The 144179-nt window shown below is 46.3% G+C and overlaps 1 protein-coding gene across 7 annotated transcripts; it reads right to left on the bottom strand.

Moving 5' to 3' along the window:
* Nucleotides 1-30198: 30198 nt before the first annotated feature.
* FRMD6 (FERM domain containing 6) lies at nt 30199-114882 on the bottom strand. 7 transcript variants are annotated; one of them, XM_043515903.1, is made up of 16 exons: nt 114742-114880; nt 114209-114345; nt 81703-81810; nt 80030-80279; nt 78081-78171; nt 72172-72251; nt 69885-69961; nt 66985-67171; nt 51948-52103; nt 46908-46973; nt 45775-45843; nt 42626-42800; nt 39314-39649; nt 38139-38270; nt 35016-35107; nt 30199-33886 (listed from the first exon to the last, which is right to left on the bottom strand). In XM_043515903.1, the coding sequence occupies exons 4-16, from the start codon at nt 80126-80128 to the stop codon at nt 33614-33616; spliced, it is 1833 nt and encodes a 610-aa protein (XP_043371838.1). In that variant the 5' UTR covers nt 80129-80279; nt 81703-81810; nt 114209-114345; nt 114742-114880; the 3' UTR covers nt 30199-33613. The 7 variants fall into 7 exon arrangements, with proteins under 7 accessions (XP_043371838.1, XP_043371837.1, XP_043371836.1 ...); XM_043515902.1 differs by lacking the exon at nt 81703-81810 and having other exon boundaries at nt 114281-114345; XM_043515901.1 differs by lacking the exon at nt 81703-81810.
* Nucleotides 114883-144179: the final 29297 nt, after the last annotated feature.

The raw sequence follows: 144179 nt of genomic DNA on the forward strand, positions 1-144179 counted from the left end.
AGACAGCAGTGGGTCATCAGAACTCGACTGTCTATTCAAGGTCCCTGAGACAATGTCTTTGCTCAAGCTGGGAGCAGAGGCTTTCTCCTCTTGTCTGAAGAAGGGCGAGAAATGGAGAGAGTGGAAATTCTCTCAGAAGGACAGAGGTGACCAAGCAGGAGGTTATACAAGGATTCATGGGGAATGGGTCAACAAGGAGCCACACAGGAAGTTTGGGCAGGCCAGGGGAAGGGAACAGACTGGCCAAGGTCAGAGTAGGTGAGCTGAGGGAAGAAGGCTCCAAGCTATGCACTGTAAAATGAAGGACCCTGGACAGCTCCACGTGACCCTGACCCCAGCCTAAAGAGTGCCCTGGAGTGGTGAGGAAACTGAGGCAAGGAAGTGTGTGTAGAGTTTATTATTATACTTGGATAGATTTGTGTATTTGTCGTGCTATTAAAGAAAGAGCAATAACGGATTAGCATCCAGCGCAAAGTCTGCATGCGTTACGTGCTCCATCTTATCCTGTGCCCCTGAGAGCCTTAAACTGCAGCCAGTATGGTGCACACCTGGAGTTCAGAGAGAGCGTGGGCGTAAGATACAGGGGAAGTTTGGGTCCAGCAGCTAGGCAGTAGGCTGCATGGTCTAAGCTCATAAGAAGGGTGCCAGATAGAAAATCTGCACCCTGTGAGTGTTTGCAGGCCCTAAGGCAGCATCAGGGCCTGGGCTCTATGGGCTTGAAACACCCGGGGACTCAACGGCAGGATCCCCTCACAGCCATCTAGTGAATGGCCAAGAGGGGGCGCTCGACTGTGACAAACAGGTTCTCCTTTGCTCTGCACACTGGGCAGGTGTTAATAGCAGTGCAAGCGAGAAGAAAGATGGCCCAATGGTTAGAACTCTAGCTGAGGTCTTGGGAGACTTGGGGTCAAGTCCTTGCTGTGCCACAGACTCCCTGTGTGACCTAAGACCAGCCACTTTGCCTCTGAGTAAAAGGGGAATAATAATTCTTACTTCCCTCCCTCACAGAGGTGGTGGGAGGGTCAATACAGCAAAGGCTGAGGCATGCAGATACGACGGGGATGGGGCCATGGACGTTCCATCTCTGGTATACACTATTATCCTGATATCCTAGCACTTCACACTGCTTTGTACAGGTGCACAGGACTGCACAGAGGGGCACGGACACAGCAATAAAAGCCTTTGGGGAGGAAAAGATCCCTTGAGAGGAGAGCACGCCCTGGAAAGAGGTTAGACCCTCCATGGCAATGTGGCCAGGTCCAAACGTGAACACCACGGCACTGGCTTTACAATGCTATTTAAACAATGAGAATAAATTGAGGGTTCTTTCAATTGGCTTCTTTTGTGAGCCTTCGGGCTCAGGGTTTCAAGCTTTACACCAGAATGAGGCGTTCTAGAAACTCAGATTTTTAAATGAAAGCCAAGCTTCTCACCTACGACTCCGGGAGCTGAGGCATCCAGAAAAGCCACAAAATATCCCGAGACTCCCGGGACACTCTCAAGAGGGCTGGTGTCAAGGGCCGTGACGTAGATGGCTGAGGCTCCATTGCCAGCCTTCTGCTCAGGCAGGAAGTGGGACAACTTTTGGAAATCTGTCGGCTCGTTAGAGTCCACGGAGCACAGCGAGGTGGGGACCGTCTAGGCGCCGTCCTGGGGCCTTCTGTCTCTGCAGAAGACAAGTGCAATATGCACTTCTTCCATGCGTCACATGCTTTGCTGATGCCAGCTGGGGAACGCCAGCACTTCTCACCATCCTCGCTATCTCTGCATCGTCTGTTCCCTCATCGTTTCACAATCCTGTCAATACTAAATCCCAGCAGGTAGCAGCTGAGCAGGACGGGAGACGGCGGCTGGGAAGGCGAATGAAGTCTACAGGAGATGAGTGCCCAAATCCCACTGGATTCAATAGGAGTAGGGTGCCTAACTCCCTTGGGCTCCTGGGACAATCCCAGCCTTTAGTCCTATGCTCCTCTACAAAAGGGGTGCCATGTGACAAAAGCAACGCAGGCTGCCCCCCCCACCCCTACCTCCCCAGTGTACTTTGATCTTGTTCCGGAGAGACCGTCTCTAGGGGTGCATGAGTAGCTCAGACTTCATGGCCTACTGAGTCCATGGACCTACTGGAACTGCCAACAAGGATGCCAATGGAACTGGCTTAAAAGCACCAGTTCCCCTTTTATGGATCATGACAGCCATAAGATATCAGTGACATTATATTCTATACTCTCTAGGGCTCAATACTGCACTTAACATCCTGGCGGCCTTTGTGTCTGCCTCCTTCTTTCTGTAGTCACAAGGACCCTTTCCCCACACCACACCAGTTCATTGGCGGTATCTAGTCATAAGCATGAGTACGCAGCAGTCCTGATCTCCTTAGTATTGTCAATGGACACAGGAGGAGTTGTATTGTAACATGGACTTTTCCTAGAAGAAACACCATTGTTCAAAATGCTTATCTGTATCCCCACAAGCAAGGGAGCAGGGGCCATATTTTCATTGTGTCTGTGCAGCACCTGGCACTATGGAGCCCTGGGCTCGTGGGTGCTATTGCAATACACATAATGAATTGTAACTTGCTTCGACCTTCTCTGGGATACACAACTTAGTCCAGTGGTGAGTTCTGGGTTAGGAAATAATCATATGCCCATGCATTGAGAAGTAGCCCATTCATTCTCATGATAGCACTGTATGTCCTGAAACTGGGATCAAGACATATGGTCAGAGGGTTCCCCCTGTTTCATTGGTAGTGTAGCCTTGTCCAAAACTGCTGTTCCACACCACTGGTCAATATTAGCATTGTGAGAAGCAGTTCTCTCAGGGAGGTGCCCATATGTACCCATCCTGTGATGTTCCCAATGGTGACACAAAAGCATGAGTACCAATCTTGGGGCAGGCTGTTAAAAAACAGGGCACAAGCCCCACAGTGGTTGTGAGTTCTAAACTTCGATTTCACCAACCCACTGTACCAAGGGCAAACTCTTCAGGCCCTTTAATGGCCTTAATACAGAGACTCAGACACTCCCCTGGGATACATGGGTCAGTCTTACTCCCCAGGTGAGCATAGCTCTGAGATAGCTGGGCTCTTACACCGAGAATCACAGCAATATTCAGACGAGTCCTGATCGCAAAAGACAGGTCACTTACCCCAGGTCAATTGCACTTTAGGTCTCACACCAAAGACAACACTTGAAGCCAATCCTATAGTACCTAGGAAAAGGAAAAGGAAATTGGAGCATTATTTACAGGGTTAAAGCAAGCAAATATAGACACATGAATGAGTTACAGTCTTAGAGCAAATCTACACTTCAAACATTGCACTGATATATCTGCGCCACTTTAACGCTTTAATGAAGATGCCCTAAGCCGACAGGAGAGAGCTCTCCCATTGGCCTAGTTAACCCACCTCTGTGAGAGGTGGTAGCTAAGGCAACAGGAGAAGCTTTCCCGCTGACATAGCAGTGTCTACACGGGGGGTTAGGTCAGTATAATGATGTTGTTTGGGAGTGTGGATTTTTCACACCCCTGAGCGACGTAGTTCTATCGATTAAGGTCTGTAGTGTAGACCGGGTCTTAGATTTCAAAAGGTAATGTAGGTGTCTATAATCAGCAAGCTCTATTTTTCCTTTAGGGCTACCCCAGGCTAAGCAGCTGGGGATCTCTTGCTTATGCCTAGAAACACCCTGCCCACCCAGAGTCCAAGCAGCACTAAGATCCTTAGCGCCATTGGTCTGGAGTTTTTATCTCCCTCCTGATGTGAGCTGAGCTGCACACTCAGCTGACGGCAGCAGTCCACTCACATGACTCCTCTACATGGGGAAGAGAGCAGAGCAACAATAAGGGTCTTTAGTCCTATTGTTGATGGTTTCTCAGTCCAGATGTAGCGTGTTTCCAGTTGTAAGATCCAGCGGTAGCCCGTCTGGTATCAAGGGGTCTCGTCTTTCAGGAAAGGTTTGATGCTTTCTGTAGATGAGCAACTCCTCCCACTAATTAATGTCCCTCTCTTTTGTGGTGATTTGTACAGTCACATGACACCCACTCCAATATTACATTACAATATGGAGCACAGATATTAACAAGTAAGATTTAACACAGGCAGCAACGCGCAAGTATCTGACAGAGTCCAAACACTGAACGCTTCTGTGATGTTATTGACTTGAACTGGGACTGTATAGAACATTGTTGCAACCAAGGTCCTGTAGTGGCACCAAATCTTGTATAAAGGGGGTCAAATAACGTGTCTCAGACAAGGTTATGATGGCTGGTTATGATTATGCTGTCTATATGAGTGTATCATTTTTGTAAAAAAGAAAAGGAGTACTTGTGGCACCTTAGAGACGAACAAATTTATTTGAGCATAAGCTTTCTTGAGCTACAGCTCACTTCATTGCATCCGATGAAGTGAGCTGTAGCTCACGAAAGCTTATGCTCAAATAAATTTGTTCGTCTCTAAGGTGGCACAAGTACTCCTTTTCTTTTTTGCGAATACAGACTAACACAGCTGCTACTCTGAAACCTATCATTTTTGTATTTGAGGATATAAGTATTGGCTCTATACAGTCTGTATTTCAAATTTATAAAAAGAAAAGGAGTACTTGTGGCACCTTAGAGACTAACAAATTTATTAGAGCATAAGCTTTCGTGAGCTACAGCTCACTTACTCTGAAACCTGTGATTATTTCAAATTTATGCTATGCTTCTGGGTGACACCCCAGACAAGTTGGTGTCAGCTCTGCCTAGCATGCTTGACGGCTCATTAAGGACCATCAGCTATACAATTGACCCATTGAGAGAAGGCAGACACACCTTTTGACTCAGCAAGGGATGCAGGGACCTGCCTATGGACTGAACTCTGAGGTTTTTCCAGGGCATGCGATGGACAGCTTGTCTTTGGGACAAAAAGCAGAGATCACCTGGTAAGAGAATATAAAAAGCTGCTGCAGCTCCTCCATCTTGTCTTCAATCCTGCTTCATACCTCTGGAGGGACTTTGCTACACTGAAGCTTTGAACCAAGGACTGAAAGACCCATCCCAGCTGTGGCTGTTCTCCGGAGACGTGATTTGAACCTGCAGTTATTCTATCACTGCTGCAAGCCTGAACCAAGAACTTTTGCCATTACTGTATGTAATTGATTCCATTTAACCAATTCTAGCTCTCATCTGTATCTTTTTCCTTTCATGAATAAACCTTTACATTTTAGATTCTAAAGGATTGGCAACAGCGTGATTTGTAGGTAAGATCTGATTTGTATATTGACCTAGGTCTGGGGCTTGGTCCTTTGGGATCGAGAGAACCTTTTTTCTTTTACTGGGGTATTGGTTTTCATAACCATCTGTTCCCATAATGAGTGGCACTGGTGGTGATCCTGGGAAACTGGAACGTCTAGGGGAATTGCTTGTGTGACTTGTGGTTAGCCAATAAAACCGAAGTCTTCTCTGTCTGGCTGGTTTGGTTTGCCTTGGTGTGCATAGAAACCGCAGCCTTGGGCTGTAACTGCTCCGCTTGAAGCAATTTGTCCTGAATTGGCACTCTCAGTTGGGTCCCACCAGAACCAGCATCGTTACAGTTTCCTTATCATTCTAACACCTATTGTATCACTATTAACCCACAGACAGATTGCAGCTGTGTATCTGTTAGTGTCCAGCTGGGACCTTGGCATGAGCTACCCCCAGGCCTGCCAGCATCACAGTCACTGTACATGCATAATGGTTGGATTTCCTCACTGGTTAGTAATTGCATTCCCCAGCTGCATTGAAACTCCTGGCGAGACAATGGAAACGAGGACAGCTTAAATACATGACTGTAGAGAGCGAAGCCGAGTGCTGAACGGGCATGCGGGGGGATCGTCCCCTCCTCCAAGTGTTTTGTTGTCATGCAAGCGGAAGGCTGACATGCTTCTGGTATCAGGGATCACTGACAGTGGGTTGCAGCCTGGCTTCTGGGCCAAGGAATGATGATGGTTCTGGGACGGGGTGTATAAACCCCCACCAGCATGGAAGGGGGTCAGAAGTTGCTTTGGGCTGGAGTCGCCTCACCCTGCTGCACCTGCAAGTCATGCCAGGACTGGAAGAGGAGTTTAAAGGAGGAAGCACCACTCAGTAGTGCCATGAGCAGCCCTGGGGAGGGAGCAGGTGTCTGAGCTTCCCTGTTCTTCTCTGAGGAAGAGGGAACACAGATCCTCTGTCCCCAAAAACGGGGAGGAGACTGTCTCGTAGAGCTTGTCCTGGTGTTGAGGTAAAATCTTTTTTTGGTATGTTTCTCCTCTAGCCTCCATCTTGTTCTGTAAAATCAACAAGTAGGACTCCATTTTGGACGCCCTCCTTCATGGAGAGCTTCCCGCCCTCCCCCCCCCTTTGCCTTTTCGAATTAGAGAGGAAAAGGCAGGGAGCGGTTAGGATCATGTGACTGCGTAGCCTGCCCAGCCACCGCAGACTATTTAGGTGGGAGCCGCACTGCAGCTCGGGGCTGTCCAGCCTCGTGGCAGCCAGCGTCTCCCACGTTACCAGCCGGTGGACGGAGTCCAGCTAGGCCAGGAGCATAGCATAAGGGGTCAGGTTCCAGCGGTGTCGTAAATTGCACGCACCTGTTTCCATTTCCACCGGCGAGTCCGCCCACTACCGCTCGGGACGAGGCACAGGGCACAGAAGACAAGCCACGTACCTGGTGATCGTCGCATCCTGCTCCAGCGTTCCCGTGGTCCAGCGTTTCCAGTTTTCATTGGTTCTGTCCAGGATTCCAGAACTTTCCTCATTGTGGTGTTGAGGTTCGTTCCGTGGGAGAGTCAGGGTTCATCCCTTGGACGATTGGGGTTCAAGCCCGGGACAAGGAGAGAGCTGGTACTGTAGTTTCCTTTTATTGTCTTTTGGTTATCCCAGTTTTCAGAGTAGCAGCCGTGTTAGTCTGTATTCGCAAAAAGAAAAAGAAAAGGAGGACTTGTGGCACCTTAGCGACTAACAAATTTATTTGAGCATAAGCTTTCGTGAGCGAAGTGAGCTGTAGCTCATGAAAACTTATGCTCAAATAAATTTGTTAGTCTCTAAGGTGCCACAAGTCCTCCTTTTCTTTTTGGTTATCCCAGCGTATCAGGTTTGTGGGCTCCAGACTTCAAGTCCATTTGCATCTGCTGTTAACGACCGAACCATTTGTTATTACTTGTGCTTTTGCTATTACCTGTGATTATATCATTTAGCTTTGTAACAAGGCTTCTGCTTTTAAGACCACGTTGGTCTAATAAATCTTGCTGTATTTGCACCTTACCCGGTTGGTTTTATTCTTAACTACCCCAGGTATGGGAGCAGGAAGGGCCTGCAGATTAGCCCATCTTCTGAGCGGCCTCAGAAAGTACACACCTTAAAATCTGTTTTGGGCTAACACTGGAGCCCCAGAAAGCTTTGGGGAGGCCATGACCCTCCTGAAGAACAAGAGGCCAAATATCCCGGCTAGACTTGCCTGCGGGCTTGTTTTGTCTTCTTCGCCTTTTTGTTTAATCCCTTTCGCTGCCCCAGGATTGCTCGTTTGCTTCACTTAGGATTCTGAAAGGCGAGAAATAGTCAGAAGCCCTTGGTGGGAGGGCGGAGAGCCTGTCATTGCTAGGTTGACAGCTGTAACGATAAGGCCTTTTCCATATTGTAAGGCCTAAGGCCTTTGTCTGCAGCCATGTTAGGAGAGCAGCAGCCCTTAGCTGAGAAGCAGGAAGTTGCATCCTCATGTTCCAGCTAAATGACATTAAAACACTATAAGATCCGGCTGTTCAGAAGGAGCTCCTGTCCTAATAGCTTTCACCAGATCTATCACCAGATAAAGAAACAGATCTTAAGGTGGTTAAAGAAAACTTAGGTTTCAGAGTAGCAGCCGTATTAGTCTGTATTCGCAAAAAGAAAAGGAGTACTTGTGGCACCTTAGAGACTAACAAATTTATTAGAGCATAAGCTTTCGTGAGCGTGAGCTGTAGCTCACGAAAGCTTATGCTCTAATAAATTTGTTAGTCTCTAAGGTGCCACAAGTACTCCTTTTCTTTTTAAAGAAAACTTAGTTTGATAGCATTCTGTCTGGCAAGAAACCACTTAACAACAGTTGTGGGTGTGAAATCTTCATTTCTTTATTGTTTTGTCATTATGGTCCCCACTTCCCTATTGTTTGTCTGTGTGGTCTCTGTCTGGTTCTTTCATTGTTTCTGTCTGTTATGTAATTAGTTTTGCTAGGTGTAAATCAATTAAGGTGGTGGGGTAGGAGTGGTTAGCGAATTTTGTTACAATATGTTAGGATTGGTTAGTAAAATGTTTGGTTAAGGTAGAGCTAAGCAGGACTCAAGTTTCACTAGATAAACTGGGGTCCGAAAGGAAGTTCTTTGGGAAGCAGCTCCAGGACAAGACCCAAGATCAGAGCTGCCAGACCTCAACGCTCTGCCACTGACACCGTGCAGAAACTGGAGACCCCACAGATGACCTGATCCTGACTGGACATTAAGAAAAGTTTATCTGTCTTACTGGGGGTGGTGAGCACTGTATGTATAGAGTGTGCATTCTGTTTTGGTGATTGTTACTAAATAGAGGTTAAGTAGGATATTAGTGTGCAAGGCTCTTTCACTGGTAAAAGACCCCGTAAACCCGCAAAAGATTAAGCCCTGAGTCCAGAGGGAATAGATGCTTACCTGGAGCTCAGAGGAGTAGAGCCCGGAGCCCACGGAGGGGTAAAGTTAAATGCCTAAATTAAGAGGGTTACGCCTGAGCCCTAGGAAGAGGGTGAGGGGTAAGTGTCCTAGAATGTAAAGTTATGCCTGAGCTCTTAGGAACAGGGTATGGGTGGGTGTCCCTAGAGCAGGTGAGTAACAGAGAATTTTGTGCATGTAAAACGATGGTTGTGTGCTCTGGAAGGACTAGACTTGTGTGAACGCACTTTCCATGTAGCATCTGATGGGGAGAGATCCCTGACAGGCTCTCGTGATGCTAAATTCACACTCTTCCCTCCCCTCCCCCCAACTTCCGGAGTTTAATCTACTCTCTCTCTGGCCTTTTTAAACCTGTCGTGAACCCCAGGCCAGATCCAACCTGCTCATGTTCCAATGCAGAGATCCCAATGCGAACCTTCCCGCATGGCTCCAGCCCAATTTCCCAGTGGCTTTCTGGGGCTATTTTTGGCAGGTTTCCTTGCCATCGCAAGCTACCAGGTTGTGGGTTAATCAGTCTGAAACTCTGGCTAATAGCTCACTGCTGCAGCGTCCATTACTCCCCCGCTTGCATAATGGTTGTCATGCATCTAATCAGGCCTGTCAGAGGCTGTCAACTCAGGCAACGCTTCGTGCATGCCAGCTGCATTGGATTTGAGCAGACATAGCACAGAACCCCAGCAAGGAGCACAGGGAGTTGCTCTCCCTCTCAGAGGGAGCTTTGCATCCTGCGGTTAGGGAATAAAACCAGCACAGTGACATTTCTAGTCACATGTTTCAAGTCGCCAGTTCTGTGGGTTTAAATCACCCTCCCCTTTTAACCGGAGGACAGTGCAATGGCTGGAACCCTGCCTGGGCATTTCACGGATGTGCACAAGACTCTTCAGGTCTGTCTACACAGCAAAAAAAAAAAAACCCCAACCACCGGCAGTGAGTCTCAGAGCCCGGGTCAACTGACTTGGGCTCAGGCTACGGGGCTAAAAGGAGTGCAGACATTCAGCTTGAGCTGGAGCCTGGGCTCTGAGCCCTTCCCCCACTGTGCCGGGTTTCAGAGCACGGGCTCCAGCTCCAGCGTCTACACAGCTCTTACAGTTTTCAGAGTAGCAGCCGTGTTAGTCTGTATTCGCAAAAAGAAAAGGAGTACTTGTGGCACCTTAGAGACTAACAAATTTATTTGAGCATAAGCTTTCGTGAGCTACAGCTCACTTCATCGGATCCGATGAAGTGAGCTGTAGCTCACGAAAGCTTATGCTCAAATAAATTTGTTAGTCTCTAAGGTGCCACAAGCTCTTACAGTGTGAGTCACATGAGCTCGCGAATCAGGTGAACTGGACTCTGAGACTGGCTGCTGTGGGTCTGGTTTTGCAGCCTGCACCCGTTGTTTTCTAATTCCACTGTGCGTGTTTCCAGCCAGGCATGCGAAAATGGAAGCATCAGCCACGTGTCCCAGGCCTCAGAGAGCTAGCCATGCAACCCCCATGGCCTAGCTTGTCTGGCCCCTGTGGTTTACCACAAAGAGCATCCTTTCTCCCCTCAAATAGGAGAAGGTGCCGGCCATCAGCAGGATACTTCAGTTTAGTGCAAACGGAGAAAACCTCAGGTTGAATGTCTGAATATACACCTCCCCCCCCGCCCCTGCCCGCTGAAAAGAATTATTATATTTTATTTTGACTTAGAAAAAATAAAAAGGATGCCAGTCAAAGGCTCTACCAAGCAGCGGACCATAATCCCACATTGACATGCCCATGTATCCCAAACTCGCCTACGGTGGGGTTTCTTGCAACTTCATCTGGGGCATCTGATACCAGCCATCATTGGAGACAGGACACTGGACTAGATGGACTATGGGGCAATCCAATACAGCAATTCCTATGGCCTATAAAGCTAGATGAAACTGACAATCCATCTCTCTGTTAGATGCCTGGGCACACCGAGAGAGGATGGAGGCAATAACATTCAGGAAAAAGAACAACCAAAATACCCAGGCTTGCCCAACCACAGTCAAAGTGGAATGCTGGTTGGGGCTGCATTGCTGGGGCCGGGAAACACATATAGAGGCATTACTCTTGGAAGCTTAAATAACCTGCATACTCCAGATAAGATTCCCTTTCCTCTGCACATACTCAGGGCTTGTCTACACCACCCGCCAGATTGGCAGGCAGCGATCAATCCAGTGGGGGTCAATTTATCGAGTCTAGTATAGACACGATAAATCTATCTCTGAGCATTCTCCTGTCGACTCTGGTACGCCACCAGAACGTGAAGCGCAAGCAGAGTTGATGGGATCGTGTCAGCTGTTGACTTACCGCAGCAAAGACACCACGGTAGGTAGATCTAAGTATGTCGACTTCAGCTACGCTATTCATATAGCTGAAGTTGCGTATCTTAGATCGACCCCGTGCGGTAGTGTAGACAAACCCTCAGATTGAATATTACACAGACTCATAGAAATGTAGGGTTGGAAAGGACCTTCAGAGGTTAGTCCAGTCCCCTCACCTCTATTGAGGCCACCCGACAGGTCTTAGGGTAACCTGTTCTTAAAACCCTCCAATGATGGGGAATTCACAACCTCCCTTGGAAGCCTATCCCAGTATTTAACTATTATTATACTTAGAAAGTTTTTCCTAATATCTAACCCCAAATCTCCCTTGTTGCAGATTAAGCCCATTACTTCTTGTCCTACCTTCAGTGTACATGGAGAACAATTGATCACTGTCCTCTTTATAACAGCCCTGAACATATTGGAAGACTGTTATCTGGTTCCCCAATTTCTTTTCTCAAGACTAAAGAGGCCCAGGTTTTTTTAGCCTTTCCTCAGAGGTCACGTTTTCTAAACCTTTTATCATTATTGTTTCTCTCCTCTGGACTCTCTCCAATTTGTCCACGTCTTTCTTAAAGTGTGCTGCCCAGAAATGGACCCCCAGACTTCAGCTGAGGCCTCACAAGTATCAAACAGAGCAGGACAATTACCTCCTGTGTCTGACAGACAGCATTCCTGTTAATATACCCCAGAATGATACTAGGTTTTTTGTGGGTTTTTTTTTTTGCAACTGCATCACATTGTTAACTCACATTCAACTGGTGATCCACTATATGCCCCAGCTTCTTTTCAGCAGTTCTACCACCTGGCCAGTTATTCCCCATTTTGTAATTGTGCATTTAATTTTTCTTTCCTATGTGAAGTACTTTGCACTTGTCTTTATAGACTTTCATCTCATTGATTTCAGACCAATTCTCCAATTTGTCAAGGTCATTTTGAATTCTTATCCTACCCTTCAAAGTGCTTGTGTAACTCACGCACCTCCTGGGTGTGGTGTTCTGTCCCATCTAGTGGCAGCAAGACCACTTAGAGAGAGAGATTATGAGTCTGCTCTACAGCCTTAGCTAACAGACAGTTTCCTTTTAGTTCTTGCTGTAGAGGCTCATGCACTAAGCTCCAGAACTCTCCGGTTCGATCCTGCCCACCGCCAACTGGGGTCTGTCGGTGTTACACTTGCAACCCTGCCCAGTTTGGTGTTAATCACAAATTTTATAAGCGTGCTCTCCACCCCATTATCCAAGTCATTAATGAAAATATTGAATAGTACCAGACCCAAGACAGACGCTTGTGGGGTCCCACTAGATATGTCCCCCTGTCTGATAGCAGATCACTCATAACTACTCCTTGAGTACAGTCTTCCTACCCGATAGTAATTTCATCTAAACCACATTTCCTTACTTTGCTTATGAGAATGTCATGTGGGACTGTGTCAAAAGCCTTACTAAAATCAAAATCTATCACAGGTACTGCCTCCCCTTATCCACCAGGCCAGTAACTCCATCAGAGAAGGCAATTGGATTGGGCTGGCATGATTTGTTTTTGACAAATCCATGCTGGCTATTCCTTATATCCCTATTATCATCCAAGTGCTTACATACTGATAGCTTAAGAATTCATTCCCATGTCTTTCCAGGTATCAAAGTTAGGCTAACTGGTCTATAGTTCCTGGGGTCTTCTTTGTTCCCCTTTTTAAAGATAGATACTATGTTTGCCCTTCTTCAGTCCTCTGTGACTTCAGCCAGCCTCCATGAGATTTCAAATATAATCACTAACCTAGCTCGAGCTAGTTCCTTCAGGATTCTAGGATAAATTTCATCAGGCCCTACTGACCTGAATACAGCTAACATTTCTAAATGTTCTTTAACCTGTTCTTTCCCTGTGGTAGTTGGTGCCCTTCCTCCTGTTGTTAATATTCATTTTGTTAATTTTCTGGTCACAATTTATCTTTTTACAGGGAAGATTGAAGCAAAATAGGCATTGAACACCTCAGCTTTCTTGAGACCATCGGTTCTTAGCTCGCCTTCCTTGCCACGCAGAGGTCCTACACTTTCCTTCATCTTTCTCTTGCTCCTAATGTATTTACAACATCTTTTCTTACTGCTTTTTTGCCCCTTGCTAGGTGTAACTCATTCTGTTCCTTAGCCTTTCTGATTTTGTCCCTGCATTCGTGTGCTAATCTTTTGTACCCCTTCTTAGCAATGCATCCATGTTTCCCTTTTTTGTAGGATTCCTTTTTAATTTCCAGGTTGTTAAAGAGATCCTGATGGAGCCATTTTGCCCTCTTACTATTCTTCCCATCTGTCCTTCACATTGGGATAATTTGCTGTGGTGCCTTTAATATTGTCTCTGAGATTCTGCCAGCCCTCCTGAACTCCTTTTCCCCTTCGATTTTCTTCTTTCCATGGACTTGACCTACCTGCAATCTGAGTTTGTTAAAATCTGGTGGGTTTTTTTTTAAGTCCATTGTCCTTATTCTGCTTCTTTCACTCTGGCCTTTCCTTAGACGTCTACCATTTCATGACCACTTTCAACTGAATTGCCTTCCACCTTCAGATTCGCACCCAATTCCCCCCTATTGGTCATAATCGAGTCTAAAATGGCTGTCCCCCTGGTTACTTCCGCCACTTTCTGAAACAAAACTTTGGCCCAAATACGTTCCAAGAACTCACTGGCCATTCTGTGTTTTGCTGGTTTGTGTTTTACATGCATCACAAATGCAGGTTTCAAGTGAAGACACCAGGTCTCCTCCCATATTAGGGAACAGTGAAAAGGGCTCAGCACAGACTGGTGACTTCACATGCTACTCATGGAAAAACAGACTTCCCTCCACACATAAGCTTGGGAGGATTTCATAGAGCAGTACGGAGAACTGTCATCAACCCATGATAATGCTCCTGGCTGCTGCATTTGAGGCCCCCTAATGCTGCTGTCACAATCTCTTGACCTCGTTGGAGAGGATAATCAATGCCAATCTCCTCAAGACATATTTTTGCTCAAAGAAAATGTTTTAAACATTAGCAATTGCTCCAAAGGCTTTACCACCACTACGGAGCAAGATTGTCCTTCATCCCCACTTTGTAGGGATGGGCAACAGGGAACTTGGATCAAAATCATAGCCCGCTGGCTGGTGTCCTCGGGTGATGTGCACTGGTCCAATTAGTCTTTGCAAGCAGAAGCCCAGATTCTTTTCTGTGCAGTCTCCAGGGGGCTAAGTGGAAGGTGGAGCTCTCCTAGCTGGTTACAGCTCCTTGATTCTCTGTTTGGTTTTTGTGCCAGTGGCAGCAGCCCATGGCAATATAAATATTAAAACAGAATGAGAATGAAGACAGGATTTGGCCCATTACATGTCATGGCAGGTCTACAGGAGGTTAGAAGTCGAGGGCCCACACCTCCTCTCCTTCCCCAGGCAGATCACCTATTGCAAAGAATGGTACAATGCATCAAACAGCACGTACACAGCGCAGATTGCTAGTTGCCATCTCTGGTAGCATTTAGCAGCTGCCCTGACGTAGGCTCCTGATGCCTTCCGAGAATGCTGGTCACTTCTACCCAGAGGAGGAGGAGGATGACATCTTATCTCACTTTAATAAGTCTGTTTGGACCTTCTGATCAATGAGAATTAGGCCTGAATTTCTACCCATGCTGGAGTAGGAGGAGCACCCAGCAGTGGCCTGAGCAATGCTGTCACAAAGAATTACCATTCCCAGCATCTTTGCAAAGGGCGGGCATTTAAGTCAAGAGGCAGTCCCTGACTAGTCCAGAAATACCTGTCATGCAGCAGCCAGGGGCAGGGGGAGAGATTGGGAAGGGTGCTGAGCGCGCACAATTGCGGTCGCGGTCAATCGGAGCCATGGCGGTTCAGCACCTCTGCAAATCAAGTCCCTGGCCTCTAGCTGCTCAATCAGATGCAGCCCCCCCCCAAATCCACTCTCCCCCCAGCTCAGCTGGAAGAGTGAGCAGTGCTGCTGATGGAACCTTATATTTGCCTCCCCAGTATTCTGCCCCTAAGACGCTTTTCCTAGCTAGATGATGGCGCCAGGCTCTCCATGTAGCCACTACCCTAGCGCCCGAGGGGATGGACCAGCAGCAAATGCCACAGGATTTGGTGCTTAAGACATCCCCGCAAAATTCAGGGACCAGAATGGGGGGGATGTTCCCAGATTTGGGGCGAGGAGCACAAACAAACCATATCACTTCCTTTGCAAGGGCCAGATTGCTTTTAGACACACCTCTCCCGCTCCTGCCTCACTTGACTGTGACATTTACATATTTCCCATATTAACTCACACTTCATTTTCATTTCAGACTTACCTTGCAGTCTAAGCAGTAGTGAAATGCCAGGCTCTAGGGTGACCAGATAGCAAGTGTGAAAAATCAGGACAGGGTGTGTGTGTGGGGGGTAATAGGAGCCTATATAAGAAAAAGCCCCAAATATCCAGACTGTCCCTATAAAATCGGGACATCTGGTCATCCTACCAGGCTCTCTGCTCGCTGCCTCCTTTCAGCCAAGATCAAGGCCGTACTGGGCGAGAGACACAGACACAGAGAGAATCTTGGCCCTGAGCAAACTACAGTCTAAAGGTACAAACAGCAGGAGGAGAGAGAGAGGGGAATTGATTTGGCAAAAGTCACACAGCAGAGCTGCGAACAGAACTCAGGTTTTCGGAGTCCCAGCGTCCTACCCGTCTCGCTGACTTTCGTTATTTCTTGCTATAGTTTGTACGGCAGATGCCCAGAACAGAGCAGCACTGGACTGGACTGTTGTGATCATCTAGTACCACAAGATGGCACTGGAGCCCTCCTTCTCTCTCTCCCCGTAGGGTCAGCTGGCAATGGAAAGGATCCAATGTTAGCAGGAACTCTGAGTAGGTGCCAGAGTCCCAGGTGGCCTTTGTGGCATGATCAGCATCAGCAGGATGTGTTCAGCGGTGTCACTTCCCCACTCGGCTGTGAGGGGTTTGTCTGGCGCTGTGCGAGGCTGGATCCACTAGGGACGGCTTCTGTAGTTTGACAGGTTTCAGAGTAGCAGCCGTGTTAGTCTGTATTCGCAAAAAGAAAAGGAGTACTTGTGGCACCTTAGAGACTAACAAATTTATTTGAGCATAAGCTTTCGTGAAAGCTTATGCTCAAATAAATTTGTTAGTCTCTAAGGTGCCACAAGTACTCCTTTTCCTTCTGTAGTTTATAAGTCTTAGTGGCATGGTTAAAAGAGCGTATGTGATATGCCTAGAGTACGAAAGATCATCTTGTCTTGTGCCCCTGCTCCCTCCGTGTTATGGTTATTTACACTGCAGCATTTTTGCTGCCTAGTTCTTGTCCCACCTCCGTGTCTTTCCCATGGGCAACAGAGAATGAGGACATGTGGGAAACAGTTGGGTGGCTTTCACAATTTGGCAGAAAAGAGAGCTGGGTAATTGCCTTGATTTAATTCTGAAAGGCCAGGTTGAAGAAAGCAGCATCTGGGGTCAGTCAGAAAAGGAGATGGCCAGAGAAAAACAGGGCCCAGGTTTGAGTGTGGGTATTAAAATTGGATAAGTTCATAGGGGATAGGTCCATCAATGGCTATTAGCCAAGATGGTCAGGGACGCAACACCGTGCGCTGGTGTTCCTAAACCTTGGACAGCCAGAAGTTGGAACTGGACGACGGGATGGATCACTCGATAATTGCCCTGTCCTGTTCATTCCCTCAGAAGCACCTAGCATTGGCTGTTGTCAGGAGACAGGGTAGTGGGCTAGATGGACTGACCCAGGGTGGCTGTTCTTGTGTCATTGAAACATTGGGACAGCCCAGCTTCTTGTGCTGGGGCTAAACCTTGGAGGCTTGCAAGCTGAAGGCCCCGCCGGGGAAACCTGAGGTGTGACGGTGGGGTTTTCTATTTGAAAAGCCTTGTGCGTGTCCTTTCCCAGCCCGGAGAGGAGGCTGAATAAAACTTTAGCTCTTGAAAGAGAAGTGCCTGCACCACAGTGTAATGAAAACCAGATCCACTGCTCAAGCTGCCCTTGGGTCAGCGTAGAAGAGCGGGGGAATCCTTGGTTTCTCTAGGGACATCCCTGGTCCTCACAGGCATGTCGGCCGAGGGCCACCCACTCCACAGTGGATTTTATCCTGATGGCACCCATGGGAGCTGGCTGTGCTGTTAGCTGGAGACCTGCGGCACTGAGCACCCCAGCGATTGGCCAGGGTGACACAGGGAGCCTGGACAGAGCAGGGACCTGAACCCAGGTCTCTTGAATCCCCAGCCAGTGCCCCCTCCCTTTTACCTGTCTCAGCCCAGCGTCGTCCCCCGGAGCCCTTGACCCTCTAAGCCTGGATCAGCGGGGGAGGAAAAGCTCCAGCTCCCACTTCAGCAGCCTCTGAGCCTAACCTGCCCCAGCTGGCGTTAAGGGGGTGGGGTTTCTGTATAGCCCAGTGCATCCTGGGGCATTGTGACATCACAGAGGCAGATAAAAGGGCCAGTGCAGCCACACCTGTGGAAGGAGAAGGAGTCTCTCTGATTGTGGGGGCACAGCTGGTTCTTAGAGGACCACTGGCTCCTTGAGGAATCAGAACGGGGAGGGAGGCAGCTGGCTGCACCTTAAAGATGGCCTGGTGTGCAGGTTCAAGACTGGGAGTAACACTAATCCTTGTACCGCTCCGTGATCTTCCTCGCCTCATTAGTTCTACACAGATCCACTCCCGGGGAAGAGCTCAGCAACTGAAATGCTGCTGCAGACCAGAGGGAGGCCTGGAGAGTTGGAGAGGCGCTTCTCCTGCCCGATATCGGTGCCCATCCCCATGGCCTCTGAGCAGCTTCTCCACTGCGGGGTAGTTCTGCTGCTCCCTGGGTACGGTCAGCTGCACTGCTCCCACTCCCAGACCCCAGCAGGATTGGGATAAAGAGGCCAAATCAGCTGCTGCTTAAAAAAGGGTGGAAGTTCATGAAAGTCAATGGAGCTGCCCCGTGTGGCCCAGCAAGGAACGCTGGATGACAGATCAGGCGACAGGAGAGCTGGGTAAAGGAAAACCAGGCCACAGCTGTAAAGGGAGAGGGGGCAAAACAGGCAAGAGAAAGGACTTCTCAGCCCCTAGTGCTAACACAGGCCTGCATGCTCACTCCTCTGACAACCTCTGGGGGCTGGGTTCCTTGGCAAGCCCTGTGCGAGACCCCCGGTTAACCCTTCCAGCTCCAGAGCCAGGAATACTCCGCGCTCGTGCTGTTTGCTAAGGTTTGGCAAAGTCATAAGCAACTGAAACCAGAGTCTTCTGACGGAAAGCGTGAGCCACCACGACAGCCTAGATCTCTCGGCCTATGGCAGGGGTTTGGTGTGTTGGAAGGTTTGAAAGCCTGGAAATTCATAACTGCATTTGTGGAAACAACCTTAACTCTACCCCAATATTTCAAAACACTCTCCACGTATCCTCTTTCTAATGGTAAGTCTTAGTCAATTGTTACCAATACCTGGGGCCAAGTTCTCAGCTACAGCAGGACAGCAAGTCAGCCGGGGCTGCAACCGTCACCTATGTACTCCTCTTTGCACTCCCCGGAGCCCCCTGCCACACATTTCTAGGGCTGATCCCTCGGCATAGAGTTACAGCAGCCTGAGAATTTCTCTCACTGGTTCTCAACCCGGGGTACGCAGAGGTCTTCCAGGGGTACAGCACCTCATCAAGCTATTTGCCTAGTTTTACAACAGGTGATATAAAAAGCACTAGCGAAGTCAGTACAAACTAAAATGTCATACAATGACTTATTTATACTGCTCTACATACTCTCCACTGAAATGTAAGTGCAGTATTTCTATTCCAATTGATTCGTTTAAGAATTTTATGGTAGCCATGAGAAAGTCAGCCATTTTTCAGCACGAGGGTGCTGTGACACTTCTGTTTTTATCGATGATTGTGTAAGCAAGTCATTTTTAAGGATGGTGAAACTTGGGGGCCCACAAGACAAATCAGACTCCTGAAGGGGGGATGGTAGCCTGGAAAAGTTGAGAGCAGCTGCTGTGATTTACACTGGCTGCTAAAGGCCACAAGGGGCCAAAATTACAGCCATGGATTGGTGTAGTGGAAGGGTCTATTGGCCACCTCCTCTTTCTACACCGGCAGGGGTGGAGAGGGGCGGGCAATGGTGTAAGAGTCTCTGTCCCACTGCGAGCTGATCTTCCCTGCCCCCAGATAAATAAGCTTTAGGGCCATTGCTTATCAGACAGATCAGTTGTATCTCCCTGTTACCTTGTCCCTCCCCCACAGTCTGTTTGTATCCGCCTGTTGGCTCATCTTGTACTTAGATTGTAAACTCCAGGGGGCAGAGCCTATCCCTTTGTACTATGTTTGTACAGCACCTAGCGCAATGGGGCAGGGGCAATGCAAATAATGAAGAACATGCTAAAGACCATTGCTACCCTTGTATCCCTGTGGCCGGGGTGGGATCAGCTGTATCACAGCAATAAGTGGTACAGGGAGGGCAGCTCATCTCTATGGGTCTGATTGGGAGTGAAATCAGGAGTCGCAGCGCTTTCAAATGCCTGAAAGTGAGATCAGAATCTGGCCTAATTGATTTCACCCCAGGGCAGCCCTTTAGAGCAACGAACCTGCACAGCCCCTCATTTGTGTGACGGCAGCGTAAAGGGCCGACAAAGCACATGTATCAGGCACTCAGTGTGAAGCGCGCTGTGCTGAGTCTGGGTCCACCTTGAGCAGTGCAAAGCGGCCTGAGGGTGCCTCTCCCCTGGCTGGGTTCCAGAGCCCAGGCTCCAGCCCGAGCAGGAACATCTACACTGCTATTGTTAGCCCTTTAAGCCCAAGTCAATTGACCCCGGCTCAGAGTCGGTGCCCCAGGTTTTTCTTCGCAGTGTAGACACACCCTGGTCGGAGGCCCGGCAAGCCAAGCCCTGCAGAAGGGGCCACCCCCAATCGGTCTCAATCAAATGCTTTTAAATCTATAACCAAACCAAAGGGCCAGGTGCTGGGTCGCCCCTCTGCACTCCTCTACCCCACCGGCACTAATGAGAGGGATGTATTCAATCACCTCAGGACTTACAAAGGAAGGTAGGAAAAGGGCCTTGGTCTCTTTGTAAATGAAGAATAGGAAAATAAATAGACAATGTTTGGCCCAGATTCTGCCCTCAGTTACACATCAGCTGATTTGCAAGCAGGTAAGTAGGAGCACGCACTTATAGATTCCCTTTGCTTTACTCCCCTCTGCAACCTTTTGCCAAATGCTGATTTCTCGGCCATAAGATGCACATAATCAGCAGGGCCCCAGGAGAGAACCCAGCCCCAAAGCCGTGTCTAGCCCCCAACACATTCCAAATGGCAATGAGCAGGTGGGGGTGGGAGAAGAGACTAGCAAAAGGAGAAGGAGGGAAGGGGAGAAGAGTGTGTGGCTGGTGGAAGGGGAGGACAGAAAAGGACAGGCAGATGGGCTCTCTCAAGTATGCCCAGGTGAAAGAGACCATGGCAAGGTTTGCCATAGGCTGGAGAACGAAGGGGCGTCAAGAGGGTGGACATGACAGAATCCCCCTGTCCTAGCGAGGTTCCTGCTTCCAGCATAGACAACTTGCAGGCCCTGGTGCAGCGGTCAGGCCAGGATTGGAAGAGGACATACTGGGGATGAGACACTGTGGCTGAAGCACCACTCCAGCTGTTCTGTGCTGGCATAACAGCCCACAGCTGGCTTCTGCAAGATACCTCAATACAGAGCAGCCCGGGAACTGCTCGAAGCTGGGAGGTGTGTTGTGGCTGCACAGGCCATGACGTTGGGAGGCACAAAGTTGTGCCCTTTCTACTCCCTGCTCTTTTCCTGCCCCTGGCGCAGGAAGGGCGCAATGGTGAAGTGGCTCCCTGCAGCCAGCTCCCTGCCTCCTTGTGAGTGGGACGATGATTTAGTGCTATGGATTGTCTTATCAAAGGCAGGTTCACACGCCTTCCTCCCCGGTTTGGCTTTTGCATCTTCCACCTTTATTAGATCCTTGTGGTCAAGGCCACAAGGTGAGACCCAGCCAGAGTCCCTCACACCCAACCACATTGTGCGCTGACGTGCGGGAATGACAAAAATGACCTCAGGGGAACGCTGCCCAGCAGCAGAGGTAACAAACAACAGCCGGAGTGCCTGGAATTTCAGCCCGGCTCTGAAATCCAACACTCCCCCTTGCGGAGCGGGGAACTGCGCTAGCAGCACACAGGGTTGGGGTTTCCTAACACCGCTTGCGCAGGAGACAAGGGGTTAATGCTCACAAGCGGAGCACAGGAACCAGCCTGGAGAGCTGCTCTGACAGCACAGCCCCGGCAGGCTCACCAGGAAAGCAGGGCCAAGGGAATCTCCAGGGTGCAGAGGATACAGTGATGCGGTGAACCACAGTGATGCCGTTAAAGGGCCAGATGCTGTCCTCCCACCTGTGGCCCCTGCTGGATCAAGTTACAGGGACTCCATCTGCTGGTTTGTGCTGCATGGAGGGAAAGGGCTCCCAGAGGCGCTTTTGTTAACGGCCACACATCAGCACAACTCCCACCCCAGGGCTAGGGCTTCTGGCCAAGTCTCACCTGCTGCTGGCCACCCGCCAGTAGGAGAAGCTGAAAGATCCAGACAGTAACTTTGGGGCCCAGATCCTCAGTGTTTACCAATCAGCAGATCTCTCCTGACTTCAGCGGAGCGTTGCTGCTCGACACCCCGGGGGGGATCTGGCCCAAGAGGTACAAAATTGCCTTCAGGCCGAGTAACTGGAGAGCTGAATCCCCATGGAGCACTAACTGCCTCAGGTGCGGGCAGCCTTCTTGCCAGATGGGCTGCTCTCCCCGTTCAGGGGAAAAACAGAGCCTGTAGAATAATAACCCCCCCGCCCCGCCCCGACCACCTGCTGTTTAATCTAGGCTCCTGTACAAGTTCTCTCTCCACACCCCCACAGGACAGCATCTTCCCGTCCTCTCCTAACATGTCCCCAGATTCATCTTTGTTTTTACTGCTCCTTCTGTTTTTCTACATTCTCTCCTTTCTTAACTCAGCTTACGCAGTGGTTGTCCCAGCTGGCGTGCAACACAGCTAGACTTTGCTACAGGACTTTGGCCTATCGATCATGTATAGATCATTCACTCTAAAACCACAGCATAACTACATGTTGAAGAGGGACAGCGGGACACTCAGACCTGGCTGTTGTTTAAACAGGAACTTAACCTTATTGACACAGCTGTCAAGATGAAAGTCAAAGTCAACACAGCCCACAAAGGCAGGGGTCTGAGCTGGTCAGGGAGCTGGAGTGTTAGACTAAGTCCAGAGGAGAGGGATTAATGGGCAGAGCGCAGGTGAAGCTGTCAAAGGGAGCCCTGGGTTCAATTCCCTTCTCTGCCATAGACTTCTGGTGTGACCTTGGGCAAGTCACTTAGTCTGTCTGTGATTCAGTTCCCCATCTGTACAATGCAGGTAAGAGCCCTGCCTGACCGGGCAGTTGTGAGGATAAGTACATTCACGATTGTGAAATGCTTTGGGATCTCCTGATGAAAAGAGCTAGTGGTATTTATTATTATTGCTTTGTCTACCATCTGGTGCTAAAAATGTATCACCTCCACATATGCACCATTTCTGTCCACACATACCCCTTCTTTAGAGCTGGCCTGTCACGTGCATCAGCCAGGAAATTCAATGGTACGATTCCTTCCCTTGTTTCCATTTCACACAGATGCCCTGTTAAGGCCTGGCCATTCACAGCACAGAGTTATTGATATCACACAGAGTCAAGGGTTCATTAAGCAAGCAAATGCTTTGTTTAGGAGCCAGGAGTACTGTTAACCCAGCCGCAATACACTGATACTATTGCATGCATGGCAGCTTTACATGGGGCTGAAGGGCTTGGAGACCAATCGACTAACCCAACAGCATATAGTATGCTTCACATTTCGGCTTTCCCCCATTTCTCCAGTGCTATGTCCATTGACTTGTGTGATGGAAGGGCTCACGTGACCAACGCTGAAGATGATCTACATGTTTTTTAAAAATGAGGGTTGCCAAGTGTCAAGGTTCCTTCCCCACTCTGAACTCTAGGGTACAGATGTGGGGACCTGCATGAAAGACCCCCTAAGCTTTTTCTTACCAGCTTAGGTTAAAAACTTCCCCAAGGTACAAACTTTGCCTTATCCTTGAACCGTATGCTACCACCACCAAGCATCTTATACAAAGAACAGGGAAACAGCCCACTTGGGGGGATATTTTGGGGGAAGACTTCTCCAAGCCCTACACCCCCTTTCCTGGGAAGGCTTGATAAGAATCCTCACCAATTTGTACAGGTGAACACAGACCCAAATCCTTGGATCTTAAGAACAATGAAAAAGCAATCAGGTTCTTAAAAGAAGAATTTTAATGAAAGAAAAGGTAAAAGAATCACCTCTGTAAAATCAGGATGGTAACTACCTTACAGGGTAATCCGATTCAAAACATAGAGAATCCCTCTGGGCAAAACCTTAAGTTACAAAAAGACACAAAAGCAGGAATATACATTCCCTCCAGCACAGCTTATTTTACCAGCCATTAAACAAAAGAAAATCTAACCCATTTCTAGCTAGATTACTTACTAACTTAACAGGAGTTGTAAATGCTGCATTCCTGATCTGTTCCTGGCAAAAGAGAGACAGACCCTTTGTTCCTCCCCCTCCAGATTTGAAAGTATCTTGTCCCCTCATTGGTCATTTGGGTCAGGTGCCAGCAAGGTTATCTTAGCTTCTTAACCCTTTACAGGTGTAAGGGTTTTGCCTCTGGCCAGGAGGGATTTTATAGCCCTGTATAAAGGTGGTTACCCTTCCCTTTATATATATGGCACCAAGTTTTTGACCATTTAGAGGCCTGAGCTTCTGAAAACACTGAGCACCCGAAGTCTGAACATTCAGCTCAGTGGAGGCCCCACAAAAATGACTAGTCACTTTTGCCACTCGTGGCCAGTGCACTGCTTCGAAGTCGCAGCGGAACTCCTCTGCAGTGCCTGGACTTGGGAACTGGTGCCTCACCTGTGCTGTAGTGGGAGGCGGACACTGTTACGCCACCGCCAAGATGATCCAAGCGTCAGGTGGAGGAACTGAGCTGAACAGTATGAGCAGCTGGTTGTCATTTCCAAGGAGATGTTACCAACAGCATGAAAAGTAGTGGTCCCTGTTGCATACGCTTGCCTCTGCATCCCCAAGGCTCTTCTATTGACTGTGTGTCGGTGCCGACCTTTGTAGCAATAACCACACTGGATTTTACCCGTGTGATTATTCAGGCATTAGAAGATTTGCTCCTTCCAGCCATAGCTCCTACGCTCAGAAGAGGGAATACAGTGGAACTGCTGATATCCAGGAGCTGGAATGACTTTTTAAAAGTATGCCCCCCTAAATCAGTGACACTACACGTAGCTTTCTTTGCTTTAGCTCCGTGGTCTTCATTCATACCAAACACCCATTGAAGTCAGGGCTCAGCCTGGGCCCCATAATCACTCGTTGCTTTTGCCAGTTTTAGCCAGCGTGTGTAGGTTCTAAGTGGCAGTGGCAACTCCCCTCCAAGTCAGGGGAGTTTGGGATGAGTAAGAACGCCAGGATTTTTGGAAGCCGGGGAGAGGAAGAGGAGAGGCTTGTGTTTGGGTGTAGAGCTTGGTGATATTTTTCACACAAAACATTTTCGGTGAAAAAAATGCAGCTTTGGATCGTCAAACATTTCCTGAAGTCGTGTCAATTGCAGCAACTTGATTCAGTAAAAAAGGCAAACAAAAAACCAAAACCAATGTCCCCCCCCGCAACCAACCACTCAAAACAAGTTTTTGAAAAAGTGAACCCATTTCACAATGTCTTCTACATGCAACATTTCGATGCTGATTTGAAACACCCGCTCCTTTCTAAAAGACCAGTTTCATTTAAAATAAAATTAAAAAGGAAAAAAGCACAGTGTTTTGTACGACTCTGAACAATGTTTGCTGATGTTTTTGCAAAAAGAAAAGGAGTACTTGTGGCACCTTAGAGACTAACAAATTTATTAGAGCATAAGCTTTCGTGAGCTACAGCTCACTTCATCGGATGCATTTGGTGGAAAAAACAGAGGAGAGATTTATATACACACACACAGAGAACATGAAACAATGGGTTTATCATACACACTGTAAGGAGAGTGATCACTTAAGATAAGCCATCACCAGCAGCGGGGGGGGGGGGGGGGGGGAGGAGGAAAACCTTTCATGGTGACAAGCAAGGTAGGCTATTTCCAGCAGTTAACAAGAATATCAGAGGAACAGTGGGGGGTGGGGTGGGAGGGAGAAATACCATGGGGAAATAGTTTTACTTTGTGTAATGACTCATCCATTCCCAGTCTCTATTCAAGCCTAAATTAATTGTATCCAGTTTGCAAATTAATTCCAATTCAGCAGTCTCTCGTTGGAGTCTGTTTTTGAAGCTTTTTTGTTGAAGTATAGCCACTCTTAGGTCTGTGATCGAGTGACCAGAGAGATTGAAGTGTTCTCCAACTGGTTTTTGAATGTTATAATTCTTGACGTCTGATTTGTGTCCATTCATTCTTTTACGTAGAGACTGTCCAGTTTGGCCAATGTACATGGCAGAGGGGCATTGCTGGCACATGATGGCATATATCACATTGGTAGATGCGCAGGTGAACGAGCCCCTGATAGTGTGGCTGATGTGATTAGGCCCTATGATGGTATCCCCTGAATAGATATGTGGACAGAGTTGGCACTCTCCTTACAGTGTGTATGATAAACCCATTGTTTCATGTTCTCTGTGTGTGTGTGTGTGTGTATATATAAATCTCTCCTCTGTTTTTTCCACCAAATGCATCCGATGAAGTGAGCTGTAGCTCACGAAAGCTTATGCTCTAATAAATTTGTTAGTCTCTAAGGTGCCACAAGTACTCCTTTTCTTTTTGCGAATACAGACTAACACGGCTGCTACTCTGAAACCTGCTGATATTTTGATTCACCAAAAATAGTTTAAAAAAATTGTTCTTGAGTCAACCCAAAACTAATTCCCCCCACTCTAGAATAGCCATTGGGCACTGCAGTAATACAAATCATAGAATCTCAGGGTTGGAAGGGACCTCAGGAGGTCATCTAGTCCAGCCCCCTGCTCAAAGCAGGACCAATCCAACTAAATCATCCCAGCCAGGACTTTGTCAAGACGGGCCTTAAAAACCTCTAAGGAAGGAGATTCCACCACCTCCCTAGGTAACACATTCCAGTGCTTCACCACCCTCCTAGTGAAAAAGTTCTTCCTAATATCCAACTTAAACCTCCCCCACAGCAACTTGAGACCATTACTCCTTGTTCTGTCATCTGCTACCACTGAGAACAGTCTAGATCCATCCTCTTTGGAACCCCCTTTCAGGTAGTTGAAAGCAGCTATCAAATCCCCCTTATTCTTCTCTTCTGCAGACTAAATAAGCCCAGTTCCCTCAGCCTCTCCTCATAAATCATATGCTCCAGCCCCCTAATCATTTTTGTTGCCTTCCTGGACATTTTCCAATTTTTCCACATCCTTCTTGTAGCATGGGGCCCAAAACTGGACACAGTACTCCAGACGAGGCCTCACCAATGCTGAATAGAGGGGAATGATCACGCCTTTTTCTACGAGGCGAACATTAAATGCCCAAATTTTGACAGAACACAACTCATTATTAATAATTACTCACACAGCTCTATTTGGTTATAAAATCCTAAATCTTGTCAGGTCCGTACATGCACACAGAGTTAATTATTTAGGATCTTTGGTTTATTTTTAAACACAAATGGTTATTGCACATGAAAACCCCCTGCTTCAGGAAGGCGCTAGGGGCCAGAATTGGATTGTTGCCTCAGCGAGCCTGGCTTGTGGACCTTGCAATTTGTAAGTGGGTTAATCATAGAACTGTAGGGTGGAAGGGACCTTGAGAAATCATCAAGTCCAGCCCAGCCCCCTGGGCAGTGGCAGGATCAAAGGGCCAGCCCATGCCCTTGATTTATGGATTATGCCTTCTCCACTCTGCCCCTCTTTTTAGAAGAGATTAGCACCTGCTTCTATAGTGCGACTCTTTGGACAGCTCTGTGGGGTCAGGATCCTCATGGGGGATGGGCTAGGGAGTCCACAGAGAAGATGGCCAGTGGCCTTTTCTTAGGGTTGCCAACTTTCTAATTGCTGAAAACTGAACACCCTTGCCCTGCCCCGCCTCTTCCCCTGAGGCTCTGCCCCTGCTCACTCCTCTCCCCCTCCCCCAGGACTCACCTGCTTCTGCAGACACAGGCTGGGAGGAGCCGACGTGGAGCCTGCACAATCGGGCTGTGGCTCAGAGAAGGAGCCTAGTGAGCAAACTCTGCAGCCTTTCGACACTCCCCTTTCCCACTCTCTTGCTTTCAATGTACAACTGTGTTGAGCTTTTCCTGATTTCACTTTATCTCCCCCTTGACTTGAAATTAGAGCCTGGTAACATAGTACAGCAGAAAACGATGGTGAGATTTTATTGTTTGATTGGATCTGATCTGTGCAATGCTAGTTGCATAAACGCAAGGTAGATGTTTAACTAAACTTTTTCCAGGGATAACCAAAAACATTACAACAGAATCAATAAAGATCTATTGAAACCTAATAATTTATCAAGAAGGATCTAGGTAAAACCTTTCAAACCTCCCTGCCTAAAATCAGGCATCTCAGTTGGGCACCTTAATAAAGCGAAGTAGGTTTTCAGGGGTGCCAAGCACCCACAAAAACCTCTGAAAATCAGGTTGCTTTTTTGTGCGCGCATTTGAATATACAGGTAGATGCCAAGTTTTAAGTTATTGGACGTCACCAGATGCTGCATAATCATTTCTTACAAATTCTATCTTCTCTACATGTCAGAAGTTAAACAAAATAAAACAAAAAAACAGAGCAAGAAATTCCCTACAACTGGATCATATTCATTTTTCTGTCCTACATAGACTCTTAATACAAGATCTCCATTGTTCAAATCTTCGCTGAGCGTTGTGTCGGAGAAGTCAGGCCGGGGTCAATCAGGGCGCGGTGGGGCGGAGGGAGGGGTCGGTCCCTGACTCCGTAGCGAGGAGGAGCCAGTGCCAGGTCAATTGGGCATGGTGGGGCAGAAAGGGAAGCGGACAAGATCGCCCCCATCTGGGTGGTAGCTCCTACCTCTTGGAGCCCAGTCTGGAAGCCAGCCACTGGCTCTCTGTCAGGCATCAGCAGCTGCTCTTCCCGCCCCCAAGTGGCAGAGGCTGGTTACTGCGGCCAACTGGACTTTCAGTGTGTGGTCAGCTGGGCTGACTGGACGCTGCCAGGTTCCCTTTTCAAGTGGACATTCAGGTCAAAAAATCAGGCAACTGGCAACCCTACCTTTTCCTAAGGAAAAGTAATGCAGCTCTAAGGCCTCCCTGTGTGGAGGGTGCAGGATCCAGACACAGCCAGGGAAGCAATCAGATCCACTGAGGCTGCGTCAAGAGGTGGAGCGGAAGATGTGACGATCCTGGGTAAGGCATGGAGGCTGGGGGGCCTGGTTCATACAGGCCTGCCTGCCTGCCAAGTCTGTGAGGATCAGCAGTTTGGGGACAGAGCTGTGGCTCATTGCAGGAAGGGAGGAATGCTGGCCCCCTGAAGAGGGGGAACTGAAAGGGCGGGGGCTGCCCTCAGCCCTCCTCCTGCAGGTTTCACCGGAGGAGGATATGCCCGCTGGTGGAATCCCTAGGGAGTGTTCACACACGTGTTGGACAGGGCGCTGCTCTCCAATCCAGCGTGGTGTCCCGGCTGCTGCGGGGCACCCCTACCCTCACCCAGCACGGGTGCCGGAGGCTGTTCAAGGGGCATGGAGCATTGTTCTCAGTCTGTGGAAGAAAGGAGCGCACACACTAAAACAGAGGGATACAGACAGAGTGGGCGGGCCGTAGTTTAACCACTAGCCTGGGCCTCAGGAAGGCTCAAACCCCTGTTCTGTTGCCGGCATCTTGCATGACCTCGGGCAAGTCATTTGATTTAGGCCCAGCTTCTCATAGGTCTCTCAGCACCTAACTCCCATCCTGTCGACTTCGGCATCAATGTATCTTTGAGCATCTGGGCCTTAGCTGGTCTGTGCCTGTTTCCCTAGACAACGGGGATAATAGCTCTGCTCTCCTCGCGTGGAGAGGGGGAGTTGTGAGGATGACAGATGGTGAGGTGCTGAGACACTGTGGTAACGTGGCCAAGAACCACAGATAGCAATGACTGGGCCTATGGCTATCTGCCCCTTCTGAAGTGCTGACCTGACACATACATCTGGCGCTGTGGTGACCTCTACTTAAATTACCTTTGCTCTGGAGATATTTCTCTGTTCCTCAATCAAATGAGGGTACATCACATGACAACACACCTGCTACCCATAAGCCATCCCCCCACCCAGACATTATCTGATGCGATATGAGAACTTCAATAAATCATGCACCAGGAGTTCTCAGAACTGGCATAAGATGTTTGATTGGTTGAAATGTCATTTATGTTTAATCTAAAGGAACCTACCCACTCCCGCAGGTGTCAGAGCAGACAATCAGAATTAATGAAGAAGGAATCTGTAAGCCAAAGGAAATATCTACTCTAAGAAGCTCAACGTTACACAGATGTAACCAACCACCAAAGAATTTTGTAGAATTCACAGATTTTAAGGTTAGAAAGAGACCTCCTCTCATTTGATCTCCCGTGTATGACAGACTTGAGAATTTCACCATTACCCTCTATTGAGCCCAATAACTTGTGTTTGGTTAAAGCATCTCTTCCAGGAAGACATCCAATTTTGAAGACACCAAAGGACGGAGAATCTATCACTTCCCTTGTTCCAGTGGTTAATCACCCTCACCATTAAAAACGCTGGACCTTATTTCTAATTTGAATTTGTCTGGCTTTACCATTCAGGTGTTGGTTCTTGCTTTGCCTCTCTCTGCTAGATTACAGAACCCTTTAGAGCCCAATATCTTCATGGATTCCAAGGTCAGAAGGGACCATTGGGATCATCTAGTCTGATGTCCTGTATGACACCAGTTACAGAACTTTATTGATACCTTGTAATCAGGTCTCCTCTCTCTCTCTCTCACTCACTGACTGTAAGGCATTTTTTTGAGAACTCAATTTTTGTGGATCTTCTCGGCACCCTCTTCCATTTTTCAACATCCTTTTAAAAATATGGGCACCAAAACTGAATGCAGGATTCCAGTATTGGCCTCATCCGTTCTTGCATGAAGGATAATTTCTCTGCAATACTCATTGAAGAACTCACAAAACTTAACCAATTAGTTAAAACATTTTTTATATTGTCAAGACTCTCAGTAATGCAAACAACTGTAACTTTATTGTAATCTCTAACTGTACCATGAAAGGCACAAACTTCAATGTAACAAAATAATTCTGCTATGTTTTCACATGCACACTCCCTTTTTTGTATGGTCCTGACAGGAAGATCCTTTCACAGAAAGGATTATTTAGTTTGTGCATGCATATAGCTCATTATTGCAAATGTATCAGTGTAAATGTCAGAAGGCAACAGACACCAAATCCAGACGTTGACCATTTTGGGATTTCTAACCAATGCAGAATAAATAACTTTATATCATACAGCTTTCTAGTACCAAGCATAGAATACAAGATATTGCCTTTTCAACTGCCAGCACTCCGTATTACAAAGATCGATTTGCAACAAATTATGAGTATTATGACAAAAGCAATGACGTGTCTTGTTTTGGGTCAATGCTGTCTATTCATGTAAGTTAACTACTTGTGAATCCAAGTAGAACACAACTTGAGCAAAACCACCATGTCTGCAAAACCACATGAATGACTTCAGACTTTTTGGTTGGAGTATAAAGCAAAAGGCCCCGATCCTACAATTGGGTCCAGCTCAGCAGACCCTCATGGAGACCCATGAACAACTTTAGGGCTCTGCATGATTGCAAAAGGTCTTTCTTGTACTGACTGGATTGCAGGATCTGGACTGAAAGTAGCCTGCTTTCTCGACGGCATAAAGCACTATTTGCATAATTAATCCTTTAATTATATTCTTCCCCCTATATTTTAACAAAATAAATAACAAGAACAAATAGAGCTCATATCATGTTGGGGTCTCTTCAATGATATGGGTGCTTTACAATTTTCAGTTTGGCCAGGGTCATACCAACGCGCAGCACATACCATTTCAAGAAAAATGGGTTTGCCAACAATGAACGCGTGAAGATGAGTAGGAGGGAAACCTTACATATTGCACACCACAACTGGGGAATAAACGGACAGAGGAGCAGGTATTTTGTACAATCCTTTTGACCACAGAAACTTTGGCTTATCCAATCAGTTGGCAAGAAAAAAAAATCTGACATTGTGAATTCAGAATAATTTTTCTTTTCCATTTTTGACAGCTGAACTCCGATAACTGCAATGTGATATAGCTGTGTATATTATATATGTTGTATATACACTGTGTGCACGTATATATATATATATATATATGACTCAGCAGAGAGGGAAGAAACTCCAGCGCCAGCGAGGTGGACTTTTAAGGCTTGGAGACTTTGCACATGGCTGAGTTAGATCTAGTTTTGGCTTGTGCTGATGTGGAAGGGAAAACGGCTTTCAACTGATGCAGAACCTCTCCATTGCTAGCAAGAGAGATGCTCGGCACCAGGGATGGGCTAGAGGATAGCGGTGTGAGTCTAGCTCCGCAGCTAATCGGTGCATCTCCTATCATCTGCAGGAAGCAGGTGGCGGGTGATCCTATTGCACAGCACACTGCAGTGAGGTGCTGGGTGCCACTGAATACTGCCCCCTATTGATGCACCTGCATGCTTCACTGCTCACTCTCCCTGCACTGGCTAGACAGTCCATGGCAGCAATTGGCTATATATCTTACACACAATGCAAACACTAATGTTATTATATATAATGGGCAACATTCACTGGTATGTTCTGAATGCTCTCCCCCACTCTGACAACATAAAGCTGTCACAAACTTGGCAGCAGAGTGATGAAAAGTAGCCAGTGTTTATGGAAAACCTGGCCCATTTTCTAGCAAAAAAAAAAAAAAAATGTATCAGGCAGCAATGCTGCAATGTTCGTTATTTGCTCTATAATACTGTCTCCCATATAGCAATAACACTGATTACGTTGCCCTGTACCAAAAATCTAAAGTCCGGTTTGTTACCAGAAACACACCCGCATTTCTTATAAAAATATCACACTCCTTATTTATAAAATAACCATTTTGTTAAGAAAAGTTTCCAGTTAAAAATATGATATAATCAAAATATGGTAAACTATGGCTGTAAAATACTAAATCCTAATTAAAAATATTTATTTAAAAAGAGGCATTGTGCTGTAAATATTAGTTGCTGTAATGCTTTGCCCCATATTTACCGATTGTAAAATATCATGACACCTGTTCATGTTAATTTCATTAGGACACTCCATCTTGAAAGCTGCACCTGTTGCATTTCTGATAGAACATCTTCCTGCTTTCATCAGAACTATTTAAATGGTAAAGTATTTAATGATGCATGGAAAGCCTTATTTAAAAGAACAACAAAACTATGTTAACTGAAAACAATCATGCTAACAATGCAGTTGCATACATATTATTTGCAACAGGAAAGTATTTTTTCACCTTCCAGACAGTTAGTGTTTAGGGAAAAAAAAAATGATTGTCTATACGTATTATTAAAGGAAGGAAGCATATTCTTGGTATAAAAAGTATTTTAGAACAAAAATAAAAAGGGTCTATAAAGATCCAAACATATATAAACATATATATAATTTTATATATGTATATTATATATATTTAAGGTACTTTGGTCAGCAAACATTATTGCTACAGCATTATATGAGATCTGCTATTTTTCACTTTTCTTTAAAATAAAGAAGTGTAGAAGCTTTCTAAGTTCCCATGTAACATCAATCTGATTTTTGTAAACTTTACAAAATGCTGAACAAAAGCTCTGTGTGGAACTATATTCCAAAGTATATTTTTGGAAGAACTGGGATCACACAATAAGTCAACTGCAACTGAACTCACCGTTTTCCAAGGTATTATGAACATGCATAGAGTTTCTTGTCTAGTTATTGCTTAAATCTCATCTTCTTGATACTGGCATTTAGGATATTTACATTTCTTTGGCTTGACAGAACACAACGAAGAGACTGACATTTTCTTTTTAGCATCTACAGAAGCTAAAGCGATGGCTATACAACAAGAGGCAATGGCATCTTTTGGGGGGGGGGGGGGGAACCCTAAACAAAAAAAACCCAAAACCAAAAAAAGACAAACCCAGCCAGACTCGAGAGCTTTCCTGAGGCAGGAATAAGAACGTAGGATTATCTTTGATTGGGTTAAATAAAGAAATGATGTTGTGCTTCTCCAAACTGAAATAAGATCATCAGTATTTTGCACAAACTACTTCCAAACAAGAAAGAGAATTCCTCTCTCCCTCTGACTGATTAACCTAGACAGGGCTCGGTCATGCCACACAATCTCTATCCCTACTGCCTGGGTACTACTCAAAGTGCAACGGTAGCTAAGGCCTTGATTTGTAGTAGCAAAGGGCAAGGTGTGTAGGCGGAAGAAAAAACCATATGGCACCAGACACATTTCAAGGAAATATCAATAGATTTCAAGTCTTTCCAATAGTGCAGGTAGCCAGTCCAGCCACAATACAGCTATGGAGCTTAAACAACGAACTCTGGAACTTCATCATGGGTCAGATCCAAAGAGAAGTATTTGCTCGTTCTTTTGACTGGGAAACTGTCTTGGATATTGATACACTGCTGAGCCAAGCAGCTGTTACAATAGAGACCGTCTTCATCCAGTTCGTGGCCACAGCCAAACGTGTAGCTCTGGGCAGTGTCCGCTAGCTGCAAGAAGTCTTTTTGGTAAATCCGGATGTCATCCAGGCTTAAGCTGTGCCGGTCGGAGGAAGTCTTTGGTTTTCTGCAGGCGGTCTGTACAGAAAAGAAGATTACAGGAAGAGCATTAGCAGGCATCAGTTGTCAATCTAAAAATTACATCACTGATGCACCTGTATGGCAGTCAGACAGCGCCATTATGCACTTGATGGTCTTTGCTCACCCTAAACATAACTCTCCTGTTACATATACGGAGAGATGGTGAATGTGACCAGGGACTGAGGGAGAGATTTTTAAAGGCAAAAACCAGCAGTTAGGTGCCAAGTCAGCAAAATTAAGGAGTCAAATTCTGATCCTACTAAAAAGTCACTGGCAAAACCCCCATTGACTTCAGTAGGGTCAAGATCTCACTTTAGGTGTTTGGACCCATTATAAAGATAGGGGCCAGCTGTCCAATTCAAATCCAGATGTGGGGTTGGATTTCAAATAACCCCTAGATCTGCGATCTTGGTTTGAACCCATCTCTAGACAGTGATAACTTAGTCTGGTACAATCATTCAGGAGAGCAAACAAGTCAGATCCAGCATTGTGAGTTAGGGTATGTCTATTATGGAGCGGAAGGTGTAATTTCCAGTTCAAGCAGACATTCCTGTGGTAGCTACATCGCTGTGGTCCTTGGAATCGTCTCTGCAGACAAAGTGAAAGCAGGATATGGGTGATGCTGGGGTGTTAAGTGACATTGTTGGAGTCCATACTGCTGTATGTCTCTGGACAAAGGAAACTTTTCTGGGCATTGTAACACACCACCATTCGGGATCAAGATTAGTGATGAGTCACCTCAGAAGGGCTGTGGGTTTGGTTTGGATAAAGCACTGGGATACAGGGCTGATGTATTCCAATCTATGAAAGTCTTTGGGATCTGGAGATTTGATCTGATGTTCTTGTAAGATTTCTAGCATTCCCTGTTTCTGACATGGTGAGAAATGCAGTGGGAAAAGGCCCTCCCTGCTGTTTGCTTTCAAAAGGCCCAGGTTTGCAAAAAGGAAATAATGTTTTTTCACCCCCAAAAGCTAAAATTTACCCAAACTCTCAGAAATCCCATACGAGTTTGGAGCAAGGTACTGGACAGCTTCCCCCCCGTCCAGATTAGACATGGAAAAACCAATCAAGACACATCATTTGCTTTAGATCTAGCCATATGTCTGAAGTCTCAATGCATGCATACCTGAGGCAACGAGTCGCTGCTTTGACCACGAAGTCTGACCACTGTTTCTGAAGAGCTGGATGTGGATGAGCTCACTTCCTTTACGATTAACCCTGAATTAGGAAACAAGGAAAGAAACAGATCTAAAGTCTGGAGTGATTTAGAGTCACCTTCTGGGTTGCTAGGATATGTTGCTCCCTGGTTAAGTTACCTTACGGAAGCCACATTTAAAATTGCACAGATGAAATACTCGGTATCAACATTTTGTCACATCAAAAGAGATCCTCTTTAGTTACTCGGGGCCAGATTCATAAATTAATCTAGAGGGAGTCCGCATTGGTGTCTCTTCAACATGTATGTTACGCCAATTTAGCCTCCCTCAGGCACACAAGACCAAATTCAGAGATGCTGAGTATATTAGATTCCTTTACATTAATCTTGCACTCCTCTGCTTACACACATGACGTCACTGTGTATGTAGGTCCAAGCAATTGTAAGTTACACATTAAAAGGCCACAAGAAAGATGCAAGAAGCTGAGGTTTTCCCCACCCCATTTTAACTTGCGTCTTTCTCCAGCTCCTCAGCAGATATGACTCCCATCAGCGGAGCAGAGAGGATTTCAGAAGCACGTGGAGAAACTAAGTATAAAGAGTTCACGATATTCCCTGCCTCCGAATTTGGCTCCTTGAGTTGCTTCTCTACACACAGTCGAAAGCTGAGATAATTGAAACTGAGTCTGTTTCTTTTAATAAACTCCTATGCAAAACATAAAGCCAATTTCTGATTATTCCTGAAGTAAGAAAATAAAGGAATGAACCTCTGTATCTCTGGCACTATACTGATGCTCCAACGGAGCCCCAAGGCGAAGGGTTCCACTGAGGAGTTTTGTCATGGACTTCAGCGAGGCCAGGATTCCTCCTATGGTTTACAGGTGGCCTGCGACTGAGGGAGAAAACTGGGATGACAATGCCAGGAGACTCCATCAGAGCTTCACTGATTTACACCTGCTCAGGATCTGGCCCTATACGTTTGTATGCTGATGGGCTAACGGTGTTCACGTTACAGGGCTGGAACTACAAACTTCAGTCCACAGTTTTCTCACCTTAAGAATGCATCAGGTGTTATTGTAACCATTACAGCTATCTAATCTTTAGCAGTTATAACCCTCCCATAAATCTCCTGCACCCAGTGAGAAGCTGAAATGTCGTTAGTACTTAGGAATAGGAATTTCTCCTTTTCTAGGCGTGCCGCAAAAATCTGAAGTACAAATCCCAACACGCCTGGGTTAGGGCCCCAGTGCATAGTGGCAGTTCACTGACAGTCTCTCTAGAGGGCAGGGTGGTCTTCATCTGACAAAGTGCTGATGAAAGAATGGTGAAGTTGACAGAGGAGAAGTGCTGAAGTGTTCCTGTCCTTTGAGTGAAGATGGGAAAGGAAGCGAGATCAAGAAAAGAAACTATGAAAATGGAGACAAAATGTCTTAAGTATCTTCATTTGGAGTGAAGGCCAAAATGGCAAAGCCACCATGCAGATCAGTTTAACAGCACCGTTTACGAGAGGTTTTACTTTCCAACCAGATGAAAGAAGAAAGGGCACTGTGTAAAGATAGTTAGAACTGGTGCTAGTAATTCTGAAAGTAACTGAATTCGTTTTTAATCTCTCACAAATTAATAGACTAAACGGATATTTAGAAACAGATCACAATTTTGTCTGACAAGGTTTCACCCGTGATTGTTACAAGCAACACCTACAGTTGCTATAGCTACAAGAGACTAGAGAAAGAGATGATTGCTCTCTGTTTTTTCCAGTTTGTGCCTTTAGTGGCCTTGTGCAGAGTCAGTTTCACCATTTCCCCTGGATAGTCAGTAAATCTCCGTTCAATTGTGGGCCTGTCACCTAGCAACAAAGGAGTGAAAACCCCATTTAATAAAAGGAAAATGGGATTGCAGAATGACAGCGATTGCCAGAGGCCTTCCAGGGCAGGTGCAGAGCCTGCATCTTCTTCCAACTTATTTCTGAAAAGGTCTGGATTTCAAGTCGATGGTGTCCTTCAAAATGGGAATGGATCACAGAAAAGTAAAATCCTCCAAACAAATAGCCTTTGGCTCAACTGATTACATCACCTAAGAACCCGTTTTACATAAGTAAATGGGTCAGATTTTCCATAACTCCGGACATGTGCATCTGCACAACTATTTGCGACTGCACCATGGTAAAGTGCATGCTCATATAGACAGGATCTGCATGTGATTACTGAAATTACACATGCAATCGGGAAACTGTGCATGAAACAGAGCTGGGCAAGCGCACATTTCAGGTTCTGAGGATATGACATGTTTTGTTCCTCAACTCTGGGACTCAAGAAAAACAATTGGGACCCTCTGTTGGGCCAAATTCTGCATCGTGTAAGTGGGCTAAACTTCCAATAGCTCCAAAGGAGAGAGAGATGCTTATACTAGGACTGAATTTGGCTCAGTATGTCTATTTTTACTCTATATAAAATTCACCTGTGTGCATAAAGCTTTATTTGGAGGGATTAGGTGGGACTGAAGTGATATGGTATGTAGACTTTCTGCCGGCCCCCTGCAAAGAGGTGAATTTCATCCTAGATGTACTGATAAAAAGGTATGTATATTACAAGCTACCGAAGTAAAATGTGCTTTTAAGATCCTCCCACTCCTCGCAATCCCTTATCTTAAAGCATCACCATGGTTTCCAGTACACATTCATCTGATCTTTAGTTTGACCCATTGCTACTGTGCAAACTCTTCGTTGCTGGTCCCTTGAGTGGTTGCCTTAGGCAAGTTTCACTTGACTCAAAATTAAAACTGGCATTTGCACCATTGAACCCAATGCTGCCCCAGAAACAAAAGAAGATGAAGGGAGCTGGAAATCCTGCTATTGACCCCCTTCCCCAAAAGCAATCTAGTAGACTGTCCCACTTTGTGCTTTTATCTCACACCTGAAAAAATTCATGGGGATCTGACCTCCTGAAAAATCTGACTCCAGGTCTGTTGTGGCATTTGTCAAGATGACCCTTTTTTGTCTTGCTTCTCATCCCCAGCACTTCCACCTATATGCTCTTAGTGATTTCACCCACCATCATAGAAAGCAAGGTCAGGCATTTCCCTGTGGCATTTTACCTGAGTGTCCGTTAGACTTCCGTGATGTCAGCATATCCTCAGTGATGTAGATACACATGTCTGGGCTAACCTCGAGGGGCGACTTATTTGTCTGCTCCAGCTCTCGGGGGTCATCCACCAGCATTTCTATTTCTGAAGCAGAAGAGGAAGAAAAGATGAATTATTTTCTAACATGGAAAGAGTGCCAGAAAAAAAATCCAGAGGCTCTCTGCGCTATACAATGGTTTGTCCCTACTGGCCAGCAGCTGCCGCATAAAGACAATTCTTGAGTCCTAAAAAGCAGCACTGAATGCCAATCACGACTGCAGAAATGCTTGAGAAAATGATAATCTATTATGTGTGTTACGGTAGCACCTATAGATCTAAGCCACACGGTTGCTAGGTGCTGCACTAATGAGCTGAGGGTACATCCACAGAGCAACTGGGAGGTGTTGTTCCTAGCCCGGGTAGACAGACCCACACTAGCTCAGCTCAAGCTAGCGTGCTAAAAAAAGCAGCGTGACCGCTGTGGTACGGGCGGTCACAAGTCCAAGCTTGCCCAATGGCCTGGATTTAAGCTCTGGTGGCTAGCCCGGGCTACTGCCTGTGCCACAATGTCCACACTGCTGTTTTTAGTGCACTAGTTTGCTCCCCTCTAGTGTGCGTCTACCCCCCTCTAAGCTCCAGTACCGACAGACTCCCAGGGGCCCAATCACCCACATCGTGATGCTGGAAAGGGGATGTCTGGGGTGATACGCAGGGGGAAATCATTTGCCTCCTGGCTGTCTTTGGCCAGCACTCCATCCTACCAGCAATATTCAGCACCATGACTGCTTCTGACTGGATGCTGCGATGCAACAGTGAGGCTCAGGATTCTCACAGCACAGCCCTGATTCTTTCCCCAGGTGTCTCTAGCATCCTCCCGAGCGATTTCAGGCTAGGGTACTAGACTGATGAGGACAAGCCTCTTGGAGCAGGTACAACACTGAAAGCATTTTCACTGCCAGCAGCACTGATATATCGGTCTAACCTAGAAATCTATTCTTTCCTACGCACAGCCAATTTCAGAGGCTCAGCTGTGCACAGGTGGAACGCAATAACCCTGATGGTTTGGTGTCAGATCTATTACAACTCAGCAGCCAGCGAGACAGACTGCAGAGAGTGCTCGTGGAACGGAAGCCATCCGCTCGGCTTACCATCATCCTGAGAGTCCTCCTCCAGCCGGTCCTTCCCACCGCTCTCCACCCCGGAGGTGTGGGAGCTGCCGTGGCTGGTCATGGAGCTGCAGGTTTTCAGTTTGCGGTGCACAGCGGTGCCCAAGAAGACGTCCTCCGGCCCCAGCTCCCTGGGCTTGGTGTCCGCCTCGATGCCGGAGGTGTGGGAGCTGCTATGGCTGGTCGTGGAGTGCCGCGAGAGGCGCTTGTGCTTGGCGCTGCCCGCGCTGCTCCCGCTGGCTCGGGAGCGTTTCTCCAGCTGGTCCATGTCCAGGTCCACGGTGTCGCTGATGTAAGACTCCCGGTACTGCTTCTTCTCTGCAAGGCAAGCCAGCAGCATGGTCACTCCCCCATGGGAGCCTGGTGGGCTGCGAGGGGTGCCAACGTACCTGGGATGCGTACTGACTCTGGGCCAGATTGGGCCTGGGGACAAGAAGCTGCTTGTCCCCTCTCCTCCCCACCCCGTGTTTCCTGCCTTTGGGCAGCTGCTAGGCAACCCTGCAGTCCCTGTGCTGTCAGCGGTGCGGGGACAGGCCCTCCCCAGCATCCCAGAAGACAGGGCCATGGCCCTCAGAGCAACTGGCTGAGCTCACAAGGGGGGACCAGCTGCCCCGCGGGCACGATGGCAGGGGCACTCCCTCCCCAGGTTGGATTCGGACACCCCTTTCTCTCCCTCCCCCCACAAGGGGGTGCACAGCCCCAACCCCGGCAGGGCCTGAACCCTCCCTGGTAGTTATAGATGCCTTGGGTCAGGCAGTGCAAGGGAGCACTGACACTGCTCTCTCCCAGCACCCCTGGGGCTGACTATCCCCACAGAGGGGGCCAGGAGAGGGAGATGGAGCCAGAACCAGCCCCACCCCCAGCCTGTGAAATACCAGCTACACAGGACCATGCAGGGTGCACCCTCCCCTGTAATCCCAGGACCCTGATGCACAATCCCACCCTGCAGCGCATTAAGGACCAGTCAGGCCTTATTGATGCAGTGCCGCTATCTAATTATGGTTGTGTTTATCACAGCACAGGGCCTCCTCCTGACTGCTCCGATGGCCAGGGGCCTTATCAGTAGGCCAGCATCTGCCTCCGGCGTGGTTATCGTCCAGCCTGTTCTGCTGATGCTCAGCCCACACAAACAACGGCGTGCAGATTTCCCGCAGGGAACACATTCCTGATCTAAGTGAGCTGCAGGCCGCGTCCGGCCAGGTTCTGATTGGGAACACGCTGCACAACACGGGTCCCCAGACAGCCCCTCGGGTGGAGGTGGAAGGGATTTCTAGTGGCATCACAGTGTGCCAGGGTAAATTCAAACCATTCACGCAGACATGACTTCAGATTGGGGAAACTGAAGGCAGGCTAAGTTTCAGGGCGAAGCCTGGCTCCTTGCCTGGCTGCCTTTCACTGGAAAAAGCGGCACGGCAGGCCAGAGGCCGAGTGCACTGGGGAATTTGGGCCGAGACACAAGGAGATCAGTTGCCCTTCTCATGCTGGAACTGATAACATGACTGTGCCCTGCCAACGCTATCTGCTGAACAGCAAAGGCTCATGCACTTCTACACACAGCTCTCTGCAATTTGGTCCCAGTGCTGGCAAACAGCATGGAGTCCAGGGAAACAGCTCTGGGCACTCAACGGTGCTGGGGGGGGGGGCCTGAATCTCCAGCCCCAATCTGTCTGTCTGCTGTGCTAGCCGGCCAGCGTCACCCCCACGGGGTATAGTGGGGCAGTAGCTCTGATCCCCCACCATAACCCACGGCTTGGGGACTCGCATGACCCACACTGCAAATCCCCACTGGCTATGCCACCTGCACTCTCCCAGCCTACTCTCAGGCTCTGCCTCCACGCTCTCCTAGACTGTGCCCATCACCATGGTGTCTGATCTCCGTTGTGGGGCTTGACTCCTTGGTGTGATGTGGCTCTGGATTCCCTCTGCACTTCCTAGCCCTGCAGCACCATGGGGAGATGGCATTTCTGCCTGCTTTTGGCCCTCACACAGCCACAGGGAGGGGTTTGCCCCTTTGATAGTAACAGTCGGGGCTGAAACTTCCCCTGACTTCAAGAGCACCAGGAGGTGGGGAGCTGCCCGTCCCAGCAGCCCACAGTCCAAATCCCTCCTCCCAGCATGGGTGGGAACTTGTTCAGAAAGCTGCACACACAAACCGTATGGCGTGTGAGCCAGAGTGGGAAACCACAGGAGCAAGGCAAGCAGGACCTGCTCATGTCTAGAGCGTGCTAAGAAGCATGGGTGCTGGAGGAGCAGACACTGCGGCCCGGCACAGATGGCAGTGCCACCACGCCAATTCAGGGGTGTGTGTGTGGCTTTCTTGTCAGTTTTACGCAATTGCCTCCAAGGCTTGCCGTGAGGAATTGGTTTATTTCAAGGGTTTTTTTTTTTTTTTTAAAAACATTCCTGTCTGTAAAACGCATTGGCTCTTTGGGGGGAGGACTCAGTCCTGTCAGCCCAGGGCAGAAATCACCGCGCTACAGGGGCTGTAGAGATGAGAGGGGCCTGAGAAGCTGGAAACAAGCTGCACCACAGCCAGCAGCAACAGGCCACAGCGTGTCTGGGTGCTAACAGCGGGACAGATCTAACACGCCCGGGAGGAGGGTGCACAGAGAGACTCCCTCCAGTCCCCTGCAGCAGCGTCCTCAGCTGGAAACAGCTCGGCTCCAAGGCTCTGACACGAATCCTTGCTAGAGGCCCCAGGGGACGAAACTGCAGCCACGGGCAGCAGGAGAGCTGGTCAGAAAGGGTCCGAGGAAACACTGTTCTCATTGCCATTTGCCAGTTCAGGGAAATGAGAATGTGTCTCATATGTGGTCCGATTTCTCCCAAGAACCCACTGAAACCCTGCCAGCTGGAATGCCGCAGGGCTGGGGACCCCAGGGCTTCCAGGGTCTGCGGCTCTGGGTCACCTTTGGGCCTGCACACCAGGCAGACTGCCTCGGGGCTGGTGGGGGGGTCTCCGGGCTCTGGGCCTGTCCACCATGCAGACTGCCCCGGGGCTTGGGGGGTCTCTGGGCTCTGGGCCTGCCCACCAGGTGAACTGTCCTGAGGCTGGGGGGAGGGGGATGGCTCTGGGCCTACCACGGGGGGCTCCATCCACTTTCATGGAGAATTTTGAAATTCTTGGTTTCCCTCCATGACCTGGAATAGCCTTTCTCCTCCCAGCTCTAGACAGCAGCTCAAGCCAGATGAGAGGTTGCAGCTCCACTGTTCAGTCAGACTGTTGTAGGCTGTGGGGGAGGAAGGGGGGAGCAGTAAAACACAGTATAGCCTGATTAAAAAACAGCCGAGTACCTTCATTCTCCTCAAGTTTCCTGACATGCCGCAGGATCGGCTGCAGATTCATGTAGAGGCGATGGCTATTGCTGAGAAGCTGCAGGAGGTGCCTGGAGCGCATGGGACAGCCCGTATAGTAGATGAGTTTCCTGGCCGATGGCAAACCATCTGGCAAAATCTCAAATTTCTTACCCTGTGTGGAGCAAGGAGGAAATATCAGGATCTGCACTGCAAAGGTTTGTAAAGGGAGACGTCCAGCCCAGAAGACAGAGACCAATTACTCTGTGCCTTGTGAAAGGAAAGGGAGCTTTGCGGAAATGGTGGAAGTTTGTTCTATTTAAGAAGACTCCTTGAAGTTACTAGCAGAATAATCAGTTACCCCAGGTCACATTGTCTTTGAAATGCAGTGAGACAAACATAGGAAACAAACACTGTTTGCTCTGCATTACACAATACTGCCAAAATCCATGCCCAGTGTCAGGGCTGGCAGGTTCCCACAACAAGACCGGGCAAGAGTTAATTATTCAATTTCACAGGGGGGAAAGTAGTAAGTGCATGAGACACTTCAGCAGGAGAACAAACAGATGTATTTACACAATTTAATACACAAACGATGCTTAACGCACCTGTGTCAGGCAGGAGGTTAGACAAGAGGATTATAATGGTCTTTTCTGGGTTTAACATCTATGTATCTTTCTAGCACCAACTCTTTGGTGCTCTCTTTGGTGTGACTGAGAGCTTTGCCAGTGATTCCAATAAGAGTGGGCCCTGGTTTAACAAGTTCCCAACCTGTACATTCTATTTGATGCTTTAGCTGTAATGATTTAAAGGAAATAAACAACAACAGATGAGTTACTCTGGATGAATTATTTCCCCCTTTGCTAAGACCATAAGAACAGCCATACTGGGTCAGGCCAATGGTCCATCTAGCCCACGATCCTGTCTTCCGACAGGGGTCAATGCCAGGTGCTTCACAGAGAATAACAGAACAGGCAGTCAAGTGATCCATCCCGTCGCCCACTCCCAACTTCTGGCAAACAGGGGCTAGGGACACTCAGGGCATGGGGTTGTATCCCTGCCCATCTTGGCTAATAGCCATTGATGGACCTATCCTCCAGGAATGTATCTAGTTTTTTAGAACCCTGTTACAGTTTTGGCCTTCATAACATCTCCTGGCAATGAGTTCCACAGGTTGACTGTACATTGTATTGACTTTATGATGCTCACATTTAAATACCCAGCAACCAGGCAACTCGATGGATTGGAAGAGATTCTAGCAAATTTTCAGGAAATCAGAGTTTCTAAAACTGCTTTCGTACCTGTACCATTATGGGGAAAAAATCAAACCAGGACTGTTCATATTGATTTTCCTCACAGCAACATTTTGTTATTGCTTTCCAATTCAAAATGAGTTCACTTGAGATTTAGCTTCTTGCTGTTGCTAGGTCTAGAGTGCAGAGTGCGGGGGTGTGCTTAAAAAAAAAAAAAAAAAAAACCAAGAGGCTAAAGGAAACAGACTTTTCCCAATCAGATGCAGAGTGTATCTATGATCTTAGAGCTTAATAAAAGGTATGAAGGTCTTTGCAGGCTATTGTGTTTCCATGAAGCAGTATTCCTCAAAAATGTATCTGGGCAAAACTGTCAAAAGTAGCTAGTGATTTGGAGTTTCTCAGGGTTTAGGTGCCAAACTGTGACTGTAAAGAGCCTGTTTTTCAGCAATGCTGAGCACCCGGCCTCTGAACATTTTGGACATTGTGAACACAAAACCCTAAGTCTAAAATATTCAGGACTCCCACCCAGCTCAGCCAGCTCCTTCATGGCTTGGAAACTATTGTTGCAACCCCATCAGTTAACAACCCAGCTTGTAGTCTCATATCCCTGTCCTAAGAGCACTGTAACATTTGCCTTTTTCTGTACCAGGTTCTGATACACTGGTATATACAGGGAGTAATTCCACTGTTTTCAGGTTTTTGAAAGGGGTTGTCTTCAATGTTGTTACATGTATGTAACAGAGATCAGAATCTGGCTATATGACAGTCACAGATTTGTAAGATATACAGTTAAGTACAAAGCTGACTGCGAGGAGTTACAAAGGGATCTCATAAAACTGGTTGACTGGGCAACACAATGGCAGATGAAATTCAATGTTGATAAATGCAAAGCAAAGCACATTGGAAAACATAATCCCAGCTATACATATAAAATGATGGCATCTAAAGGAGCTGTTGCCACTCACAAAAGATCTTGGAGTCATTGCAGACAGTTCAGTGAAAACATCTGCTCAATCTGCAGTGGCAGTCAAAAAAGTTAACAGAATGCTAGGAACCATTAGGAAAGGGATGGATAATAAGACAAACTGTCATAATGACACTATATAAGTCCACAGTACGCCCACACTTTGAATGCAGCGTGCAATTCTGGTTGCCCCATTTAAAAAAAAAAAAAAAAAAAGATACATTTGAATTGGAAACGGTACAGAAAAGGGAAGCAAAAATGATTAGGGGGCACAGAACAGCTTCCAGATGAGGAGAGATTAGAAAGACCAGGACTGGTCATCTTGGAAAAGAGATGACAAAAGGTGGATATGCAGAGGTCTATACAATCATGACTGGCGTGGAGAAAATGACTAGGGGAGTGTTATATACCCCTTCACATACCGCAAGGACCAGGGGTCAGCCAATGAAATTTATAGACAGCAGATTTAAAACAAACAAAAGGAAGTATTTTTTCACATAACGCACAGCCAACCTGTGGAACTCATTGCCAGGGGATGTTGTAAAGGCCAAAAGTATAACCGGGCTCAAAAAAGAATTAGGTAAGTTCATGGGGGACAGGTCCATCAATGGCTATCAGCCAAGATGATCAGGGACACAACCCCATGCTCAGTGTCCTAAACCTTTGACTGCCAGAAGCAGGGAGTGGATGACAGAAGATGGATCACTTGATAAATACCCCTGCTCCGTGCATTCCCTCTGAAGCATCAGGCATTGGCTGCTGTCGGAAGACAGGATACTGGGCCAGATGGACTATTGATCTGACCCACTATGGCCATTCTAATGTTCTTACAGGCAGTTTGCAGGTCAATGGAAAGCTGATGAAAGATAGAAAGAAACATCACTGTTAAAGAAAGATCATATGTTACGAACCCCTGATTGTTCTGTACTCACCACAAATACAAGTTTTCCCACATTTGTCCAGGGGAAGTCATAAAGCAACTGTCTGTCTTCATCTAAATTCTGAGAAACAAATTGCACACAGAGAATGGGGTTTAGGAATCCTGAGACAGATTCATTACTTTTACTGACTTATGAACAAGCTGAAACACAGCTGACGTCGTCTTTCACCCAGCACGTTCAAATTTTGAAGCACTGTCCTATAAGGACTCTAGTGTAGACATGGCTTAAGTTTCATGAAGCCATCCAAAGGATAAAATTCTCCGTGATGCACATAGGTTATTCTGCATTCATTCATTGCCTGCCAATCCCAATGACATTAATGAAAACTCAGCCTCTGGAATGCATGCAGAATATCCAACACAGATCCAAAGTGCAGCTCAGAGAAGAGGATTCTGCTGAATGACTTTTCTGTAGGTGACATCTCGCAGAGTCAAAGCAATTAATAATATTTGCACTCTTTAGCAATTTGCTCAAGAAGACGTTTGTCTGTGCAAATCCAAGTGCTGCAATACACTGTAAATTGTTTATGATACTACTGGCGTGCGCGTATCTTGCAGGTCTCCCTCCGTGTTACAGATCTCAGCTAGGGAGCTGAGACTCTTTAGTTATCATAGAATATCAGGGTTGGAAGGGACCTCAGGAGATCATCTAGTCCAACCCCCTGCTCAAAGCAGGACCAATCCCCAATTTTTGCCCCGATCCCTAAATGGCCCCCTCAAGAATTGAACTCACAACCCTGGGTTTTATGCTGTTGACTCTGGAAATTCCCCAGTTCAATCCTTGGTGCACTGGCTAGCAGTTTAGCACATTTCTAGCACAGTTAGTGTCTTACGGTTAATTTTTACTAGATGATAGACCCAAACAGTGATTGTTGAATTTCAAAAGTATTTGAGAAACTTCTGATTTTAAAAGAAATGATTAAAAAATAAGCAGGAGTCAAAATGGCCAACTTCCACTGGTGAAGCAAAAGCCATTAATTCTTGACCATGAAACCTGAGGTCATCAGGTGAGGAAAATGTATCACTATTTTCATTTCAGACAACCTGATTTCAGTGAGAATTGCTCAAGATACGAGAGCATAAATGAGAGCAAAAGTTGGCTGATGGATACATTTAGCTACGTACCTGAAAGATCTGTATGCCCCGTGTTGTCAACCCAAGGGTTAATGAGGCTTCGATTTCCCTTTTGTCCTAAAAAATCCACAGTGCTTTTAGTAAATAATTTTCAATATAAAGTAAACATCATACAGTAGAACCCTGAAGAGAAGAAGGACAATAGCTGAGGCTGTCATTTTGTGGGAAATAACTGGAGCATTATGCTGTTTAATAATAGCATGTGGATGGCTCATGCTTCTTGGATACAGTACGTAAAAAGGATACGAGTCTGCGTTACTGGGCACCCACCGCTCCTCCCGACTGCAACTGGAGTTGCAGGTGCTCGGCATGTCTGAACAATCAGGCCCATACAGATATAAATAAAAGCATAGCACTATCAAACAAATGTGAGAAAGAGAGAGAGATTTTACATATCATAGAATCTCAGGGTTGGAAGGGACCTCAGGAGGTCATCTAGTCCAACCCCCTGCTCAAAGCAGAACCAATCCCCAACTAAATCATCCCAGCCAGGGCTTTGTCAAGCCTGACTTTAAAAACTTCTGAGGAAGGAGATTCCACCACCTCCCTAGGTAACCCATTCCAGTGCTTCACCACCCTCCTAGTGAAAAAGTTCTTCCTAATATCCAACCTAAACCTCCCCCACTGCAACTTGAGACCATTACTCCTTGTTCTGTCATCTGCTACCACTGAGAACAGTCTAGATCCATCCTCTTTGGAATCCCCTTTCAGGTAGTTGAAAGCAGCTATCAAATCCCCCTTCATTCTTCTCTTCCACAAACTAAACAATCCCAGTTTCCACAGCCTCCCCTCATAAGTCATGCGTTCCAGTCCCCTAATCATTTTTGTTGCCCTCCGCTGGACTCTTTCCAATATTTCCACATCCTTCTTGTAGTGTGAGGCCCAAAACTGGACACAGTACTCCAGATGAGGCCTCATCAACGTCCAATAGAGGGGAAAGATCACGTCCCTCTATCTGCTGACAATGACCCTACTTATACAGCCCAAAATGCCATTGGCCTTCTTGGCAACAAGGGCACAGTGTTGACTCATATCCAGCTTCTTGTCCACTGTAACCCTTAGGTCCTTTTCTGCCGATCTGCTGCCGAGCCATTCGATCCCTAGTCTGTAGCGGTGCATGGGATTCTTCTGTCCTAAGTGCAAGGCTCTGCACTTGTCCTTGTTGAACCCCATCCGATTTCTTTTGGCCAAATCCTCTAATTTGTCTAGGGCCCTCTGTATCCTATCCCTACCCTCCAGCGTATCTACCTCTCCTCCCAGTTTAGTGTCATCTGCAAACTTGCTGAGGGTGCAATCCACACCATCCTCCAGATCATTTATGAAGATATTGAACAAAACCGGCCCCAGGACCGACCCTTGGGGCACTCCACTTGGTACCGGCTGCCAACTAGACATGGAGCCATTGATCACTACCCGTTGAGCCCGACAATCTAGCCAACTTTCTATCCACCTTATAGTCCATTCATCTAGCCCATACTTCTTTAACTTGCTGGCAAGAAAACTGTGGGAGACCGTGTCAAAAGCTTTGCTAAAGTCAAGGAATAACACGTCCACTGCTTTCCTCTCATCCACAGAGCCAGTTATCTCGTCATAGAAGGCAATTAGATTAGTGAGGCATGACTTGCCCTTGGTGAATCCATGCTGACTGTTCCTGATCACTTTCCTCTCCTCTAAGTGCTTCAGAATTGATTCCTTGAGGACCTGCTCCATGATTTTTCCAGGGACTGAGGTGAGGCTGACTGGCCTGTTGTTCTCAGGATCCTCCTCCTTCCCTTTTTTAAAGATAGGCACAACATTAGCCTTTTTCCAGTTGTCCGGGACTTCCCCCATCGCCATGAGTTTTCAAAGATAATGGCTAATGGCTCTGCAATCACATCTGCCAACTCCTTTAGCACTCTCGGATGCAGCGCATCCGGCCCAATGGACTTGTGCTCGTCTAGATTTTCTAAATAGTCCCGAACCACTTCTTTCTCCACAGAGGGCTGGTCACCTCCTCTCCATGCTGTGCTGCCCAGTGCAGCAGTCTGGGAGCTGATCTTGATCATGAAGACAGAGGCAAAAAAAGCATTGAGTACATTAGCTTTTTCCACATCCTCTGTCACTAGGTTGCCTCCCTCATTCAGTAAGGGGCCCACACTTTCCTTGACTTTCTTCTTGTTGCTAACATACCTGAAGAAACCCTTCTCATTACTCTTGTTAAACAACATGGTCTAGAATTGGTCTCACACACACACACACACACACACACACACACACACACTTACTTTTAACATTGCTGTAATTCTCAGATACAGGCATGAGAACCCCCATCAAGTATTCCATTACACTTCCTGTCAAAGCCACCTAAACATTTTCTAGTTTCAATTTCTATAGCAATATATTAAGCCCAACTCCTCTGCATTTCCGAACCAACACTTTTGCATTCTCATTTACTACCAGGAAAGATTTTGAAACCTGGAGACAAAGATCGCACAACTTCCCGTATCATTTAAGCCTACTGCATCTGTTCCAAATACTGGATGTGTTTGAAAGATCTACAGTAAATAAATCTCCTCCTACTGCATAGGTATCTTCTCTAATCGCTTCCATCTGCTGTGCCGTAACAACACAATCTCAAATGTTCTATACTAGATGTTATCTCATTAAAAATGCACATCAATTGCTGGGTTTATTTGAAGCACTTTATGGAAATAAATCTAAGCAAACTTCTTAACTCAGACCCCCAAAAACAGGACTCACAGAAAAGTGACAGGTTTCAGAGTAGCAGCCGTGTTAGTCTGTATTCGCAAAAAGAAAAGGAGTACTTGTGGCACCTTAGAGACTAAGGTGCCACAAGTACTCCTTTTCTTTTTGAGAAAAGTGACAGAAATTAAAGACAGTCCTGGAAGAGGGGCCGTAAAAACCTTTAGGTTTCTGCAGAAGATGTTTTAAGAGAGGAGCTCAATTGTCTTTATTTTTAAAGATGATCCATTTTCTGATGTTTAGACAAAAACGTAAGAGGGAAGGAGAGCATGCAGAGGCAGGGCTGGAAACGCCTCGGATGCACGTTAACCCTGGACATTCAAGACACATTAGGCATTATCCATCCAGGCAAACACCCGTGTTGGAAGGTGAGTGATGTCATTACTGGGCATCATCCGTAAGGGTGTCACAAAGACCGTGGCTTGAGAATAGATACTGTTACAGGCATCCAGGGCTGGAGCATGACTTTACAATGTGCCCTGTGTAAGGGCTGGCGTATCACTGTAGTGCCCCAGGAGTAGACCGAGATATTGGGATCCTCCGTGGCTCCCTTTTGCTGTGGTGGGAGGAGCAAGTTACCCCTCCTAACCCCCTTTCACCTGGCCAGCTATTCTGGTCAGTGAGTATGGATGGAAGGGGTTGGGGGGGCCCTCCTCTCAGCTTACTTGTACCCAACAGGGGGTACCAGGTGAGTAGCCAGAAGTCACTATCTTAGCGGAGGAGGAATGGGAATGGCAGGGTGGTGAGGATCCAGCCCTAAGGCAAAAATCAGGTAATCACCACACCCATGTGTCTGAGTGCGAAAGTAAGAGGCTCCAGATGTGAGTTTGCCCCAAACACGGAGCCATCCCTACCATTCTGAACGGAGGATTTGAGATTCATTAAAGAGATGGGTATTTGGGAAGGGTTTTCCCCCCCTCCCACAACCCCCAACATTCACATGGCAAAGCCAAAACCAGGCATGTAACAATGCATAATCGGGGCCATTATTTCAAATGCTCCAGCGATTGACACATACTGAATCCTCTTACAGGCAGGAGAATGCTGACGAGAGGAGAACTGCCCCCAAGAACCCATCGTTGGAGAAATCCTTTTATCCCAGCAACAGGCAAGCTGTGCAGCCGGTGGAAGTAGGCATGGCTCTACTGAAGGCAGTGGAATGTCGCCGATTTATAAAAGGGGCTTGACACAGCAAGGGAGTCAACGGAGGTTTTGCCAGGGACTTCAACGGGAGCAGGATCAGGATCAGGCCTAGGTGGGGATTTGGAACAACAGTGCAATAAAAAGGCTCAACAACTCAATTGAACAGTTCAGGTCCAGTGACTTCAGTGAAGCGACCCCTGATTTCAGCAGAGCACTTGCTTAAAGTTAAGTATGTGTTTAGGCACATGTCGGTGCTCTGTTGAATCGGGGCCTAGGTGAACAATCATTCTAACTGCATTTCATGGAGTCACTCCTGATTTATGGCTGCATAAGCAAGAAGAGACTCATGGCTTGGGTGTTAACACATCAGTATCAGGAACGGTTCTATCAGAGCTAATGCCGGCCTCTGCTGAAGCGCAACTGGGTGGTGTTTATTAATGCGCCAGGAGGGAAAAGGAAAAGGAAGAGAGACCTGGAGGAAAAATACACGCTGCTTTACTATTTCAACCATTGAGCCAAAAAGAGGGTAAGCAAAAGTAGGTCATTTCAAGCACAGACAACATGGAAAAATAAATCTCGCAGCTGTTTCCAGCTGGATGCCATCTCCATAGTATTCAGCATTCGAATCCTCTTTAATAATTCATTCTATTGCTGGAATTCATCATGTCTGTATTTGTAGTTTGCTGTTATTCGGCTCTCCAGCAGACAAACTTCTTCTCTTTAATGCGAGGACTATTACAAAACGTCTTGTGAAACATCAGGCTGTATCAAACAAATTGCTTCATTCCCAGGAGGAAAGAAATGTAAATTTGTCATGGGAGGATGAGAAATTACCCTGGAAATCTTGTATGCTACGCAGCATCCAGCTCACCCATCCCATCGGTATACGATGCCTGCTTTTCATCTGGTCTCCTCTTAACTTTTAAAAATAAAAGCACTATAAAAAGCAGCAGTATCCGGCCTCTTGAAGTTAAATGCATCACTGATCTGCCTCTAAGACTGATCCATGATAATGATCAAGTGACATCTCAAATGCAGCACTTCCCAAAGCATGCTAGAAATTATTCAGCAGCTGTCCTTTTTAATAAAAAGCACCCCAAATGAAAAACATATCATCTGCCGGGCAGATCTGCCACCCTCTCTTACCTTATACAATCTGTAGTAATGAACAGCGACGTCATCCAGCCGGACGGCCTCCTTAATATATTTAAGATGTGCTTCGGAGGCCGTGAGTGCAAACTGATCTTTGTGCATGTTTGGAATGTGCTTTAAGATGTAGTCCTTCCCTCTCTTTGTCAGCACCTGTTAGAAGAAAATCAAGAGACACCGGTCAGCGCCTGCTCTTGGGATGAAAGCAGCAGCCTGCAACTGGCTTGCTGCTGCTGAGAGGCAGGAAAACAGCAACCATTTTTTTTTTTAAAGTTAGGTTTCCATGTGGGGTTATGACCTATTGTACCACCTGTTAGTCTATTGCTCTTAGATATTTGCACAATATCTGAGCATCTCACCATTCCCCTGTGAGGCAGGGCAGGGCTAATATCCCTATGGGGAACAGTAGCAGAGAGAGAACAAGTGACTTTCCCAGGCTCACACAGGAAGTCTGTGTCAGAGGAGGGAACTGAACCCCAATCTCCTAAGCCACAGGCTACTGCCTTAACTACTGGGCCATCCTTCCGGCTACCGTCTGTCACAATGTTCTGTGGTTGAACCGGCAACACTGGGAAGCCACTGAACTCCTCCCGCTAGCGCCGCACAGCTAAGGATCTGTTACTTAGCACCGAAAAAGCAAAAATCAGTGGCAACAGCGAAGCATTAAAGCAGATCCACTGTCCAGAGTTTTAAAGAGACTGGGGCGTAACAGCCTCCACCCCGAGGTGCTGCCGAGCAAGTTCCTGGCTCAGCATGCTTTATTTCACCTCCAGCTGGCCAGGGCTGGATGGTGGCAAACAGATCCAGCACCCGCCTTAGGGATAACGCGCCAGCAGCACTGTTCCAAGGGGGGGACAGCACTCCAGGACAGCCAGGGAAAGGGGGGCTGCACCACCAAGTGCCCCGGAGATATAGGAAGGAAACCACCACAGAGCACCAGCCTTTACCTACCGCTGCCTGCACCTCGCCCTCCACCCGTCTTCAGTCGGAGAGAGGCTGCTGCAGGCCCCTGCATGGCCTGTGCCCCGAGGGGGTAAGACTAGCCCATCTAATGGGGCCTCCTGGCCTTTAGCACTATAAAGGATGACCTGCTCTCCCTCTCTCCTGTGCCAGGTGTCCTTAAACCTCTCTCCTGCCAAGGGTAGAGGGACCACCTGCTGGGAGAGGTTTCTAAAAGCTTTGGGGTGAAGGGAGAGCAAGGCAGCACCCAGGGCCCAGTGCAGAGCACACCGAAGTCGATGGAGAGACACCCCCCCACCCCGACTCCAGCAGGCTTTGGGTCAGGCCACAGCTTTTCAAAAAAGTTCAGCTCCCACAACTGGGGCCAGGTTTTCCCAGGAGCTCAGCACAGGGGGATTCGCAAGGATTCATTAGTCAGGGCTTGCACAGCGCTTAGCCAATGGAGAGGTCTATATATGGTAAGTGCTGGGGGCTATTACTCAGTGGATCTGTTCCTACACAGGGCTGAAATTCCTCCCAATCGCAAAAACACATTCGCAAAGCCCAGACCCTGGCTGTGGAAAGGCGCGGAGCTCCCTTACAAACCATGCAGAACGCAGTGTTTAATCAAGCCAGCCATGTACCTTGGGCTTCCACTCAATTATAAATACTTGGCACTTCCACGGCCCTGAACAATCACAGCCATGGTGCAGGCAGCTACCGATCACCCCCATTTTGCAGGTGTGGAAGCAGAGATGGAGGGGTGAAGAGGCAGTGCTGGGAATACAACACTCCCCACTCCCAGACTCACACTTCAACCACTAGGTACAACATCACTGCCCAGCAGGATTGCCATTTTCTTCATTCCTTCTGGCTGCCAGATGTAGCAGGGGTATTACTGGAAGAACATTGGTGCTTCTGCTGCAGAATGCTGGGCCTCAACAAGCCATCTGACAGAGGATCCTGGAATCGTCACAAACGGATCCAACAGCATGAAATGCCAAGCACGGTCTCTCTTCTCCATTCATGTCTGCTGTAGCCAAGAGGTTAGGTCCCTGAAAACCAGCAATAACGGACTGTGGCATTCGAGGCCGGGAGTGCACCTGCTTTTCAGCTGCAGAAGGCCACCACGCTGCGTCATGGCACTGCTAGCGTGTTGTACTCCACGGTGTGCGCGCTAGGCTGGCATAGCCCCTTACTGCAGACACTTCTGTCGATACAGTCCCAACACCAGTGCTCCACCCGACGTTAGCTATGCCGGCAAAAGCACTCTTCTTCCCGCCTAGGTGTGCCGACAGCGGGCTTTCTGACAGCACAGCTCTGTCGTGTGGGGTGTGTGTGAATTTTTCCACACTCCTAACAGCTATAGCTCTGCTAGCAGAACTTCATAGCACAGACCAAGCCTGAGAGAGACAGAGAGACCTTCCACTCCAATGACATGCCTATGGCAATTTGCACTAACACCCTTGGAAGCAATCCCGTTTGGTTCACCCATACAGTCCCACTAGTCAATGAGAGTTTCACAGAGGTAAGTTCAAGGCAGAATTTGACCTACCAACATAATAAAATGGTACCGTTTTCCAACAGTGTATCACCCCTACAGACTGAAATTCTAGAAGATCACATTACATTAATGCTAGTTTTCATTATATATTTATTTGCCATTATACGTGGCTATGGACTATATTCATGCTGAGTAGGGGGTTTTATCCTCTGAAATTTCAGATGCTGCACTAAGACATGGGTATAGCACAGTTAGAGCATAAAAACGGCCATACTGGGTCAGACCAAAGGTCCATCTGGCCCAATATCCTGTCTTCCTGCCAGGTGTCCCAGAGAGAATGAACAGAACCGGTAATCACCAAGTGATCCATCCCCAGGTTCTGGCGTACAGGCTAGGGACACCATGCCTGCCCATCCTGGCCTTTGATGGGCCTATCTTCCATGAACCTATCTAGTTCTTTTTTGAACCCTGTTATAGTCTTGACCTTCACAACATCCTCTGGCAAAAAGAGGCTAAAACACGGGAGTGGGGAGATGTGTGTTATTTTCTATTCTTATTAAGTTTGACTCTTCCATGAATTGTTCACAGTGTACACAAGGTTCTCTGGATGTGAAAGTTTGCACAGAGATCTTTACATTAACAATCATTCAATATTTGTACGCAGAGATGCGGCCACTCTCCATAAACTCCACCTCCGAGAAAGCAGCCAGTTATTTCACTGGCAGCAAGATGTGGCTTAACGTGTGGCTCCTGGAAAGCACTTCATTTAAGCAATTTTCAGGCAGTAAAATGTGAATAAGTATCACAGTATGAAGGGCCGTTCTTGAGCCCTGGCATCTGAGACAGGGAAGCAGGCCAGTCTCACAGAAAGCCTACTTCGGTATTTAGCAGAATCTAAATAGTACCAGCTGAGGACTTCATTTGGATGTAGCTAGTCTGAAATCCATGATCAGAGATAAGCATGTGTGGATCTCATTTTACCAGCATAACTATGTTGGTTAAGTATGAAAAAAAACCCTACACTCCTAACGGCCAGAAAAAGCCCCAGTGTCAATGCAGCAAAGTCCTTCTGATGATACAATGTAGTTTGGGAAAGAGGTATAGTTATACCAGCAAAAGAACTTTTATAAGCTGCATCTCCATGCGGAGGATTTACCCAAACAGCTGTACTGGCAAACCTTTCCTTGAGTAGATAAGGCCTTAGTGTTCACAAAGAGAAATATAGTGATCCACTATAGACAGTTATTCTTGACCATTTTTCAAACAGCTTATTGCCCCATTCTTAGCGAAGAGAAAGGACAGAAAACACCTACGATCACGGGTGCTTTACTTTAACAAAGCTCTTGGGAACCCACAAAGTTGCAGCAGGATTATTTTAGTGCTCATGAAATAGGACCGACTCCCCAAAAGCAGATTTTTACTTCCATTTTCAGCTAGCGATTTCAAAGTCAAACACCCAAATCCCATTAAAACTCAATGTGAACTGAGTGCTTAACTCTCTTAGACTCCTTGGTAACACTTTAAGGCTGGGATCGTCAAGCATTTCAGCAGCTGGTTATGAAACCAGTTGGCTAAATTCTGCCCATTAAGTATACCCCACTGTTCTAAAACAACTTTCCAAAATGATTTTTTAGATGCTGTGTGGGACATGCAGCGACTCTGGGCTAAGAAAATGAGGCGATTACTCTTCAACTAAACCGGGAGTTGTCCGACACCAGCGAGCTCTGTTAAAGAGAATAAGGGCAGCAATCAACAGTGCCTACATCTTTATTAACCTTTTCATGTTGAACATCCAATGGCTACTGCAAAACCATTGACACTGACGAGTCACTGTTATGTTGATTCACATCTACCAAATACACATTATTATATTGAAGTTCAGTCTCTTTAATTGCTCCTCTTTAAAACCAATATGTATTCACAGCTTCTCTCCTCTGCTCTGAAGAGCTAGAACAATTGATTCTTTTTAAAGTCTGTTTACTGGAAAGCATCGATTCAGAAAAGGACTTTGGGGTCAGAGTGGACAGCAATTGAAGATGATTTTCCCAAGGTGATGCGGTGGCTGAAGAGCAAATGCAAACCTTGAAAGTATAAGCAGGGGCATATTGAGTAGAAGCAGGCAGGCGTTAACACTGCAAATGGCACCAGCGAGGCCACTACTGCAACACTGCGTCCAGTTGCGGTGGCCACACTTCAGAAAGGGTGTTGACGTATTGAAGGGGTACAGGGAAGAGCTCTGAGAAGGATTCGAGATAGTTGCTGAAAATTTTTCATTTCTCAATGAACCTCCCCCCTGCCCTCACCAAAAGGCATCAGCAAGGACATTTTCATGGGAAATACCCCATTTTCATGAACAAGCCATTGTGAAGAGCTCTACTTGCCTCTGTTCAGGACAGACGTACAGCAGTGGTGCACCGTGACGGGGTGTATAAACCCCACACCGGAACTGAAGGGGATAAGGAACAGTTCTGGGCCCAGACAACTCCAGCCCTCCATGGCTGGCTCCAGTTAGAGGCAGAGCTTAAAAGGGAACCAGATAGCCCAGAAGGGGCCAGACAGAGCAGAGCAGAGACCCACCCTGACAGCTCCTGAGGGAGAGCTCTGCAGAAGCCGTTTGCTGGGTGGAAGAGCCTGCCTGCTCAGCCTTGTGGGGCTACAGCTGCTGTTATTTGCTTTTCCTTTATTACCTTCCCTCAAACTTCAAGTCTTTGGGTGGGAGGTGGATGGTAGGAAGCAGCCCAGGGAGAGGCAGCCTTGAGTTCTGCCTTTTAGTCACTGTATGGCCTTGAGTGAGTCACTCTACTCTCCTGCCTCAGTTTCCTTATGTGTAAAATGGGATTGTTACTATTGTGGCACATGAGAGATTAGTTAATGGCTGCAGTGTGACAGTTTGCACTTGTCAGGTGTTACAGACGGGTTACATATAATTTCTGTTCACTTTCAAGCGAGCTGGGACAGTGAGAAAGGAGCTCATTTGTCTGCGGGTTGTTGACCGTTCTGTAAAGGATTTAAAGTTTAAAGAACTCCCAGCTGGGCAGAAGGCTTGTATACACTGTTCCATCCTGATGCACTTTCAAACCAGGTGAGATGTAAACTCCTGAAAAGGGAGGTTTGAAATGGAAACACTGGCTCAACCTTGCTGTAAGTGTGTAATCAGTCTACCCTGCGAGTGCACTCATGTTTTCACTGTGGGGGTGTCATCTGGAGTCTTTTAACATACAGAGAAATCTCACAACCTGCCATCAAAGCACATCAGAGACTGCAAGTGGTAACGTTAACACACAGGCAAAGAGAAATAACCGTCCATGCACTAATGAAAGTAAGGCCCCGTTCCTGCAAACACACACAGGGGTAAAGTTACCTATGTGCATAAGGGTTTGCAAGACTGGAGTGCATGATAGATGCAGATGAAGAGCTATGAGGAGTCCCAGAGAATTGCTAAAAAGGCCACATTAGCCTGACATATTTATAACAATTTTGCCTTAATTTAAAAACAAAAAAAAAACAACAAAACCCTGTTTCTGGTAGAGCCCCCTTTAAACAGTATCATCTGGCATTTAAAAATCACCCTAGCAGGGTTTTATGAAGGCATTGCTGCTCCCCTGCTGATGTTTATTAGGCTTTTCAGCAAAGAGGAAACTGACTAAGGGCCCAATCCAGTAATGCAGTTAAGCCCATGCTTAACTTAAGCACTTAAGTATCCCAGGGGACCACTTGCATACTTAAAAGTTAAGGGCTTTTCTGGACCAGGGCTTCTAAAGGAGAAAACAGGGAAACTGACTATACACAAAAAGAAAAGGAGTACTTGTGGCACTTTAGAGACTAACAAATTTATTAGAGCATAAGCTTTCGTGAGCTACAGCTCACTTCATCGGATGCATTTGGTGGAAAAAACAGAGGAGAGATTTATATACACACACACAGAGAACATGAAACAATGGGTTTATCATACACACTGTAAGGAGAGTGATCACGTAAGATAAGCCATCACCAGCAGCGGGGGGGGGGGGGGGGAAAGGAGGAAAACCTTTCATGGTGACAAGCAAGGTAGGCTAATTCCAGCAGTTAACAAGAATATCAGAGGAACAGTGGGGGGTGGGGTGGGGGGGAGAAATACCATGGGGAAATAGTTTTACTTTGTGTAATGACTCATCCATTCCCAGTCTCTATTCAAGCCTAAGTTAATTGTATCCAGTTTACAAATTAATTCCAATTCAGCAGTCTCTCGTTGGAGTCTGTTTTTGAAGCTTTTTTGTTGAAGGACAGCCACTCTTAGGTCTGTGATCGAGTGACCAGAGAGATTGAAGTGTTCTCCAACTGGTTTTTGAATGTTATAATTCTTGACGTCTGATTTGTGTCCATTCATTCTTTTACGTAGAGACTGTCCAGTTTGGCCAATGTACATGGCAGAGGGGCATTGCTGGCACATGATGGCATATATCACATTGGTAGATGCGCAGGTGAACGAGCCTCTGATAGTGTGGCTGATGTGATTAGGCCCTATGATGGTATCCCCTGAACAGATATGTGGACAGAGTTGGCAACGGGCTTTGTTGCAAGGATAGGTTCCTGGGTTAAAAGAAAAGGAGTACTTGTGGCACCTTAGAGACTAACAAATTTATTAGAGCATAAGCTTTCGTGAGCTACAGCTCACTTCATCGGATGCATCCGATGAAGTGAGCTGTAGCTCACGAAAGCTTATGCTCTAATAAATTTGTTAGTCTCTAAGGTGCCACAAGTACTCCTTTTCTTTTTGCGAATACAGACTAACACGGCTGCTACTCTGGTTCCTGGGTTAGTGGTTCTGTTGTGTGGTGTGTGGTTGCTGGTGAGTATTTGCTTCAGATTGGGGGGCTGTCTGTAAGCAAGGACTGGCCTGTCTCCCAAGATCTGTGAGAGTGATGGGTCGTCCTTCAGGATAGGTTGTAGATCCTTGATGATGCGTTGGAGAGGTTTTAGTTGGGGGCTGAAGGTGATGGCTAGTGGCGTTCTGTTGTTTTCTTTGTTGGGCCTGTCCTGTAGTAGGTGACTTCTGGGTACTCTTCTGGCTCTGTCAATCTGTTTCTTCACTTCAGCAGGTGGGTATTGTAGTTGTAGGAATGCATGATAGAGATCTTGTAGGTGTTTGTCTCTGTCTGAGGGGTTGGAGCAAATGCGGTTATATCGTAGCGCTTGGCTGTAGACAATGGATCGAGTGGTATGATCTGGATGAAAGCTAGAGGCATGTAGGTAGGAATAGCGGTCAGTAGGTTTCCGATATAGGGTGGTGTTTATGTGACCATCGCTTATTAGCACCGTAGTGTCCAGGAAGTGGATCTCTTGTGTGGACTGGTCCAGGCTGAGGTTGATGGTGGGATGGAAATTGTTGAAATCATGGTGGAATTCCTCAAGAGCTTCTTTTCCATGGGTCCAGATGATGAAGATGTCATCAATGTAGCGCAAGTAGAGTAGGGGCATTAGGGGACGAGAGCTGAGGAAGCGTTGTTCTAAGTCAGCCATAAAAATGTTGGCATACTGTGGGGCCATGCGGGTACCCATCGCAGTGCCGCTGATTTGAAGGTATACATTGTCACCAAATGTGAAATAGTTATGGGTCAGGACAAAGTCACAAAGTTCAGCCACCAGGTTAGCCGTGACAGTATCGGGGATACTGTTCCTGACGGCTTGTAGTCCATCTTTGTGTGGAATGTTGGTGTAGAGGCTTCTACATCCATAGTGGCTAGGATGGTGTTTTTAGGAAGATCACCAATGGACTGTAGTTTCCTCAGGAAGTCAGTGGTGTCTCGAAGATAGCTGGGAGTGCTGGTAACGAAGGGCCTGAGGAGGGAGTCTACATAGCCAGACAATCCTGCTGTCAGGGTGCCAATGCCTGAGATGATGGGGCGTCCAGGATTTCCAGGTTTATGGATCTTGGGTAGCAGATAGAATACCCCAGGTCGGGGCTCCAGGGGTGTGTCTGTGCAGATTTGTTCTTGTGCTTTTTCAGGGAGTTTCTTGAGCAAATGCTGTAGTTTCTTTTGGTAACTCTCAGTGGGATCAGAGGGTAATGGCTTGTAGAAAGTGGTGTTGGAGAGCTGCCTAGTAGCCTCTTGTTCATACTCCGACCTATTCATGATGACGACAGCACCTCCTTTGTCAGCCTTTTTGATTATGATGTCAGAGTTGTTTCTGAGGCTGTGGATGGCACTGTGTTCTGCATGGCTGAGGTTATGGGGTAAGCGATGCTGCATTTCCACAATTTCAGCTCGTGCATGTCGGCGGAAGCACTCTATGTAGAAATCCAGGCTGCTGTTTCAACCTTCAGGAAGAGTCCACCCAGAATCCTTCTTTTTGTAGTGTTGGCAGGAAGGTCTCTGTGGGTTAATATGTTGGTCAGAGGTGTGTTGGAAATATTCCTTGAGTCTGAGAAGTCGAAAATAGGATTCTAGGTCACCACAGAACTGTATCATGTTCGTGGGGGTGGAGGGGCAAAAGGAGAGGCCCCGAGATAGGACAGATTCTTCCGCTGGGCTAAGAGTATAGTTGGATAGATTAACAATATTGCTGGGTGGGTTACGGGAACCATTGTTGTGGCCCCTTGTGGCATATAGTAGTTTAGATAGCTTAGTGTCCTTTTTCTTTTGTAGAGAAGCAAAGTGTGTTTTGTAAATGGCTTGTCTAGTTTTTGTAAAGTCCAGCCACGAGGAAGTTTGTGTGGAAGGTTGGTTCTTTATGAGAGTATCCAGTTTTGAGAGCTCATTCTTAATCTTTCCCTGTTTGCTGTAGAGGATGTTGATCAGGTGGTTCCGCAGTTTCTTTGAGAGTGTGTGGCACAAGCTGTCAGCATAGTCTGTGTGGTATGTAGATTGTAATGGATTTTTTACCTTCAGTCCTTTCGGTATGATGTCCATCTGTTTGCATTTGGAGAGGAAGATGATGTTTGTCTGTATCTGTGCGAGTTTTTTCATGAAGTTGACAGATTTCCACTCTATATGGCTAAATTCAGTGCCTTGCATAATGACAGGTTTCAGAGTAGCAGCCATGTTAGTCTGTATTCGCAAAAAGAAAAGGAGTACTTGTGGCACAACATATTAACCCACAGAGACCTTCCTGCCAACACTACAAAAAGAAGGATTCTGGGTGGACTCCTCCTGAAGGTCGAAACAGCAGCCTGGATTTCTACATAGACTGCTTCCGCTGACGTGCACGAGCTGAAATTGTGGAAAAGCAGCATCGCTTACCCCATAACCTCAGCCATGCAGAACACAGTGCCATCCACAGCCTCAGAAACAACTCTGACATCATAATCAAAAAGGCTGACAAAGGAGGTGCTGTCGTCATCATGAATAGGTCGGAGTATGAACAAGAGGCTACTAGGCAGCTCTCCAACACCACTTTCTACAAGCCATTACCCTCTGATCCCACAGAGTTACCAAAAGAAACTACAGCATTTGCTCAAGAAACTCCCTGAAAAGGCACAAGAACAAATCCGCACAGACACACCCCTGGAGCCCCGACCTGGGGTATTCTATCTGCTACCCAAGATCCATAAACCTGGAAATCCTGGATGCCCCATCATCTCAGGCATTGGCACCCTGACAGCAGGATTGTCTGGCTATGTAGACTCCCTCCTCAGGCCCTTCGTTACCAGCACTCCCAGCTATCTTCGAGACACCACTGACTTCCTGAGGAAACTACAGTCCATTGGTGATCTTCCTAAAAACACCATCCTAGCCACTATGGATGTAGAAGCCTCTACACCAACATTCCACACAAAGATGGGCTACAAGCCGTCAGGAACAGTATCCCCGATACTGTCACGGCTAACCCGGTGGCTGAACTTTGTGACTTTGTCCTGACCCATAACTATTTCACATTTGGTGACAATGTATACCTTCAAATCAGCGGCACTGCGATGGGTACCCGCATGGCCCCACAGTATGCCAACATTTTTATGGCTGACTTAGAACAACGCTTCCTCAGCTCTCGTCCCCTAATGCCCCTACTCTACTTGCGCTACATTGATGACATCTTCATCATCTGGACCCATGGAAAAGAAGCTCTTGAGGAATTCCACCATGATTTCAACAATTTCCGTCCCACCATCAACCTCAGCCTGGACCAGTCCACACAAGAGATCCACTTCCTGGACACTACGGTGCTAATAAGCGATGGTCACATAAACACCACCCTATATCGGAAACCTACTGACCGCTATTCCTACCTACATGCCTCTAGCTTTCATCCAGATCATACCACTCGATCCATTGTCTACAGCCAAGCGCTACGATATAACCGCATTTGCTCCAACCCCTCAGACAGAGACAAACACCTACAAGATCTCTATCATGCATTCCTACAACTACAATACCCACCTGCTGAAGTGAAGAAACAGATTGACAGAGCCAGAAGAGTACCCAGAAGTCACCTACTACAGGACAGGCCCAACAAAGAAAACAACACAACGCCACTAGCCATCACCTTCAGCCCCCAACTAAAACCTCTCCAACGCATCATCAAGGATCTACAACCTATCCTGAAGGACGACCCATCACTCTCACAGATCTTGGGAGACAGACCAGTCCTTGCTTACAGACAGCCCCCAACCTGAAGCAAATACTCACCAGCAACCACACACCACACAACAGAACCACTAACCCAGGAACCTATCCTTTCAACAAAGCCCATTGCCAACTCTGTCCACATATCTATTCAGGGGACACCATCATAGGGCCTAATCACATCAGCCACACTATCAGAGGCTCGTTCACCTGCGCATCTACCAATGTGATATGCCATCATGTGCCAGCAATGCCCCTCTGCCATGTACATTGGCCAAACTGGACAGTCTCTACGTAAAAGAATGAATGGACACAAATCAGACGTCAAGAATTATAACATTCAAAAACCAGTTGGAGAACACTTCAATCTCTCTGGTCACTCGATCACAGACCTAAGAGTGGCTATACTTCAACAAAAAAGCTTCAAAAACAGACTCCAACGAGAGACTGCTGAATTGGAATTAATTTGTAAACTGGATACAATTAACTTAGGCTTGAATAGAGACTGGGAATGGATGCGTCATTACACAAAGTAAAACTATTTCCCCATGGTATTTCTCCCTCCCACCCCACCCCCCACTGTTCCTCTGATATTCTTGTTAACTGCTGGAAATAGCCTACCTTGCTTGTCACCATGAAAGGTTTTCCTCCTCCCCCCTTCCCCCCCGCTGCTGGTGATGGCTTATCTTAAGTGATCACTCTCCTTACAGTGTGTATGATAAACCCATTGTTTCATGTTCTCTGTGTGTGTATATAAATCTCTCCTCTGTTTTTTCCACCAAATGCATCCGATGAAGTGAGCTGTAGCTCACGAAAGCTTATGCTCTAATAAATTTGTTAGTCTCTAAGGTGCCACAAGTACTCCTTTTCTTTTTGCGAATACAGACTAACACGGCTGCTACTCTGAAACCTGACTATACACAAGGTGCCGTGAAAAACCCAACTGACTAAATTTCAGGTTTCAGAGTAGCAGCCATGTTAGTCTGTATTCGCAAAAAGAAAAGGAGTACTTGTGGCACCTTAGAGACCAACAAATTTATTAGAGCATAAGCTTTCGTGAGCTACAGCTCACTTCATTGGATGCATTTGGTGGAAAAAACAGAGGAGAGATTTATATACACACACACACACACACACACAGAGAACATGAAACAATGGGTTTATCATACACACTGTAAGGAGAGTGATCACTTATGCATCCGATGAAGTGAGCTGTAGCTCACGAAAGCTTATGCTCTAATAAATTTGTTAGTCTCTAATGTGCCAGAAGTACTCCCTTTCTTTTTGAAAACTGTAAGAGGCTAATTAATTAAGATAAGCTATTATCAGCAGGAGAAAAAAAACGTTTGTAGTGATAATCAAGATGGCCCATTTAGACAGTTGATAAGAAGATGTGAGGATACTTAACATAGGGAAATAGATTCAATATGTGTAATGACCCAGCTACTCCCAGTCTCTATTCAAACCCAAGTTAATGGTATCTAGTTTGCATATTAATTCAAGCTCAGCAGTTTCTCCTTGGAGTCTGTTTTTGAAGCTTTTCTGTTGCAGAATTGCTACTCAAGTCTTTTACTGAAATGGAGAGCAATGACTTTTCCTCACCAGCGTCTCTCAGTGATCGCACTCTGGTAACTGCAGCAGGTGACGGTACAACAACATTCTAGGACTGAAACATGAGTCGCACGTAGACTGTGTCCCTTTAACTTCACACCTGTTTTCTGGTGCAGGAGAAAGGCTGGACCCATCTTGGTATTTGGTTACTTGCACGCCAGCTGGCTTCTGCTGCGGGGAGCGATGCAGAGAAAGCAGAAGAAGATTTGCACTGCCTGCTCCATGGTCGTGCAGGACTGCCAGAGGAGATGGCTGGGCCAGGATGTGGGCAGGCTTGAGCGAGATACATTCCTGTAGGCTTCATGTGGAATTTTAAACCCATTAAAACAAATTCAGGTGTGGATTTCCAGTTGGATGGTGTGATCTCATCTGTAGATTATGCTGGTCCTGCAGTACCACTGGGGACTCTCTGCTCTGGACAGAGCTTCCATGGTCGCACAGGTTAGAGACTGAAAACTTCTTCAAGGCAGGGCTGCAGCCTCCTCTGAAGTGTGTCCAGCATGGCTCTCACCCAATAATGACACCACCACCTATCAGCTAGCCGCAATACAGTCCCAGGCTCCATGTGATCAAACAACACAGCAGGAAATGGACCACTTGCACCTACTGTCAGAGTATGGTCTTAACAGCACCTGCCACTCCCATGTGAAGACTGGGAACTAGCTTTACCGAAGCAAGCGTTCCATGCAGCGTGTTTCAGAGGTGCAGTGGGTACATGTGCTGCCTAACACCTTCAGTGCCCTTCTTTTGGTGAGCAACTCCCTGGTGGATTGTCATGGCACACAACATTCCTGTGTCGGGCAAGTAGTATGAATGTCTCTCTCATGTAACCAGCGGGACATCGTCCTTCAAGCTGGATCTAAGTTCCACAGTGGTCACCGGACAGCAATAATTCTGACTGAAGCAAGCCCGGCATCTCCCTCTCACTCTCACTCTCACTCTCTCACACACACACACACACACACACACACACACACACACACACACCCCAAAACCTCCAAGGGACCTGAATTTTCTCTTTGGAGAAGGGGAGGAGGATAGCCTTCCCAAGCATTTGCAGACTTGAGGACACAGTCAGTGTCACCCCTTCCTCCCCGCTCTTTGCGCAGCCAGGAGTGGGAAGGAGAGGTGAAGTTGCTCATACGCAGCCCCGCAGCTGCAGGGCCTCCTGTGTTTTGTCTCCCAGCCCAGCCGCCTTGCCCCACTCACACTGCTGCTTATGGCTGCTTCATGCAGGCAGGAGCGCAACAGGGAGCTGTGAGGAGCCGCGGGGGCAGTGATGGGCAGAGTGCATGAGTGGAAGACTCGCCCTCTCTGAAAAGCCCAAGAACCACACAAACCCCCCACCCATCAGAGACCCAGGGCCCCCAACGAGCTGGGGCCAAACGGCCCCGCTCAGCACACTAGGCTGCTCCCTCCACCTCCCGAGAGCCACACAAGCAGCTGTGCCGAGGGCAGGAGAAGCAGGGACTCAGATCTGGAGCTCTGGCAGCCCAGCAATGGCTGGGTGGTGGAGCAAGAACTCGCCAGCTCAGCAGGGGCCCAGCTGACCCCGCAGGACAATGGGGTGAGTGCGGTAGGGTGACCAGATGTCCCGATTTTATAGAGCCAGTCCCGATATTTGAGTCTCTCTCTTATATAGGCTCCTATTACCCCCACCCCCATCTCGATTTTTCACACTGCTGTCTGGTCACCAGTGTGCGGGCACAGAGGACCGAGTATGCGTCGTGCCCAAGCGCTCACGCCGAATGTACAGCCTGGCTTCGCCATCCCTGCAGCCCATAGCACTCACTATTACTATCCATTGACACTACTCCAGGGTATCCACTGCTGCTCAGGGGGAAGCAGGCCCTTGCTTTGGGCTACCTGGGCCAGCTGCATGCTGCTGAGTTCCCACCAGCCCATGGCTTAGTCCGCAGGCCTTTCCAGTCTCACTGCTGCAAGCCCTTCCCTCTCTCTGGAAATCTGAGTGCACTGAATGTAACAGGAACATAGGCCAGGCAGGGATCTTCTCAGTCATCAAGTCCAGCCCCCTGCTACCACAGGCCACCCCGGCACATAATCCCCCATAGGCCTCTTGGAACAGCAACAGCGAGCATTATGATGGAGAAACACCACAACCTTGATGCCCAAGCACAGCACCTGCATTCAGACCCTATCACGAGCCCATTTGTTTGCCCGGCACACATTTTCCACTGTGCACGAGCATACCCACCTTCCACCCCCGCCCCAACACGGGATCCTGCCACGTGGAATCGATCAGAACAAGGCTACTGGCAGCTACGACCGCTTGGGTTCCCTCTCGCCTACCAAGCTCCCATTCAGGACATTTCTCGTTCTGATGCACTTCACACTCCCTCCGCCTTTGGAAACGAGCAGGGGAAGAGGCGGGCGTGCATGCGGAAGCTCTCTGCCCAGGGAACAACAAGACGGCACCTACCCATGCAGGGAAGTAAGCCTCAGGCTCGAAGTATTTCCCATAGTGCTTGTTCCTTTTGAAGTTCCCAAGGTCGGCCTGCAGCGCGAAGGCTGCCAGCAGGAAGTAGGCCTCCTCGCGCAGCACACACTGGGAATGCAACAGTTGTTTTCTCAGGTGCCAGTAATAATAGTACCTGGCTGTTCTGTCACTGGGGAGAGAAGAAAAGCAGAACCGTGAGCGCATGCACGACAGAATGAACCTGCCCCGCGGACTATGGGCCCATGACGCAGACCACACTGCTCAGCAACACGCTGCCACCTCCAGCGCCTTTCCCCCTGCAAAACAAAGTCATTTCCAAACGATGGGGCAGTGGGGAGCGCTGGGAAGCTACACAGGGACCAAATGCGTCTCCGGGCTACGTTCTTTGCAGGCCCCATCTCAGAGCTCCCCACAAGAGGGCGGGGCAGAGTTTCCAGCCTTCAATGCACATCAGAGGCTCTGCCTGTGACTCAGACCCCAGCGAGGCAGCTAGCATGAGGGCGCTGGCATGAAGGAAACTCAAGGGAGGGCAACTGAGGAGAGGGCAACGGGGAGGTGGGGCCCGCCAGTGCAGGGAGGGAGCTGCGACCAGGAGCAGAACTCACAGCTGATGATTCGGGGGTGCAGAGCAAAGATGCTGAGAAAGGAGGCAGGGGATTGCAGGGAGGAATGGGGGGGGGAGCAGGACGGTTGCTTATGGGCGCTGATGTGGTGGGGACAGCTTGGGGAAGGAACTGATGCTATAGCAAGAGGGCAGCCAGAGGGATCCTGCCCAATTCCCATATCCCTCCCCAACTTAGTCAGAAGTTAGCTGCCCCCCGGATCCCTCTCATCCACTGCTCCAATGGGTCTCACACAGCACCCGCCTTCCTCCCGTCCCCATGGTATCTCTGGGTTGGCTGAGTATAGGCAGATCTTGCCTGAGCACAGAACAGTGGGGATCAGGAGGGCACAGGTGCCATTACATCTGTGTGTGCTGGGCAGGTACAAGAGGAGAGGGAAAGGGGTGTCTGGTGCAGTCAGGTGCTTGTGGCAATGTTAGCTCAGTCTCTGGTTTCTACCTCTCCTTGCAAGGAGGGATCTGTGCTGTCAGGGGAGGAGGGGCAGGTCCAAGGAGCAGCAATGAGACAGGCTTGTGTGGAGGATGCCCTGCCATGCACCGAGACTGGGGCTGCTTCGGGTCTGAAGGCTGCTACTGACCGAGCTAGCATCTTTTAATGGCTCTACATTTTACCCTTAATTGTTCAGTGACATTTCACCCACACTTTATTAAGGAGCTCAGACATGGGACCTCACTCCTGAGGTGGGGGGCAGCGTCGCTCCCTGTTGCGGCGGCTGGTGCAGACCCAGTGCACAGCGACAGCTGTTGGTCAATATCTCCCTGTTGGGCTCTCCCCATCCCCAGGGCTGGGAGCCGGGGCCTGGATGGGCAGGATCCAGCAGCTACAAAGGACCAATCAGATGCAGATGCGTGGGAGGGACCTCTTGGGAAGCAAACCAGTCGGGGCTCTTTCTGGATCTGCAATGTCTGCTCCACAAAAAAAGCTGGACATTGCCTCCTATTTGAAAAATCCGCCTGGACAGAGGGTCAAACAAGAGGCAAACTCTGACGTATGGTAACCCTACCCTAAAGAAACTACATGACCACCACACAATCCCATCCTAGCAGAGGAAGTCACCACTAAAGAATTCTTAGGTCAGGGTTTTCTTTTGTGCACACGTCTGTGTTTGTGCTACCTGTGCAAAGGACAGGGGGTTGCCCATCTATATAAATATAGTGAAAAGTTCATGTAAACAATACATAACAGAGTCAGGTTCTTAGTCATTACCCTCTGTTTTCTTTAGTGAACAATTTCTCCCTTTAATTAAAATTTTTATTCCCAATAGTCTGCAAACCCTAACACACAATCATAGTAGTTCTCTACCTTTATTGTACCTCCAGGACTGAAGCTCGAGCCAGTACCTCTTACAGTTGGCAAATAAAATATCTGAAAAATAGCTCAGCTCTGAGCTGTGCTGGAGACTCTACCATGGGTTATTCCTACTTGGAACTAAGCAGTGACAAGCTTCATAGGAGAAGCATATTGCAGTTTTAGCTACGGCACATACCTATTTACCTATTCCTGACATCCTTGGGCCACATTCTGATCTCACGTAGACCCAGACCTTCCCAATGGGCGAATTTACACATCTCAGTAGTCCCAGTGACCAAGGACTTACACTGATAGAACCCCAAATTCTCAAGAGGTAGGGGTTGTGCAAAACTTGCACACACAAATATGCACACCCAATTGCAGGAACACATTGGCTAACACGATAGATGAGGCCTGCCAACAAGCAAATGGACAGCTGCAGCGATACTAGCTTGTGCACACACTGCTACAGTAAAATACAGGGCCAATCATGGGTGCATGACTCCATGCAATTTTGGGATGAGCCACGTCACCCTTCTTTTTGGAAAGTTCGGCTCTATGGCATATATTGTTAATTGAATAAAACCTGAATTCTGCCTGCTTTTTGCTTTACAATGGAAAAACACAGTATGTTGTAAACCAACCTGCCCAAACTATATCACAAAAGACTCGTATCTTGCTAAAGTAAAAAACAAAACAATTTCTCCCTGCTCAGACCAGCCATACAGGAGCACTTTGCTAATGTTAATCTTTATAAGGATAGAAATATGAAATTGATCAAGTAAAGGCTAGTTACAAATAATTTTTTTCCCTAGCAATCCGCTGTTACTGAGGGTCTATGACAAAGTTACAATACATCCAATGAACTCTAATCAAGTAGGAATAACCCAAGATATTTTCTATTTTTTCCTTTAACAATAAAGCATTTTTTGGTGCAAAAATGCATTCTTTGTAATATTTTCCTCTTACCTGATCAGTCTGCCATTTTCCACATAATATTGCACTCGAAAGTGGATAATCATCGGGGGACCAAACTGGTCAATGCCCTGCAATAGAGAGAAAATTATTCAGAGTTCCTTCCACAGAGGATATAAAGAAACCATTGAGAACATAATTTTTTGCAAAGTTTTCTGTGAAATCAGAAAGATAATGCAATCTTTGATGCTCTATATTCTGTTTTCTCAGTGCAAAATTTATCATGACCACCACATCCAGGAAACCAGAGAAGGTGGAGCTAGTGGAACAATGTAGATCAAAGTCTGGCTGTTTTTCTAAATTGGACATTTTTCATAAAAATGTTTTGAAGTTTTCAAAAGTTTCCATTTTTTTGGGAAAACTTCTAAGGGAAAAAATATTTAGCCTGTTCGATATATTTTATCCCTTCATTTTTCACACATCTTTTTCTGAGTTGCCAATTTCATATGGTCAGGTTAGCCATAGGGTAGGCTATTTTTCAAAATGAGAAAGCTTCAGTTTCCGTTTCAAAACGGAAAAGGTTTTGAGTTTAACAGTTAGGGGCAAGGGGGAATTCTGAGAAAAATTCTGCAAAAAATTAAGAGAAATAATTCATGTTGTTCTGAAAAAACTACAAGATTCCAGTTATGAAATTTTCAAAAAGTGAGCTGTAGCTCACGAAAGCTTATGCTCTAATAAATTTGTTAGTCTTTAAGGTGCCACAAGTACTCCTTTTCTTTTTGCAAAAATTCTGTGAATTTTAAAAAAAGAAGTTTCCAGCAGCTATAAGAGGAAGAGGGGCAGGGGGGACAGACACCATTGTTGTGTTTGGAGTTTGTTATTTTAATGCATTTTTTCCTGTTATCTGCAACTGTCACAAATATAAGTGAAAGGTAACAACCTTCCTGTATACAGTACTATAAAATCCCTCCTGGCCAGAGGCACAAAATCCTTTTACCTGTAAAGAGTTAAGAAGCTCAGGTAACCTGGCTGGCACCTGACCAAAAGGACCAATAAGGGGACAAGCTACTTTCAAAAGGGGGGCGGGGGGAAGGTTTCAGTCTGTCTGTTCTGTGTGCTTGCCAGACACAGATCAAGGAAGCAAGCAATCCATCTCCATTAGAATTAGTAAGTACTAGCAAGGGAATGCGTTAGCTTTGGCTTGTGATTTTCTTTGTTGAGAGGAAGGTGTATTCCTGGTTTTCTTTTTGTAACTTTAAAGTTTGGCCCAGAGGGAAATCCTCTGTGTTTTTGAATCTGATTGCGCTTTAAGTTTATCTTCCATTCTAATTTTACAGAGGTGCTTCTTTTACCTTTTTTCTTTATAATAAAGTTCTGTTTCTTTTAGAATCTGATTGGGGTTTGTTTTTTTTGTGTTTTTTTTTTTAAGTGTCCTAAAAAAAAAAACAAGGTTGGTCTGTGCTCATCTTGTTAATTCTCAAGCCTCCCCAGGAGAGGGGGTGTGGGGGCTTGGGGCGATATAAGGCGGGGGGGAGTAGGAACTCCAAGTGGTCCTTTCCCCGAGTTTGTCTAAATCATTTGGTGGTGGCAGCGTTACCTAATCCAAGGTAAGAGGGAGAATTTGTGCCTTGGGGAATTTTTAACCTAAGCTGGTAGAAATAAGCGTAGGGGGTCTTTCATGAGGGTCCCCATGTCTGTACCCTAGAGTTCAGAGTGGGGAGGGAATCCTGACAACAACCTACAAGAGATGCCATAGAATCTGTCTAGGTTGGAACTTTTCTGCAGAGATTCAACTCACACTCACTCCTATTGCTTTCCTTTCAGTGACCTCTTGTCCCCCATTACAAGAAACCATCCCCTAACCATTCTTGTCTGACGTCTCCTACCCCAGAGCTTGGTATATGGATTGACTAGCTTTGACAGATCTGCCAGTTATCATGAGGGCTAATGCTCTGGAATCCTAATGTAGTTCCCAAATGTTCCCTAATTTAGCCTCCCCGACATCCTGCAATCCAGCAGTATTCAATTGCCATCTAGGTAATCTTTATTTTCTCAAGCTTTTCATTTCTAAATCACTTAACAGTTAAGAATTTCAGATCCCCTCTTGTTTTGCAGGTAGAGGGGCCATGCATGAAGAAGTCTTTTTGAGCAGCCTATGCCACTCTCATCAGTAACAGTTGATTTGTTTTTAAATTAATTTTGCATGCTTCAAGTTTTCCTCTTTGTGTTATAAATTATACACCCTTCAAACCTTCCCCTAAAGTATAACCAGTTATGTGAAACACGGAATCTGTAGAGAGGAAATAACTGGCCCCTCTCAACCCAACTCTTATGGTCATACCTTGCTAGCTTCTTTCTTCCATTCCTTTGGGCAGTATTTGTAGAGTTTCTGTGATAATTCCATATACACATGTTCATTGTCTGCATTAGAAAGAGTGGAGATAAGAAAGGAAAAAGCAAATGGTTCCCCAAGATTTATTTTAAAAAACGTACTATAAAAATTTAACACCCACAGTTATGCAAGCTCCCAAATACATTTCAAAAGAAGAAAATGCAGCATTATTTAAACACTCTCTAGCATAAACAACAAATCCACATATTTCCTGTGGAAAAGTATCAGATCTTCATCCATGGCATTGGTGAGTATTCTTGATCCTCACCTTTCTCATATCCTAGAGCAGCGGTCGGCAATCTTTTAGAAGTGGCGTGCCGAGTTTTCATTTATTCACTTTAATTTAAGGTTTCGCATGCCAGTAATACATTTTAACTTTTTTTTTTAGAAGGTCTCTCTCTAAGTCTTTATATTATATAACTAAACTATTGTTGTATGTAAACAAGGTTTTCAAAATATTTAAGAAGCTTCATTTAAAATTAAATTAAAATGCTGATCTTACACCGCTGGCCCGCTCAGCCCGCTGCCGGTCTGGGGTCCCAGCCCTGTCCACGTAGAGTAGGTACCTACTTTCTTCCTGGTTCTGGCCCATTCTCTTTCTCTCTCTGCACTGAGATGAGGGTGGGAGTGCATTGAGAACAGGGCTGGGGGTGAAGGAGCAGGCTGGGGGTTGGGGTGCAGGGTCTGGCCAGGAGCTAGAATGAGGGAGGGGACTCAGGGTTGGGGCAGGAGGTTTGGGTGTGGAGCGCTTACCTGGGCAGCACCCATTTGGTGTGAGGGGTGCAGGTGGGAATGTGTGCGTGTGCGCGCAGGAGCTCCCGTTTGGTGCTCAGGGAGGGGGTGAGGATGTGGATGTGGGGGTGCAAGAGTCAGGGCATAGGGTGTGGGGGGGCTGGGGTGTGGGGTGGTGCAGAGGTGAGGGCAGAGGGCTGGGAGTGTGCGAGGGCGGTGCAGATGTCAGGATAGAGAGCTGGGGCGTGTGAGGGGGGTGTGGGGTCAGGGCAGAGGGTGTGGGCGCTCCCAGCCCCCTGCCCTAAGCGGCTCACGGCAGGGGGCTGGAGAAGATATGCCAATTCTACCCCCTTCCCCAAGGTCCCCGGAGCAGAGAGCGCACTGCGGCTCCGCTTTTCCCTCTCCCCCTCAGTAGCAAGGGCCGTCAGCTGATCAGCCGCAGGGAGTGAGAGAAGGAGGGGCAGGAACCCTGCACGCTGGGGGAAGAGGCGGCGGGGAGGGGGAAGCTTGCCTGCCCTGCAAGGAGGGAGAGGTGGGCAGGGGCGGAGAAGAGTGGGCCGGACAGGATTTTTAATTGCTCGCTGCTGTCCCTGGCAGACAGCAGCGTGCCATTAAAAATTGGCTCGTGTGCCATAGGTTGCCGACCCCTGCCCTAGAGGTCCTAGAAGCATCTTTCTGGATTCCTTGCAAGAGCCAGCCCTCACAGATAGAAGCCAGTGACTATGCAGTGTGGCAGCATGTTCTTGCTTTCTATAGAATTACAGCACTACAAGAAATATTTTTTATTGTGCTTATTCTTATTAAAAGGGACAGTAACATCCTTGGTGCTTTGTTTCGCCCCACTGTTTGGGGTCTCTGAGGGTATGTCCACACTGCAAGTAAAAACCTGCAGCTGGCCTGGGCTAGCTGACTCAGGCTTGCAGGATTTGGGCTAAGGGGCTGTTTATTTGGAGTGTAAACATTTGGCCTTAAATTGCAGCATAGGCTCTGGGACCGTGGGAGGGTCCCAGAGCCCGGAACGTCTATACCACAATTCAACAGCCCCTTAGCCTGGGGCCAGCTGGCACGAGCCAACCACAGGTGTCTAACTGCAGTATAGACATACCCAGAGTGGTTAATCGCTCCCTGACAGTGAGGGGCAGAGCTGAGCTGAGCTAAGCAGGGAGATGTGTTACAGGAAAGTCACTTGCTAGGCGAACTCAAGAGCCGCAAACAGAGGCGGCTAACAGGAGAGTTTTTGAGGGAGTGCGGGAGGCTCTTTTCCCAGATTCAGCTGTATATGCGATTTCAAGATGGCCAGCCATGGAACAATGGTGGTGACCTGCAATGGATGGCCCATGTTTTCTTTCCTGCCTGAAGCCAGAAGGGCCTATCTGTGCCTGAAGTACAAGTTGGTGGCTGAGCTGGAGAAAAGGATTCTTGGATTGGAGGAACAAGTAGAGACAAGAAGGAGTTCCTAGACAGCCCAGTTCAGGAAACACCAGTACCCCAGGTTCACAGAGGAGTTGGAGAGGGAGAATGTCAGAGAGGTGACCTGGGAGTTTGCAACCACCAGAAACAAGAGGTCACGGCAGAATACGAAGTGGCTGGAGATAGACGAGGAAGGGCAGCCTGTGGCTACCAGAGAGAAGAGGACCAGGAGGAATTACACAGAGCTAGAAGTTTCCAATCGATACCAGGTCCTTAACGTGAAATCTGTGGAAGAAACCTCTCAAGATCCAGCTGGTCCAAGAGAAAGGAGGGATGTACAGGGCACACCTGGGGCTGGCAGCTTGGTCCAACCTATAAGAATATTAAGCTTGCCCACAAAGATCTCCACCTATCCAAGAGAGACAGACAATCCTTGTTGGGGGTTCAGTACTCAGAAGAATCTACAGAACATTCATCAAGAGACAGACGGACAACAGGGTGGTGTGCTGCTTTTCCAGAGCTAAGACAGGAGATCTTACTCTAAGACTGGATAGGCTTCTGAAGCAGTCAGGCAAGGATCCACTGGTGATGGTTCATATTGGCACTAATCACATCATGTTGTGGGATATATCTCAGATAGTCGATCACTTCAGGGAACTCGGAAGCATGCCCAAGCAATCGTCTGTGAGATTCTGCAAATCCCACGAGCAAAGGAAGCCAGAAGGCAGAAGATCTGGCAAGTGAACCATTGGCTAGGTAAGTAGTGTAGAGTTTTGGTTAAGCGGAACATTGGTTCCCCTTCTGCTGAAGTGTAAGTCATCTTAACTCGACTCTCCCCCTGTCCCCATAGAAGATGGGCCAATCTTCTCAGGGTCAGGCTGGCTTGAGTAGTCAGGAGGATGTTAAACTAATAATAAAAAGGGAGGGTAAAAAGAGGGAAGATGACACTCAGCACAAAATCAAGATGAGAACAAAATTAATCAAGGAACCAAAGGACATTATCTGTTTCTGAGTCACTGATAACTTAGAAGAAAATGATCCTGAATGCTTATGGGTCAGTGTCCTAACAGATAAAGCACAGGATGGGATATTAATTGGTATCTATTAAAGACCACCAAATCATACCAAGGAATAGGATGACCTTCTCCTTATGTACCTACCTATAAAGTATAGGAAAAAAGCTGAATAATCATGGGGACTTAATTATGAGTGACATATGCTGGAAATCTCATACCACCAGTAATAAAACATCTGTGGACTTTCTGAAGATTATAGACAACAATATCCAAACTCAAAAAAAGTGTTGTATCCAACATGGGGCAATTCTATATTAGACCTCACCTGAATCACATGCAGGTGAAGTGTTGCTTTCATAGCCCCCCACAACTCCTGCCATTGCCAAATGGATCTCAAAGACTGGAGTCGCTACCAGGAGCTGGATTTTTCCTGGGCAAGACAGCAAGGCCCAGATCCTCAAGGGTACTTTGAAATCACTAGAAGTTAGGAGCCTAAATACCCTTGAAAAGAAAAGGAGTACTTGTGGCACCTTAGAGACTAACAAATTTATTAGAGCATAAGCTTTCGTGAGCTACAGCTCACTTCATCGGATGTATTTGGTGGATCCGTTTTTTCCACCAAATGCATCCGATGAAGTGAGCTGTAGCTCACGAAAGCTTATGCTCTAATAAATTTGTTAGTCTCCAAGGTGCAACAAGTACTCCTTTTCTTTTTGTGAATACAGACTAACACGGCTGCTACTCTAAATACCCTTGAGGATCTGGAGTTCCAAGTGAATCATCAAAGAGTTTAGAACTCATGCAACCCTGTAGACCCAGTCCCTCAATTTGATTTGCATTATAAAGGTCTTCATTGGATAGTGTAGTGGGATGGCTGCCCCACTCCCGCAGAACAGGGGTTAAAAGCAGCCCTGGAGAGGGTTGTGGCTGAGATAAAAAGAGTGAGAACAGCTGAGGGAGTAGTTGACCACAGCTGTGACCAGCCCAATCAGGCCACAGCTGGCCTGGTAAAAGGGCTAAGAGAGGAGCTGGGTCAGGAGTCTCACTCCAGCCCTGGAGTGGGAAGGGCCTTGTTGCCTTGGAGCAGGGTACCGGAAGCAGATCTGTGCTGGGGAAGGGCAAGAGGAGTTGGGGAGCTCCAGCCTAGCACCTCCCCAGGCTAAGGGCCTTGTTAAAGGCCTAGAGAGGTACTGGGGCTGCAAAAGTGCAGCCCGGGGATAGGCAGAGGCAGCTGGTCCAACCCCCTTGCCAATGATGAGTGGTTTACAGACTGCAGTCTGCCACAGAGAAAGGGGGCTAGATGATGACTGGCAGTAGCCACTGAGGCAAGGTGGACATAGGGGGTGGGGGTTCCCCTGGGAGGGGAGACCCAGAATGTGGGGACTGCTGTGGGGCAGCACCTCAAGGTAAGGGGCACCGGGGTCTGGGAGGGACATGGGGCCTGTGGCAGGCGACACACCAGCCAGCAGGGGGCGCTCTGGAGCTGGAGTTGAGCTAAGCTAATTCCCGGACAACCAGCAGGAGGCGCCGCGGCAGTGAGTATGCGACCTGCTACAGATAGTAAACGCTTCTCAAATAAACCCCAGCCCCTACATTTCTGTTCCTGAGCAACTTCAGAAGAGAGCAGGGCACTCTATGTACACCTACACTGCATTCTGAGCCCGAGTCCCCCTTCCATCCACAAATCAGTCTGACTCGGCTCAGCAAGCGCTCCGGTCTCCAGTCCTAGGACACTGCGAGGCGGGTGGGTCAGAGCCCGAGTTCTGCTCAGAGTCGGGATCCAAGCCCTGTCATTCCGCAGTGTGGATGCAGCTCAAGATGAATCCATGAGCCAGGGTCCCACAGATCTGGGTTTATGATGCAGTGCAGAAGTACCTTCAGCCCCCATTCAGCCAAGCACTTACGCATGTGATAAAATCCTATTGACCTCAATGAGAACTAACCACATACTCAGGCGCTTTATTGAACAACTTGGGTATGTGCTGAACTGGGGTCTCAATGCAGCACGGCACTCCGCACATACTGAAACTCTGCTGACATTTCAGCCTTGTGTGGTTAGTCCGCCCTCTGGGAGTTACCCAGCAAACACCCCACCAAGAAATGCTGCATGGTGAACAGATAAGGAAGTAAACAATCTAGCATAAAATCTGCGGGGGACTTTGAAGGAAACCAAAACACATTTTGACTCAAGATGTAAGGAAGAATTTTTTTTTTTTTTTTGAAACAGTGATTTATCATCACTTCAGGAACTATAAAAAGTACGTGGGAGTGCCTCTTTAACAGCAGCAGTGTTCAGCTGGGGCTTGATCCAACTCTCACTGACTTTAGTGCGGACTGATTGGGTTCCCTGGAGGCTAGACAATATCAGAGAGCACATGACAGTTTGATTGAACATACAAAATATATAGAAAACTGCAAAAAAATAGAACTTAGATGTAAGCCAGCTCCAAACCAGAGCCTTATCCTGTCACCAATCAGGGCACACAATGAATGGGGATTTCCGGGTGAAGAGGGACAGTGCTACAATGGACAATACTTTATATTTATCATCCCTTGTTATAATAATGCTCAAGTTGTTTATCAACATTTCACTCATGACGTGGCAGGTTTATTCTTATTCTGGCAGCCAGCATACTTCTGTTGCGCATCTGTATGTGACATAGTATTGTTTGAAGTATGCAAGGTCAGACTGAGACTTACTTTGTATGACGCTGAGTCCAAAGAGATGACAATCCCTTAACCTCAGAAGGTCGCACACCTGGACAAGTAACTCACGACATAATATTTTAACCTGCAGCAGAAAAACACAGGATTTAAAATATTATACGAGAATCTGCCAATATGTTCTTCAGGTGTTCTATGATCTTTAATCAAGCCCCTTCCTGAAGCCACTGTACATTCCTGGCTTCCACTGAAGGTCAATGGGAGCTTTGAGTGTGTACCAAGAAATGTAAAACATTAGGCACATAAATTATGTATTCTATACCATGCATACACCAAATTCCAGCTGATCCCATTACCCATTGTATGAGACAGACATTTAACTACCTAAAGGTAGGCCAAGATGGTCACTACTTTTGATATCAGTCTAACAAAATATCTGCCTCTAACAAAATAAAATGTTTGCTACAGGCAAGGCCTTTCACACCTACAGGCCTTGGCTACAGTGCTACAGATCTACAGTCACTTAGGACCTCGAGGTTGTCACTATAATGTAGGTGGTGGCCACTCAGCACTGCACAGGAAGGACTAAACTCTGGTCTTCTCCAAGGATGAAAATCAACCTCATGCAAAGGGCTGGTGTTAGGCCTAGGAACCACCAAAGTCCCAGGACCTTAGTTCTGCATAGTCCCTGAGAAGGGCCAAAACCTAACACTTGTGCTAAAAGAGGATCTTCTTTAGTGGTATCAGTATTAGGGCTTAGTTATGACACAGTCCAACAATTCCAATTCCAGCCAGTAGAGGTCTGTGGTTCAAAAACCCATATATTACAACGTCAAGGACTCACGAGAGTTTAAGAATAAAGCAAACTAGAAGTGTCCCCCATGTTGTTGCCCCTGTTAATTTGCAGTACAGGTTTTCTTCCCGTTGGAGTTCTCCTGAAGGGCCTGGTTCTCCATTGTCCTGCACTGTGCGCAGTAATTTACACCCAGGCAAAGGAAGTGCAATATGGATGTAAAACACTACCAACCTGATTCTGTAGCATTTCTACACCCACCTGGCACTACTGTGAACAACTACACATAGTGCAGGGGGACAGGGAATCAGACACACAACTCCTAGTTCAGAATCTCATTAACCTGTAGAGTGGAACAATTTTGGATTCTTTCTCCAGAATAAATTCCAGCCCAGCGCTTTGAAAAAGCTAAGAAACCCATATTATTGTCAAAGGGTGAACACAGAGGCAGAATGGAGCCCGCCTCTATGTTCACCCTTTCAAAACCAATGGGGGTTGGGCATGCATGTCAGAGGGCTTAACTGGACCCAGTTCTAATGATACATAAAGGAATGGATCACACCTAAAATAACGTCACTTGGATTTAGCTAGAGCAGTGAACGAAGAATGAATTCTCAGAGCATCAAGCCCAATGAGACAGAGAGAGCAAAATCCTGATGTGCCTTCAAATGTGAATAACTGTAAAAGGAGTAATACATTTAAAACAAACAGAAGCCTGACCTCTTTTAGAAACACATTTGTTAGAGATATATATATATATATACACACACACACACACACACACACACACACTTTGTGTCCTACATCAAATATATTTTATATAAAACGGAGAGGTTACCAAAAAAGTGAGCTTTTGTACATACCCTTCAGTTGCCACTTTTCCACGCTGTTTGATGTAAACGTGCATAGAGAAGAAAGGCAACTGCTTGTCCAGTGGACTTCTTAAAAAAAAGCCTGCTTTAAACTAATTTCGAACACTGTGTTGCAAGGAGAGTTGCCCTGGGCAGATAATTCTGCTCATCTGTCAGTCAAGTGGCAGCCTGGAGATCACCTGTGTCACAGGTGTCAGTGTGTGATAGAGAGACTCCATCAGTAAAACAGGGGCAATCAGGACAATGCCGGCTGCGGGTACAGCATCCTAGGAGACCCAATGCTAGATGAATGCACAGGACATACCTGGGTTAATACCTACATTTATAATGATGTTGAGAGAATCGTCGTTGGGAAGGAAAATACAAACACTGCGGCGGTCTTGCATGACTCTGTTATTATGAAAGTTCAGTTTGTTCATTGTGTTCTGGGCTCTCTCTAGTGGTTCAATGCAGCGCTCCGAGTCCTGGCAGAAACCTCAGGTTCAGAGCACTCAGCAGCCAACAGCCTCTCCTCATCACAAACCCATCACAGGAGGGACATTCTGGCCTCTCTCTCTGGGGGTGCCATAGCTGGGAAGGAGAGAACACGAAAGTGTCATATCAACAGGGAAGGAATCTCAACAGCCTTCTTTGAACGGTGGAAGGGCTACAGAGCTTTAGGCCCTGGGACGCATTTCAGTGGAATCGTTTCCCTCAGTGGCTCTCAGTCTCTCCCATCCTGAGACCGTATGTTACAACAGAAAAGGGTTCCCTGCTCCAGGACCATATTAACGCATAGACACACGTGGCATGTACCTAGGGCCCCAATTTGTGGGGGGCCCAACCCAAGCAGTGCTGCGACCCTGTGACCCAGGTCACAATGCCACTCATTCAAATTTGGCCTGGCTGCCCCTCTGTCATGATGGGGCAGGGGGCTGCACCAAATCTGAGTGAGTGGCATCGCGACCTGGCGCAATGGGTCACAGCACCACTCAAACCTGGCCTAGACGCCCCCCCCGTCATGAGACCCAACCTGAGAGGGCAGTGGGGTAGCCCATGCTGCTTCTCCTTGCTGCTTCTACGGGGCCAGCTCCTGCACTGGGGCTCCCCGCACCAGGAGCCTGCCTAGCTTTGCCTTGCTTCCAGCAGGCCACATCCCCTCTACTCTGCCCGCAGGACTTGCTCAGCAACAGCCTCAAGACCTGCTACAAGTACGGGGAGCTGCAGTGAGTGCCCACATAGGGGAGCCAGCCAGGAATCCTAGAGGGATGGACCCAAGGGGTTAACAGGGCAGCATCTGTGCAGCAGGGAACCCTGGGGGATGGACCTAAGGGGTTTACAGGGCAACATCCGTGCAGCTGAAGCCAGTCACTGACTGATTTGGAAAGGGAACGTTAACTAAGCGACATCCATGCAGCACAAGCTGGATGTACTTGGGTTACTAAATCATAAGTGCAGCTATGCTAGCCAGGGCAGGGTTAGTATAAATGCATCCCTACTGTGGGAGCATCTAGTTTAGCTGGCCTGTAGAGGGGCCAGAAGAGCATGTTTGCCTGGGTTAATCTGGTCCTGCCCTTCTCTCTCGGGCACCTGCCCCTCAGGTTGGGAACCTATCACTTACACCCAGCAACAAAAAGCCAGCTGGATTTACATTAATTTCCTAACACCGTTACCCATTTACAAAGTGATGTGGAATTAACAGCTGCAACTCTCAATACAGAAGTATTTGTATTTAGTTAGCTTGCTTCGATGAAATGCAATTCATTGTTATTCAGTGTCTTATGTGGTAGCCTCTGTACTAGCTCTCTAATGCTACCAATGCATCCTCAAGGTACGTTCTGACCATCTGCCTGTCGGAGGATTAACGTGGGATTTATTATTTCTCATTTAAAACATCCCTGCCCCGTTTTAAGGTACAGCAGCAGACAGAATTACCAAGGAATAGCAGTTTCATAAGAGGTATCGCAGACAGCAGCAAATAATGCTGAAATTTCACTGCCCTACTTCTACAAACCTGTTGTTTCATGAAAAATTACACGGCTACTGAAATGGCCATGAAATGACACCATCTAGGAGGAGTTCTCTCAGTCCACATCATTAGCACAGATAGGAGCTTTCAGACCTTTGAAAAATGATAGGCATCTCACCCAATGTAGTGATTTTGAAAAGGGTAAACAAAAAGTACCACGGCGTCCAGGTCTCAACTTTCCTTTTTTTTTTTTTTTTTTTTTTTGAAACATACATTGTGTCTGTGATCCTCCCAGTAAAGATGAACACAGGCATTTTTGTGCCAGGCTGGTCTTTGGCCACGTGGGCTTGGATTCTGCACACACACATACAACTAGCTGGCCATACATGAGCCATCTCATTCAACGTGTAAATGGGTTACAAGACCAAGGCGTTAATTCCTGCTCTGTATATTTCCCAAAATACAGACACCCCCTTCCCCCTGCACGATCTGCATACAGAGTCTGCACTCCTAGGAGTGGTATGTTAAAGCCTGACAAGTCGGTGAGGTTTCAGTGCAAGGTAAAACGTACTATTAAATCAGCTTTACCTTGGGCAGACTTTTACCACCCAATCTGTTCTATGCTAAAGCCAGAAGCCTTAAGTGCTCTGCAAGGCACTCTATTAAAACAGTCACTCACGGAAACTATTTGGACGGGGTCTTTGCTCCCAACTATATTAAGGCCCCAATTCAGCAAGGAACTTAAGCACATGGATAACATTAAAACAGGCTGCCAGTCCCACTGACTTGGGGTATTCATGTGCTTAAATATCTTGCAGCATCAAAGAGACTTACTCACTTAAAAAACTCATCCATTATGTTACTTGAATACCACTCCGAGTTCCCACCCATACAGGCTGTGTTGCAAAGAGGACATGACATACCATTTTACCCATATGAACAAAACCAGGTCTGAGGCCAATCTAGTACATATCAGAGTTACACAGAACCACGAAACCTCCTAGGACCGAAAGCTCAGAGACATTAATTACAGTGGCCAAAAATTCCAACTGACCCTGAAAAGCCTTGAAATGGCAGTTTTATTCTTCTGGCTTGGTTCCAGACAAGCCTCTAAAAGGCTTTACTGGCACATTAAGAAGAACAAAACAGCTCTTTTTGGAAAGAAACAGGAGTGCCCTTGGATTTAATTTGCTGCCACTTGCAGAAACAATGGGTGGTATCTTTATACCTGCTCAACAACACACCGCCAGCTCTGCTGCACTTAATCCATTTATTTCTTCCACGATCACTTATATTCTGACCCCCGATTATTTCAGGATTTAACAAACGAAAAAAAATCAAAATGCGCTTCTGTTTTTACGAGACTATAAATTGGAAGCTCATAATTCTTTCCTTTCGGGTTTTAGAGAGGCAATTTTTTCATTCCTATACAGTTAGCGTAAGTACTTCCCATTTCAGTATCCCCCTCCTCCCCATCAAAACTGTTCTATAGGAGGGATGTTAGAAGTTATTAATGTCTTATTGAAATTCGACTCCTTAAATGGTCTTAACCTCAGAAAAATTTCCTCTTAAAATATACATCAAATGTCCTCAGCTGACGTGCATCAGCACAGCTCCACTGACGTCAACCAGCTGTGAATCTGGCTCCATATTCCGAATTAAACTGCAGTCTCTCTTTTCAGGAATTATCTACTGGTAATTAACGCACCTAGAGAATAGAAGGAATGTTTCTGCTGACCCACTTTCAATGTGTTAAATTAGAAGCACCTAAAGTCTCACCACTGGGAGGAAGCCACAATTTTCTTAGCAGATTTAAGAAGGAGAAATGGAAAAAGCTCTGAGACACGAGTCATCAATACATACAACATTTTGCAATTCAGCAGCTGAAAGGCTCTAGTCAGATGGGAGATATCACTGCAGTTGCTTTACTGATATAATTTGCAATGGTCTAAAGTGTAAAATTCACCATCTCCTACAGCTCCATTTTGATCTTGTAATAAAATGGATGGGCCAACCCAAGGCTGCCCAGAATATGACTATGCTCAGATTCCAAGCACCTCAAATGCTGGAATACATTCAAATTCCTCTACTTCTATCTGATGACAGGGAGAGCACATAGTGACGCTAACCCATCTCTCTCCCAGCAGACCTCCAGGCTGGCTGGCTAGCAGACAAGGGCAGCACTATCTTTCCAGCTACCCAGACGAGACTTTATGAAGGCAGAATTTACTATTGCTTCTGGCTTTTTCCAGGAAAAGATCCTTGTGTCCTTTGATTCTGACTTCACTTGTTTTCAAATCAGGACACTTATAAGCTGTGTTGCAGAGTAAGACACCATTATGTCTCAGTTGTTCCCCATGGATCCCATATCAAATAGGTTATTCCTTCTCATTTATTTACTTGTTTGTTTGATGTTCTGAATGCTACATTTAGAATGAAGGACACAGTTTGGTCCCTTCTCCTCTAGTCTAGTGTATCAAAGTTCTTATACTGCACTCTCACTACGTGCCATGACTGTACATCTGACCCATGCCATCCAAGGCAGCACTGTCCAATGGATAGGGTACTGGACTGGGACTCAGGATACCCGAGTTCAGTCTGAGAGCAAAGTTCAACCTGGAAATAAAATGGCTTTAACAGTGAGGGTGATTTACCCCTGGAACAGATTGCTAAGGGGTGGGGTAAATTCTCCATCACTTGGAGTCTCTGAATCAAGATTTGCAAAACATCCATTCTAGTTCCACTATAAGGTGCTAGGCTAATCACTGCATGAAATTCCCTGGCCTGTGTTATGCAAGAGGTCAGATTAAATGATCATAATCGTCCCTTCTGGGCTTAAACCCGGTTAATCTTGCACTGGCTCTGCCATGGGCTTGCTGTACACCCTCAGACAAGGCACCACACCTCCCTGTGCCTCCGTCTCTACTCCTGCCTTCTGTTTTGTCTAATTAGACAAAGCTCTTCAGGGTAGGGACTGTCGTCACTTAGGAGGTATTTCTACAGCACCTACCACAATAAGGCCCTGATCATACTTGTGGTCTCTGGACGCTACCGTAATACAAAAAACAGACCTGGGGAGATTTACCACTGATAGGCCCTAAACTAACCAAACTCTTGTAATGGTCATGAAATAGTTCAAAAGAACCTGGCCTCAAATGCACGTTTATCACCATTTCCTCTGCTCAGATACTCCCCTGCGCTTTGTGGGCGTCTGAACGAGGATATGCAAAATTGTTGTTGGCCTCCTTTCTGCAGCCTATGATATAGATGGTTTGCAATGTCTCATGTGACTGAATAGTCCAATCCAAGATTTGCATGATCTTTGGCAGTTACTGAAAATGTATGGATCTTGGCTGGGAGCTGCTTGCTTCCTAATGGCTCTTTTCTCATCAAGCTGTAGGAGCCAGCTTCTGTCATGGACTTTGATATCCTGATGGAGACAATGGCGCCACTTGTTACAATAGGATATGCAAAGAAGCTTTAAACAGGATAGCAGAGAAAAGCTGTGTTCTCTCTCCTTTGCAGAAAGCTCTTCACTGAGTATTTCACTGGCCCTCAAAAAGGAGAGAGAGAGGAAAAAAAAAAAGTCAGCTCAAGGCAAGATGTCTTATGAAATACACTTCAGAGTACGTGCTCAGCAAAAACTAGGCACAGAAATGAAGGGGTCCTCCAGATGACAGAGGTTTTGGTTGAATAGAAGGAGACTCATTTACAGCAGCTGCCCTTAAAGTCTTTCCAGTTTTGCCTTTGATAAGAAAAAGAGCAGTTTTGATGGTATTTATAAAGAATAACTAGGCAACACAGTGGTAATGATATCCGGTTGTCAAAAGCATTTTCTTTTAAAGGGTGAGCTCTGAACAAGTAGTTTTAAGCCACCGTGATGATTTATGAATGCACAGATAACCTACACAATGAAACATGCAAATGTCTCGCATAGAGACTAGTTTTTCTTCCTTTTTATAACCTGTTGATTTATGCTCACATTGAGGAGGCTGCCCCCTTCCTTCAGCAGATATTTGCCTCCGACCGGAAGAGAGCACTGGTCTCCGTGCCAGCTTCATTTGCCTATCCTGAAAGTGGCAACAAAGTCATGAAACTCGGAGTGAAGGGCCCCATGTTAAACTCAGCTCTGAGCTGTTGAACGTAGGCATTATGCAGACATCTTTCAGTAAAGCCAAGTCAGCCCCCGTGCTCCATGGCCGCAGAGTCCCTCTGGAGAACTGGTCTGATTCTGCTGGGCAGAAATGGAGCTAGGGATCGTACAGTGGGGGATACACTCCTGAGCAGAGCCTCACCCTGCATGGGCTTTCTGCACCACACCATGACGGGTGGGTGGACACACAGGCAAGGCTGCATATTTTGATGATCTTCCTATGATCGGGAGAGGGGCTGGAGCAGGCTCTGTGGCCTGGCTGTGGAGCCTCTGTATTGCCTATGTGGGGAAGGAGTCTTCCTCCCTCTCGCTCTCTCTTCTTATATCTGCTCAGGTATTAGCCTGTCTACATGGGGCAGACACTGGTCTCAGGATTTGTGTGTATACAATTACATGACACTAGGTAATGTGGCAAGGGGGACAAATTGAGTGTTGCTAATGAAATGCCCTGAATTGAACTGACAGAATCAGTCCCGACTATGACAAACCAGGGTCTAAACAGAAATGTTAATTTCAAGGCTCATTAAAAATTACAGGGGAAAACAAAACAGCACTTGCCACGTACCCACAGCCCTGACACCTCAAACTGGAGAACTCAGATTTCCTCCAAACTCATTATTTGGTAACTCAGGATAGGGGGGTGGGGGGACAGCGACCTCACAAAGGCTGGAGGGATGGAGCAGAATGGAAATCAGGCTCTTCTAGCTTTCACCAAAATCAAGGGGGGAGTGGGGGGAGAGAAAGGGTGGCCATAGTGTGGCGTGGGCCTGGCCGGGTGTACAGCTTGGCCTACTCACGCAACGAAGTAGGTGATGTTCCCTATTTTCCCTGTCCCCCTGTAATTTCAATCCAAGATATCTTTTTTTCTTTTCTAAAAAGCTTCCTTCCAGCAAGTAATGTCACTGGTGCAGAATGCATCCGATGAAGTGAGCTGTAGCTCACGAAAGCTTATGCTCTAATAAATTTGTTAGTCTCTAAGGTGCCACAAGTACGCCTTTTCATCTTGCGGCGGTAATTTCCCCAAACCTCGCTAACCCAGATACAACAATCAGGTGTCTCTGTATTTAGCCTGGTATTTCCCAAAGCATCCTAAGGAATCCCCTTGGCTTTCAGTGGGATTTGAAGTACTTGTGGCACCTTAGAGACTAACAAATTTATTAGAGCATAAGTTTTCGTGAGCTGTAGCTCACAAAAGCTTATGCTCTAATAAATTTGTTAGTCTCTAAGGTGCCACAAGTCCTCCTTTTCTTTTTGCGAATACAGACTAACATGGCTGCTACTCTGAAACCTGGTGCAGAATGGTGACTCTGGGATTCCTACATACATAGTCCGGAAAGCACTGGGGGTGCAGGAGGACACATGGAGCTAATTCAATGCAAATTATTCAAAGGCAAAAGACTTCATTAAAAAGGACACCATGAATCTAGGGAGGGAAATCACTTCTGCCTGAATTCCGATGGGTCCATTCGAGAAGTAATACCTCAAATTATTATTATGAAGCGAGATTAGAGGAAGAGAGCTTTGTTTTTTCAGCTTGTTTACTCTGGACAGCATTTGACAGCATTTTGCAAACAGTCTCTCAATGACTCTGCAGCAAGTATGCTCAGTTTACAAGTCTAAGTATGTCCAGGGATTTTAGTGAGTGCTAACGTGAGGGCCACCCTCTGAGCTGAAACACCAGGGATTGAACTGGGGCCCTCCAGACCTAAAAGCGTGAGTTGCTCCAGCATGATCTATAGCAGAGGTTCTCAGCCTTGTTCTTTCTGAGACCCCCCTCAACATGCTATAAAAACTCCAGCGCCCAATGGGGGAGGGGGGGAAGAGACTCGGGCATAGGCGTAGTTTGACTTCTATTTTGGGTGAGGGTGGGGGCAGGGGCCGGCAGGGCTCAGGCCAGCTCTGAACAGCAGGGTGCAGGAAGGCAGCACCACCTCCACCCCCGACTCACCTCAGCAGGTCACCCACCTGTCTGGGCTGTGTGGGGTAGGGGTTCAGGTCAAAAAGTTTGAAAACCACTCAGGGTGCAGGCAGGGAGTAGCTAGGGGCTGAGTGCGAGCAGGGGGTAGCTCAGGGTTTGGGCAGAGGGGTAGCTGGGGGCTGTTTGCAGGCAGGAGGTAGCTCAGGGTGCAGAGAGGTGGTAAATAGGGGCTGTGTGCAGGTGGGAGGGAGCTCAGGGTTCAGGGATGGGGCACCTAGGGCCTATGTGCAGGCAGGGGGGAGCTCAGGGTTCAGGGATGGGGCACCTAGGGCCTATGTGCAGGCAGGGGGGAGGGTAGCTCAGGTTGCAGGCAGGGAGTAACTAGGAGCTATGTGTGGGTGTGGGGGGGTAACTCAAGGTGCAGGCAGGGGGGTAGCTCACGGTTCAGGGATGGGGTACTTAGGTGCTGTGTGCAGGCAGGGGGTAGCTCAGGGTGCAGGCAGGGGGTAGCTAGGGGCTGTGTGCAGGCAGGGGTGTAGCTCAGGGTGCAGGGATGAGGTACCTAGGGGCTATGTGTGGGGGGGTAACTCAGGGTGCAGGAAAGGGACAGCTAGGGGTTGTGTGTGGGCAGGGGGGTAGCTCAGGGTGAGGGGGGTAACTAGGGGCTGGGTGCAAGCAGCTCAGGGTACAGGCAGGGGTTAGCTAGGGGCTGTGTGTGGGCAGGGGGTAGCTCAGGGAGCAGGGATGGGGTACCTAGGGGCTATGTGCGGGTGGGGGGTTACTCAGGGTGCAGGCAGGGGACAGCTAGGGGCTGTGTGTGGGCAGGGGAGTAGCTCAGGGTGAAGGGGGAGTAACTAGGGGCTGGTGCAGGCAGCTCAGGGTGCAGGCAGGGGTTAGCTAGGGACTGTGTGCGGGTGGGGGGTTAGCTAGGGGCTGTGTGACAGGAGGGCTTCTCTGTGGTCACTGCTCCCCAAGAGCTCTGCTGGTCACAGAGCGGGGTCCCCCTGCCTGGGCAACTCTTACCAGCTGCATGAGTGGAGGAGCAGCCGCAACCCCGGGCACCAGCAGCAGACGGGGGAATGCCACAGCTGCCTGCTCCATGACACCAGCCAGAGCAGCAGCTGCCCGCCTCTGGCTTCCCAACTCTTGAGGCCCCAGGTCTCAGAGGTGGGAAGAAGAGGAAGGTGGGGAGACGGGGGGAAGATATGGAGCTGCCCCTGGGACTGCCCTGCTCTGGCACTGCAGTGGCGGGGGGGGGGAGGGGGATGATGGACGGACATGCAAACCAGTGCTCGGGGTTTCAGTCGCGGGGTCCTGAGGCCTCCCTGAAATCCTTGGTTGAGAATTGCTGACCTAAAGAACCAAGGCTCATAGCTGGGAGCTGGAACAGACTCCTATCTTCAGTCAATCAGCACGGAGGGGGACCAGGAAAACACACTCGCCCCTGGGCCACGCCAGCACCACAGCCTGAGCCCTGAGCGTCGAACAAAAACTTGTGGCAGTTTTGTAACCCCCACTGCCTGGAGGTTACACAGGTGTGACTGACTGGACCTGAAGATCCTTTGGTTGATAATGTGATAAGGTGGAAGAGAACCCAGCTCCCTCTCCCACGGCTGGGCTGTCTCTGCAAATCTAACGGGAGTCCAAAGCAGCAACCGATCATTTTTCCCACGACAGGCAGCAGACCTGATTCTGATTATACCCAGCTGCTTCAGTGCACGAGTGACCAAGATGGATCTCTGCTCTTGTGCCGTTCAGAAGCTCTGATCCGCAGGAGCGTGGCTCCCTTTCCGTCTCTCTAGATCTCAGCCAACCTACAGTCCCCAACTTTCTCCCTCGTTAGTCCAGACAGTGCAGTTCCTAATTATGGTGGCGCTCCACTCCTGCAGAACCCCTTAGTCTGAGCCCTGCAGTGCTTCACATTGAAAGACACGCTCTGCAAGGTTTCAAATTTCCGCTGGAGCCACCTCACCCTCAGTCGCTCCCAATTCCTTCCTTCTTAGCTTAGAAGCACTGCAGAAGCATTATATGGGCACATCTGACCGATACAAGTTTTTATAAACATTGCACTGGCCTGAGCAATAAGTTTTTTCCACCATGCCTGGGCCACGCAGACTTTACTATGAACATGAAAACCTCAGGGTTGCCAGTTCTCACTATTAATTTGGTGTTTTCTTAAAGCCCCATTTCCTGACAAAGTGATTCCGTGAGAATCTCAGCTTTCGTTTAAAATCATGCGAGTTTCTAGCCCTTATGTTGAAGGGAAAAGTGTGACGATCTAATCCAAGCGCACCCTAACAACTCAGATGCAAACAAAAAACCCTAACAGTTGTTATTTTTAAAATCTCATGATTTAAGACAACCTCATGATTGTGGGGGCCCGAATCATGATTTTTCAACATTTGGGTTGGCACTACCAAAAACGCAGTTAATATCTAACTTGTTCCACACAAAACAAGCCAAAGGCACTGTTCCTCACCGGGATCAACAGAATTACACAAGCCTGGAGTTTCTAGGCCAAGCCATTTGGATGAAATGAGCCAATAGAAACTATGGGAATGGTTTCCAAAAGTGAAACCCATCTCATTTTTCAGCCCCCCAAATCTTCTCAATACCTGGTCAGGTTTGTCCCAAACTTTCCAAAAATATTCTATCCTGGGCTAAAATCCGGCCTGTGAAATTTCAGATGGATCAGTTTGGTTTGGCAAAGTAGTGTGTGTAGGATGAAATTCAACTTGCAAAATCTCAGCCATAAATTTAAACTATACTCATCATAATCACAACCACAAGGGAGAAAAGTGATTTAGGCTTCCAAGGAGGTTTTGTAAGCAGACATCAAATTTTCACTTATGCTCTTGGCCATGCAGTGTAAAAGGGCCTGAGCATAAATGAGAATCTGGTCCAGAGGGCATTCTGAAGAGCTATTATACAACTTTTTGATTGTGTCCCTTAAAACAAAGGCTTCCTGTTAGAGGAAAGATCTTTGTACATATTAGATTTAAAATACAAACTTTCAGCTTTCAATTTGTTTTTCATAATACTTCTTGCATTGTTAGCAAATTAGTGAAAACTTTCAATCAAAAGCTCTTTGGAGAAGGGAACTTTCATTTACTAGGGGTAACATTTTTCAAAGTATCTAAGTTCATTAGGGGTCCCATTTCAAAAGTGACTTAGAATCCTTAGTGCCCAAGTCACTCTCTCATTGAAAGTCAGTGGGAGTTGGGTTTCTAAATGTCTAAATCACTGTCGAAAATGAGACTTGGGTAACATTTTATGATGTGTCTTAGGATAGTAAGTCACTTGGGCACTGCTGGAAATTTTACTCAATATGTTTGCATAGTGAGACTTTAACCTGGTTGGCTTTTAGCTCAGATAATAATATTTCAGTTCTTCAGATCACCTGCTCTTCCTAGGTGATCCTACAATAAAATTCACAAGTGCTAAACTGTGGCATCACATTAACTTAAATAAGTAAGAGGCTGGGCTGATAGTCACTTTGCTGAAGAATCAAGCAAAGACAAGCGGAACTGTGAGGGATTTGGGTTCTTATTAAAATACAGGCTTCAGAGACAACAGCAAAGGGAATACTGAAGAGGGCAGACTTAAAAAATTTCTCTCTCTGTAACTGGTTCCTTGTTTCCAGTTTGCTTAGATACAAAAAGGTCTCTTTAAAGCAGCAGGAAATAAAATCAACTCCTAAAAGTAAAGGAATACCAATGGACACAGACAGGAATACAATCTAAATCTAAACCTTAGGTCAGGGAACCGCACAAAGAAAAGTCAGACACACCTGTCGCAATCTCCTCAGCCTGTGGGAACAGAAACCAGGATTCCTTGCTGGTAAGCACTTGCTGATACTGAGGGGAGCCCCCAACAAGTCTGGTGAATTTAGCTGCTTGCACTTAAAAGGTTAAACTAAAAACTGTTCTCTGTGTCAGGCGAGAATACAGCTCCAATTCCACAGAGCATCAAGTTAATATCACATTTCCTGCTTAGACTTGAGACTGGTCTCATCATTTAAATTAGAAATTAAAAGACTAGAAAAGATACACCAGCTGAAAACAGGGAGAGCTGCAGAGCCTGCATGCATTGCTTTGTTCAGACAGTCAGCGCAGCCTGTTGCAGAAGCAAACATCTACCACCATGTGGTTCAGAGACAGCCGTTTAAGGCACTCCCTGCAAAACAAGCCAATGGCCTTAGGATACCGAGCGAAGAAACTAACTTGCATGCATCCAATGAAGTGAGTTGTAGCTCACGAAAGCTTATGCTCAAATAAATTTGTTAGTCTCTAAGGTGCCACAAGTACTCATTTTCTTTTTTTTAACTTGGGGAAAGGGCTGGCAACTCTAACACAGCCAGTCTGTGGCAGAGCAACAAGCTGTCGACCACCACCCAGCTTCTCTGTTGCCTAAATACAAGTCATGATTCCAGTCCCTTTTGGTCTCCATTTGGCAGCCAGGACTCCCCACAGTTCTCAGCTGCAGTGTGAAAAGTCTTTATGCAAGGAGTTGAGTTTAGGTCAGTTCCCTTCCCGCCATGCCCTCTCTCCTGTACATTTCACAGCAAATGATTCAGGAGCATCACACAACATTATTTAAAACAAATAAGGTATCTCATGCATGCTATGTACAGTGTGAATTGATCAGAAGTGATTTATCTGGAGTATCTGAGCCAGGACTACTGAGGTCTGTGTGAACACCACTCACCATGCTCAAGACCACCAGTTAATATTTTCAAAAGGGACTAGCAATTCTGGGTGCCTCAATTTCTAGAAGCCCAAAAGGAGTCACCCGAAGAAAACCTGATTACCCGTCAGGAGCTCAGCGCTTGCTTTGAAATCTGACCTGTACATGGGACTCAAGTCGGGCCCCCAGAACTGAGAAACCCAAAATCATTAGTTCCCTTTGAAACTCCTGGACCACCGTCTTTTCACATACAGTATCCTGGCAAACATAGGCGCTCCCCCTCCCCCATCTGTGAGATATTACTGTACTGGATGGGAGCTGGCTTTCTTTGCAGGCCACAGAAGTGCGGACAGCAAGATTGGTCTGATTTGGGTGTCATCGGGTTTGTGGTACCGTGGCTCTTAGTCAGCTACAATATCTGGTACTATTTTTTGCCCTACAGTTATTGGAGTTGATTCTTCTTCTCACTAGGGCCGATGCTACTAACCAATTGAAAAAGGAGATTTGTTTTTTTGCATTGCATAGCTCTAAACCCCAGAGGGAGAGATCACATTACAGCCTAAGGCCCACAGATCATATTCAGATAAATAGTCCTGCTGAGCCGAATTGGGGAACCCTTTTTCACATTGAGATTGTTCCAGGAAAATGACCTTCTGTCAGGAGAGCAATGAGGCTGCTTAGAGTAAGGAACTACCCACGTGGGTGAGCCTGCTGCTATGCTGAGCCCACTACCTGTCATGCTGTCAACACTACCCGGAAACAAGGAGACACTCCCCATCTGTCTGCATCCATTCGTTGTCTCTGGTCTTAGACTGTGAGCTTATAGGATAGGGATGGTCCTTCTGTTCTGTGTTTGTGCAACACCTAGCACAGTGGGGTCCTGGACCATGATAGACTCCTGCACATATGAAAAAATAACAATAAGTAATAGTTATGAGTAACAGCTTCATAAAGTGACCCACTATGAGTAAGGCAAGCAGAATTTAGCCCTGTACCTACAGAAAAGATCATCCAAAACACCATCAGTAACTTTACCAGTAACGGAGTAACTTTAAGAACACTGGATCTAGTCTGTGAAGCTAGACGGACCCAGTAACATTAGCCATTACTGCTTACTGTAAGCATGCAGAAGGATTAGTTGCTTTGCAATATTAAGCACTTCCAGACATAGCACAAGTTGGGTCTCCATTGGCATCCCGAGCTCCAGGATGGGAGCTGGCTGCTTTAATCCCACATCAGCCCTGCTCTTAACCGATGAGTAACAGCAGCAAGATAGGAAATGCTATTTGATGAGAGCCCCAGAAAAGCCCAGCTGCCCTGTCTGTGTGCAATGCCCGCTGGCACTGGTCACACGCTGCTAACACAGAGTCCCGGGGCCCTCGAGGTGCTACTGCAATACTAATAATAAAGAGGAGTAAGAAATGGCGCCAGAGAGAATGCGTGCAGGAGAGAGGCTGCCAAGCCATGGTCAATAAGATCCTAGTCGTATCAGAACAAGGGAGCATTGTATTTGCTACACAGCTATAACAAAATGCAATCGAGATAATAAACTAAGAATAAATGCTGGATGGAAACACAGATACAAACAATGACTGAGTTTTTGGGTGAAGAGTAGAGGCTCTCCTTTTCTGAAGCCCTGAGAAATCCAGAGAAGGGGCAGCAGGTGGAAAAAGCAAAATGTGATGGTGGGGTGAGTGGAACTGGTTCTAAACAGGTCTGGTTCTTACTTCATCCCACTTGATGGTGTCGGGGTAGAAACTTTCAGTGAGAGAAGGAATGTCAGATGCAAAGCAAGGTGTTTGCTGATGGTGTCATATGCTCTAATAAATTTGTTAGTCTCTAAGGTGCCACAAGTACTCCTTTTCTTTTTTGCGAATACAGACTAACACGGCTGCTACTCTGAAACCTATACACCTCTAATCACCCAGCAGACCCTGTTCTTTCCTGGGGCTGTCCAGGGGCAGACCCCTGCTCTCCTCCAGAGTCCTTCCTTTTTCGTCCCGCTTGCTATGATCACCACAAATTGCGCCAGTGGTAAGTCAACGTGTCAAACAGTAAACGGTGCTGGGCAGTGGCTGAATGGACAGCCACCCATCCGACCCAAGAAGGCAAAAGCATGTCTCCTACATTTAATGACTAGTCTTTGCCATCTCTGTAAATGGAAGTTGCAGTCCATTCCTGAACCCAAGCCTTCCCCCTTGCCAAAAAATCAGCAGCCAGTAGCAATGCTCTGGGGCCAGCTCCCCCATTTCCCTTGGATTTCATAACAACATTAGCAGAATAAGGCCTGGCCTACATTTAGAAGTTAGATCAATCTAGCTACATGGCTCAGGGCTGTGAAAAATGTCACACCCTGAGTACCATGGTTAGGTCCACCTAAGCTCCAGACTAGACTAGACAGAAGAATTCTTCCTTCCACCTAGCTCCCATTTTTTGGAGAGGTGGATTAATGCCCGAGACAGAAAAACCCCTTCTGTTGACATAGAAAGCATCTATGCTACAGCAGCAGAGCTACACTGTCACAGCTGTGCCACTGTCGTGTAGCCGTAGACCCTTAAAAAAACAATATGAAAGCATGAAGAGTATCCTTTTATAAAGAAAAGTTCACACCGTTCCCAGGGCAGGAATACCATTCAACATTCAGAGATGCAACCTGTGGCTATTTCCTGTCAACTCACATTCATCCAGCAGTTCCTGTTCCCGCAAATGCTACTGTCAAAAATGCCAGAAGATGCTCTGAAGGGTAAGAGATGCACACGTCAGAATAACCAGATCACTTGATTTTTACTTGAGAAGGAGGCCTGACTTCTGAAAGATCTCTATAGAGTAGCTTGGGTGCACAACCACAATTCCTCTGAACTAAAAAATGCTCATTAGTCAGGAAGGATCAATTAAATGGTCCAATAGCAAAGAAGGAGCTTACTAAGGACACTGGCCATAAAGTCATCCCTTGCTTATCAGAAGTTAAATTTTAGGGACCAATCCTGTACCCATTTTTCTTCCCTCACTCCATTTGTCTGCAACATCCACTTGCGCCTTGTCATAAAGCTAGTCTGCGAGTTCCTTTGGACAGGAACTCTCCTACTGTTTGTTTGTACAGGGCCCAGTGCAAAGGGGCCCTGATCTGTGAGTGGGACCCATAGGCAGTGTTCCTTTTCAACCAATAACAATAGTTCCCCACACACCAAGAACTCCCAGTGAATTTGAAACTTTAGGGAGCAAACGGTCAGCCGACCTGTCATCTCTCATTCACTACTGGGATGTCAACTCCCATGTACTGTCCACCCAGGACACCAACCTCCAATGCCTACTTGCTACACCGTCAAACAATCTCCTTCATATTTTCTCCCATGCTGCCCCACATGTCTGGGAGGAGCTCCCCATAAAAACTCCCCAAACTAACTGTCCTCCTTCAAATCCCTCCTTGGAACTCTCCTTTGCTGTGGTGCTTACAAAAAGCGTGATTAGTCTGAGACCAGTGCCGAGCCTCTTGACACAAATTGTCTTACTGCCTCCTTATATTCTGCCAGTCTGTCTGCATCCACCTTTTCTTACACTTGCAGTATCAGCTCCTGGGGACAGGGACTGTCTTTTTGTTCTGTGCTTGTACGCATCTAGCGCAGTGGGGCCTCGGTCCTTGACTGGGGCTCAGAGGTGCTACGGCAATACAAATAAATCAACAAAATGACTAATCTCGAATACCTGAAAAATTGGTTTCCATGTTGAAAGAGATGCAGGCACTTGGGTTTGGTCCAGTAAAACTCAACTTTTAGGCTGACAAGTGTCTTTGAAAGGCACCGTACAACCAGGCTGTGCACACTTATAAAATTCATTAATTTAAAATTCCAAGATCCACTTGCTTTTTTTGACAACCACCTGCGATATGAGGCCATGTCAGATGTAGCAACCAGGCACAAAAATTCCTTTCAATCATGATGCATTTCTAGCAGCCTGTATCCGGGGGGGGGGAATGCTGGACTCTGGAAAATTCTTTTCAAGCATCTGCTTCTTATTTCTACAATGTAATCTTTGATTCCTTCATGCATGGGCCTTCCACAGAGCTCCCTTTGGCACATATGCCGTGCTGTTTACTAGTGAGCGATTCGACTGTGAAATTCCTATTATCTGGTAGCTAAGAATGGAATCTGCACATTTAACTTTGGTTATTCCGTCCCTAAAATATCTGCATCTGTTACCTTTAAGAAGGGTCCTGACTCACTCAACTACCCTGGATGAATTCCATCCATTATTTGATCAAAGGAGGCATTAAAAACGCAGGGCCTGATTTCCAGACAAGCCGAACACTCTCAGCTTCTGCTGACTTTAATTGGATCAGGGGAGAGGGATGCTGAGTTCTTCGGAAAAAAAAAATCAGTCTATAAGGAGCTAATGCTCCCATCCAGCGGTGGATGAATGGGGGTGCAGTGTGGGGGCAGTTTAGCTCCATGTTTTCCCTCGTCTCCGAGCTCATGGAAATCCTTCAGCTCCCACTCCAGAGGGTCAGACCTCCTTCTCCAGACACCACGCGGGAACTGTTGGTGTTCCAAGCACTGTTATCTGCCACTCGGTCTCCTCAATGGGTTGTGCTCTGCTCTGCATAGGGGACGAGGTCGCGGTCGCTTGGCTGCTTAGCAGCAGCGCTACTGAAGTGGAGGTAGATCACAGCTCACCACAGGGGAACAGTGCCCCCTCCCCCCCCACTGCAAAAGCTCTGGGATCTGTGGTTTGAGAGCAGAGCTTTCTGCAGATCCTTGGCTACTGCAGGGTTGGAGGTCCATGCCCCCAGCTCCTCTGTGGTCCCCAACTTCCTGAGCGGACCCCTTGATGGAAACTCCATGAGGTTCACCTTGGAACACACAACCAGGGCCTCTACTCTGCTCATGTGTTTCCTGTGGCCGCAGAAGGCTGGTTATTTCTCACACTGTAGCATCATTTTTCCTCATTAGAGCACAGATTTCTTCCTTCACCCCAATCACATTCCCTGCCAGAAGACACCGAGTTGGCATTGTCATGAGAATGCTATTTGTGACCATGTTCTATGGTCACTATTAAAACGCACGATGAAGGGAGAACACTGAGAACATCAGTTCAGAGCGATCGGCAGATAAACCCTGGAGCTAGTCTGCACTGCTCCGATTCCCCGCAGTGTGTTGTTCTCATTGTGTGACATTTATTCCTCTTCAGAGTGTTACAATAGATTTTCCACCTACTGTATTTAAATAGCAAAGGGATCATCATTGATGGACATGAGAAACGGAGTTCTCAATAAGTCCTTGCATATTTTTACAACATAAATGCCAGCTTAAAATGTTGCCAAATGTTTTTCACACAGCCACCTTAAAGCATTAAATGAACTCACTAGTCACCGACTACTGGCTGAGCCCTTAATTCTTAAGAGCTACTAATAGGATAAAAAGGAATGGATGAATTGAGGGGTTATACAATAAAGATTTGTACAAGGAAAGTAAAGCAAAGCAAGGATGAAATGTCAAGTGAGGGAGAGTGGAAAGATGAAATTTACCATGCTTCATTTCACTCTGGAGGAATTTTATTTTTAAATTTTAAAAATGTCTTCTTCACGATATATCACGTCAGTGTAGGTATGTAGCAAGCTACTGTTACAAGTTTTAAACCCCTCACTTAACACAACTTCTGCTAACCAAAAGATGGATTAATTCAATTCATGTTTGCGGTTGCCACATAATTAAAATTGTCTCCAATTCTGCATGCATTAAAAAGTTTCCATGTACTGTATGCAAGCAGATGAAAAAAGCCTTCATTGGAACAAGAGCTCTACATTATAAATATCAGATTACTTCATCTGCCACAAAAAGCCAGAGATTGGATGTTGGAAAACCAAAGTAGAAAGAGAGAAATAGAGGATTTGCCACATTGAATTAGATGATTGGACCATCAGTTTCCATACCCCACCTCTGGCAGTGGCCGATAACTGATGCTTTGGAGGAAGGAAAAATGAACACGATAGCCAATTATGTGCTGCTGTACATGGGGGAACAATTTGTTCCTGATCATAGCAGATGACTGTCAGATCCTGAGCATCTTAACACTGGTATAAACTTTCTTGGCTTTAATAAAGACAAGAGAGTTACTCCAGATCTACAGCACTGAGGCTGAGATCAGAACCTGGCCCAATCGCTCTGCAACTGACCGTATGATCAGGGTACCCTTATCCACAAACATTAGCAATGGTCACAGTTCTCCAGATCCTTTCTGAAACCCAGCCACAGGATCTGATCTCATGATATCCTTCAGCACTATCGTGCTTATGTCTCATTCTGAAGCCAAGGGGAGCGCTGCCAGAGCACGTACTTCAGGACAGTGAGGATGGAAAGGTAGAGGATGCGCTTACACAGTGAGCTGAAAAGGAAAAGCCAAACCAAACTGTGGACTGCTCTGGGAAGGATGAAGGCAGAATACTGTTTGACCCTTCAAAGAGGACAGATCTTAAGAAAGATAAATGCTCAAAAATGTAAGTCTGATAAGCATGGCAGATCTTGGGAGACAGGCCAGTCCTTGCTTGCAGACAGCCCCCCAACCTGAAGCAAATATTCACCAGCAACCACACACCACACAACAAAAACACTAACCCAGGAACCTATCCTTGCCACAAAACCTGTTGCCAACTCTGTCCACATATCTATTCAGGGGACACCATCATAGGACCTAATCACATCAGCCACACTATCAGAGGCTCATTCACCTGCACATCTACCAATGTGATATATGCCATCATGTGCCAGCAATACCCCTCTGCCATGTACATTGGCCAAACCAGACAGTCTCTACATAAAAGTATAAATGGACACTAATCAGACATCAAGAATTATAACATTCAAAGACCAGTCGGAGAACACTTCAATGTCCCTGGTCACTCAATTACAGACCCAAAAGTGGCAATACAACAACAACAACAACAACAACAAAAACTTCAAAAATTGACTCCAACAAGAAACTGCTGAATTGGAATGAATTTGCAAACTGGACACCATTAAATTAGGCTTGAATAAAGACAGAGTGGATGGGTCATTACACAAAGTAAAACTATTTCCCCATGCTTATTTTTCCCCCCCTACTATTACTCACACCTTCTTGTCAACTGTTGGAAATGGGCCATCCTACAAAAGGTTTTTTTTTCCTCCTGCTGATAATAGCTCACCTTAACTGATCACTCTTGTTATAGTGGGTATGGCAACACCCATTTTTTCATGTTCTCTGTGTGTATACATCTTCCTACTGTATTTTCCACTGCATGCATCTGATGAAGTGGGTTTTAGCCCACAAAAGCTTATGCTCAAATAAATGTGTTAGTCTCTAAGGTGCCACAAGTCCTCCTCATTCTTTTTGCTGATACAGACTAACACGGCTGCCCCTCTGAAAGATGGCTTTATGCTTCCTTTGCTGTCCCATGATCCTGGGGCAGGCTGGGTTCTGATTCAGCCCCCAACCAGATTACAGCTGCTTCAAGACTGCTCTAAATTTGTACCTGTGACATGTACAAGAATCTGAATTTCTCCTAAGAGAAAATCCCATGACTGTTCATTTTACCACATAGCAGAGTCCCTAGCAAAGACAGCCAGTATTCTGAGAACAGGCTTTGTCCCACACTAGCAATGCAAAAGCAGGAGCTGGCCCTAAAGCCCATGTAATTTATCATACTTCCATTTTCAAGCTGCATAAGATGCGTGTAAATTACCCTTATGAGGGGAAATCATTTCAGTTGTCTTCTTTTCTTTACCTCAGTACCAATGCAATTAAATGGTGTACCCCGGCCCCTGAAAAAGATGCACACAGAAAACTGATGGTGCCCAGTTTCCACTGCCATGCATCAGCCCCAACAATTCAAAAAACTGTTCAGATTTGCTACTGATCTTGGGCCTTCACTCCCCCGCCTGGTGTAAAGTTTATTCTCACCTTGGAAATGTCTGCATGACCCCCAGGATTAACAGGAATATCTGGAAAGAACTTCCAAACACATCAAGGCCAGAATTCTTGTGTCAAAGTCAGTTTCTGCCCAAGCTAAATTAGGACTGTTCATTTAGGATCAAAGGGGTGGCACTCTTAGGATTTAAATAAGTGTTTCTGCAGGTGCTTCTGATCTATCCTGGGCAGCTGAACCCTTACATTTTGGGGCAAAGCTTGTAGAGAAGCCCTGCATCTCATGATAGAAGTTACCCAATGTAAACATATGAAGGCCGTATGCTGCAGCACAAAATAAAAGCACTGGACAAGTCATTGCTAGTGTAACTCCAGTAAAGCCAATGCTGTTACTCCAGGGAGGTGTACCCCAGCTTAGGTGTTCAGCAAACAGCGCTTGGGGACACTAGTTATTGCCAGGGTGGGGAGCTATTGGAGGGGGAAGGCAGAAGTCACATGGGGCCTGATTCTCCTTTGCCCTGCACTTTGGGCACTCGTTTACTCCACCGCATAGCCAAGCTTTCCACGTGATTTGCACAAATAAAAACGAGCGCACAAGGGCCCCGATCCAGTTCCCACTGACGTCAAGGCCCCGCATTGCCACCAACAGGAGCTGAATCAGGATCAAGATACAGGGCAATCGAGAATGAGGAATGAGCTTTGAAAGATTTAAAAAAACCCGAACATCCATATAAACATGAAAACTGACAGGTTTCAGAGTAGCAGCCATGTTAGTCTGTATTCGCAAAAAAGAAAAGGAGTACTTGTGGCACCTTAGAGACTAACAAATTTATTTGAGCACAAGCTTTCGTGAGCTACAGCTCACTTCATCGGATGCATCCGATGAAGTGAGCTGTAGCTCACGAAAGCTTATGCTCAAATAAATTTGTTAGTCTCTAAGGTGCCACAAACTTTTCTTTTTACTGAAAACTGAGTAAGTTCCCCAGTATCAGCCCAAATTCTCCTCTCAGCTCTGGTGTAAATCCAGTGACCTGGCCCCCATAACCACCATATCTGAACGCCTTGGTGTCTATTTCTCCTCACAACTCCTGGTAAGTTTCACACTCTACTGATCACTGTGGAGCTACTCTGCTGTCACTCCTGCAGCACCCAGGGTTTCAGACACCTCTGCAGATGGATTACCCCTTGCAACCCCTTAAAAGCCCTTCTCATTGGAATTTACAGAGCCCCAGCTGAGCTGCACTGCACGGGACAGTCTGTCAGTGATACTACTTGCAAAGGAGATTTGGCTGAAATCATGTGTCATTTGCTCTGTTCAAACACAGAAACAAAACAAACAGATATCTTGAAAAGGGAGAACAGTTCCTGCTGCACAACACAGCATCAGTCATATCTGTGCTGGTTTGGATGCAGAACGCTTGGCAGTTTTCAAGGTCCAGAGCCTCATCTGGTATCAATTGGCAAAGTATAGATCTGTATAGCTCCATTGTAACTATGCAAAATCTACACCAGCTGAGGAGCTGGCCTTTCATGTTCATCTGTAAAGATACACCTTCATCTGCAGCCAATTTCCTGAGGAAACACATTTCTGAAGGCTCAACCATTCAGGTCCAAATCCCGGTTGCTTTGTGCACATAAAACACCCACTGACAACTGCACCAATAAGGCATTTTGTCTGCAGTAAGTTGTTACCCCCAAGGAGAAAAACAACAGCTTGTTTAATGGGTCCTAGAATTGAGAATTGCTAAATCTTCTTTGTTTCAACCCAACACCACGTCATGCTAACAAACAGGTGTCCTGAAATATTTGCTTCTGAATCTTTGGGGCGAAGTGTAATTTCCTACAAAAAGACGAGAACCAAAACCATTTCTGATTGCTACCAACCCCGAAAATATTTGAACACATGACATTCCACTAGATGTACATGCTGCTGAATAAAGGCAACACTGCAAAAAGCAATGGAAATACATGGGGCCTGCTGCTTTATCCACACATAATTGAAATGTTGTGGTTTTTTTTGTTTTAATCATACCAAGTAACAAGAACAGAAAGGACCTGACATAAGGCAGCATATGACAAACTGCGGTACCGTAAATAGTCTTTGTTTTAGACCTTGCTATGTGGGGGTTGGATGCCTGAGGGATTTGGTACTAACTAAGGGACTGGCGCGCTGGTGATCAGTGTCCAGTTCCTGGCTCTGACGGACTCCCTGTGTGACACTGAGTAAATCACTTTGTCCACTCTGTGCCTCGGTTCCCCTATCTGGAAAATGGGGATAACAATGCTTCCCTTTCTCCCATGCTTTGTCTGTCTTGCCTATTTAGGCTGCAGAGACCGAACGTTCAGAAGTGCCCACTACTCGCAAGTTCCCAGCTTGAGATGCTGAGCCCCTGCAGTGCCAACTGGTGTCAGTGGGAGCGGCAGGTGCTGCGCAAATTTGACAATCAGGCACCCAAAGGGAGCAGCCACCTATTTCTGAAAGTTTGGCAGCATCTGGCGGTCCCTGGATGTTAAGCCTGAACTGCTGTGCAGGGCTGGTGGGGCAGTGTAGGGAAGCTCCCGCTGCCCACGATGCACATGTGGGACCAAGCCCTGTTCTTTTTAGTCAAGCACAGACTCGGCAGGAGCTTTGCTTGAGCAAGGTCTGTTCGTTATGGAGTGAGACAAAGAGCTCCAGGCAGTAGGGCTCTCAACATCACACCTTCCATGGGCCATATTGGGACACGACCCTCCCTACTCCCCTGTGCTTCCTATCCTTATCCCAGGCAGGCCACAGACTGAGGGGGGAGAGCAGCCCCCGTGGAACAAGGAGTGGGTGGGGCCCTGTCTCTGCCCTGACTCACAACACACGAGTCCATACAGCAGACGTAATCTGTGCCAGGCAGAGGGCTGAGGCAGGTACCTTGTTCCAGAGGAGCTGGGGGGTGGGAGAGCCAGGGACCAGGGTGTGACTGAGTCACAATTCACTCTCCTGTCTGTTCCTAGGGCAGAACCTATAAGGGTACGTCTACACTGCAATTAAACACACGCGGCTGGCCCATACCAGCTGACGTGGGCTCAGGCGAAGGGGCTGTTTAATCGCAGTGTAGATGTTCAGGCTTAGGCTGGAGCCCCTGCTCCAGGACCCTGCGAGACAGAGGGTCCCAGAGCTCTGGCTGCAGCCCAAGCCTGAATGTCTTGAGCCCCGTCAGCCGAGTCAGCTGGCCTTGGCGTCTAATTGCTGTGCGGACATACCCTAAATCCTGCCCCTACACTCAGGGCTCATGGTGAAGCCACAGACTAATACGGAGGTATTAATGTATCCATCTTCCACAGTGAACACCACCAAGATAAACCTGTGCGCTGTCCATTTGTTTCCCCCCAAATCTTTCCCAAGTGCTTAAACCTTCAAGTACAATTTTTAAACCGTACAAAGAGCTGCAGCTGAACACAACGGCATGGATGCGTCTGAACAGCTTTAAAGGGAGGGGCGGCAGTTAGCGCAGACAGACTGGGGGATTTGCCTTGATGACAGCGACAACTCAACCACCATCTCCAGAAGAGGTGCGCAGCCTGGCTGCACTAACCCCATGCAAAACACAGACTAATTCTGGGTCCGTTCCACCAACTCTTACTCGCGTAAGCAGTTCTTGCTCCGGCAGCGCTCTCATAGGATCCAGGGGCAACGCCTGAGTGAGGAAGGGCCCAATCCTGCCAGCCTACGTGGTTACATTTTCACTGTGGGTTGGATCATGCATGGTGCTGAATGCCCTCAACTCCCATGCAAGTCAGTGGGAGCTTAGAGCGCTCAGCACGTTGCAGGATCATGCCCCGAGCATAGAACAGGGACAGAGTCCATGCTGCGCTTCCCAGGGGGGCACAACACACAAGGAACGACTTGGGGGAAGGTCGGGGGCAAAGAGGGCTATCAGCCATTTCTGCATCCCCCATATTCTCGGTCAGCTGGGGGCTGATGCGGTTTCTGGCACAGATGCTACCCACGCTGCTGATGGACTGCCCCGCAGCCTGGAGCAACCCAGAATCTTCATAACAGTCAGTGCTGCAGAAACACCTCGCCAGCCCCAGACACTGCCCCATCACCAGGCTCTGCAAGGGTTGAGGGCCATGTAGTCCTGCACTGCTCTGGTACCAGGAGGATTACCCCCCAGCAAGTTGCAGTGCCTTTACAATCCCAATATACCTCCAGAGTGGGGAATAAGGACCCAGGGCCAGAATCCCACCCCCCTCTCTTTATACAGAAGTAACAAACCAGCACCAAGAACATAACATCCCAAGAACTACTGAATAGATTATTTAATTCTGGGGCACTTGGGCTTGATCCTGCAGCCTTTTCCCATTGAGTGTAGTCAGATCTCTCATTCAAGAGCTCATATGGGTGAGGGCTGCAGGCCTGGGCTCAATTTGTAGCAGTTTGGGGCCCTGATGAATTTTTCTGCCTGGGAAATCACAGAAGTCCTTAAAAATCTCCTTTCAGTGGACAAGGTTAGTGGACTTCTCTCAAGGATGCCTCATGTCTTTTCTTAAAGGGGCTATGTCACTAAACAAAACCGCACAACCTGTAAACACACGGAGCCCTTTCCTGGGGGAGAAGCATGGCATTAAACACTGCACCCAATACTGCATCCTTGAAAACTCCCACTGATGTCAATGGGAAGTTTGCAAGAGCAGATATACAGGATCAGACCTATATGTACGAGATCAGTGGGAGCAAAAGCATAAAGATGAAGTGAAGTCTACAGGGAGCTTTGCCTCTGATCAAATGGGAAGCAAGTTCAGGACCTATGATCAATTGTCTTCCTACACCACAGTAAGCATGCCACTCTTTTTTGGCTCTTGTTTCCCTCCAGCGTATCCTTACAGAAGTTCCTATGTGTTGTTTTGCTTTATAGCCATAACTAGTGAAACGGTTAGTAGTAAGACATGGAGCATCCCTTATCCCATACAAATGATTAAATAGCGACACTAAGGCAGAGCTATGTTTATCATTTTTTAATATTCTTAAATAGTAAAATTTCAGGAACAAAATCTTACTATTTTGTCCCAACACTGGTGCAACATACAATATCTTTCCCTCTGATGTATAATAAATCCCAGCAAAGCTGAGCTCACCCTGGCATAGCACAAAAGTGGCACTACATTGTCAATGAATATTTTTCCACAGGCAGTGTGGTACATTCACCCCAGGACTGTAATTAGCGAGGAGACTTTGAAGGCTATAACTCTTCCTGTTTTGAAATGACCCATGTAATATTAATCAATAGAATGGGTAAGTTGAGCACAAATATAGTGCAATTTAAGGATGGCTTGTTGTATCTGGATGGAAACAATTATCCTACAAGGCAGGAGCTTAGGAGGGGAGACATAGTTATGTTTAAAATAGAGGCTGCTGGGTATTAGCGAAGAATCAGAAGAGCTAACTGGATCAATTAGTATTGCAGTTAATAGGCAGGGGTATCACGTACCAGGCCAGCTGGCACAATTTACACTGTGTTTGTATCCAGAAGTTCCAATCTGTACTGATGACATTGTTAAGGGGGAACAGACAAAGAATTTCTGGACAAGAAGGCGGCACTCAGCTAAATAAGTCCTGTCCCGTTTGTTTATTTTAGCCACATGGCCAATCCTTCAGCAGTCTCTCCCTCTAACTTATCTCGTCAAAATATCCTGTTCCCTCTTGATTTCCTATTTATAGATGCCTAAACTTTAAGGTCAGAAGGGACAATCATGATCATCTAGTTTGACCTCCTGCACATTGCAGGCCACAGAACCTCACCCACTCATTCTTGTTATAAACCCCTAACCTCTGGCTGAGTTACTGAAGTCGTCAAAGTAACTTTATACCATGAAGGTTTAAAGACCAAGTTACAGAGACTCCACCATTTACACGAGTTTAAACCTGCAAGTGACCAGTGCCCTAGGCTGTAAGGGAAGGCAAAAACCCCCCAGGATCTCTTCCAGTCTGACCCAGGGGAAAATTACTTCCCAACCCCAAATATGGTGATCAGTTAGACCCTTAGCCTGTGGGCAAGACCCCTCAGCCAGACACGTGGGAAAGAACTCTGTAGTAACTCAAACCCCTCCTCATCTAATGTCCAATCACCAGCCACTGGAGATATTTGCTGCTAGCAGTCACAGATCAGCTACATGCCATTTTAGTCAGTCCCATCATACCATACGCTCCATAAATTATCAAGCTCAGTCTTGAAGCCAGTTGGGCTCAACCAGCTTTATTAAACCCTTCACAAGATTTCACTGGTCACTTCCAAGTTTTCTTTTTTCCTTTTTCAGAGCAGGTGCTCTGCAGGGCATGGGACTGTGGGTGGGATTTAGAAAAGTGCCTCAGGCAGCGAGGTGCCCAGTTCCAACAGACATCAAGGGGAGTTGGGCACCTCATTCCAGCTTGGGTCTTCCTGTGTGAAGAGTAGGGACTAATACATCTGAGGCCAGACATGGAAACTCTAGCTCATAATTAACAGTACTGTTGGGCAGATTTTTAAATGTATTTAGGCACCTAACTCATTGACTTCCATGGAAGTTAGGCATTTAAATATCTTTTAAAATCTGGCCTTAACACCACAAGCAAGCCCGCTGAAATCACTGCAGCGATGCCCTTTGTCCCAATCTGGTCCAGAATAAGGACGATGAATAAATTCAAGCTTTTAGCCTCTCTCGTAACTATGTACGTCGCCTCTTACATAGAGCTTTTCACAACAAATCTAACAGGAAAGAGAGAACATGTATACAAAAGGATATTTCCCACAAGCCCCATTGGACATCCCTTACTCATGGGAGCAGTTCCAATGAAGATACTGGGATGACCCGCTTGAGTGACAGCTACTTAGTGTGAGGGTGCAGAATTGGGTTCTTTAAAAGAACTCTGCAAGTAATATGCGAAAGCATGCGTTTGAATAAGGGACTTCTCCCTCCACGGCTTCTCTTTCTACAGTTAAGTAATAATAAGCGTTTTATGAAATCACAGCCACGGGAATGTCTGGGATGTCATATATTCACAAAAAGAAAAGGAGTACTTGTGGCACCTTAGAGACTAACAAATTTATTAGAGCATAAGCTTGAGCTGTAGCTCACGAAAGCTTATGCTCTAATAAATTTGTTAGTCTCTAAGGTGCCACAAGTACTCCTTTTCTTTTTTGCGAATACAGACTAACACGGCTGCTACTCTGAAACCTGTCATACATTCAGGCATTATGATTTGGCTGCAGGAAGAGGCAGAATCCATTTGTTTATCCACAACTGTATTAAGCAACACAAATGATAAGTGGAAATATTCAGAACCCAGTTATGATCCCACATTATACTGAGAATTGTCTTTAAAATCAGCAACCATCTTAGTTGTTTATGCTGCACTCCTTCCATGGCAATATCTTTCTAATGGAAAGGCATCCAAAACGCAACGAAGAATTCTAGACAATATCTCCCCTATGCCTAGCACAACAACAGAATATAAATCCAAAGAAATGATTTTCTCTGTCTGTGACGCATTCCTGTACCTTGTTTATTTTCCATTGGACTCAAACAGTGAGCTGACGGATTCAAGGATTTTTCCACAACATACTTTCAAGCCCAGAACCTCAAAAAGATATTTTAACTCCTAACTTCCATTAAAATCAATGCAAGTTAGAAGTCTAAATACTTCGGAGGATCTGGGTATAGATCCTTTTCCTCATCAGTAATATACACTGCACGACTGCTCCTTTACATACACACCCAATGCGTAATTAGTAATGAAAGAGGTGCCGAGCCTCAAGCAATTTTACCTTCATAATGGATGCAGCAAGCCCAGAGGTGTCAGAGCCATGAACTGCTGAGCCTAGAGGTGCCGGGGCCCAGCCTTGGCACACATTAAGCACTGCACACCCACATAGGTGATATACAGACAAGCATAGTGGTGGCAAGAGTAAACCATAAGGTAACATGCTGACCGTAATTAAAAATATTTTGTCCCTGGTTGCTAACGTAACTGTTGCCATCGGTGTCAATCAAGAAAAAAAATATAACATTTCCTTAGAAATTCCATTTGAAAATTTACCTCGTTCCATTTGGTTTGTTTGGTTTTGCAACAGAGCAGCAGATTGATTCATCTACTTGTCTCCAGGCTCCTGGTCCCCTACTTAAATATTTACATCATTGCAGTATTTGAGCACCCACAGAAAGACTAATGAGTTGACTGGAACTTCTACTGGGGTTATTACTCTCCTCCAGAAGTTTCACAAAGGAAATGTTTCCCTATACCAGTAAATCTCTCGTAAACTCTTTCCAACTAAGAATTCTCGTTCTCCATCACTTTTTAAAATGGACCATTCTTTTCTTCACCTTCTATTTACTGGGATTATAGATGAGAATCCTGCCTTGAACTCCTTAATCCAAGAACCAACCTTTCCTTTTTGGTCCAATGAAAGTACTTTTAATTTGTTTATATTTTTTCCTCCTAGAATGCTCTTTCCTGCTAGAATGTTTACATTGTTGAAAGCCTTCTGTGTATTGCTCCTACTACTCTTCATATTCCTTCTTAACTCCATTGACAACCGTTGCCCTTTCCCTTGTTTAGGCTTCCCCAGGATGAATATCAGGTGCAGTTTCTTCAGCTGTTTATTAGCTACATCTCCTTTTTCCCCATCCAACATTACAGAACTAGAGCCAGAACAGTTTAGTACTTTGCAACAGAGAAAAATAGTATCCACCTACAACATGGTCCAAACGGTATCAACACTGCAAGATAATCAAAAGCTTCTTGGAAGGCACATGATGGGCCTGACCAAAATCTGCTGAAACAGGGGTTCTCAAACTTCATTGCACCGCAACCTCCTTCTGACAACAAAAAATTCCTTCCCGACCCCAGGAGGGGGGACTGAAGCTCCGGGTGTGTGGGAGGGGGACAAAGCAAAACCCTGAGCCCCACCGCCCCGGGAAGAGGTCAAACCAAAGCCAAAGGCTTCAGCCCCACCCAGGGGGCCTGTAACCTGAGCCCCGCCACCCAGGCTGAATCCCAGAGGCTTTGGCCCCGAGCTGCTGCAAGTCTAAGCCGGCCCTGGCGACCCCATTAAAATGGGGTTGCAACCCACTTTGGGGTCCCAGAAAGACTTTAATGGGTTTTTGACAGACTCTACTAAACAAACTCCATTCATGCTGAAATGAACAGAATCTGATCCTTCAAGATTGAGGCCCAATCTTGTTCTCACTGAAGTCCATTGCAGCTTCGCCCTAACTTCAAATGGGAGAAAGATTAAACCATAAGGAATTACTTTTTAATCCCTGAAATTATCTTCAATGGTATTCCATAAATGAGCAACCAAATGGCCAAAAACAGAATGGTATTGAGGTGTTTTTCTAAAAGTGACTCAATATTGCCTTTCTTAAATAATCCTGTATAAATTTAGCATCCTTACAATGAGTACACACTACAAATTACATTACTGGCTGCTTACATTTCAGATGGAAATAACCTCTCCCAAACCAGAGCAGCAATGTGCTTTGTTTCAATTGACAATGTTAATAAACTTCAGTTCCTCAGCAGAAACAGGGAAATGCTGATTGTTTAAAAGAAACTTTATAAACCAGAAAGCGCATAAAGCTAGATTAACAACCAGGCAGATATTTTAACAGCCATAATTTGTAATTCCATCTGGGGTCCACAGCATTTAAAAAACAGGGAGGAAGAAGTTGAGATCATCTTAATTTGAAATTCACATATATTTTTACATCTGGTCTGAATTAATCTGTTCAGAGCACTGACTTTCTTGTAAAGGAATAATTGCTTACAGATTTTGATTTAAAAGAAAATTTCATAGAATCTCAGAACCACAGGGTTAGAAGGGACCGCAAGGGTCATCTAGTCTAACCCCCTGCCAAGATGCAGGACTTGTTGTGGAATTCTTAGTTTGAATAAACTAAGAGTTAAAAATGAATATGACCAAGAACTCCCTTACAAAGTGAGATTAGAAACAAAGTACATGTGTCCAAATCTGAACTCACAATCAAAAGTAGCTGAGTTAAAGGAAATAGCCTCAGTTTCAAGCATTTTGTCCAAAAAGGCCAAACTAATCCACAAACTTATCCTCCATTTAAGAGAGTCAGAGATTTTATATAGGTTTCAGAATAGCAGCCGTGTTAGTCTGTATTCGCAAAAAGAAAAGGAGTACTTGTGGCACCTTAGAGACTAACAAATTTATTAGAGCATAAGCTTTCGTGAGCTACAGCTCACTTCATCGGATGCATTTGGTGGAAATTTATATAAATTATATAAATTTATATAAGCAGTGTTAAATCAACCTAGGAATAGAAAAGGTCTGGCAGTTCAATCCGCAGAGTTTTGTAATTTTTCTTATCAGGAAAAAGGCTTCGGCTTGGCGTGAAAACATTCTTATGAAAGTAAAATACATCAGCCACATACAAAAAGCTGACTCCTGTCCCAACAAGACAGCAAACACATTCAAATATTTTGGCTGCACTAGGCAAGTTCTTCACACTGACTAAATAGGTGGGGCAAGTAACACCACTTCTCACTAAAGTTGCCTGACACTTCTCATTATAAGATCTTGTTTTCCATTGCTGACAAAGTTGCCAAACTTTAACCATTTGGACTGAAATTTTTCATACTGGGTGTTTGCCTCAGACAGTTTTTTTTGGGGGGGTGGGGACGGGAGCGGGTATTGTAAATTAAAGCCAAAATGGTTCTGTCATTTCTGAGAATGAGACTAGGGAAAAATACATTGTTTTGCCCACGTTACAACATTCTGCTGACTTTTTTTTCTGAAAAGCTCTAGCGTCCCCAGGCTTTGGAGCACAAAACTTAATTTGGCAGAGGGGTGGCCTTTGTGCAAGGGATGTGCCTTTTGTTGTCCCCATAAAGAACTGCCCAAATTCGGCCAAGTTATAAGCCTCTGGGGGGGGGGGGGGGGGGGGGGAATCTCAGTTTGCACATGCTCAGTAGAAACTTAGATTTTAGCAGCTAAAAGACACTAACGTTTCTGTTCACACTGAGCATGCTCCAGTCTACAGCTCAGCAATACTTTCCCTGAAACTGCAGCTCTGGGCGAGGCATGTAATTAAAGACTGTATCATAATACTCATGCACAAGGAGGCAAATTAAGGTTGCACAGGCAACCTGAATTCTGGTTTTTCCTAACTTCTGAATGCTTAGCAAATACTTAGCAAACTTAATAGCGTTCTTTTAATATAGTTTTTTTTGTGTACAATAAATATTTTTTAGAAGAGCTGCTAAGTCCTACAGCAGAGATGACCCATACCTGCCAACAGTTGGGGGTGGGGAGGGGAGGAGGCTGAGCGAGGGCAGCCCTGGCTTCGGTTGTGTTACTGAGCATGCCTCAAGCCACGTGGATTATGCTCAGTACAAGCCAAGCAGCAAAACTAGGGGGAGAGGGGAGGGCGGGGCATGTGACCCTGCATACTGCCCCCTATCATGAGTAACCTTTCCCCTACAGCAACTCTAAACTTGCACACTCAACTTTTCCCCCTTACAACAATGTTGCTCACATACATTTTGGGCATGTCTACACTACAGCAGCACAGCTACTGGGGTTTCTCAGTCACTGTAGTAAATCCACTCCTCAAGAAGCGGTAGCTAGGTCTATAGAAGAATTCTTCCATCGACCAAGCTGCATCAACAGTGGAGATTAGATCGACCTAACTATGTCGCACACAGCAAAAAAAATTTCACAGCCCTGAGCAATGTAGCTAGGTCAGTCTAATTTTTAGGCAAAGACCAGGCCTGCCTGTCTGCTTCAGCAGTGCTTCCATGAGAAATGACAGATCTGCTGATTGCTGTAGTCACCCACTGGTCAGATTTTTATCTACTCTTGCAAGTCAATTAAAACACTAACTCAAACTCTAGGTATTTGGCTGCCTGGACAAGATAGCATGCAGATAAAATAACTAGATAATAGCGCTCTACTGTAGACGTCTTTCTTGCTGATATATTACTCCAAAAAGTTTAAAATACAGATTTTAAAATATTTCATTTTACTTTCTGAAAAATGTATTACTTTATTTTCAGTACTCAGTACAAGAGTAAATATTTTAGGCCCTGATTCCACAAAGACTCAGGTTCACATATAACTTTACTCATGTGAATAGCCCCAAACGTTACCCCCAAACTGAGGCACTCAAAAATCACTAGTCACACTAGGAAATCTTGGGGTAATATGTCCCAGTTTAGAGGGTAACTTGCTCCCTATTGGACTACTCTCATGAAGAAAGTATATTTGCAGGACTGGGACCTAAATTTCCACTTTCTCACCAACAAAGTGCATCATTAAAAGGCTAAGCAGTTTTATCTACCAGACTTCCATAATCCAGAGAGGATTCTTCTTTTATCGGTCACACATTTTAACAGAACTGTCGTATCAGTTTACTTATACGGTGTTTTCCTACAAAATGCTAATAATGCGTTATGAAATCATCAAACTAACCCTCATAATTCGCTTTAGGATCCCATCCCTACCCCCACAAAATGGTTAGCAGAACTACTGATTAAAACATGAGCAGGCAAAGGCTAAATCTAATTTTGAGTAAATCCTACTCATATTAACGAGCAGCTATATTGATGTCAATAGGCCTACTAGTGCAGGAGTAAGAACTGCTCCTGTGAGTTAGGCTAGGAAATGCAGAGAGCCGAAATGACAGTTCAATATGGAAAAGTCTTCCTCTAGAAGTACGGATGCTGTTAAATTTCAACTCCCAGAAATCACTAAAAGGAAATGACTAACATTCTTGGAAAATGAAGCAACTTGCAGTTTCTCCAACACCACTTACTAATCCCTAAAATTGTGCCCTGTGGCAATAAAGAGTAGTTCATGCAATAAACAGCAACATTAAAATAGATGCATATGAAACCAAAACACTGAAAATGTCTATATTTCTCAAAGGAAATGAACAATCCATGGAGATTTTATTACATCATCTCAGCTTTTCAAATTACCGCATTGAAAAGAATAAAAAAACCCCAACATTTAAACTCAAACTTGTATAGGACAAACAAACAAAAAGAGTTTTGAACGTTACCCTGCTAGAAATAATGGAATCTACTAACTGGGTTGATTTTTATTTTCAAAGAAAGCTATTTCTGCGGCTACATTTGCATCATATTAAATCCCTCACCAAGACATTGGCTTTAGCAAAAACGTCAAGGTTCCTACGATCACCAATTTAACAGGTGATCTGTCTAACAAACGGCCAGTCTTCATTTGAGCTTTAAAATCTCCTTGCTTTGACACATTTTCACCAGTTGGTGCCTTCCATTCTTATTAGGGTCAATGGGCTTGCAACTTAACATACCTCACGAAAGTTTATGCTCTAATAAATTTGTTAGTCTCTAAGGTGCCACACGTCCTCCTTTTCTTTTTGCAAATACAGACTAACACGGCTGCTACTCTGAAACCTATATAAATCTCCCCACTGTATTTTCCACCAAATGCATCCGATGAAGTGAGGTGTAGCTCACGAAAGCTTATGCTCAAATAAATGTGTTAGTCTCTAAGCTGCCACACGTCCTCCTTTTCTTTTTGCGAATACAGACTAACACGGCTGCTACTCTGAAACCTATATAAATCTCCCCACTGTATTTTCCACCAAATGCATCCAATGAAGTGAGGTGTAGCTCACGAAAGCTTATGCTCAAATAAATGTGTTAGTCTCTAAGGTGCCACACGTCCTCCTTTTCTTTTTGCGGATACAGACTAACACGGCGGCTACTCTGAAACCTATAAGGTTTTCTGAAACACCCAGCTTCTGCCAAGCAGGTCCCTTTCAGGTCTCACCCAAACACAGAGGCACCCCAAATCACTAGCCACTTTTGCAAACGATGGCTCCTAATTATTTGCATTTTAGCAGCGCCCTCTATGTTCAGGTCACTGTCTACACACCTGCCCTGAAGAGTTTCTGCCAGGCTCGCACTCCCCGTACATGTCATGCAAAGTGCCAAGAAAAGCGAGGACCTTCTCATGATTAGTTTTCGCGTAACTCCGGGAAGCCCCCCCCCCGGGCCAGGGCCAGGACCTCACTGTGTAAACCCGAGACAAAAAGCTAATCAATGCCTCAAACGAGCGTATCTTTATAATCCAAGTCTAAGCCAAGCGGGACCCTGGGACAGCAGAGGGGCTGGGCAGAGCCCTGCCAGGCTGCTCCAGGGTGGGCACTGCAGGGACACGCCGTGCCCACAGCCCCCGTCCCGCCGCAGGTCCTCGGACGAAACCGAGCCCCCGCAGCGGCCCCGCCCGCCAGGGCCCGGCTCCGCAGACCCAGCCGCCGGGGAGCCGCCCCGCAGCCAGGCGGTGGGACAAGGGTCCCGGGAAGGGAAGGGGGCGCCGGCCCAGCGGGGCTCGGCCCGCGGGGGCTCCCGCCACCCGCTCCCCCGACGCGCCTCCCTTCCCAGGCCGGGTTCGAGCCGCCGCGGTACCTGGGCGAGAGTCCCCCGGGCTGCCGCGCGCCGGCTCCCCGCTTCCTCCCGCCGGCCCCAGAGCGCGGCCAGCTCCGGAACGCGGCCCCCGGCGCCGCCGGCCGGGAACGTACCAAGCCCTGGCTGCGGGGGAGGAGAGAGGCGGGCGGGGGGCAGGGCCCGGCGAGGAGAGGCGCAGCGCCCCCCGCCGACACGGCGCAGGCAGGCCCCAGGGCCGCCGCCGCCGCCTCCTCTCCCCCCCCCCCCCCCCCCCGGCGCTGCGGCTCGGACCCCTCCGCGGGGCAGCCCTTGGTACAGCCCCGAGCGCCGCCCCCTGCAGCCTCTGAGGGCATGTCTACACTGAGCGGCGGGAGTGACTCCGGATTGAGCCTCAGGCTGACTGGGTCAGCGAGCCCCCAGCAGCCGCGACCCAGGACCCTACGGGGGGGGGGGGGAATCAGAGCCTGAGTCCTGCTGTGACTGGGGTCCCAGCCCAGCAAAGGCAAGTTTTGACGAGCAAATAGTCAGCGGGTTGTAAACCAAACGCAGAGCGGTTCCACTGAGATCGGCTCAAACCATGGAGTAGTTTTCTGCACAGCCACAGTTTGTGTTGCCTGATTATATTATGCAAGCACCTGCCCACAGGGGCTGGAACTAGGGGTGCAGCTGCACCCCCTGCCTTGAAGCAGGTTCCATTATATATTGGGGTTACAGTTTGGTTCAATGGCTCGCAGCACCCCGTCCCTATGTTCCTGGACCCCTGTAGGTGAGCCTCCCCCCCCCCAAACAGACATCAAAGACACCACTGTCTCATCATTAAAACAGTCATGTCATAAGCCCCATTGGGCCACCTTTGCTCATATTGTGTGGTACCTTAGGGCAGCGTTTCCCACCCTTGGGATGCCGCTTGTTCCGGGAAAGCCCCCGGTTTGCTTACCTGCCACGTCCGCCGGTTCGGCCGATCGCGGCTCCCCCTGGCCATGGTTCGCTGTGCCCGGCCAATGGGGGCTGCGGGAAGCGGCGCGGGCCGAGGGACGTACTGGCCGCCGCTTCCCGCAGCCCCCATTGGCCTGGAGCGGCGAACCGCAGCCAGTGGAAGCCGCGATCGGCCGAACCTGCGGACGCGGCAGGTAAACAAATGGCCCAGCCCGCCAAGGGCTTTCCCTGAACAAGCAGCGTCCCAAGTTTGGGAAACACTGCCTTAGGGCACGACTCAGTGTTAGTATTGGGCAAAACGTTTAAACCGGCACCAGTGGGATTTCAGCATATACTTAAGTGCTTTGCTGAATAGGGATGAATGTAAGCATTTTCTTGTATCAGAGCCTTATTATACCAATAATCCCATTGCTTTTCAGTGGTACTCAGACAAAGTTAGTTAACTGAATTTAAGTTATATTGCTATCTGCAAGAGAAATGCCTTTGTTGCATTGGATTTCAAAAGGGAATCATTGCAAAAAGTGGACATTTAATTATGTAGGCAAAGATATCCCTGAAAGATTTTGGATTAGTCAAACAAATGAGCACAAAGAAAAAGAGTACTTGTGGCATCTTAGAATTAACAAATTTATTTGAGCATAAGCTTTCATGAGCTACAGCCCACTTCATCGGATGCATTCAGTGGAAAATACAGTGGGGAGATTTTATATACACAGAGAACATGAAACAATGGGTGTTACCATACACACTGTAACGAGAGTGATCAGGTAAGGTGAGCTATTACCAGCGGGGGGGAGAGGGGGAGTGAAAAAACCTTTTGTAGCGATAATCAAGGTGGGCCATTTCCAGCAGTTGACAAGAACGTGTGAGGAATAGTAGGGGGAGGAAATAAACATGGGGAAGTAGTTTTACTTTGTGTAATGACACATCCACTCCCAGTCTTTATTTAAGCCTAATGTAATGGTGTCCAGTTTGCAAATTAATTCCAGTTCAGCAGTCTCTCCTTGGAGTCTGTTTTTGAAGTTTTTGTTGTTGTTGTATTGCCACTCTTAGGTCTGTAATCGAGTAACCAGAGAGACTGAAGTGTTCTCCGACTGGTTTTTGAATGAGCACAATACCAGGAAAAATAAGTTCTACTTTATTCTACCATATGAGTGGACTGATCTGGTAAGAACCAATACCATTGCTTTCTTCAAGTTCTATTGAGAATGATCATTAATTTTAGCTCAAGTCACCAAACATTTTGGCACCTGTGCTTAAATGAACAAAGTCGTTGCAGGTCAGACATCTGGAAAAAGCATACTCAATATGTTTTATGTTCCTCTTAGGATTGGTTCATGATCATCTCTATATTGCTAGCTCTTAAGACACATTTGATGCCAAATAGTAATTCTGTATCTCATATGGAAAGATAAATTAGTTCTCCTTAATATCTTGGAACATAAGCACGGTTTCTTAGCCTGCCTTTTCCACATCATTTACAGCCTTTGAGCTTGCACATATTACGCATTATGAATACTGCATTTTCTTGGGGTATGAAATCTTGCTACAAAGAAATTGAGATGATTAGATAAAGCAAATGAAGTATAATTCGAAAGCCTGGATAATTTACTGGGTTTTCTTATCTGTGATTATAACAGGATGTACAGTACATATAGCAATACAGTTAACATGCACATTTAATTTACATATATGCTAAATGGTTAAGTGAAAGTTTTTAAGCCAGATTCTCCACTGGTATGAACCAGTATAGCCAGTGGAGGCCAGTTGTGCCAGGCCAGTTTACACCAGTTGACAATCTGTATCTTTATGCAGAGAGAAAAACAAACAAACTTTAGCTGGTATCCTCTCTATCTTTTTTTTTTTTAAGACAAACTATAGATCCATTAAAAATTCTGGAATTAATACTATTAAAAACAGGACATGGAAGCATAGATGGAAAATGCAACTGCAATAAGTTAAATTATATTTGGACAAGATGAATTAGAGTCTTAACAATGGCTTTTCTCTGCAAACTTCAGAAAGGGAGCCATTATTGTGGCTGAATATCTAATTCACTTAAAATGCATATAAATATTTTGAACTAGGATATATTTATGTTAACAGAATTGAATCTGCAGGACCTAGCCTCTGCTTTCTACAATTCTGTGTCATTGCCAGTCAAATTGCTTCTGCAACAGCATTTCAGTGGTATCATTGTTGATGGCAAGAATAACTACACAACTGTGCAATGAAGAAACCTGGCTTATCTCATGCAGATTTTCCTATGATTTTGTTTAACCAGTTGAAAAATGTAAGCAATGACCCAGAGTAAAAAATGAATTCATCTGTCCATGAGCACCAAGCCCATTAAAGAACATTTGAAAAAATTGGCAAACCAAAGTTAATTGAGCCATTTAGTACAGAGATTATTTTTAAACATCTTTAATTCTATGCATTTTAGGTTTGTGATGGGATAGAGCACAATCCCTTGTCAATATACTCTATAATTATAGGCCATTGCAAAAAATTTGACTGATTAGTTAAGATGTTTTTTCATGATATAACCATGTGTATTATACCACACTAATTAAATCCAGAGGGTTGGTTTTTTAACAACATGTGAGCTTTCTCTTTATATTATTATTTAATATTTGCATCTGCGCTTAGAACTCTCAATCAGGGATTGAGGTCCTGTGGTGATAAGTGCATACCTATAATTAAAAGATAGCCTTAAATAACTTACTGATATGATATAATATAATAGAGTCTAAACTACTGCACACAATATATCAACACATCTGACAATAATACAGGCCTACAGTGTGTAGAGAGAAAAGGAGTACTTTTGGCACCTTAGAGACTAACACATTTATTTGAGCATAAGCTTTCGTGAGCTACAGCTCACTTCAGTAGCTCACGAAAGCTTATGCTCAAATAAATGTGTTAGTCTCTAAGGTGCCACAAGTACTCCTTTTCTTTTTGCGAATACAGACTAACACGGCTGCTACTCTGAAGTGTGTAGAGAGATGCTAGACTGAGGGCTTCACCAATACAGTATGTTTTAACACAAACAAAAGCTTTGTTTAGTGATAATTAAGGCTGCCACTCACCCAAAACTATACTGAATATACATAAGAACATAAGAATGGCCCTACTGGGTCAGACCAAAGGTCCATCTAGCCCAATATCCTGTCTTCCAACAGTGGTCAGTGCCATGTGTCCCAGAAGGAATGAACAGAACAAGTAATCTTCAAGTGATCCATCCCCTGTCGCTCATTCCCAGCTTCTGGCAAACACATATAAACAGATATAAAAATATAAACTTTAATGTTCTTCCATCTAATATCTTAAAATTGATAAAGCCCTCATCAGGAGGTTCTTAAGTTTCTTACATCTCCTTTTCCAGCTTCACTTACTATTCTTTTTAAACTACTTTGCCTAGTAATAATACCTAGTGCTTTTCATTGGTAGATCTCAAAGCCCTTTGCAAAGGAATTCAATATCATGTCCATTTTACACACTGATATGAAGTTTGTCCTTGTGAAAGGTGCTAGGTTGACATCACTAGGGACTGAAGTCCTCTTTCCACAAGAGCATACAGGCCCCAACTCTGGAAAGCACTTCGTCACAGGTTGAGCAATGCCAGCAGCAATATGAATTTAGGACCGGGACAGCAAGAGCAGCAGCAATACAAGCTTCCTGCATTGTCTTGATAGAGAAGGAACTCTACCATGTTCAGTATCATTGCCTATACTGGGGATGTGCATGTTTTACATAATATAAGTCTAATGTAACTGGTTTTATGCACTTCTGGGTAAGTAAGACCCATTTTAATAACGTGTCGTCTTTATAAACTTCCAGAACCACTGGTATGTGTTATAAAATATCTCCATTAACTTGTTTATGGAGGAATCAACCACTTTTTATTCCGCAAGCCTTATTCACGATGAGTAAGTAGTAATGGGACTGCTTGTGTGAATAAGGTCTGACAAAATAACTAGGGGTCTGATTCTCTGCTAACACCTGCATAACTCCATTGTCTTTTGTGAAGAAACTCCTGCTCTTCATGCTGGGGCGGGGGTGAGATCAGTAGCAAGGCTAACGTGTCTTTAGCGTTATCTGGCTTGGCTGCAGGGCCAAATGCTTTTGTTGCCAGTTACATTAAACCTTACTGAGAAATCCTTGCATGGACCATGTAATAAAAAAGGAGTTCTTTTAATCTTGAAGGGGGGAAGGAGTTGTTTTTTTTCTGTATCAATGTTTTCATAGCATCATAGAATATCAGGGTAGGAAGGGACCTCAGAAGGTTATCTAGTCCAACCCCCTGCTCAAAGCAGGACCAATCCCCAACTAAATCATCCCAGCCAGGGTTTTGCTAAAGCATGACTTAGACCTTAATTAAAAAGAGCTGCTCTCTACAGAGTCACCACCATATATTGATTGCCGTAAACTCTAATGAAGACTTGGAACATTTTTTTTCCCAGAGGATCTGGGAAAGTTCTTGCTGCATCTCCATACAAGCTGAGAAATGGCATCAACATTTCAATGCAGTATACCGAGAACACTGGGATAAATTTGCCTGTTGGACTCCCGTTAGCTGCTTCCAATGCCAGCACATGAGGGCAGGCCACACCCATGGCTTCCTTTGAACACACATCTCACTGAGGATAATGGAAGGCAGCATCACATACAGTTAAAACCTTTATGTCCCAGGGGAAAATATATAGTAATAAAAGTGTGACTGTGTTGGAGAAATGCTGAAGCATCTGGATTGTTGTCATGAGTAACACCACAGAGTGCCCTTTTTACAACCAATATTCACAACCCGCTAGAGCAAATGAAGAGATCACTTTAGTGCTCCAATAATTAAAATCTTGAAGCTATTTCTTGAGATCTTACAGCCTGACATTTTGGGAGAGGCTGGTTCTGTCCTTAATCTTTTATGATCGTGTTTAGAATAAGTAAAAGTTGCACTCTAAGTGGGTCACAGCAGAAGCCATTTGCTAAAGATAAAGCTTGGGCTTTTGCTGCTCTCAGCAGGACAGTCTCATTATATTTTGGTTCTAGAAATAGCCTCCGTCATTCTAAAGACATAATTAAGTCTTTGTCTTACTTAACAACATGCACGATAGATGGGCATGAATGCATATTCATGCATGAAAACACACACACACATACACACCCCACACTTTCCTCCATCAGATAAAATTCCCATTGACTTCAGTAGGAGTTTTGAGAAAGGAGTTCAGTATTGGGCTTACACAGATTCACTGCAGAAAGAAAGGAGGCAGTGTTGCCTAGAGCAGAGGGCACTAGAGTGGGATTGAGGAGACCTGGGTTTTATTCCTGGCTCTGCCACTAGCCTCATGAATGATCTTGGGCAAGTCACTTTGTCAGTGCCTCAATTTCCCATCTATAAAATAGTAATAATGACACTGCCCTCTTTTGTAAAGTGCTTTAAGATTATTCATGAAAACCTTTCTATAAATGTGTGATATTATTATTTTTATTAACATTTTGTAGTATCAGCAGTTTTCAAATTAAATAGGAAACTCATTTTACCATTCAAGGAACAAAATGTGTTACCAAACCACACAGGACACTGAATATAAAATACCTATCTGTGCCCTTTCTCTGGTAGACTTTCCCTGCTAGGCTCTCACATTATTCCTGCAGTACTGTGTTATTCTAAATTCCATCCATTAGTGGAATTGGTCTTCATTCTGCCACGGAATCAGCACCAGCCTCCCTCATTACCTGGCTGAGCTGAAAATAACCAGTAGTAAGCTTCGGCTATGTGCCATACAGCTGAAAGAAAGACACAAGCACGTATGAGGGGACTCAAATCATAAACCTTTGCAACATACATTTTAGATTTTCTTTTATGGAAACAATCTTAAATTATGTTGACATTTTAGGGGCTGCACCAGCTATCTGTGCTAGGCTGTAAGTGGTTTATTCCTGAGGATTGTATCCCCCATGCCACCAACTCAAATTTTCTTTTGTAAAGTTATCAAGCCATGTTACATTTTGGTTTGGTGTTCAACTTTGCCCTATGGCGATCCAAAGAGTTACTGGCAAATCCAACAGAGAGGTTGTTTTCTGTCTTTGAGTTTTGCTTCTGTGTAAAAGCCTGGGTCAGTGAATCTCTCTTGCTGTTGATTCCTATTAGTCTGGTTCAGTCCATTAGCAGAAACTGACTGCATGCTGGAAATCTGACTTCCATCCTCAAGGGTCCAATCTTGCAAAGTGTGGAGAGTCCACAGCTTCCATAGCAATCGATCACAGGGGTGGCCCTAGGAAGATAAAAACTGTCTTCCACAGGGAAGTGGAGTATGGAGTGAATTGTAATGTTCATTAAAAAATGAGGTGGATGATTGCAAAGGTTAAACCCTAGTGAATGTGGGGAGGGGCTGGGTGAGTTTGCTCAAACAGCTGCCCAATGCGACTTAAGGCTCATCCACATGTGACAGTTTTGCACCATTTTAATTATAGATGTGTTTTTAAACTGTTTTTGATATACTGTTGCAAACCCCTGTGTGGACACACTTATTCTGGCCTAAATAAGGCTTATTTTGATTTAATTTAAGTCAATTAGGAATCACTTCAAGTTAAACTGAAATAAAATTGTTTGCGCCGGTTTAACTAAATCAGTTTAAAACCCAATTTACATCAAACCAGTGCAATTTTCTTATTCAATAAGGCCTTAGTTTTTTCTTATCTTCTGCTTAAGATGTCTAAGCCTTTCCTACCCATCCACAGTGCTAAAACTCTTGTCCCAGCTCTCATGATCTTGCGTCTCAATTACTGCAACATCCTTTTTTCTGGCCTTGACAAATGCAACCTGGCCTCACCCATTTTCTTTCAGAGGGCTGCTGCAAAGATCATTTTCCTAGCCTGTTGCTTTGACCATGTCACCCCCTCTTTGAATTCCTCTGCCACCTCCCTCTTCTCTCTCGCATCAAACAAAAGCAGCTTGTCTTCACTTTCAAGGCCCTTCATGGCTTATACCCACCCTGCCCATCATCTCACATTCACTTTCAATCGGTCAGTGCTTGTCTCCAATCGGCCCACAGTGCCAGCTTCCATCAGCCTCTTGTTACACTTTCAAAGGAGCAATTTCGGGCTTGTTCCCATGCTGTCCCTCACGCTTGGGAGAAGTTCCCTGTAAACATTTGTAGAGCTACATTATTAGCCACCTTCAAAACTCTCCTTTGCTGTGATGGCTACAATGAAGCTAACAGGGATTAGGTTACTGATGTGCAGAGAGCACTGCCAATCACGCTGACCAACGCTGTCTCATTGTTTCCTTGTGCTCCCTCTGTCTGCCTGGATCTGCCTGTTGACTCTTGTCTTAGAGTTAGATTGTAAGGTCCTTGAGGCTGTGACCATCTTTTTGTGTGTGTTTGTGCAGCACCTAGCACATCGGGCTCCTGGACTCCAGGGCTATGGTAATACAATAATAATATTAAAAGTTGTGATCTCTAGCTGAGCCAGGCCTCTCAGACAGACCATCAGTTGCAGCAAATTATGGGGTAGTCTTTTGATGTTAGTAAAAATGTCCAAGCATGACCAGTTGAGCTCACCAAACGCATTTGGCTTGTGATCTTAACAGATTTGGACCCAGTTCTCCTGAGATGGAAGACATGGGAATTAACCGACCCACTGTACCTACCACCTAGCATTCCAACTGCAATTCTGCTTCTTTCACTGAGTTGAAAAAACTTCCCAACTGTGCACAGGAGCTGAAAACAAAGTTCTGCCCTGAAAGAGAAGTCGGTTCAGGTTACAGCGGAAACTGACCCACTGTCACCGAAACTGATTCAACCTTTAGGCTTTGTTTGAAATTGCTGGAGTTGTTGACTTCAAGCTAAATTGTTAACTTTACCCGGCGATGATCGATGATAGCTGGATGTGTCAGCTGCGGTTGCCAGGCTAGTGGCAGGCAGCCATCAGAGACTCAGGCAGGAATGTCAGAAATGCAGAACCACACACAGTTCCAGGATCCTGGACTGTCCTTCCCTCTGCCTGCTGGCAAAGTGAGCCTGGATTCCCCTTAGTGAGGCCTGGTGTGCTCCATGTGACACACAGCATGAGCACACAAGTCTACATTACTGTTGTAAATGTAAACTTCTTGCCGAATGAGAGTTCAGGTTCTGGTTTGGCTCCAATATTCCATTCCCGTCTGAGATGCGTTCCCCAGACACTGCAGAACCATAATAATGCCCTGTGTTAGCTGGGGAAGCCAATATCTAACACAGAAAGGGGTTAGCAAAATGAATCAACAAGATCTGGGCTGTTCCTGAGGAGAGCGAGGTTAGACTGGAATGAAAGGATAAGAAATAAGATCCAACCTCAGTTCACAAGAAATGTCTGAAAGACTGAGAAAGATTTAAGGATCCATTCTCAACTTCTCTTGGTATATTGGAATTTACATCTTGCCTGTAGCTCCTTAATCGAGATGAAAATACTGTACAGCTACTGTTGATATGGTGTGTTCATTTACAGCTGCCTAGGACTTAGAACCATTTCAAAGCCGAGAGTCAAATTCTCGTGTCATGCACACCAGTCCAATCCCAGTGAAGTCAGTGCGGTTGCACTGGTGTAACGAAGGAAATGTTGGCCCTTTATGCCTTCTGATGTGCAGATATTTAAGGGATTGTTGATTAGGGGCCTGAGCACAAGAATGAGCAGTAGGAACTCTTGATTTGCACTGAAATATATACAAGGCCAGATCCTTAGCTGGTGTCAACTGGCAGAGCTCAGCTCTCCTGACTTCACTGAAGCTACACTAGTTGACACCAGCCAAGGAATGGGTTCAGGATTTCATTTGAAATTCACATGATCTGATAGTGTTTGTGCTAGGAACAAACATGAACTATCCCTGTTGTGTGTTAAATGAGTGAACTTGTGAATACCGTCACGAAAACAAGTGCAATATTTGAGGGCGGACACAGCCAAGAAGATAGGATGATTGTTTTTACACCTCACTCCAAAGATAGACTCGGCAGTGTAAATAGCAACAGGCCTTGGTGAATATCTTCAAGAGCTGGTAGATCTGATGCCTGTACATTTAACGGTTATCATACTTTGCAGAAAGGTCAGACCAGTTTTATGTCTGTGGCTGTGTAATTGCGACCTGGAATACTTGCTAATGTAAAGGAGAGAATGATGTCTTTGTCTGCTGCATGGTGAAATGCACTAAACATATTTGGATAGTGAATGCTGCTGAAATAAGTTGAGAGTCACAGTGCTACCATTCACTACTCACTACTCATCCAGCACTACACATCCAGGACACACTATTAATGGCAAGTATTTCAGTCAATGATTTTAGCCTTTTTTCAACTGGTTAATTATTGATAAACATTTTGGGTCAGATCCTCAGTTGGTGAAAATTGGCAAAGCTTATTGAAGTCAGAGCTACACTGATCTACATCAGCTAGCCCTTAAATTTTTACATCTCTGATCATTATTTGGAATTGTCTACTGAGCCCTTATGCAAACATTTCCCCCTCTGGGTCATTTGCAAACCACCTAGTAGATAATCAGGGATTCCAAGGCCAGAAGGGTTCAGTGTGATCTAGTCTGATCTCCTGTGCAACACAGGCCAGAGATTTCACCCGAGAATTCCTGCATCCAACCCAATAGTTTCTGGCTGAAAGACATCCAGACTTGATTTAAACACACCATGTGATGCAGAATTTATCATGTCCCTGGATAATTTGTTCCCATATTTGATTGCCTGCAGAGTTAAAGATGTGCATCTTATTTCCAGTTTGAACTTTGCTGACTTCAACTTCCAGCCATTGGATCTTGTTATGCTTTTCTCTGCTAGATCAAAGAGCCCTCCAGTAGCAAAAATCTTCTGCCTATGGAAGTACTTCTAGATCATGATCCAGTTGCGCTTCTCAATCTTTTGTTCATTAAGCTAAATAGATTGAGCTCCTTTAAATTTTTAATGTAAAAAAGGTTTTCCAGACCTCAAATCATTCTCACTGCTCTTTTTTTGAACCCTTTCTGATTTTTTTCAACATCCATTTTGAAGCATGGACACCAGAACTGGACACAGTACCCAGTTATGGACTCACCAGTGCTATATAGAGAGATAATACCACCTCCCTACTCCTGTTCGATATTTTCCTTCTCATGCACCCAAGGATTGCATTAGCCCTTTTTGCCATAGCATTGTACTGGGAGATTATGTTCATTTAGTTTCCACCACAACCCCTACATTCATTTCAGAGTCACTGCTTTCCAGGATACAAACCCCCATCCTGTAAGTATGACCTACATTCTTTGTTCCTAGATGTATGACCTTGCATATGACTTAGGTGAACAATCACGCATACCAAATAACAAATAGGCAAAGGGAAACAAGATGGGGGAGGTAATATCTTCTATTGGACCAACTTCTGTTGTTGAAAGAGACAAGCTTTCGAATTACACAGAGCTCTTAGGCAAAGACTCAAAGGAAACAGGGATATAGGTAATTTAAACCTTGGTGCTTTCATTCATGGAAAAAGCCAGTAACTGACTGATAGGAGTTAAAAAGAAACTACCCACATGTGCAGGTTATTCCATAATTGCCCACTAGGGAGTTTCTTGCACCATCCTCTGAGGCAGCTGGCGTTAGCATTTGTCAGACAGGATATCAGACCTTTCATAGAATCGTAGGACTGGAAGGGACCTTGAGAGGTCATCTAGTCCCATCCCCTATGTTCATGGCAGTACTAAGTATTATCTAGACCATCCCAAACAGGTGCTTGTCTAACCTCCTCATAAAACTCTCCAATGATGGAAATTCCACAACCTCCCTGGGCAATTTATTCCAGTGCTTAACCACCCTGACAGTTATAAAGTTTTTTCCTAATGTCCAACTTAAACCACCTTGCTGCAATTTAAGCTCATTGCTTCTTGTCCTATCCTCAGAGGTTAACGAGAAAATTTTTTCTTCCTCCTCCTTGTAACAAACCTTTTATGTACTTGAAACTTATCATGTCACCTATCAGTCTTATCTTCTCCAGCTTAAAAACCCCAATTTTTTCAATCTTCCCTCCTAGGTCATGTTTTCTAGACCTTTAGTCACTTTTGTTGCTCTTCTTTGGACTTTCTCCAATTTGTCCACATCTTTCCTGAAATGTGGCGCCTAGAAATTTCCCCAAGATGATACCTGTTTTCCCTCTCTTTTTGTGTTCTCTCATTCTCCTTTTTCAGTGACCCCCAACCCAGTTGGGGATAAAAAACACAATACAGTACAAAAATACCCCATTAGAAACCTCCTCCCCACCCCCCCAAACACAGTCTCTCTCCTCTCATCACCCTCTGATCCAGTCTGGAAACTCCCGTGTTCCTCATGCTTCAAGACGGGAATAGGAGTCTTGCTGGTCCACAAGCCTGCAGCATGCTTTCCCCATCAGTTTACTTGTTGGATGGTGAGTAACAAAGCATCATACCCAGCAGCCTTACTGGTGGTTCAAACTCTGCTCTCTCAATAGCTCAGCCTGACAGCAGGTCCCTTTCTTCTTCTAGCCTTAGTCCCGTCTACTATACGGGGTCGGCTCTTCAAGTCCTTCTCCATTCCAGTCTGTCTTGAAGCAGTTCCTTAGAAATTCCACAGCTAATCAAATCCTTTTGTTTTACATCCATCTACTTTTGGGTCTTCCAATCCTTCTCTTCCCTTCTGCTTCTATATTTCCTATATAGTCTTCCAGTCGGCTAGTCATATGCCAAGCTATCTAAGCCTGGACTCCCGTAACTTTTCTATAATTGGTACCACCTTCACAACTTCCCTAAATGTGTTCCTTCCGAACATGGGCCATTCTTATAATGCCAAGCATTCATCTTACCATTTTCATTTCCACTGCATTCAATATCTGTTCCTGTCTCTCTCTCAGTGGCCAGCACTCAGAACCGTACAAAAGCGGAAGTCAAGTCATCATCTGGTAGATCTACGATAGACTGCCTATCAAACTGAAAAGTAAGATCATGCCACTCACTTCTTTCCATTCCTTTCCTGTTCTGATTATAACTGGCTGTTGAGTTCCCTTGTCAGGATCAAGCGTACGGGTGATTCCTGCATAACTCTGTTTGATCCAGAAGAAGCAAACTAGGAATGAGGGGGAACACAGTCAGCTGGGGTTAAAAAGAGAAAGTAAAGCAATTGACCAATTAAAAGATATGGTGGAAGCCCTGCATGGTGCCACCTGAGAACTGCACATTCAGGCATCTCTTCCCAGATTGGGAATAACTTGAGGTGATGTCTTGTGTTAGGTCTGAGTGCACGTGTTCATGTCCTCAGAGTGTCCAGCGTGACGATATCCCCAGCTCAGAGGAGGCTGCCCGTCCGGCTCTCCAAGATAACGGTGCTGCCATGGTAAAGTAAGTGAGAATGTATTGTGAGTGAAGAGACAGGTGACAGCCCCACCTGCCTGGCAGTGGGGGAAGAGAGCTCCATGAAAATATTTCATTCCAACGAATAGAGCATATGGCGATTTTATGAGCAGGGTTTGTGCCGGTCCTGTTTTTGGCTGATGGCAGTGGTTGGTTCCTTTAGTGGAGCACTTGCCTTTTGCCAGACACTGCTGTATAAGAGTCCATTCTTCGTGCCAACCCTTAGAAATGGCCAAGACCGAGGCTTGGCCCATGCAGTTCAGTTCGAATTCACAGATCTTTTAACTGCTATCTCCCTTCCCCGCACCTTCAGTACAAGGCCATCCAGCCTGCCCCAGCCAGGATGGCAGAGCAAAAGGGAAAGTGAGGATAAGACACTCCAATACCCAGGGGTTAAAGGAAGGCCAGCAGATGGAGCATAGCTCTGCCACCAATGCCTGGCCTTCCTGTTGACAATACAGAGTTTATCATAGGACCAAAGATGGCAATGTCTTGTGCAGAGGGTAGCTGACCCCGCTTGGACTGACCCCAGGGTTTGAACCCAGGACCTCCAGAGTTAAAAGCGTAAGGCTTCAGCGTTTCAGCTAAAGAGCAGGGCTAAGATCCCCAGAGTTATGTAGGCACCTAAGTCTCTTATATGAACCTTTAAGTGGAGCAGGCAATGGAGCGTGACAACAAACCGTATGTTCCCAGTGTGGTTCCAGAGGCTGGTTGCGCACAAGCATAGATGCCCAGTAGCCATTGCTGGGTTTTGGTTTATTTATATATCTTATAATTACACCCCCCAAAAAACTTTCAATGCCTTGGAGCCATCACATTGTACTAACTCTCTGTTCCTGTTGTAGTGTGAGAACTGAGGTACACTCCGGGAGCTGCTAGCCAGGGCCACCAGGTTTCAATGGCCAATGCTCCCTACCTGCTAGGCTCCAGATAATCATCGTCTTAGCATTTACACAGCGATTCACCATTCAAAGCTCTGTACAGATGCCAACTAACTACAGAGAGAGAATACACCTGACGGCCTGTCAATCAACTTCTGGACAGCGGGAGTGGTTCCCTTGTGCACTGCTTTTTGGGATCAGTGGAGCCTCTGAAAGCACATGGAACATTCACAATGAAATGAAACATCCGATGAAGTTGAGCTGTAGCTCACAAAGCTTATGCTCAAATAAATTGTTAATCTCTAAGGTGCCACAAGTACTCTCCTTTTTTTTTTTTTTTTAAATGAATGAGTGCATTCGAAAGAGCATTTGTTTGGTGCAACATTCGCTCAGGCTCAGGGGACAGGGATGGTGGGGGAGGAGAGATCAAGGACACTATATTTTCATAGATTAGTATTATATATTTGTAGCATTAAGAGCCTGGGTCAAGACCCTGTTGTGCCAGGCACTGTACAATCACAGAATAAAAGAGACAGTCCTGCTCTGAAGAGAATTATTGTGGTGACTTGTATTGGACACCAGTGGGGGGAGCAGAAGTGTGGAGGAAAGAGAGAGTGAGCTCAGAGAACTCAAAGCACAATGGAAGCACTTGAAAATGGCATTATCGGGTTAAGTATCATGGACCAGATTTTCAGCTGGGATAAGTTGGCATAGATTTCAATGGAGCTACATCGTTTACACCAGACGAGACTCTGGCCCTGTATTTTTAAATAATACATTTTCTTACCTAAAATCTAGGGCCAGAGCCTTAGCTGGCCTCAGTCGACACAGTTCCACTGGAGGAATGAAATCAATGGATCTACACCGATTTACACAAGCTAATGACCTGGGCCTATATTTATGCTGGTTGTTTACTTTTTGGCTCTGACCTGGGCTCAGGAAAGTAACCAAAATAGCAGTCTTCTCTGGGATCTGCTGGGAGCAGGAAGAGAAGCAAAAATCATCAGCTAAATGATCTGCATGAAAGACTGGCTCAGTGTTAGAACGTTCCCCCATCTTACAAGGGATCAGGAGGAGCTATTGCTTCTCTCCATGCTGATGTGGGTCCTGACAGACAATGATGGATGGCGAGAAATGACAGTTCAGCCAGAGAAGCTAGAACACAGTGGGAAAAAAAGAATGTCTGATCATGAGTCCCCACGGAGTCCTTCAGTCCTGCTTAACTGGCCTAGCATTGCCTGAGAAGGGGGCAACCGGCAGGGACCAGTTCAATTAGCATCAAACCAACGGGGGGAAAACGGCAACCCAGAGATTTAAAGGGTTACTTGGCTTGCCCTCGCTTCCCTTCTTAGGTTAACCCCTCAAGTAATAGAGGGAATACCCGTAGACCTGGACTTTTCATGCAGCTCTTGAAAGCATGACATTTCACAGCAATGCAAGGACTTTTGTTCCCTTCACAATGTTCTGATTTTTCTATTTAAAAAAAAGCACCGAAAAAATATGTGATTTTCAAAAAGCAAAGGCTGACCCTTTTTCAGTTGTTCAAAAATGGATTTTTTTTTGGTTTCTGATAAAATAGTTTTGGCATTTGGTTTTCTAAAACTGAACATTTTTACTGAACCCCCCCTCCAAAAAAAATTAATCCCACCCCCATTGTTTTTGGTTTTTGAAAAGAAAAGATTTGCCCCCAGTTTTCTCTTTAGTTTTTCTCTCAAAAACTAAACATTTTTGAAAGGATATTTTGAAGAAAAAGATCTTTTGTAAACTTCCTGACAAAAAGAAACAAACCCCTCCCCTCACCCCCTACAACTAGCATTTTTCAACCAGCTCTACTAGTCAGTTTTTTGGTCCTTGACCCCACATTTCTGTTGCATGAGAACACTGCAGCAACAACCTCTCTTGGAGTGGCTTTAAGACATGTTAAGAATATAACACTTTTCTCTGTTGACTTTAAGCTCTCCGTGTTCTTGCAGGCTTTGGTGGCAAGTTATTTGATGGAAAAAAAACAAAAAACAAAAGAGCAAGCTTGCTTTCCAGGCAAGTTCCCCCAAGTTCCCATGGCTCTACTTTGGGCTCAAAATGAATTTTTATCATCCTGCTGAGCCTAAAAGTGTGACAAGCTGAGAAGGGACAAGCTGTCTTAGTTCTGCAGTTGAGACGGGCAACATTTCTTCTGGCTGAAGGCCAGGGTCTGACATGGCTCAGCCAATTCGAGTCTTAGGGCTACGGAAGGTATTTAGAAAAGTTAGCTTTCTGGAAACCAAATGACTGTTTGAAAACACATCAGTTATCCTGCAGTCATTTAGGAGGCCAGAAAGTCAAGGTGTTTGCCATGTGACGATACTGCAGGCTCCTATGTGTCCATTCCATTTCTGCCTGCCCAAGTATGGGATAGTTAAGGAAGTCTTTATTGGCCATGACAGCCAGGAGGTTTAGAACAGAGGGCAAGAAAAGATGGCTGCCATGAGGACATTCCGGGGATGCGTTTTTGCAATGTCATGACGACACTTGCCTGAGCTAGCTGTTTCCCTTTGGCTGTTGTCCTCCTATAACATGCTACATTACACACAGTGCTGTTGGGAGAAGAAGAGAAATAAAAAGTAGGCGTTTTGAGTCTGATTACAACGTTCAGAACCACCCCTCTTTATGGCTCTTGTAGTCTAGTTCCATTCTTAGAAGCCCTTTGGCCAAAAGCGGGGGGGCGTGGCATTTGCTGCAGCAGCTCATGGGATCTAAAGACATCTTTTGCGGGGGCGGGGGGAAGGGGCGGTGTTCACCAGGGCTGGAGCCTCTCAAAGCTAATGCAATCCAAATACTAATATCACCATGTCAGGTCTAAAGCTATGGCAGAAGGCCATTTCAATGCTTTACCTGATGCAGTTCAGTGGAGGGTTTGATTTTGGGTATGGCTAAAGATTCTATTTTATTCGGGTCATCTTCAGACCGATCAGGAGTCTTGCACAGAAAGTGCTCGACTTTGCTTATGCAACCAGATTTACTCCATCCTCTGGTACTGAAGTTGTAGAGGAGCTGTGTTAATGGGGAGTAGAACCAATATAGTCGAGTAACTGGGCCAGGGGAGGCATTTATCCCCCAGGAATTACTGATCCATTGCACCACTTACTTTATAAAATTGATCTAGGGTATCCTCTTTTGTCAGATCTTTATACACAAGGATTTTGCTGTAAGCACAGCGTTTTAAGACAATCATATAAAGTATGAGAGTCAATATTTTTATTCTTAGCAACAACTTTTTATTCCTTTGTGCGGGGCTTTGTAAAGACACCTATTTTTAACAGGGAGTAGCTAAGCGGCAGGACATAAAACCAGTGGTCATGAGCAATTTGGGTGCTGTTTCAGAGAGAGTAATGCATTGTTGACAATCGGACATAGTACTGAATGGTTTGTCTGTCTCAGTCTTTAGACACTCCTTGATATGCATGATTGTAGTGACATCATCACTGACAACAGAGGGTCCAGGGGGAGGCAAGATCTGGATACACCTAACACGTGTAGGCCCCAATCCTGCAATTGGATGTGGGGGCAGGACTTTCAATCTACTGGAGCTCCAGTGATGTCAGTGGGATTTTGCATAAGCAGAAGGGTCTGTCTGCATGAGCAGATCTGACTGCAGGATCAGAGCCTTCACTTTGGTTCACATCACTGGATCAATTACATTGTTCTACCTCTGTCATTGGCAATTACATAGTTCCAAAAGAAACTCTTCATGGGTGGGGGGTCTCTCTCTCTCCCACCCCACAGAGGGCACATGAAGTATCAAGTTAACATCAAGGAATCAAAGAATTAAAAAGCAGTGTGTCTGATTGCTACTCCGATCCGGGTACACAATATTCTATTTAAAGACAAATCTTCACCATAAATTAACAAATGACTCCTTGTTTGCCCAAATGTCACTATGGGATAAATGTCTACCCTCAACCATATCAGTTCCACTGCTGTAACTACAGTCAGAATTAAATGAACACAAAGATTGGTTCATCCCTGGTGTAAATGCATTGACTTCATTGGAGGTACAGGTGGAAGGAATCTGGCACTTGAGGTCAGATTTTGGTCTCAGATTTACATGGATGTAACTATTGAAGACAGTATAGACTTTCTTCAATTGTAGCCATTCAGTTTTACAGTCGTGTAACCCAGATTAGAATCTTGCCATATAGTTTTAAAATAACCAAAACACCCAGGCTAAAATGGGACATACCCAAAAATGTTACTAACAGATTCTACCCGGAAACCTAGTGCTTTTTCACACTGTCTTGTTGTTTTACTTCAGATCCACGCAGAAATGCCACCAATTTCTGTTTTATGACGTCTCCAGCATGTTTTAAACTTGGCTGCCATCTCACTTCATCTCATCTGAGCCCTTAGTTCAAACCACAAGCATGACTAACGCACCAATTATGAGATCTTGAAAATGTTATCAACATGGGAAGCTTAAATTTAGCTGACTGGGCCTTTTGTCATCCAGTCCAGGATCTTACTACTGTGTTTTTACTGTTTAAGGGGGTTTCTAAACTGCTGCCTTCGAGTACTAATAATCCCATTACTCTATGCAGTAATATTTACTTGGGGGCAGGGGTAGGGGGAAGTATTTCTTACAGTGACACTTCAATTGGCTGCAAAACTTGCCTTCTTACCTGTAATATAGATTTTTTCAAGAATAAATAGATAAAATGCTTGGGCAATCTTACTATGTTTTCTAATCTATCCATCAATAGCTATAGGAGGGATACAATTTTCAGAAGTGCCTAAGGCCCAGGGTTAGGCATCTAACTACCTTTGAGGATCTGGGTCTAAATGATTTAGGACTCTAAGTGCCATTTTTAAGTGACTTAAAATAATTATTCTGAGATCTTACATAGCATTTTTCATCAGCAGGTCTCAAAGCACTCACGAAAGGTCAGTATCAACCTTATTTGTACAGATGGGGAAACTGAGGCAAAGAGGTGACTTGCCCAAGGTCACTGAGCTGGCCAGACCTCCTGAGTTCTAGTCCAGTGCTCCATTCATTAGGCAATGCCGCCTCTCATTTCAACTGATTTATGGGCAGTCACAGACCTCACTGAAGCTGATGGGTGTGCTAACCATCTTTTCATTTAGGCTAAATGAGTGAGCAAATTAAATGCCCTGAGGTTTAGTAATAGCTAAAACAACCAAAGCCACTGCCCAAGGCCCCAACCACTAAGGCAAAGCCTGAGTAGTAGGTGAGCCATGAGGCCTCCGAGGTTTCTCTGGAGACGGATTGCACATGCAGGCTTAGAGCACTGATTTGGTCGCAGTTCTCTGTTGGACAGTATGTGAAAGGAACCAGAAAGTGAGCAGCCAATGAGAGAAGCCGGGGGAATGTGACCTTGGGAGGGAGTGAAGAGAGTGCTTCTTTTGGGCAGAGAGCTGGCTGGAAAGGCAGGCTTGGAATTTTCATGGGTTCCTCCAGTGTTCAGGGAAGCAGGACTTTGCGTAGGTTCTTTGTAAAGAAAACAGGCTTATACCAAAGAAATACCTGATTCGTATAGTCAGTTTCTCCTCCTAACAGAAATACATTAAGGCCTCAGATATTGGCTAACTGCTTGGCCCAAGGGTCAACAGCATGTATTAGATTCAGCTGGGCAGGTGGAGTGCTCATGCATGGCCCCAATGCTCAGAGGCATTGTTTCAGGATGTTTTTCATAGAAATGCATCAGAAAAAAATAGTTTTTGACCATGAAAAGTAAGCCTCGCAAGTAGGGTGACCAGATGTCCCGATTTTATATGGACAGTCCCGATTTTGGGGTCTTTTTCTTATATAGGATCCTATTATCCCCCACCCCCTGTCCCGATTTTTCACATTTGCTGTCTGGTCACCCTACTCACAAGTGACGTGAGACAGTACCATCATCTTTTACCTATTATCCATGAGTGCAGAAATAACACCCTTTGCCATGGTACAGGTTAGTTAGGACACACTCCACTACCATGGACTGGTTTAACAACACATGGCCAGAGAGTCACTTTAGAGAACAGTCTGCTGATTCTGCTAGTCTTGATTCTAAAGCTTCTGCTGCCCTAGAAGATGAGGCCTCTACTTCCTCTCTGGTTGGTGTCACCATGGCACTAGGTCAGAGGCCATGCTTAGAGCTGTCCCACACCAAGAGGAATTAAACCAGTGCCAGTCCTAGAAGATGCATTTACTGAGGCAGAAGTCCCTAAGCGTTGTCAGTTACTCTGAGGTATTGGGCCTTGTAAGTTTCACCTGCCTAGAATCTGGTCTACTTTGGGAATCTGACATTGGTTGTTTGTGACCCAGCATTCGCCGCTCCATCATGCCAGCTCCATTGAATACTCCTCAGTCTGTATTTACTTTTAAGCTTGTGCAAATACTGTTCTTGCAGTGATTTGGTCTGTCTTGGCAATGGTGCTGCCTCATCAATCAAAATTCACATTAACGAGCAACTCTGTCATGATCCTGCAAGGTTCATGGGAGCAGACATGCTCCAACCCTACACCTGGCAGCCTACTGGCCACAGCTGACCTGGGACCCACAAAGCCCAACCCCAGTGTGAGGCTCCGCCCCTTAAGTCTGATTGGCAGAGTCCCAGAGCAGCTGATTGGCCCGCTGGCCCTACTTAAGCCAGCAGCAGGAACAGGAAGCTGTCTGACCAACTAGGCTCTGCCCTGCTCTGGACTGCGTGCCTTGTGCTTCCTGCTGGATTTCCCAGCATTCTGACCTGGCGGGACTCCAAGCATCTGACTTGTGGTTTCCCACCTCCATTTTGTCTCCTGCCTCTGACCCCCTGGTATCCTGATCCGGCCTGACTCTGGGTCCTGACTTGTGGTTCTGACCTCCTGGTATTCCCACCTAGCTAACTCTGGACTCCTGTCTCATGACTGTAGCATCTGGCTGCCCATGACACAGCTGTGACAGGTAGTGGACCACATTTTATTCATGAGCATGATGCTTCGAGTTCATGGGTACGTGGGATTCTTTCACACCTTTCCGTTCCTGCCTCAACACAGAGGGCTAGACTAGATAACCTCTCGAGTTTCCTTCCAGCCCTGTATTTCTATGATCTTATTCCATGTGATCAGAGCAGTTTGTACCACACAAAGACAATACCTACACTTGATCTATTTATTCACTATCATCATCATCATCATCATCATCTGTATTACAGTGGAATCTAGAGGACTCCACCTTGATCAGGGCCCCATTGTGCCAGCTGCTGTTCATACACTTAGTGAGAGGCAGGTCCTGCCCTAGAGATCTTACAATCTAAATAGACAAGACAGCCAAAGGCTGCAAGAAAGTATTATCCCCATTTTACAGATGGGGAACTAAGCACAGAGAGGTTAAATGATTTGCCCAAGGTCACACAGGAAGAGAGTGGCAGAACTAGGGTGTGAACTCAGAGACTTTAAGGTCATTAAGGACCATCATGATCATCTAGTCCAGGAGTTCTCAAACTTCATTGCACCGTGACGCCCTTCTGACAACAAAAATTACTACATGGCCCCAGGAGAGGGGACCAAAGCCTGAGCCCGCCTGAGCCCTGCTGCCTCAGGTGGGGGTACCAAAGACGAAGCCAAACCTGAGCCTCACTGCCCAGGGCTGAAGTCCTCGGGCTTTGGCTTCAGCCCTGGGCCCCAGCAAGTCTAAGCCAGCCCTGGCGACCTCATTAAAACGAGGTCGCAGCCAACTTTGGGGTCCCAACTCACAGTTTGAGAACTGCTGATCTAGTCTGACCTCCTGCACATCACAGACTACAGAACCTCACCTAACACTACTGTAATAGACCCCTAAATTCTGTTCCATGCATTAATCAGGAGACCGTCCATCCTCTGTTTCTTTCTCTTCAATCCCAAGCGTTTGCTCCTTACAAGTGAATTTGTTCCCTCTTGTATCCATCACCAGGGCTGTGCCTGCTTCACACTTCTTCAAGCTAGTAGCTAATATCCACTGACTCCAAAAAAATCCAAAACTAGATTGATTTTGTAGAATTACAACTTGCATAAAAGTCCTCCTAGAACGCTATTTCCTGCTTTGTATCCTTTCTCCCCTGTCTTTTTATCCTGAGGCACTGAGTACAATCCTCTGGGGTGCATAGTGTTTTTAATTCCATGGCCAGATTCAATCATAAAGTGGAACCAAAAAGATGCACATTGTATCTCTCTATTTACCTGTCCAACCTGCGATTTCTGGATGAGTCCAGGCCAGTTTTCTAAAGCTCAGTGGGAGTAAGGATTATTAATGTGATCTGGTGCTTGGCAAACTGTTTGTTGCATCCTGCAGTGTTATTTATTTCTGCAGAGTAGTTGCTGTTCTTATTGTACCAGCTTCAGAATAATGAAGAGTAAGAGCTAGTTTGTTTTGTTAACACCTTTAATAATTCTCTGTTACTGTACTCCGCAAACAGAAATCCAGTGCAAGACAGCATCTTTCAGAAGAGGTTGGTTTTGCTTATCAGTCTATGCACCCGTAAGTATGTAATGCCTTTTGTGAGCAGCTCAATGCCGTTATGTACACAGCTGAAGACTATAAGGAATAGCAGCAATGTCAACATCCTTTGTTGATTCAGTGTTATAGCAAATTGTGGACACACAGCGTCCTTTAATTTTCATAGTTTTCAGTGAGCTAGGGATTTGTGTCTGCAATTAAATGTGTACACACGCTGCTGTCAGTTACATGGGTGTAAATGAGGACAGAATTTAGCCCACTGTATATAAACACAAGCTCTGTCTATGTGTGTGTGTGTGTGTGTGTGTGTGCTGGCAACTTTTTTTAGCAGGCCCATGAGCAATTACAATATCTGTCTTAAACTGTCCCTGGTCTTCCAATTTACAATCATCATTTGGTCACACAGTGCATGGAAAAATGCTCCCCCACTGTTTGTCCTCTCCGTAGTAAAGCCACTGACGGCCCCGCTTTTCCTACTTGAGTTTTGATTCGCAAGGTCAGTCGTCCCACATTCCAAAGGTAGGTGAAAAAATGTGTTTGGAGAGCAGGGAATTGCGCCAGAACAATGACTCATTGTGTAAGTATCAACCAGTTCACTAGTGGGTCATTGATACAGCAATACGATCATTGTCAGTCTAAACAAGGCCAAGCGAGCAGCAGATGTCACATGGCTTTGCCAGGATTCTGGGCAGTCCTTTGAGATCACTAACCTTGACTACAGCACAGCTGGCTCACCGCTCTACTTTTTTATATGATGTTCCAGTGGGGCTCAATTCACAGCCAGACCCTCAGTCACTGGGGTGCCATTGATTTACACCAGCACATGTACACCAGATTTTAACCTCTTCAGTGCTGGTATTTAGGGAATCCTGATCAAATTCCCATTGTCTCCAATGTGGCAGGATCAAGCCTTTTCTGCCTGACAATAGGCACAATTTTCTCTATGTCCTGGGAGAAACAAAATAGATCCCCCTATGCCCGACACAGGCTACTTCTCTGGATGTTCCATCAGGCTCAACAATTGACAAGTGTGCTCCTGCAGAAGTGGTTGTTATTGATTAGCAAGGACCTTTTCTTCACACTACCTGGCCCCACACATTCCCCTTCTGAACTGACAGGAATGAGGCAGTGCATGATAGAAAAGTCACTCATCAGGAACAGATTTTGGCCAAAAAGTGCTGTACAGTGACATCAGGCCTGTACAGTGAGATCAAAGCCCATGGGGCATGGGTCATTTGCAGGTTTAATCTAGTACAAATGGTGGATTCTCTGTAACTTGAGGCCTTTTAAATCATGATTTGAGGACTTCAGTACCTCAGCCAGAGGTTAGGGGTCTATTACAGGAGTGGGTGTGTGAGGATCTGTAGACTGCAATGTGCAGGAGGTCAGGGATGGTCCCTTCTGACCTTAGAGTCTATGAGTCTCTGAAGTCAAGGGAAACACTCCCGTTGTCTTCCATGGGCTTTGGATCAGCTCCTTAAGCATTATTAGTTTCTATGTAGCTCAGCTGATATACAGTACATATATATTGATGCCCTTGACTATATTAGGCATACTTCATGGTACAGTGAAGCCTGAAGATCAAGGAAGCCCCAATATTTAAGACTCTATGTTCATTTGGGAGGAATATTCCAGAAGAAAAAATATTTATATAGTGCTGCTGGAGAGAAGGGCCCCTGCCCCAATGAGGTTACCATCTGATAGAGGGGATGCCACTAGGTACATTACATACTATTATAAGAAGAAAGAAGGCTCTTAACTCTTAGCCAACAAAGTCTCTACTTTGTCACGGGTGGGTAGGACAACTTTTTGTCATCAATCTCTCTGGATAAATGAACAAGGGAACCTTCTGGAGCTGACCAATCCCCAATCACAGCTAAAACCAGGCTGTTTCAGTCAATGTGCAGATTATGAGACTTAGACTTAGACTTTGTAAGAGACTTAAACTTTCTTTGAAACAATCATTACACAATGCTTAGACCTTCTGGGCAGGGACTGTCTCTCTGCTTTGTATTTGTACGGCACCTTGCACAATGGGCCATGAGCCACGACTGGGGCAATACCAATAATAAGAAGAAGTGAAGGCAGGATAGTGCCTGATTTGAACACTACCACTAAAGGAAGTCAGTGAAGCCTGGCTCTTTTGAGTTTTCTACATTTAGCTTGTCAATGATCATGAAAAATCCATCTCATGGCAGATGCCATCAGAAATTGGGACCAGATCATCTGCTGGTGTAGCTATATTGATGGAGCTACATCCACTTCCATCAGTCGGGGACTTGGCCCTGGATGTTTACTGTATTGCCTTTACTGTAGCGTTTATGGTATTTCTTTCCTTAGAAAAGATGATGAAAGAAATAGCATAGAGCATTTCACTAGTGTCACCCACTCATCACCTATGAACAAGGATCCTCACTGAACACTTGATCAGTCTGAACCCTAATCCTCTTTCTACCCTCAAGCAAGTGTCCATGAGCAACAGTAAATGCCATCATCAGAATGTGGATCCATTGTACTAGAGTTATGGTCAATGGATTGCGCAGAACTTCCAGACACACTAAAAATATACAGCAGCTTCCAGAAACAATAAAAATCTGTAGCAGCTTGCTGCCTGTCTCCCCCAACAGACAGGTGGAGAATGCAGACTTTAACCTCATTGACACTGGCTGGAAATCCAGAGTCACACCACTGAAGTCAGTGGAGTTACATTAATGTAACCAAGATCTGAATTTCTCCCAGTGCATAGAAGCATGACTCAAGGAAGCAATTGTGTAAACTGTTCTTGGTGCTACTTTCAAGCTAATGTAAAGCTGGGAAAAGCAAGGTTTCAATTCCTATTCTCCATCTAAAAAGGGCGAATTGCTCTGTTCTCTGTCCCCTGGTGGTGCTAACGCTGGTTTCAAATCTGGCACTGCTACACATACATAAACAGATGCCCAAGTGAAGGGCGGTTTAATGAGGCCCAATTACATTCTTACACTCCCATCAAGAGAGACATTTCTCTGGATCCTCGTTGTGCAGAACATCAATCTTATGGGGTCAGGCACAGGCAGTAAATCTCTGCCGGTTGGAAGCAGCAAGTGAGAATTTATGTCCCCCATTTGAGCTCCCATAAAACAACATAAATACATCACAGAATTAGAATGTTACTCAGCAGGAATGAGAGGAAAGGGATGGATGGCCAAGGCAATTCACAGCAAGGGGCAGTGCATCAGCTGTACCCTCAGGCCCTGTGTAAGGATCTGGAAGACTAGAACCCGCTAGGCCAGACCAACCATGTCCCGGACGTGACACTGGAAGGTGCGGCGACCTTGAGAAACCCCTCTCTGGCACAATCCTTCACCCATTCCTTCCTTGCTCGGGAGGTAGGGTAGTGAGTTGCTGATGGTCTATACTAGAAGTTGAACACAACACCGGCCCCCCCTTGCTCTGGCTAGCAAGTAGGAAAAGAAGGTGTGTGTGGGGGGGCACCCATCGTCTCCAGAGAGCAATACTGGGTGTGTAACATCCTCTTACTTCCCCAAAAGGTTGTTACAAGGAGGAGGGAGAAAAATTGTTCTCCTTAACCTCTTAGGATAGGACAAGAAGCAATGGGCTTAAATTGCAGCATGGGCGGTTTAGGTTGGACTTAGGAAAAATTTCCTGTCAGGGTGGTTAAACACTGGAATAAATTGCCTAGGGAGGTTGTGGAATCTCCATCATTGGGGATTTTTAAGAGCAGGTTAGAGAAACACCTGTCAGGAATGGTCTAGTTAAGAGTTAATCCTGCCATGACTGCAGGGGACTGGACTAGGTGACCTCTCAAGATCCCTTTCAGTCCTACAATTCAACGTGCTGAGACCTAAGTAGCTTTCACAGGAGTGCAAGGGGGATTCTTCCCTTTCCAGGCACATCGTTTTCTCTTTTCTTCCAGCTTTCTGAAGCAAGGCCCTGTGATGGGCTTAGAAACCTGCAGTGCCCCTCATGCTGGCTGAAAGAGGGGTGGGATGACTGCACTGAGCAGGCCTGCTTTGGGCACTGATGTGCATGCTATTTATGACGTATCCCCCAGCATAAAAGCCTCATGCAAACGGCTCTCAGCATGCCCCAAAGGCCTAATCCAAAGCTCATTGGGGTCAGCAGAAAGCATCCTATTGACTTCAGATGCTAGGTCAGAGCCCATACTGAAGGAAGCTTGGCCCAAAGCGCAAGGAATCCCACAGCTAGTAGGTAGCCTTGGAGCAGATTAAGCTTGTGAGTGCTGTGTCCTAGGCTCTGCGTGGGAGCAAGCTGCCAGAGCTGTAGTTTTCCTCATGGCATCTACTGCCATGGTTGGCAGCGAGCATGCCTGTGCAGCACTTCACCCTGGCTTTACAGGAAGGGGCTCTGCTAAGCATCGCATTTAGATTTAACGAAGCAGCTGTTTGAATGTTAAATCAGATGCAAATTGCTTATTAGAATATACGAGCTGGGATATGAATGGTTATGTACAAGGATCCATCTCTAGACTATTCAATAAATATTAGACCTTAGTAAATAGATTTTAAGAATCCAGTTCTATTTAATTAATAGCCAAGAAGTGCAATTAGAGGCAATCCAGCAGACCAAGCCCTCACGCTGTGAAACACCCTGGCCACGTTTGCAGACACAGTCGTCATACAGTAATATTCAGCCCTGCAAAGCACCGGTGCATACCCAGAGCGCAGCATGAGAGGCATAACGGCCTATTCCTAAAGCTCTTTCAGTCTTTCTACTGGCTACAGTGGGCTTTGGATCAGGCCCATCAGCCCGGCTCACACACGGAAGGCACTGGGACACCATGCCTGTCCAGAGGGTTGCCTGCATGGATCCAGTTGTAGGATCGGGCCTTTGAGTGAAAAAAGAATCACTCCAGGGCAGAGCTCCCATGCACCTCCTGGGCCCTACATGTGAGGCTTGAGTGGTGCATAGGCCGTATAGAAGCCCTCTGTCCTGGCTGAATTTCCACCCTAATTAGACAATTTTAATTAAATGTTAGCTGATTCCCGCCCCCGCAAAATGTATTGAAGTTAAACACTAAGGATCAAGTCCTGGGCCCACTGGAGCTAGCGGCAAAACTCCACTAAAGTCAGGGGAACTAATTTTTACTTGTTAGGTTCAGTAGCATAAGATGAATTGTATTGCGTGTGTCTGTATCTTTCCATTGTACCTTCTCATCTACCGTAGGTTTTTCTAAGGCAACTACCCACAGGTGCTGACTTTTGTTTTTGCTGGTGGGTGTTTTTGAAGAGGTGTGTTTGGGGAGGGGGGCTCCTGTCAGTTTTTTCGGGGGGAGGCTATTTTCAGCATATTTATACACTTTTATATTCTAGGTTTCAGAGTAGCAACTGTGTTAGTCTGTATTTGCAAAAAGAAAAGGAGGACTTGTGGCACCTTAGAGACTAACAAATTGATTTGAGCATAAGCTTTTGTGAGCTACAGCTCACTTCATTGTAGCTCACGAAACCTTATGCTCAAATAAATTTGTTAGTCTCTAAGGTGCCACAAGTACTCCTTTTCTTTTATATTCTAGTGATTGAATGTGTGTCTATAATTGGTATCTTAGTGGGCATGGGGGACCTTGTGGGAAGAGGCGGAGCAGTGGCGGGAAGAGACAGAGCAGAGGCGGGGCCTTGGGCCAGAGCAGGGGCGGGGTCACAGGGCTTCTAGGGAGCTTCTAGGGAGCTTCCGGCATGCCCACCCAGCCTCCCCAAATGCAAGAGTCTGGAGTGAGCCCAGTGAGGCTTACATCTTGCCAACGTCTCTGAGGAAGCTCATAGTAGGTAGGTGATATGGAAGGGGGGGATTCAGCTGTTGTGACCTGCACTGGATGTGCCATGTTTGTCTTTCTTCCACAGGACAGAAGCGACTTTGTCTGTACAAAGTGCAAGCTGGTCTCCATATTGGAAGAGAAGATTGAAGGTCTGGAGCAACAGGTAACGACCCTGCGTTGTATACGAGAGACTGAGGATTTTCTGGACCAAACTCAGGATAGCCTTCTAGGGGCACAAAGCTCTAAAGATATAGAGCAGGTTGCACAGAGGAGCCAAGAGGCCAGTGAAGAAGCTTGGCAACATGTGACCTCCAGAAGAGGTAAGCGGAATGTCCGGGTTCCAGTAACACAGACACAGGTAACTAACCGCTTTCATGTTCTCTCCACAGGTACCAATGCGGAGAGTGGACCAGATGATATGTCTGGGGGAGAAAGCGTAAGGAGACTCCGCTGGTTGGGAGGCATGAGATGCGATGTCCTGAGGTTGGGGTTCCACGACCACCACTCCCAAGAGGAGAAGGCGGGTGGTGGTGGTCGGGGACTCTCTCCTCCGGGGGACTGAGTCATCTATCTGCCGCCCTGACCGGGAAAACCGAGAAGTCTGCTGCTTGCCAGGGGCTAAGATTCGTGATGTGACGGAGAGACTGCCGAGACTCATCAAGCCCTCGGATCGCTACCCCTTCCTGCTTCTCCACGTGGGCACCAATGATACTGCCAAGAATGACCTTGAGCGGATCACTGCGGACTACGTGGCTCTGGGAAGAAGGATAAAGGAGTTGGAGGCGCAAGTGGTGTTCTCGTCCATCCTCCCCGTGGAAGGAAAAGGCCTGGGTAGGGACCGTCGAATCGTGGAGGTCAACGAATGGCTACGCAGGTGGTGTCGGAGAGAAGGCTTTGGATTCTTTGACCATGGGATGGTGTTCCATGAAGGAGGAGTGCTGGGCAGAGACGGGCTCCATCTTACGAAGAGAGGGAAGAACATCTTTGCCAGCAGGCTGGCTAACCTAGTGAGGAGGGCTTTAAACTAGGTTCACCGGGGGAAGGAGAC

Source organism: Dermochelys coriacea, chromosome 6 (assembly GCF_009764565.3).
Source record: "Dermochelys coriacea isolate rDerCor1 chromosome 6, rDerCor1.pri.v4, whole genome shotgun sequence".
In the NCBI taxonomy this organism is placed as follows: Eukaryota; Metazoa; Chordata; order Testudines; family Dermochelyidae; genus Dermochelys; species Dermochelys coriacea.

Excerpts from the sequence above, each read along its gene's own strand:
- FRMD6 (XM_043515902.1), bottom strand. The coding sequence starts at position 80,128 with ATGAACAAACTGAACTTTCATAATAACAGAGTCATGCAAGACCGCCGC. Across the intron at positions 52,104-66,984 it reads AGGCTTACTTCCCTGCATGG|GTGCTGACAAAGAGAGGGAA; the intron begins GTAGGTGCCGTC and ends TTCTTCTAACAG. Across the intron at positions 39,650-42,625 it reads GAAACTTGAGGAGAATGAAG|AGAAGAAGCAGTACCGGGAG; the intron begins GTACTCGGCTGT and ends CTTGCCTTGCAG.